Source organism: Dromiciops gliroides, chromosome 1 (genome assembly GCF_019393635.1).
Source record: "Dromiciops gliroides isolate mDroGli1 chromosome 1, mDroGli1.pri, whole genome shotgun sequence".
Classification (NCBI taxonomy): Eukaryota; Metazoa; Chordata; class Mammalia; order Microbiotheria; family Microbiotheriidae; genus Dromiciops; species Dromiciops gliroides.
The window spans coordinates 76272987-76392754 of NC_057861.1; the positions used below are offsets into that span (position 1 = coordinate 76272987).

At 42.4% G+C, this 119768-nt stretch overlaps 3 protein-coding genes, 1 non-coding gene and 1 pseudogene across 6 annotated transcripts; 2 read left to right on the forward strand and 3 right to left on the reverse strand.

The window, feature by feature from the left end:
* Window positions 1-23925: 23925 nt before the first annotated feature.
* Window positions 23926-24229, reverse strand: LOC122734814 (annotated as a pseudogene).
* A 3918-nt stretch (window positions 24230-28147) lies between these two features.
* SPATC1 (spermatogenesis and centriole associated 1) lies at window positions 28148-58565 on the forward strand. The gene is made up of 4 exons (XM_043991145.1): window positions 28148-28334; window positions 28588-29196; window positions 29588-29727; window positions 58236-58565. Exons 1-4 carry the CDS (start codon window positions 28148-28150, stop codon window positions 58563-58565), a joined length of 1266 nt encoding a protein of 421 aa, XP_043847080.1.
* A 5426-nt stretch (window positions 58566-63991) lies between these two features.
* Window positions 63992-67551, forward strand: LOC122736457 (sphingomyelin phosphodiesterase 5-like). Its single transcript, XM_043978694.1, has 8 exons — window positions 63992-64024; window positions 64203-65223; window positions 65320-65392; window positions 65994-66134; window positions 66231-66320; window positions 66563-66626; window positions 66712-66847; window positions 67013-67551. The coding sequence occupies exons 2-8, from the start codon at window positions 64369-64371 to the stop codon at window positions 67130-67132; spliced, it is 1479 nt and encodes a 492-aa protein (XP_043834629.1). The 5' UTR covers window positions 63992-64024; window positions 64203-64368; the 3' UTR covers window positions 67133-67551.
* OPLAH (5-oxoprolinase, ATP-hydrolysing) lies at window positions 67253-109838 on the reverse strand. 3 transcript variants are annotated; one of them, XM_043978691.1, is made up of 27 exons: window positions 109580-109838; window positions 108214-108479; window positions 107614-107805; window positions 106386-106485; window positions 105925-106048; window positions 105505-105700; window positions 104936-105101; window positions 104519-104657; window positions 102076-102143; window positions 101590-101855; window positions 100739-100851; window positions 93826-93996; window positions 93436-93573; window positions 93207-93345; window positions 91282-91394; window positions 90850-91001; window positions 70639-70799; window positions 70344-70445; window positions 69886-70060; window positions 69487-69671; window positions 69037-69183; window positions 68796-68930; window positions 68534-68683; window positions 68287-68444; window positions 68039-68199; window positions 67685-67782; window positions 67253-67399 (listed from the first exon to the last, which is right to left on the reverse strand). In XM_043978691.1, exons 2-27 carry the CDS (start codon window positions 108409-108411, stop codon window positions 67253-67255), a joined length of 3894 nt encoding a protein of 1297 aa, XP_043834626.1. In that variant the 5' UTR covers window positions 108412-108479; window positions 109580-109838. The 3 variants fall into 3 exon arrangements, with proteins under 3 accessions (XP_043834626.1, XP_043834625.1, XP_043834627.1); XM_043978690.1 differs by having other exon boundaries at window positions 108214-108482; XM_043978692.1 differs by lacking the exon at window positions 109580-109838 and adding an exon at window positions 109257-109316 and having other exon boundaries at window positions 108214-108482.
* Window positions 97864-97970, reverse strand: LOC122737465. Its single transcript, XR_006354299.1, has one exon. It is a non-coding gene; the product is annotated as a U6 spliceosomal RNA (small nuclear RNA).
* Window positions 109839-119768: the final 9930 nt, after the last annotated feature.

The following is a 119768-nucleotide window of genomic DNA, read 5'->3' on the forward strand; positions in this document are numbered from 1 at the left end:
TAATTTTAATTAAAATATTGTCATGGCCTAACACTGAGAAAATATCTTGGTAGTTACTAAAGTCTGTCTAAAACAAAGCTTCTTAAACTGTGGGTCACAATCCCCTATGGGACTGTATAACTGAATGTGGGGGTCGTGAAAAATTTGGCAACAATAAAAGATTATGTATACCTATTTTATATACCTATATACCTGGGGGTCGTGTAAAAAATTCTCAGGTGAAAAGGGATCGCGAGTGGAAAAAGTTTAAGAAGCCCTACTCTAAAACATGTTTTATAGTCATCTTTATAAAAAATGTATACATGCTTTGATAGGTTAACTCCCAGATATTTTACATGTTTTGTAGTTATTTCTCTTATAATTTCTTCCCCTTTTTTAGTACAGGAAATGCCAATTTTTTAATAGATCTAGTTTGTACACTACAAATTTGCTACAGCTTAATTATCATCTCAATTGGTTTTTTCACCAATTCTCTGAGATTTTCTAAGTATGCCACCATAGATCACCTGCAGACAGGACTACTTCTTTCTTCTCTTTGCCAATGTTTATAGCTTTGGTTTTGTTCTCTTGTCAACGGTATATTGCATCACTATAGTCTCCCACTTCTGCAGAGAAGGGAAGGTGGTGCATTTTTTTTTCAAAAATCTTTTTTGGGGACAAACTAATTCATTATAGTTATATAACATTCAGTTTCTATGTTTTTTTCTCATTTATATTGTAGTAGTCATTATGTATATTGTTTTCTTGGTTTTTTGTTTTGTTTTGTTTTGTGTTTTTATAGCACACTGCATGGGCTCCAGTGCCTAGCAAGAACTATATATCAAATAACAGAGACAGGCAATAGCGTTCTTTTACTCAATACATCCTGAAAAAGTTCATAGTGTCTCTGCATTGCAATGTTAGCATTTAAATATATGGTTTTTAAAATTCCAGTTGTATTTTGATTTGTATATATGTAAGCATAAAACCTTTTATTAATGAAGCCATACCTACATTTTGTTAGGATTTTCAATATGAATGAGTTCTGTATTTTGTCAAAAGTTATTTGGCAGGGGCAGCTAGGTGGTACAGTGGATAAAGCACCAGCCTTGGATTCAGGAGGACCTTAGTTCAAATCCAATCTCAGACATTTGACACTTACTAGCTGCATGACCCTGGGCAAGTCACTTAACCCTAATTGCCCCACCCCAAAAAAGATATATTTGGCATCTGTTGAGACAATCATCTGATTTTGTTATCCTTGTTAATTAATTGTGTTTATTGTTTTTCCAATGTTGAACCATTTTTGCATCCCTGATATGAATCAAACTTAGTCATAGTGCATTAGTTTTGGTTTTTTTCTGGATACAAATTTCTTTAAGATTTTATTTAAAACATTTGCATCAATATTCATCAGTGAGATTTGTTTACAGTTCTCTTTCTCTGCCTTGTGTCTTCCTTGTTTGGGTATCTGGACCCTATTGATCTCATAAAAGAAGTTTGATAGAGTATACTGTCTCTGGATTTGAAATTAACTTTTATAACAAGGGTAATTGCTTTATAATTCACTTCTAAACCCATCTTGCCTGGGAGTCCGTTTTTCTCCCTTTGGCAATTAACTTATGGCTTACACAATTTCTCTTTCCAAGATTCCTTTAAGATCTATATTTCTTTTGTAGCTTTTTTTTTAAGTGAGGCAATTGGGGTTAAGTGACTTGTCCAGGGTCACACAGCTAGTAAGTGTTAAGTGTCTGAGGTCGGATTTGAACTCAAGTACTCCTGAATCCAAGGTCGGTGCTCTATCCACTGCGCCACCTAGCTGCCCCCAAGATCTGTATTTCTTTTAAAATTTAATTATTTTTTCACTTTTTTCCATATTTGTGTATAATTTTTATCAATTTCCTTTGAATTCTAATTTTTTCTGCCATATAACCATGTATAACTGCTTCTGATAATTATTTTTACTTTCTGATGTAAATTCACATTGCTTATTTCTTCTTTGTAATTTTGTTCTTTTTTTCTTGATTTAGTTGGCTAATGGTTTATTGATTTTCTTAGTCTGCTTAAAATAATCTCTATTAGTTTGATTTATCAGTTCTATAGTCTATTTTTAGCTCTAATTTTCAAGAATTTTTATACTATTTTTAGAGTTTCTAAATTTGTTTTGTAGTCTTTTTATTTGCATCCTCAGTTTATTGATCTCTTTTTTCTACTACACTGATATGTATTTTGAGAGAGAAAATTTTTTTTCTCTGAGGACTGCTTTACCTACCTATTAAAAGTTTTGTTATGTTGTCTCATTCTTACCATCAACTTCAACATGATCGTTTATTGTTCCTGGGATTTGTTTTTTGACCCAATCATTGATGTTGTAACTTAGTCTTTATTTAGATCTCCATCTGTTGTTCATACTTCCTTTATAGAACAATAAATATTGGGAGAAGAAATGCCTTCTACCAATTCAGGTCTGCTTTGCAACCTATAGTCTTAAGAGATTTCCCCAGAGACTGAGAAGGGTACCTGACTTACCTAGGATCACATAGCCAATCTAGGCTTCAAGTCCAGTTCTGCATTAACTGTGATTTTCTCTCTCTCTCTCTCTCTCTCTCTCTCTCTCTCTCTCTCTCTCTCTCTCTCTCTCCCCCTCCCTCCCTCCCTCCCACTCTCTCCCACTCTCTCCTTCTCGTTTTCTCGATTCATTTTAAATTTTATTGCATGTAGTCCCTAAAAGAGCTGGTGACAAGCAGCATGGCATAGGTAATAAAGAGCCAGTCTTGAAGTCAGGAAGACCTCAGCCATGCCTCTGTGACATATACCGGCTATTTCCTCACCAAACACTTTGTATACCAATGAAATTCTAAGCCTCTAAAAGAGGTTTCTAATATTTGCCTTTCAGCATCCATGTATCATTCCTTTATGCTAATGGCTTTCAAATGGTGTTTACCAGGTGTGGGTTTCACCAGGTGCCATGGAATTTTATTCCATATATAGCCACATAAAACTTCTTAAATTATAATCTACGTGCTGTTATCTCCATCATAAATTTAGCTCCTCTACCAACTTTGCAATGAATGTTTTAACGATTGTATCCCCTCCCAAAATAAAATTCCCTCTTGGACTATGAGTTTGTAAACATTTATCTATTTCAGTGTCATCTCAACTCTAACCTGTGTTCCTATACCCCAAAACTTCCAAATTCCCTAGTTCCCACCCTTAGTTGCAGTTTATTGCCTACCTTGAAGTTGGGAAGGTTACAATAGCAAATCTTATTGCTTTAAAAAAATTCTTGGGGGCAACTAGATGGCACAGTGGATAGAGCACCGGCCCTGGATTCAGGAGTACCTGAGTTCAAATCCGGCCTCAGACACTTAACACTTACTAGCTGTGTGACCCTGGGCAAGTCACTTAACCCCAATTGCCCCACAAAAAAAAAAATTCTTATTAACATCTTTCTATGCCCTCCAGTCTTTTTTTACATCTCATAGTATTCCCCAGTGTCACAACCCCTCCCTATATAAGGCAATCAGTTAATAAACATTTCTTAAACACCCTCTATGGCCCAGGCAAAACAGTGTTAAGGTCTGGATGTACAAAGAAAGGCAAAAGACAAGCTCACAATCTAACAGGATATCTAACAAACAAGCCGTATAAAGAATAAACAGGAAATAACAGAGGGAAAGATCTAGAGTTAAGAGAGATTGTAAAAGGCTTTCCTCTGGAAGGTGGAAATTTAGCTGGGACTTGAAGGTAGTCAGGGAAGCCATGAGGTGAAGAAGAAGAGAGAGCGCATAACAGGAATGGAAGAAAATCAGAGAAAATGCCTGGAGCCCAGAGAGGAAGCATTTCATTTGTGGAACAGCAAGGAAGCCAGTGTCACTGGATTGAAGAGTATATAGGGAAGGGAGGAGGGAGAGGAGCAGGATAAGGTGTAAAACGACTGAAAAAGTAGAGGGAAGGGGAAGCTATGAAGGATTTTGAATGCCAGGTGGTTTTCTATGATCCTGAAAGTAACAGGGAATTAAACAAGGAAATTACATTATGCTGAATACATTGCAGGAGAAACCGGAGCTAAAACACTTCTATTAGGTTCAGTTCTGTTTTCCCTTTTGTTTATCTTTCTCTAGACTTATCCAAAACTCAGAGAGGATCACTGAAATTTATCTCCTATCATTATTGTGCTACTGTCTATGTCTTTTTTTTTCTTTTTCTTTCTTTATTTTGTGAGGCAATTGGGGTTAAGTGACTTGCCCAGGGTCACACAGCTAGTAAGTATCAAGTGTCTGAGACCAGATTTGAACTCTGGTCCTCCTGAATCCAGGGCTGGTGCTCTATCTGCTACGCCACGTAGTTGCCCCTGTCTATGTCTTCTTGTAGCTCAATTAACATTTCCTTTATGAATCTGGATGATTAGTATTTGGGGCATATATATTTAATAATGATATTGATTTGTTGTATATGGTTCCTTTCAGCATGATGTAGTTTCCTTGTTTACCCTTTTTTATTTTTTAAATGTTTTTGTTTTGAATGATAACATGGTTGTATCCTGCTTTCTTGGATTTACTTGATCCACGGTAAAAAAAAAAAAAAAAATTCTAGAACATCTTGTTTCTCCATGGAGTTACTAAATTTAACTACTACGTATCTTGGAATTTTCAATCTCGCATTATTTGGGTTGTGTTGTTTTTTTTTTTTTCTGGTGTCAATCTATGGATTCTTTTGATTGACACTTTGTATTGCTTCTTGCATTCTGATGTTCAGGTTTGACTTTTATGGAGAGCATGTTTTCTTTTAATATTATTGCTTTTTGCTTCTCTTCTTCCAGATTTTTCTTCACTTCTTTGCATTCCTAATCAGTTGTCCTCTCTTTTGTTTCTTTGGTGAAACACCACCATAGATAAAAATTTTCCATCCTGCCCTTTATTTCTGCTTTGGTGCTCATAACTTTCTGCTCTCACAATTGACATTTTTTTAAACCCCTTAGGAACAGCTTGCTGTTGTTCCACTCTCTCCTCCAAATTTACAAGGTAATTTGCCTAATCTGGTTTTGAATCATTTCCCTTTCTTTTGCAGTGTTTATTCATCAGTACCTGATCTGGTTTACTAGATCTAAAGGCCATACCTCCTGCTGTTAGTGTATTCTTTGTTGGTCTATCTGCTTATACTCAAGGTCTTTGAGTTTTCTTCCTCCTGAGATCTTTGGCAATTTCAACCTTTTTTCCTTATTTCTTTCCCCTATTGATCACTTCCTGACTTCTTCCCTTCTGCTGGTCATTTGGGGGGGGGGGCACATCTCTGTGTCTCAACCTCTTCCCACACTGGGCAATTCATGTTTCACCAGCTTAGGTCTATGACCCAAGCAACTTTTGGGGGGACAACTGGCTCCAACTGGATGCTAAGCCCTTTTCTTCAAGCTGAGTGGAAGGCTACATCACACCCCTCCCCCATGTATGGTGTCCTGTCCCATTCCCTCTGTTCCTCAGTTCTCTGTCCCAGCAGCACAGACTGCTGCCATGCTACTGCTATTGCAGACCCAGAAAATTTCTGCTATTTGAAGTCTGAATGTCTGTTTCACATGGGAAAGGTTGGGGGATGGGGAGAGTCAAGGTGTAGAGCTGAGTTCTTTTACAAGCCAGGTATCTACACTGCCGCATTCCCTTTGTTCCTCCTCTCTCCTGCAGCACAGAATGCTACCTTGGTGCTGAATATCGAAGCCTCTGCAAATTTCTCCAGTTTGGAGCTTAGATCTCCACAGGGTTAGAAAGGAGGAGGGGGAAGGCATGGAATAGCATACCGTTGCAAGTCCATGGGGGTTGGGGCAATTTGTGTAGCCTTCCTGGGAAGGATGCTAGGTAGTAAGGTAGAGGGAAGCTCCATGGGCACGAGTTAGGCATTAGTTCATGGAAGTCTTTTATACCGTATTTAGGTTCTTGATGTCCTAGGCCACTGATACATAATTTCTATTTTTAAGAGAAAATGTCTAGTCTTCCATTTTGTTAGTTACACAACTCAGAAGTCCTTGACTTCCTCTCAAGTTAATGGGTTCCATCTCCCCAGAGGTCTTCAAACAGTCTGGATGTCTAGATAACCACTATGTTATAGAGGGGGTTTTGTTTGGGGACATGTTGGACTGGGTGGCTACTGAGGTCCTATAAGAATTCATATGCTGGGGGCGGCTAGGTGGCACAGTGGATAAAGCACCAGCCCTGGATTCAGGAGTACCTGAGTTCAAATCTGGCTTCAGACACTTGACACTTACTAGCTGTGTGACCCTGGGCAAGTCACTTAACCCCCATTGCCCTGCAAAAAAAAAAAAAAAAAGAATTCATATGCCTTGCTTGCCTAGTGCCTTTGTTTGATATCCTCCCATTGAAATCCCCTGCATACCCAGCATCACAGGATAAGATTTAAACCTGGAAGGGACCTAAATTCTGAGGACTAGAGGGTGAGGTATATAATGTATCATTATGTATGTTGTCTAAAGATTGGCCTCATTATATTCCTAGGGTTTCATGACCAACTTGGCTGCAATATTTTTAATTTTATTGGCCATAGAAACTCCCCAAAACCATTGAGTATATTAGAAAAAAGTTATTAGCTACATTGGTGAAGGGAGCACCCCAACAACAAACTTTTGTACCCTTTAAGTATTCCATTATTCCACATCATGCATACAAATAAATAATTGTTACTTATACCTAACATAGATCTGTCCGTTGGATTACCCACAATGGTGAGGTCCTTTGTCTAAAGATGACATTCTGTTGATTACATAAAGCCCTGTAAAACTAGAAGGGCCTCCTCAGTGAGACCCATGAACAGTCAAAAGAGTTTTGTCCAACAATCTACATAGAAAAAAAGGCAGACAAAGAAAGACTATTAATCAGATGAATAATCTAAAGAGTTATACCATCAGAACATATTATATATTGCATAATATAAAATCACACATGTGATATACATTTATTACATATGTGTAAACCATCACTCATAACACATGCACAATAAATTACTTATTTCGCATGCATAGTGCCATCAAACACGTACACTATGTGATTTATCACGTGTATGTGATAAGACATTTATTATGTGTTTTATATGTTGTGTTATATATATGATAAGCATGTGTGTAGATGCTATATGTATGCACACCCATTGATCTTTAAATCTATGCATATTTTAAAATAATAATACTATACTTCAATGAATATATGATCTCACTCATGTGGTACTTACCTCTAGTGGTACAAAGCACAACTTGTTACCTTCTTCAATTTTCATTTTTTCCCTTCCATAAATCTTTCATTAATGATCTATCTAGAACACAGGCAGCTTTTTTCTTGGTCTTTTAAGATTCTGTGAATCCAACAAGACAATATTTATGAAGCACCTATACAATAGCCGATATATTGTAGGTACTTATGCTTCTGCCCCATCTCTTTTCAGTGGATAAGAGTGAAACATTTGGACTGTCTATGTATTCTCCTTTGCTTTCCCTACACAGCTGTTCAATTTTCTTTTCAGATCATGCAACTTTGAGGTGATATCTCTTACTGTTCTCTACTAAGGTCCAACTCTATGACAGGAAGAGAACTCTAGAAGTTCAAAGGTGGCTATGTCAGCAGAAAAAGACCTGGGTCCAAATACCAGCTCTCCCATTTATGGCTATGTGACTTTGGGCAAGTCATTTAACCTATCTGTGACTCAGTTATCTTATCTGTAAAATGAAGGTTTGGAATTAGATGGCCTCTGAGGTCTCTTCCTAATATTGATGATTCTATAGATATGATGACCATATTTTCTGAACCCCAAATGGAAACAGTCTGACTAAGAATATTTCTTTTGCAAAACCTTATTAAAATTATATTTTTTTCTTGATGAGAAGAAAACATCTCATTTCTTGAATATATTGGTCATTGTATCTATAACACTCACAAATGCATGTTGCAAATGAGAGACTGTGGCATTTGTTGGATTTCAAATCAATAATGCTTGTTTAGCAACAGCAATGAGCTCAGTAGTATTAGGTCCTCTGAGAGATACTAGAACAATCTAAAATCAGTTCCCTGACGTCAGGGAGCTTACACCCTCATAGGAAAAACAAAATGTACAAAACAAGATCACATATATTATCAAGTGCTAAAGAGAATGGTATAGGTGGTGAATACTGGGCTTTTGTCAGAAGAATCTTTCCCATTTGTGGTATATGAATGCGCAAAACCAGAACAAAACAAACAAAAAACTGCACCTTTTCTTGGGACTTTTTTATGCTTTTTATCCTATGGATGTTTAGACTGGATTTCTGGTAATATCACCTTATAGCAGAACCACATGGTAGGGGGAGACATGTGTTACCCAGGCAAACCTCAGGCTGGAGTCCTTATATCTCCCAACTCCTAGCTGCCTTTTGCCTTTTCATTTTTTTTCACCCCACAAACTAGAGTGTACTAGAGTACACTCTCCTACAAAAACACACAGTATTGATGAGAAGAATCGGAATAGCTAAAGAGTATACTAGGTGAGAGTAGAGGTTATAAGGAGTACACGTGGACAAGGCAACATTTTTCCTTGATGCTACAGTACGTAGACACCTTTTCTCTTCTTGTGGTACTCTCATTCTCTTCCTCTGGGCGCATAACATATGTATAAAAGTTATGTCCATGTGTTTGTTTATTTTCCTGAACTGCTTCCCGCCCCCACTGCCCCTCTATTTAAATCTTTGCCCCAAAGGAAGGTTCTATGAAGAAGGGAAACATAGATTTGGAAATGAGATATAACAAAAATAAAAGGCATCAGTAAACATTTTTTACAATAAGGTCAATGAAATGTCATGTTAGAGAAACGCATTTAAAATGAAAGAAGTAGGGGCAGAGCCAAGATGGTGGAGGAAAGGCTAGTAACCTCTTAGAGCTCCTGACACATTCACCCCCAAAACTCCAAACACAGCATAAGACAACTCTTGGAATACCAGAACCCACAAAAGGATGGGCTGAGATCATTTTCTAGCCAAAGATGCCTTAAAAGGTTGGCAGGAGGGGGGTTGCTGTGCTGGGTTGGGAGTGGAGCCCAACCCCGTGGTTGAGCCAACACAAATCCAGTCCCAGGCAGGCTTCGCCAGAGAAATTTACCCCCAAAGCCTCTGAATAGACTGCAGCACCTGCATCTTCAGGAACTAAGCTCACGATCTGGTCAGAGGATTGAGCAGTTGGATGAGGGGAGATTACAGGGGTCTCTGCTGGAGCTGAGGTGGAATTTGGTTGTTCTACCCGAGTTGAGAAGAAGGAAGCAATCTAGAGTGGTGGCAGCCCAGGTAGGGGAGGGAAACAGGCTCCCTGGAGCTATCTACCATAGCAAACAAAATTTTGTTGCCTAGTTGATTAGCAAATAGGCTTGGGGTTATTTACATACCAGATCACAGGCCAGGTGAGTGAAGAACCTGCCCCTCCTTAAATCATACCACCTTGGACTGCCTGAAGCTTGGGACAGTGCATCCTGGAAGTAGTGCCCCCACTTTAAGAAGGAGTTAAAGTAGGGGCAGCTAAGTGGTGCAGTGGATAGAGCACCAGCCCTGGAGTCAGGAGAACCTGAGTTCAAATCCGGCCTCAGACACTTGACACTTACTAGCTGTGTGACCCTGGGCAAGTCACTTAACCCTCATTGTCCTGCAAAAACAAAAACAAAAAAAGGAGTTAAAAGTCAAGAAATAGGCAGGCAAAATGAGCAGACAGAGAAAGATGCAGACCATAGAAATTTTCTATAGTGAGAAAGAAGATCGAGGTGCACCTTCAGAAGAGGATAGCAATGTCAGGGCTCCAACATCCAAAGCTTCCAAGAAAAATTTGAATTGGTCTCAGGACATAGAGGTGCTCAGAAAGGACTTTAGGGGGCAGCTAGGTGGTGCAGTGGATAAAACACCAGCCCTGGATTCAGGAGGACCTGAGTTCAAATTTGGCCTCAGACACTTGACACTTACTAGTTATGTGACCCTGGGCAGGTCACTTAACCCTCATTGCCCTGCAAAAAAAGGGGGGCAGGAAAGTCATGAGAAAAAAGTCAACAGCTTGAAAAGCCAAATGGAAATTCTCTCTGAAGAAAATAATTGCCAAAGAATTAGGATTGAACAAATGGAAGCTAGTGACTTTATGAGAAACCAAGACACAATAAAGCAAATCAAAATGAATAAAAAAGTAGAGGGCAATGTGAAATATCTCCTTGGAAAAACAGCTGACCTGGAAAATAGATCCAAGAGAGATAATCTGAAAATTATTGGACTACCTGAAAACCATGATCAAAAAAAGAGCTTAGACATCATCTTCCAAAAGATTGTCAGGGAAAATTGCCCTGATATTCTAGAAACAGAAGATAAAATTAAAATTGAAAGAATCCACTGATCACCTCCTGAAAGAGATCCCAAAATTAAAACTCCCAGGAATATTATAGCCAAATTCCAGAGCTCTTAAGTCAAGGAGAAAATATTGCAAGCAGCCAGAAAGAAACAATTCAAGTACTATGGAGCCACAGTCAGAATAGCACAAGATCTAGCAGCTTCTACATTAAAGGATCAGAGGACATGGAATATGATATTACAGAGGGCAAAGGAATTGGGATTACAACCAATAATCACCTACCCAGCAAAAATGATTTTAATCTTTCAGGAGGAAAAATGGGACTTCAATGAAAAAGAGGACTTTCAAGCATTTGTGATGAAAAGACCTGAACTGAATAGAAAATTTGACTTTCAAATACAAGACCCTAGAGAAGCATAAAAAGGTAAACAGGAAAAAGAAATCATGACAGATGTTAAAAAGTTGAACTGTCTACATTCCTACATGGGAACATGATATGTCTAACTCATCAGAACTTTCTCAGTATTAGGGCAGATGACAGGAATAAATATAGTCAGAGGGCACAGGTGGGAATTGATTATGAAGGAATGATATCTGTAAAGCATTTCTTTTTTGTTTATCATTTGTTTTGTGGGGTGGTCAGGGTTGGGTGGCATGCCTGGGGTTGCAGAGTTGGTGAGTGTCTTATGTCTGAGGCTGGATTTGGGCTTGGGTCTTCCTGGATCTAGGGTGGGTACTTTGTCTACTGTGTCACCTAGTTGCCCCATGATGACATCTTTAGGATAAAATTGAGGGGGGAGAAGATTGCACTTGGGGAGGGGCAAGGGGAGAGGTAGAATGGGGTGAAATCTCACATGAAAGAAGCAGGAAAGGGCTTCTGGAATAGGGGGAGAGATGGGGGAGGAGTGGGGAAGTGAATGAGCCTTACACTCATCAGAATTGGCTCAAAGACCTCACTCTCATAAGAGTTGGCTCAAGGAGGGAACGACATACACACCAAATGGGTGGAGTCATTTATCTAACCCTGCAGGAAAGTAGGAAGGGAAGGGGATAAGGAGGAAGGGGTAAAAGAAGGGAGGGCAGAGAGGGGGAGGAGACAGTCAGAAACAAAACACTTTTGAGGAGGAATAGGGTGAAAGAATATAGAAAACAGAGTAAATATCATGGGGAGGGAATAGGATGGAAAGAAACAGTTAACAATAGTAACTATGAAAAAAATTTTGAAGTAGAGGCAAGAATAATGTAAGATGATGATGATGATGATTCATTGATTGATGAAGATTGGATGAAGATGAGGATTGATCGATGAGGACTGATTGGTGATGGTGAGGATTGATTGAGGGTGATTAAGATTGAGAGTGATGATGAGGATTGATGGATGATGACAAAACATATGGTACTTGCTTTGCTGGGCTATTATGAAGAAAATTCTTTGTCAGGCATAAGGTACTATATAAATGTTATCTATTACTGTTGTAGCAAGAATGAACCTCATGGGTTTATTGTAAGGAAATCTCTCTTTAAAGTACTATATAAATGTAATTTACTATAAAAAAATGATGAGCAGGATGCTATCAGAAAAATCCAGAAAGACCTACGTGAACTGATGCAAAGTGAGATGTACTATATACAAAATAACAGCAATATTGTAAGATGGGGAAAAAATGAAAGAAGTGGACTTTTTGTGACAATTACATCAAGAGTGACTCAGATGAGGAAATGTGCGAAACCTGCTTGAGATCAACATGGGCCTGAGATTGCTCTGTGATTTTATTAGAACTCCAGCCTCACAAGGTATTAAATGTATTCAGGTATAGAAACCCCCAAATCTTCAACTTTATGTTTCTTTTGCCTTTGAATAGACTTTGGGTTTGCTCTTTTAGGCCATTCTTTCTGTGCCAGGAGGATGGGTAACCACCACTGGCTGCTTGCTCTTGCCACCGCCTGGTCAGCAAAGGTCACTTAAACTCCATAGCCCCGAAAAAAAAAACAATAGATAGATAGATAGATAACTGTATTTTAATATAAATAACTTTTTTGTAATCCAATCAATTTTACTTTATGCATTTAAAACATTATTCTGAGAAGGGGGACCATGGGCTTTTCCAGACTGCAAAAAGAGGTCCATGACCCCTTCAGCAATCTGACCAAAAAGACGTAAAAAATTCCCAATGTAGAAAGATCATGATTGAGAAACAAAGGTCCCAAACAAGTACAATTGTGGGCTAGGGCCAAATTGATATTTTCATAATTTTTTTCTAAACTTACTCCTAAATCATTACTGATTCAGGGCCAGAGCTGCACTTGGAATCCTGAACTCAGGGTGAGGAAACAAGGAGCAGTCTGGTGAACAGTAGCCACCCTACCATAGCCTTTGGGGACGCCCTCTAATACAAACTAGTAAACTTGTGGTTTTGAGGATAGCACCACCTGGTGACCAAATTATGTACTACAGTTCCTTTCTAATCAGTTAACTAATAATTTGCTTTTCTGTAGGTTCACAGAAAATAGAGCACAAGCCTAGGTGTGGATTGTTTTATTATTGTATCAGTTTAAGTATTGCTTGGGGTATCCACCAAGAGTACACCTAGCTTACCCCATTGTCACATATAGACAGGGTTTTTATTGTTGTCGATAACAACCTTGGATAACAACTCAATAAAGGAATTGCTGGATAAAAGAGCATGATTAATTTTTGTAACATTTCTTGCATAATTCCAAATTGTTTTCCACAATAGTTGAACCAATTCATAATTCTACTCCTAATGAATTAGTGTGCCTGTTTTCCCATAGTCCCAATGATAATGAATTTTCCATCTGTATCAGGGGCCTACAATATGTTTAATCTCTATGGGAACTAGAGGGGTGCTCAAAAATGGCTGTAAAAGAAACTGTCAATGAGGCATTGAAAGTGGGACTCTCTGAGCAGCTGCTTTGGGGGCAAAGATGAAGCTACATGAAAGGTATGGAGATAGGGCATGATTTGGGTGCAAGTTGGTCTTAATCCTTTGGTTTTTGGTGGTTTTGCCTTTAGTAAAGACTTCTGGCCCATCCTTTGGTTAGGAAGTCGGTATCCAAGAAAGATTGTTGGAGAACTACTTTTGGGAGGGAGGAGGAAAGGAATGGCATACAGCCACCAAAGGGCATGGCTTCTTGACACTACTGTGGCAGCTGAGATATCTGCTTTCACCAGAACCAGGGATAGGTCTCTTGCAACAGGAGAAGACTGTTGTTGTTTGTCTTTCATTCCCAAAGAAGACCTTGATATCAGGGTGATGTCATGACTTGTCCGGAATTGGATTTAAGTGAGGGAGGGCTATGCAAGTCACCAACTTCACTCCTCTAGAGCCATCTGGGTCCAATGGAAAGATATATATCAGGATGACTGGAGATGGCCCTGGTTGTTTAAGGCACTTGGAGGTTGTGACTTTCCCAAGGTCGCTCAGCTAGTAAGTGTGGAGATGAGATTTGAACTCAGGTTCTCCCAACTTCAGGGCCAGTGCTCTATCTACTGTACCACTAGCTGCCCCATAGGGCAAGACTAGAGCAGGATAGAAGCAGCAGTCTGTGAAAATCTTTTCAGAGGATGTGATGAAGAATAGGACTTTTCTCTCCCTGCCTCAAATTCTCTTGGGGAAGTCCTGAGCTAAGAGAGGCCCCAGAGGGTATGTCATCAAATGAGATAACATTGTGTGGCACTTTGCAAACTTTAAAGTGTACCTAAGTACTAATTGTTGTTGTTGTTGTTGTTACACCTTCTATTAATCCTTCCATGACCTGCAGATGCTAGGGGGATTTGAAACTTCTCTCTAGACAATCCACCTGGAAGTAATGAGGATGGTCAGCAGAAATGGCAGACAGCAATTACACCGAGCATTCCATGAAGTGGAATCAGTTATGTGGCCGAAGTATAGATGGCCTGCATAATATAAAAGAGAAAGGGTCAGTGGAAACTTCCCAGTGACATGGGGGAAATGGGGTAGGGGGTTCCGATAGGGTTAGGGGTTTGGGGTCCTTAGGAATTCCTCTTTAAAGAATTACACCCTCTTGCACACAAAAGCAATTAGAATAAGATAGTAGTTTATTTAGGGGCTGGGGAAGGGAAGGGAAACCAAGAGATAAATCCTTGGGCTTCTTCTCATGGGGAGAAAGGCATGGCACAGAGCGTGGCATGTTCTCCTCAAGCAGGAGACAGGCAGATACTTTTATAGAGGACTGATGGAGGTGACCATCCCTGAGTAAAAGGGAGGATCATCCCCCACTGGTGGTGGCTGGAGGAGTTGGGTGAGGGGTGGCTGTAGATCTCTCAAGCCGTCTCTCTACTAGGGATACAAAGGCAGTAGCCACACCTAATCTTATCTCCCCAGGGGTGAGGGAGACTGGAATGGAGGGTGGTGGTCCTGGAGCTAGGTCAGTCCGGATCTGGTGCCACTTATCTCTTTAGGTGTGTCTGTCCTTTGGATTAGTTTCTCAAGGAGAAGGTTCTTTGATATAGCCCAGGGAACTTCTGGGGTGGCCTGGGCCCATAACACCAGGGTGAGAGGTGGAAAAGGATGGTAATTTCTCCCATCATTTGGAATGGTATTTCAATTCCAAACTGTGTGGAGCTTGGGCATTAGTCAAAGATTTCCAGGCTTTATACCTTCTGGTGGACAGTAGATATATTTCAGTCCTTAAGAAGGTTCCCATGTGCAGCCCAGAAAGGAGGCTCATGCCAGTACCCTGGGGAGATGATGATGATGCCATTGGATTTGTGCTCAAGTATAGTGCCGCTTAGTGGACAAATTGTGAAGTACACCTCCTTTAATGGTTGATTTATTATATGAGGTTGTATTTTCTATAAGCTTATAGAAGACAAAAAAGAGGACACCGAGATTACTACCTGAGCACCAAAATGTGTCTCATTCTTCATCTGTATTGTAACAATTGGAATGAAACCACCTGCTGGAGACTTACTGTAGAAAAGCTGCGCCATGAGGCGAACGTCTCTGAGGGCAAGACCTTGGGTCTTTTCTTTGGTGTCAGGAAGTGACGTTTGCTAGTGGGAGGAAGAAGGAAGAGCCTGGCGCTCTGACTGGGGCTTTTTCCTGGGGACGCTGGTGGAGAAGGGAGCTAGAAATGTGCTCTCCCTTTAATAGATAGGAATCTAGGCCTTTTCTTCTCTCTTTACCAAATTCTTATTCTCCTTAATAAATGCTTAAAAGTCTAACTCTTGCTAAAGCTTATAATTTATTGGTGACCACTCATTAGATATTTTAGACAGTTTAGCTAGAATTTTAGCCCTTAACAGTATCCATCACCTCTCTGAGTTAAATTGTATGAGGAGGAAGGTATGTTTCACGGTCAATCCTCCGGAGTTAAGATTGGTTATTACTTTGTCAGTCAACAAGCATTTATAAAGCCTTTCTATGTTAGAGGCACTGCACTAAGCCCATTATTGATACTATCTTTTAATGTTGTTTTCACGTACATCACTGTAATTGTTGTGTACATTGTCTACCTTTTAAAAATCTCTGCATCACTTCATACTGCATCAGTCCAAAATTCCCAAACTTTTTCTGAATTCTTCATATTTGTAATTTCTTGTGGTATGATAATATTCCATTACAGTAATATATTACAATTTACTCAGCCATTTAACAATTGGTAGAGATTCTCTTTGTTTCTAGTTGTTTGCTACCACATGCTAATGTGAGAAACAAGGTTCCTCACTGACTCAATGTAAACAGGAAGGCAATTTATTGAACAATCTTGCAAGAAAGGATGTCTCTATGGGCAAGGCCCACCCTAGCTATAGACAGCCAGACTTTTATACCCTAAGCTCAAGTCTAAAGTCCCTCCCCCAATCTCCCATTGGTTGGTTATTACAGAAGGTACAATGATTCCAGAGAAGTCCACTCAATAATCCACTTCACATGATTCCCCCCTCCCATTACATGCATCTTCATACATCGCATGTTCAAAAATGGCAGCTGTCTCTGCCTTTGAGGCATTAGCAGATAATATTCATTAACTGATTAAGCCGGGTAGCTAGGTGTTACACCTGCCCTGGAGTCAAAAGGGTCTGAATTCAAATCTGACCTCAGATACTTGACACTAGCTGCGTGACCCTGGGCAAGTCACTTAACCCCAAATGCCTCACCAAAAAACAAAAAATAAATAAATGAATAGATAGATAGATGAAATAAACTGATTAAGCATACTCAGAAAGGAGTTGAGTTTACTAAAGTTCACTTGACAAAAACTGGATCCAAACAGTTTTTGTTTTCTTAACTTTAGGACAGAAGTTGCTTCACTGTTTCTGAAATAAGGGACACAATATTTTCATTTCTCACACTAACGAGATAATATCTAAAGGAACTCTTTGCTATTTCCTGCCTACCCCCTACACTTTTAAAACTCTTTGCCTTTGCTTGTGGTATTCCATTTGACCCCTTCAATCTCCTCAATTCACATGTATCCTTGGAAGCCTAAATCAAATGTCAACTCCTTAATGAAGCCCAGACCGGACAACTCATTATCCATGCTCTATACTTTCCCACTTAAAGGCATTCCTAACGAATGCCTTTATTCATAGCATTCTCTCGACTAATGTATGCATTTTTTTCAAAGTATTCTGTTAGGTACTGGAAACAGGGGCTTATGTTTTACTGGGGGAAACAGCACAGACACAGATAACAGATAAGGAAATGCAAAATAATTAGAGGAAGGGAATTAGAAAAGGCTTTCTGGAGGAGGTAGCACCTGAGATAAACCTTTAAGGAAGTCTGGGCTTCTCTGAGGTGAGTGTTGAGGGAATATATATTCCAGGTATAGGGGATGGAGGTCAGAAAGCTTGTTCAAAGACACAGATGAGGGAGACATAATCCTGGGTTCAAGGAACAAAAAACAGGCCAGTTTTGCTACAATTTAGAGCATATGATTATAGTAATGTAAAATGAACCTGGAAAACAAAAGGTCAAGATCACAAAGGAAACAATGAAAAAACTAGAAATAAAGGGGTTCTAGTGGTCAGTCAATAAACATTTAAGTCTCTACTTAATTAATGAAATAAAGCATTTATTAAGCATTGTGCCACATACTGTGTTATATTGAGTGTTACTTAACTTTATTTTGGTTTCTTTTGTAAAATGAAGATAACCACCAAGGTCCCTGTCTGCTCTCAATCTATACAACACCCTGACATCTCTAAAGTGTTTCTAGCCATCATTATCATCAATAAAGATATATCAAGAAAGAGAATTTGGAACACAATTTTTTTTAATTGATGTTAAAATTTGTTTTTACATGTAATTTGGGAAAATAAAACTTCTAAATAGAAAAAAAAAGGGGGGGCAGCTAGATGGCACAGTGGATAGAGCACCGGCCCTGGAGTCAGGAGTACCTGAGTTCAAATCCGGCCTCAGACACTTAACACTTACTATCTGTGTGACCCTGGGCAAGTCACTTAACCCCAATTGCCTCACTAAAAAAAAAAAAAAAAGATATATTGAGTGCCCTCCACGGGCAAGATCTAGGAATACAAAGAAATGTGAGACATGCTGTGTTTCTTTCACAACATGACTAAATCAAATTGCTTACTGTCTCGGATAGGGGAGGTTAGAGAGGGAATAAGAAAATTTGGAACTCAAAAATTTTAAGAGAATGTTAAAAATTGTCTTTACATGTAATCAGGGAAGGGCAGCTAGGTGGTGCAGTGGATAGAGCACCGGCTCCAGATTCAGGAGGACCTGAGTTCAAATTTGTCCTCAGACACTTCACACTTACTAGCTGTGTGACCCTAGGCAAGTCACTTAACCCCAATTGCCTCACACACACACACACACACACACACACACACACACACACACACACACAAATTTTAAATACATGTAATCGGGAAAAAATTTAATGTTATTTTTTTAAAAGGCATATGGGGGCAGCTAGGTGGTACAGTGGATAAACCACTGACCCTGGATTCAGGAGAAGCTGAGTTCAAATCCAGTCTCAGACACTTGACACTTACTAGCTGTGTGACCCTGGGCAAGTCACTTAACCTTCATTACCTCGCCAAAAAAAAATTAATAATAATAATTAATTAATTTAAAAGGCATATGAGACATGGGCTTCTATCTTATCATATTTTATTATCATTCCACCCCTCCCTCTGCCATGCAAACTCTAACCCTGTTCATTGTCTTCACCCTGACCTCCAATCCCCCCAACTCTCATTTCTCTCCCAGCCCTTCACCTCTGCCCAGACTACATTCTCCTCCCTTCCCCATCTTGAGTCCCTTGCTCTCACTCTATTGCCAGTCTTGCCCTGCTAAGCCATGGCTTTGTATTACTCCCATCATATTGCAGCCTTAACTCGTGTGCTACCGACTGGACCTAGAGAAAATCGAGAGTCTTGTCTTGGGTCACTACAAATATATGTTACACCATCTCAACTGGACCATCACTGTAACAGGGTAATCCTTGTATACCTCTTTAATTGATTCACTATCTTAGTGACCACAGAAGCTTTTCCAAATCTTTTCATCCCTTCTCAAAACTCCTCTAGCTTGGGACAGCCAGATGGCGCAGTGGATAGAGTACCAGCCCTGGAGTCAAGAGGAGCTGAGTTCAAATCTGGCCTTAGACACTTAACACTTACTAGCTGTGTGACCCTGGGCAAGTCACTTAACCCCAACTGCCTCACTAAAAAACAAAAACAAAAACAAAAAACCTCCTCTAGCTCTCTTTCCCCTCACCCTCTTGGCTGAGAACCTTGCCTCGAATTTCACTGAAAAAATGGAGACCCTTCATTGAGAGCTCTCTCTTCTATGCTCATCATCTCACCTCACTCAAATGCCTTCTGCCACTGTCTCTTCTTTCGCTAGTCTCAGAGGAAGAGGTGGCCCATCTCCTTGCAAATCCCAACCCCTCTACATGCACAAGAAAACTTTCTTTGCCAGCATATTGCCCCTTCTGTTAGTAGCACTCTCACTAATTTTCAGACTCTCCCTATCTGTTTGTTGACTATTTTCCTGCTGCCTATGACCCTCCCCATTCTCAAAAGACCCTGGTCTGACCATTCCCTGTAAATGTCAGACTGTATCTTCTCCCTTGTAGCTAAATTTGAGAAGGCCAACTACAATCTGCCTCTATTTCCTTTCCTCTCATTCTTTCTTCAGTCTAGCTTGTGACCTCATCATTCCAATGAAACTGCTCTTTCCAAGGTTACTAATATGATCTCTTAGTTGCCAAATCCAATGACCTTTTCACAATCTTCATTCTTCTTGACCTCTCTATAGCCTTTAACACTGCTAAGCACCCTATTCTTTTTTTTTAAGTAAGGCAATTGGGGTTAAGTGACTTTCCCAGGGTCACACAGCTAGTAAGTGTCAAGTGTCTGAGGCCAGATTTGAACTCAGGTCCTCCTGAATCCAGGGCCGGTGCTCTATCCACTGGGCCACCTAGCTGCCCCACCCTATTCTTCTTGACACTCTCTTCTCTGTAGGTTTTCAGGACACAACTCTCTTCTGGTTTTTTTCCTGTCTGACCACTCCTGAGTCTGCTTTGCTAGATCCTCATACAGGTAATGCCTGCAAACTATGGGTGCCTCCCTGGATTCTGTTTCTGCCCTCTTCTCATCTCCATATATTATCTCTTGTTAATCTCATCTCATCATCTCCCATGTATTCAATTATCACCTTATGCAGATGAGCCCTTTCTCTTGACCTCCAGTCCTGAATCACTATAGTAATTAACTCCTTTGACTCTCTCTCCAGAACCAGTGTCTGTTATATTAGTGAGAGTGAAGCCAGTATGAAGCTTCTCACACCTTCTTTTTTCCCTTCTTTCTCAACTGAGGCCATCTGTTAAACACTCTCCTACTCAATTTTATGCTTCAAAATCCTCTTGATATCTCCAGGGTCATTAGGGAGAGCCCAATTTCAATGAGAGCCAGTAGATAGAAAGGAGAGCAAGAGAAGGAGATCCAGAAGGAAATGAAGTTTGTTCACTATGGAAGGGGAATTCCAGAGGGCACTGTGGAAGGGGGGGATCAGGGTTGGAGTGGAAAATGGATGCAGTAAAAATAAGGAAGGTGGGGGAAGGAAAGGTGTGGAAACTGGAGATAATTTGTTCCTATGTGGAAAGTGACTGAGTACAAGATGGATAGGAGAGGAGGCAGCTAGGTGGCACAGTGGATAAAGCACCAGTCCTGGATTCAGGAGGACCTGAGTTCAAATCCACCCTCAGACACTTGAAACTAGCTGTGTGACCCTGGGCAAGTCACTTAACCCTCATTGCCCTGCAAACAAACAAACAAACAAACAAAAAACCTCAAGATGGATAGGAGAGAAATAGGTGTTGAGAGATTGTTAGCCACAGCAGTAAGAGTGGGTAGCAGATGAATAATAATATTCACAGTTTCAAAGTGGTGCTATACAGGGTGGGCCAAAAGTCAAAAGTCATGAAAAGGTTTCAATATTTAATAACTCCTTTATTTTTTGTTTTTGATTTATAATACCATAGCATCATAGACTGTACATATAGGAAATAAGTATGTATACACACACATAAAGAGAATAAATAAAGAAAAAATAATTTTCAAAAAGTTATTAAAACATCAGACACCTTCATGACTTTTGGATCATCCTATATAAATACTGATGATTTATGTTGGCTTATTTTATATCCTGCAACTTTGCTAAAATTGTTCATTATTTCAAGTAGTTTTTTAGTTGATTGTCTAGGATTCTCTAGTATACCATCATATCATCTTCAAAGAGTGATACTTTTGTTTCCTCGATGCCTATTCTAATTCCTTCAATTTCTTTTTCTTCTCATTGCTAAAGCTAACATTTCTAGTACAATAATTGCATAATGCTGGTAATAATAAGCATCCTTGCTTCACTCCTGATCTTACTGGGAACACTTCCAACTTATTCCCATTATAAATAACTCATGCTGATAGTTTTAGGTAGATATTACTTATCATTTTAAGGAAAGCTCCATTTATTCCTATGTTCTGTAGTGTTTTTAATAGGAATGGGTGTTGTATTTTGTCAAAAGTTTTTTTCATAATCTATTGAGATGATCATGATTTCTATTGGTTTTGTTATTTATGTGTCCAAACCTTCAGTCCTGATATAAATCCCACCTGTTCATAGTGTACGATGCCTGTGATGTGTTGTTATAATCTCCTTTCTAATGTTTTATTTAAAATTTCTGAATCAATATTCATTTGGGAAACTGGTCTACAGTTTTCTTTCTCTGTTGTAGCTCTTTCTGGTTTAAGCATTAGCATCATATTTGTGTCATAAAAAGAATTTGGTAGGAATCTTCTTTCACTTATTTTCCCAAATATTTTATATAGTATTGGAATGAATTGTTCTTTAAATGTTTGGTAGAGGGGCAGCTAGGCAATGCAGTGGATAGAGCACTGGCCCTGGATTCAGGAGGACCTGAGTTCAAATCCAGACCTCAGACACTTGACACTTACTAGCTGTGTGACCCTGGGCAAGTCACTTAATCCTCATTGCCCCACCAAAAAAAAAAAAAAAAAAGTATGGTAGAATTTACTTCTGAACCCATTTAGTTCTGGGGATTTTTTCTTAGGCAGTTCATTGATGGCTAATTTAATTGCTTTTTCTAAGATGGGGTTATTTAGGTATTCTGTTTCGTCTTCTGTTAATCTAAGCAATTTATATTTCTATAAATATTCATCACTTTTGCTCAGATTGTCAGGTTTAATGGTATATTATTGGGCAAAATATTTCCTAATGATTGTTTTAATTTCCTCTTCATTGGTAGTGAATTCTCCCTTATCACTTTTGATATTGGTACTTTGATTTTCTTTTTTAAAAACCAAATTATCCCATGATTGATCTATCTAATTGGTTTTTTTCTCATAAAACCAGCTCCTAGTTTTATTTATTAGTTCAATAATTTTCTTAATTTAAATTTTCTTAATTTTGCCTTTGGTTTTCGGGATTTCCAATTTGGTGTTCAGTTGGGGGGTTTTAATTTGTTTTTTTTTTAATTGCATGCCCAAGGGGCAGCTAGGTAGTACAGTGGATAAAGCACAGGAGGACATGAGTTCAAATCCAGCCTCAGACACTTGACACTAGCTGTGTGACCCTGAACAAGTCACTTAACCCTCATTGCCCCACAAAAAAACCAAAAACCCAAACCAAAAAAAAAAAATTGCATGCCCAATTCATTGATCTGTTCTTTCTATATTTTGTTGATGTAAGAATTTAGAGAAATAAAATTTCCCTTAAATACTGCTTTGACTCCTATAAATTTCAGTATGTTATCTCATTGTTGTCATTCTCTTTTTTTTTTTTTTTTTTTTTTTTTGCGGGGCAATGGGGGTTAAGTGACTTGCCCAGGGTCACACAGCTGGTAAGTGTCAAGTGTCTGAGGCCAGATTTGAACTCAGGTACTCCTGAATCCAGGGCTGGTGCTTTATCCACTGTGCCACCTAGCTGACCCTTGTCATTCTCTTTTATGAAATTGTTTCTATGATTTGTTCTTTGATCCACTTATTCTTTAGGATTAGATTATTTAGTTTCCAATTAATTTTTTTCAAAGTTTTCACAAGTGTTTAATTTCTGAATTCAGTCTTATGATCACATCATTTAGCAGATGTCCTAATGTTACATCGTTACAGTTGGACGTTCCAGTAAGTATTAACAGTACTATTCATATACGCAGAACATGTCTGCAATCTTTAAATTCAATAGGCCTTAAAAGCGAATCCTGGGGCAGCTAGATGGCACAGTGGATAAAGCACCTGTCCTGGAGTCAGGAGGACCTGAGTTCAAATATGAACTCAGATACTTAACACTTACTGGCTGTATGACCTTGAGCAAGTCACTTAACCCCAAATGCCTCACCAAAAAAAAAAAGTGAATCCTAAGGTTAGGCTGAGCTTCAAAGAGGTATGTTTGAAGAAGTTCAACAGAAGGTCCTACCTCTAGCTGAACTCATCTGTGCCTCTTCACAGTCCCATTGTGTGATGGGATGTTCATTACTCAAGACCATTATACAATAAAGTACTCTGAAGCCTTTCAGCAATCTGAAGGCAGAATTCAAGTCAAATCTTTGTCACCAGACTGTTTATGCATGGAAAATTAAGGAATTTAAGTTGGAAATGCTTGGGCTTGTTTTGATTCAGTAGACCTTGCCTTTGGACAGGTTGGAGCACTTTTTCCAAAGGATAATCCCCCCTCCCCAAACATATTACAGGTAAAAGCCATATGAAACAATTAAGCAGGCTTTCCCCACTGTTTAGTAAGAAGAAGCCAGATTCAATTAAAATTTTGCAAGACAGAGGTGGAGCCCATTGCCCTTAATTTTAAAAAAAGTTGCCTAATCAAATCTTTTTAAAAGAAAAGCATGATAGGTTGGTTGTGACAGAAAACAATCATTCTCATTTAGACACAAGTCTACCTAATCTACATAATTCCTTTATTAGGACTGCTGAACATTTTTAAACAGCCATTCATGATCAAAATTCTCAGGTTAATGAAACCAAATTAAATAGGGTTGTTATGGTACCTGTAAAAAAAGGAAAGAAATCTCATCAGCAGGGACTTCCATTTAGAATAAATAAGGCAGCAGACAAGGGTTATTCATTAATGGCCTGCTTAAGGTAGGCTATCAAGTCGCTCTCTGACTTCTTCATGCCGGCAAAGATCATCTTCGTCCTGAGGATGTACTTCTTGGGGTTTTCCAGGTATTCCATCAGCGTATCATCATTCCAGGTGATGCTTTTGTTCTTGTTGGCGTCAGAAGCCCAGAGCCTGGCTGGTCTTGCTGTGGAAGAGCCCGCTCAGGTTGGGGCCGGTCTTGTGGTTGCCCTCCTTCTCCACGGTGTGGCACTGGGCACACTTCTCCACGAAGATCTTCTTGCCCTTCTCAAAGTCCCCCATGGTCAAGTCATGCTTGCTCACTCTCCGCCTCCAGCCCAACTCACATTTCTTCTGCCCCAATTAATTTTTAATCTATCTTTCCATGACTCTTTATTGAATGTAATTGTTTGCCTTATGATCTGAAAATGATGCATTTAATATTTCTGCTTTCCTACATTTGATTTTGAGGGTTTGTGCCCTAATACATGGTCAATTTTTATGTAAAGTGCCATGTACTACTGAGAAAAAGATATATTCTTTTCTATCCCCATTCAATTTTCTCCAAAGGTCTGTCGTTTCTAACTTTTCTAAAATGCTATTCACCTCCTTAACTTCTTTATTGCTTATTTTATCGTTGGATTTTTCTTGTTCTAAGAGAGGAAAGTTGAGGTCCCTCACTAGCATAGTTTTACTATTTCCTCCTGTAACTCATTTAACTTCTTTAAGAATTTGGATGCTAAAAAATAAAAATTAAAAAAAAGAGAATTTGGATGCTGGGGGCGGCTAGGTGGCACAGTGGATAAAGCACCAGCCCTGGATTCAGGAGTACCTGAGTTCAAATCCGGCCTCAGACACTTGACACTTACTAGCTGTGTGACCCTGGGCAAGTCTCTTAACCCCCATTGCCCGAAAAAAAAAAATAATTTGGATGCTATACCACTTGGTGCATATACATTTGGTATTGATATTACTTCACTGTCTATGGTACCTTTTAGCAACATGTAGTTTCCTTCCTTATCTCTTTTAATGTCTGAGATTATGATTGATACCCCTGCTTTTTTTTTTTTACTTAAGCTGAAGCATAATGGATTCTGCTCCAGCCCCTTACCTTTACTCTGTGTCTTTCTGCTTTGAGTGTGTTTCTTATAAACAACATATTGTGGTATTCTAGGTTTTAATCCATTCTGCTATCTGCTTCCATTTTATGGGAGAGTTCATCCCATTCATATTCTCAGTTATGATTACTAACTATCCATTTCTCTCCATCCTATTTTTCCTCCTATTTGTCCTTCTCTCTCACACATATATCCTTTCCCCTCTCACCAGTGTTTTGCTTCTGACCATGTCTTAATATTTCTTGTTTATAAAGTCATTGGGTTGTTTGTTTGTTTTTAATCTATTTCCAGGGAGTTTGTTACTTGGTTAAGATTTTGTACTTCTTTTACTAAGCTACTTATTAGCCTTCCAGTTCTTTCCTCTAGAGAAAGGGTTGACAAACTATTGGCTTCAGAGTTTTAGAGCTCTCATTTCAGCCACTAACGAATCCCCTAATTTACAAATTAAATTTATAATTATGTAAAATATTATAATTAATCCCAGCCCAATAGAAATATGCAGTGCAAATATAAATAATGCAACTTCTTCATGGGATTCATTATTGGGACTTAGCTTAATATTCTTTTTTGCTTCATTTCATGTCTTCCAGGAATTCCAACTGATCCTAGGACAAGTCCAACAGGGCTTGTTAATATGAGGCTTTGTCCATTATTGCCATGTTATTTCTCTCTTCTGGACATCTCTGAATTGGTTTAAAAAATCTTTATCATTGATGTCTTCTATTTATTTATATATCCAACTTTACTTTTCTAATTTGGGCTTTTTGTCAAGGCCAAACTCTGACTTCACTTCATGATGGGCAGCTCCTGTTTGGTCTCAATTTGTATTGTCCAAGGTCTTGCTGCCAGCTTTCCCTTCTACTGATATCTGCTTTGTACAAAGTGCTACTAGGTACCAGGCTTACCTTTATCCTGCAGTTATAGAGTACTGAGCTTTCCGAGGCCTTTGGGGGCAAGGCAGCATATGTCAGCTTGCTGCAAAATTTCAGGCCCACTAAGCAAAAGTTCTTAACCTTTTACAGTCTGTTGAAGCCTATGGGCCCCTTTTCCAAGGGGTCCATCATGTTTTTTAAGTACATATAATAAAATACATAGAGCTACAAAGGAAATCAATTATATTTAAAATAATTATTGAAATATTTTTTAAAAGAAGTTAACTGATCCTTAGTTAAAAACTGTGGCCTTAGAGCATACAGACTGATTTCTATCCTCCCAGTAAGAGCTTTTGCATTTTGTTCCTATTTTGAGCCAATTGCTTTGCCTTGGGGTCACTTTGCTAAATCCTGCTAGACTTCATCCTCTCCCCTTCTTAGGTATGCTTGAGCACCCTGGGACTTTCTGGCTAGAGCATTGTGAAAGTCTGGGAGCTGGAAAAGCTCCAAGTGATGCATATTCCTTACCCCAGCTCCTCTGCTTAGACACCCCCACACACACCTACCACTGCTACCTCCTTAGTGCCTGAAGGCTTCTGGGTGTCCCCTTTTGCTAACCAAAGCTACATGAAGGTAGTCACTATAATTTTATCTGTATTTTTAATCATTATTTTGTCTGGAGTACTTTTATATTATTTTCTGGACTATATTATGGGAATTAGAGTGTTCTGATTCTTTTTACTTGGCCATTTTGACTAGAAGTCCAAAATTGTTCCCCAGTAGTTTCTTTTATTATATATTTGTTGTGAATTTTTCTTTTTCCTTTTTCATACTGAAAACTTGGTTTTCCTCTCATTTTTAATATCAGAATAGCTAGTGTTTTTCCATTGTTTTAGTAGTTCATAGTATTATTAACAATTTGATTACTTTTCCCTTTAATTTTGCTAATCTCACAATATTTCTGGATTTCTATTTTGATGCCTAGTTAGGGGTGGGGTGAAGTGGGTTATTTGTTGATTTTCTAGATTTTACGTATCCATTTAATTGATCTGTTCTCCATTTCTTTTTTTTTTTTAAGTGAGGCAATTGGGGTTAAGTGATTTGCCCAGGGTCACACGGCTAGTAAGTGTTAAGTGTCTGAGGCCGGATTTGAACTCAGGTACTCCTGACTCCAGGGCCGGTGCTCTATCCACTGAGCCACCTAGCTGCCCCTCTCTATTTCTTTTAATGATAAAATCTTTAGAGGAATAACTTTTCCTCTGAGGTTTGCTTTGCAGCATCTCTAAAGTTTTAGTTTTTATTGTTATTATTGTTCAGTCCTTTCAGTCATGTCTGGCTCTTCTTGACCCCTTTTGGGGTTTTCTTGGCAAAGATATTGGAGGAGTTTGCTATTTTCTTTTCCAGCTTATTTTACAGATGATGAAACTGAGGTAAAGAGGGTGAAGTGGCTTGACCAGGGTCCCACAGCTAGTAAGCGTCTGAGTCTCAAAACAAATAAACCATGTTCTTCAAAAGAGAGTATAGTTGAGCTAATCATGGGCTAAGGACAAAAGTTTGACTAATCTCTCCATAGGTGGTGGGTTAGGTAGGAGGCAACCTGTAAAATTTCATCAAAGATTCCTGCCCCTACCCAGGGATCTAAGTCCTCACTAGCGTCTTCTTGTTTCTCCCTAGGTGCCGCGGTATCAGCGCATGACACCGCACTGGACGAGTTGGGAATCCTATCCTCATTGGCTGAAATTCTGAATAACACACACACCAGCCTTTCGTCCGGCCCCCTGACGAGTCCTTTGCCATGTCCCCTAAATAACACAGTACCCGGCTCCGTGGCTATTTTTCCAAACAAGCCACTTTTAAACTACATAACCAGCAACCTGAATAATGCACTGGCTGGGTCCGTACCTGTACGTCCAAATGGCTTAATGGCGAATCCTTTGCCTTGCTCCACCGCTGCGCCTTCAAGCAACCCAACAGGCTCTGGAACTGTCCCTGTAGCGGCCTCTACTTCTGGCAACCCAGTAACAGGGCCTACGTCGGGTTCTGGTAACAGGTTGCAATCGGTCAGTCCTTCGACTGGCCCCATAAGCAGCTCTCTTACGGGCCCCAGTTCCTCAGCAGTCACCGAAGACAATCCTCTCACAGGCTCCATGACAGGCTCGATGGCTGTCCTTCCAGTCAGCACGCTGTCCGGCTCACAGCCCGGCTCACAGCCCGGCTCTATGAATGTTCCCATGGCGGTGCCTCCAATCACTTCCTGGTCGAGCACATTAACGGGTTCTAGCAGTGGCCCTTCCGGCAGTTTGTTGCCTGCCCCTGTGGTCAACAACATGCTACTCATTGATCCCGCTGCACGTCAAAGCTCCTCCAGCATTGCAGGCTCAGCCAACGTTCCTGCTCCCTCTGCCTCGGTCCCCAAAGGTAACAGGTGTGTGGGGGGAGTGCCAGGGAAGAGTGATGAGATTGTTGGGGGTGGGGAGGCAGGAGCTAGGAGACAAGAAGTCATGGGAATGGATTGTTTCAGCACTGAAGTAACATGCCCTGTTTTCTGATCCCACTCCTTATTCTGACCTTATTCCTTGCCCCAATTATTATCACTGTTCTGACACTTCCCTAAATCCTACCTTCCTTTAATATTCTGCCTAACTCTATCTGCCTTCTCTGTGCTTACCAGTCATAATTTCCACTGATGGTAACAAGATAACAATGGGCTGGGAACCATCATCAGATGCGGAGCCTTTCAACATGGCCTTTGTGGGCCAGCCAGTCCACACTTCCACCCCCGCTGGTACCGTAACTATTGGGACACCCATCGCAACCTTCTTTGGACCCCCAGAAGCCCTGGCACAGTCCAAAACCGCTATTCCCACCATTTCTTCAGTTTTGACTAGTGTCCCCATAGCTGGTACTATTCCTACATCTGCCCTTCCAGTTGCTGTTGCTACCTCTGGTCCCCAACCTAGAGTAGCTGCCACCCCTTCTCACCAAGATGCTCTCACACCTTCCCCCTCAACTCTGAATGCCCCTATTCGCCAGGACAGCCCCAGTACCTCCACGCGTGGTAATGTCCAGCCTTCCCCCACAAGTACTTCTCTCGCTACACACCCTCCCCTTTCTCTTCCGCAACCCCCACCTTCTCCACCACCACGTTCTTCCGCCTCCTCTTCTTCTGCCAATAATGTCCGAGGGTCCCGTTCCTCTGAAGCTCCAAACAAGAGCTTCCTGGAGATGGAGAGGAAGATGGCCCACCGAAAGATCAGTAAACTCAACGAAATTCCCAGAGGTCAGTGTTCCACACCCCCCCCTCCCCGCTCATTTTCAAGGTGCACATGATATAGGCTCTCAATAAATCTGACTCTGTCTCTGTCTCTTCCGTCTCTGTGTCTCTGTGTCTCTGTCTCTGTCTCTGTCTCTCTCATAGATACATATATTTTACCATAAACTATTCCTTTTCCCCCAGTCTCCCCTAGAGACCCCACCTTTTGTACTTCTTGCACTTCATTAAACTTCTAACCCCTCTTTCTCTCCCTGTTAATCACTGGCCCTCTACCATTATTCCCTTATCCCGCCCCACCCCCACCCTAACCCTGTTTTGTCTGCTTTCTTCTGCTAACATTCTCTCTCCTTCTCTGGCTGTCTTACTCTTCTGATGTGGTCCTCTTCCTTTTCCTCAGACCCAAAGCAGCTGACATGGGAGCGTCTGGTTGGGGAGATAGCCTTCCAACTTGACCGTAGAATACTCTCCAATATCTTTCCTGAGAGAGTACGCCTCTACGGCTTCACAGTCTCCAACATCCCTGAGAAAATTATTCAGGTCTGACCACAACCTCATTCTTTGCTCTCCGACCCCACTGCCACCCTAGCTTTCACCGGTTCCTACCTCCCAGATTTTAGCTCCCTAGTTTCTTTCCCTAACCTGTCAGGTGGTAAAAGCCCCTGAGGAATGAACATTGTTCATGATGTTTGACCATTTCCTACAGAATGACAGCCTCAGAACTGGAAACAATCTGTATCTATGTAGTACTCTACAGCATCCCAATAAGTAGTCCACTTGGAGCACCACAGTGACCAAGGACCCAGAATAGTCAAAGATGATCAGTTCCACTTTGGGAGGTCTAATTGATAGGAAGTTTTCCCTTACATCAAGTCTAAATATGCCTCTCTACAACATCTGTCCCTGTCCTAAGTTCTGCCCCCTGTATTGAGTAAGGTAAAGCTAATCTCTCTTCTACATGACAGTCCTCCAAATAATTTGAAGAGGACTCATCTGGGTCCTCCTTAACTTTGTTTCCCTCTAAGATAATCATTTTCACTCCCAATGATCCTCTTAAGACTTGGTCTCCTATCTTTTCACCATCTTCATCACCCTTTTCTGGATGAACTCTAATTCATCAACAATCTTTGCAAAATGTGGCCCGGTGACCAAGTCCTATATTCTAGATATGCTTTGACTAAAGCAGAGGGCAACTGTACTCTCACCTCCCTAGTTCTGAATACTCTGCCTCTACTAATCTGACCTAAGATTGCATTCACTTTTTTAGCTGCCATATTCAATTGTTGACTAATATTGACTTTGCAATTGACTAACACCTCCATAACTTTTGTTAAATAAACTTTCAAGGCATGTATCCTCTATCATCTTACATTTGTTCAGCTGACCTTTGAATTTACATTGATCTTTATAAAATTTCACTTACTTAGAGGCAGCCCATTCTTTTAAACTGTTATGTCTTTTTTATATGCTAACTATATCTTCTAAACTGTTAGCTTCCCCTTCCATCTTTGTGTCACCTACAAATTTTAAAAGCATGACATTTATAATTTTACTCAAGTTATAGATAAAATATATTAATGGAGCCAAAATAGAGATTATTTGGACAGGGCCAAAATAAAGATTATTTGGCACTCCACTGTAGACCTCTGTACAGGCAGATATAGATCCATTAATAACTCTTTGAGTCCAGTAATTCAGCCAGTTCCACATTCATGTAATTATATTAGAATTCAAGCTACATCCCTCCATCTTTTCCATAGGAATATGAGGCTTTGTCAGATGACTTTCTAAAATCCATATACCTTGTCTATAGAATCCCTCTGAACTGCCAGTTTAGTGAATCTGTCAAAAAAAAAAAAGATTAGTTTTGCATATCTTGTTCTTGAAAAAAGTCGTGCTGGTGTTTAGCAATCACTACTTCCACTTTCTAAATACTCATCAACTGTCTTTAATAAAACTCTTGTAGGGCAGCTAGGTGGCGCAGTGGATAAAGCACCAGCCCTGGAGTCAGGAGGACCAGAGTTCAAATCCGGCCTCAGACACTTGACATTTACTAGCTGTGTGACCCTGGGCAAGTCACATAACCCCAATTGCCTCACCAAAAAAAAATTTAATAATAAATAAATAAATAAAACTCTTGTAGCAGGTGAACCCATATAGACTCCTGAACAAAGTGTGATATTCACTGTCGGCTCTGACAAGGCATGATGTCACCTTTTTGTGGGTATTCATTGCCTGCGGAAGTCCATGGCTACTTCATACACTTTAACTCTAAAACACCCCTAATGTAGAAGGAATGACTACTTACAAAGATAAGGACTCAGTTCCCTGGGGAGGAAGATATAATGCCAGTGGAGAGAGAGTAATGGAGGAGCTCCTGGACCATGCCAAGGGCTACTGAAACCTAAGGAGCAACTAGGCATAGAGCTATGACAAAGGAGCAAACCTGGATCTTGCCCTTGAGTAATACTGTGATACAAATATAATGTATACGGCCCTGGAGTCAGGAGTACCTGAGTTCAAATCCGGCCTCAGACACTTAACACTTACTAGCTGTGTGACCCTGGGCAAGTCACTTAACCCCAACTGCCTCACTAAAAAAAAAAAAAGTAATGTGTAGCTCCAGGAGAAGGGAATTGACTCTCTAGTGACCCCAGCTTCATTCTCTTCACTGGGGACCTCTACCCAGTATAGTGCATTGTAAGTCTATAGGACTGTATAGTTCTTAAACTGTGGGTCATGACCCCATATGGGGTCATATAACTGAATGTGGGGATCGTGAAAAATTTGGCAACAGTAAAAGATTATGTATAACTATTTTATATACATATATAAATGGGGTCATGTAAAAATTCCTTGGGCAAAAAGGGATTGCTAGTGGAAAAAGTTTAAGAAGCCTTGATCTATCCTACCTGGATTTATGTCATCTTCAAATCTAAAAAGAAAGTCAGCTGTACATCCAAGTCATTGATAAAATTATTTTTATTTTAAATTTTTATTGATATTTCTTGATTTTAAACATCACCTTCATTTATGAATATATTCTACTCTCCACCCCCTACTTAGTAAGTCATTCCTTGTAACAAAAAAGAAGAAAAAAGAAGCTCAGTCAAACTACTCAGGACCAACTGAGTCTAATAGCATACGCAACATTACATACCCATAGTCTTCCGTCTTTGCAAAAAAAAAAAAAAGGTAGAAAGGAACATTTTTTTAGGACCAAACTTGGTTATGATCATTTTAAAACATTCGGTGTTTGTTGTCATTGCTAGTGTTATTCCAGACATTGTATATAGTGTTTTCCTGGTTTGGTTGGCTTCATTGTGCATCAATTCATACATTTTCCCATCTTCAAATGTATTGTTCCTTATAACAGTTATACACAGTGAAATCCAAATTGATTAGATTGTTAAATAACATGAAGCCAACTAGAGATACCTAGGGAACCCCACTGGAGACCTGCCAGGCTAATACTGAAGCATTAACAACCCCTCTTTTAAATCCAGCCCAGGGAGTGACATGGCCACAGGTTGTGGCGTTGGAAGACGGGGAGGAACAGGTGTCAGAACAGTTAGGAGGCTCTTCTTGTAGGCTAGGCAAAAGGTAATGCCAGACTACACTAGAGTGGTGACCATATAAATGTGGTAAAGAGGATAGATATAAGAAATGTTGTAGAGATAGATTTGGAAGGACTTGGAAACTGATAGGTACAGGAATCAGGAAGGAAGCAGAGGTGGCCACCAGGTTACAGACCTTGGTAACTGGAAGGGCCATATTGCCCTCCACAGAGATTGCAAAGTTTGTACCAGTTTATTGGGGGTAAGATGATAAAACCTTTGTTGATCCTCCAACTCCTAGTACCTTTCCTCCCAATCTGTATGGTACTTATTGTGTGTATATTCCATATAAACTTACTTATATACACGTTGCATCCTTTAATAAACTCCTTGAGAGCAAAGGTGGTTTTACTTTCTCCTTGTGTCCCCCAGTATCTGGTACACAGTAGGTGCTTAATAAATACTTGTTTGATTTATTGAATTCGGTTTTGAAGCTCTTGGATTTAAGGTACTGATCTAACATCCCAACAGAGTCATCCAGAAGATAGAGATGCAGAATTAAAGCTTAGGAGAGAAGTTAGGGCAGGACATAGGAGTAGGGCTAGATTTGGCAGAGGCATCAAGGAGTGTGATAGAAAGTCAATCAAGGGAGACAGAGCCAAGATAGCAGAGGAAAGACATTAAACTCTCAGAGCTTCTGACACAATTACTCCAAAAACAGCCATAAGAAAATCAGTCAGGAAAAAAATTAAAATTACAATTTTTTTTTTTAAAGTCAATCAGGGGGCAGCTAGATGGCGCAGTGGATAGAGCACCGGCCCTGGAGTCAGGAATACCTGAGTTCAAATCCGGCCTCAGACACTTAACACTTACTAGCTGTGTGACCCTGGGCAAGTCACTTAACCCCATTTGCCTCACTGAAAAAAAAAAAGTCAATCAGGGGGCAGCTAGGTGGCACAGTGAATAGAGCACCTGCCCTGGAGTCAGGAGGACCTGAGTTCAAATCCAGCCTCAGACACTTAACACTTACTAGCTGTGTGACCCTGGGCAAGTCACTTAACCCCACTTGCCACACCAAAAAAAAAAAAAAGTCAATCAGGGAAAGTAAAAGGATTGTCATGCAGTAATGATGGTCCAGTTCAGCTTGGATAATATAGTTAGTTCTGTTTTGTGGTATAGTCTTGTTGCTACATAATTTCAGGAGTAACAGTGGAGAAGGGGTGATCCAACACTGATTGTTGGCAGAGAAGAAACAGTGGAAGGAAAAGGGAGAAAAAGATTCAAGGATAGAGGACATGCTTAGTTAACTGGTTAACTATATGATTAAGATTGAAGGGGGGAAAGGGAGACCAAACATGGGTACTGGACTAGGAGAACAGAACAGTATGGAGGGACTAGAAGTCACCAAGAAAACAAATAAGTTTAGGAGTAGGACAAAGGGAGATAATTAGAGGCAGCTAAGTAGTGTAGTGGATAGAACATTAGACCTGGAGTCATTAAGAACCCGGTTTAAATCCTTTTTTTTTTTTTTTTTTGGCAGGGCAATGAGGGTTAAGTGAGTAACTTGCCCAGGGTCACATAGCTAGTAAGTGTCAAGTGTCTGAGTCCGGATTTGAACTCAGGTCCTCCTGAATCCAGGGCTGGTGCTTTATTGAACCTGGTTTAAATCTTACCTCAGACACTAGCTATGCAACCATAGGCAGGTCTCCTAATTATTTTCTACTTCAGCTTCCTCATCTGTAAAATGGGGATAAATAGCAGTGACCTCCTAAGGTGGTTGTGAGTGTTCAATGAGATATTTGTAAAGTACTTTGCAAATCTTAAAAGTAAGGATAGCGTGCTGGGCTAGGATTCAGGAAGATCTGAGTTCAAATCCAGACTCAGACGCTTACAAGCTGTGTGACCATGGGTGAATTATTTATTCTCTGCTTGCCTCAGTCTCCTCAACTGTAAAACAGGACAACAACTCTAACTACCTTGCAGAGTTGTGATGATCAAACAAAATGTTTGTAAAGCACATGGCACACATTAGGTGCAATATAAATGCTTATTCCCTCTCTCTCTCCTCGTCATACCACAAAGCTTTATTTTTCAATAATAATAATAATCAGCTTGGTGTATAGGGTTTTCAAGGAGGAGTAGCACCTCTGGTGTGAAGGCTTGCTGACCCCTTTTCTGCTCATCTACCTTTGGTATCTATCTGCCACCCAACCTGTGGCTCCAAGAAGTTATAGCATGCCCAGCAGGTCATACCCTCGTAAAACCATCCCAGCAGATGGGCTAAACCAGGTTGAGGGTAACCTATAGGCCTCAGATCCATCTGTGACTTAGGCAGATGTCTGCCTCAAGCATGTGAAGAACTTACCCTGATGGAATGGGCGAATGAGAACAATTTGTTCCAATGGCCACAAAGGCAGATGAAGACGGCACTGTGGAATGCTTAGACCTTGGTCAGACACTGAAGACACCAAGACGATCCACTGTATCCGGGACCATCACCAGTAATCTTGACTTATGTCTTGCCTCTGCGCTTTGATGACTCTGGAAGAGAGAGTGAGACTGATGACTTTGTATATCTCTGCCTCATTTAAATCCAATTCATGAGCAAGTCAAGACTCACCATGTTGATGTCATTGGTCCTCTTAGAAAATGAAAGGTGAACAAGTGCTAGCTATTATTATTAATATTGTTGTTAGAAAAAACTGGGGGGAGGTGGTGAGCTATAAAATATGACCACCCTTATACCAAGTGGCTAAGTCAAAGTGAAAATGTTTTTTATTTTTTTTTTTTTTAGTGAGGCAATTGGTGTTAAGTGACTTGCCGAGGGTCACACAGCTACTAAGTGTTAAGTGTCTGAGGCCGGATTTGAACTCAGGTACTCCTGACTCCAGGGCTGGTGCTCTATCCACTGTACCACCTAGCTGCCCCACCAAAGTAGAAATGTAAACTATAGGAGTAGAAGAAGCTGATTAACTTGGGCAAAGGCCAGGAGGTCCAAAGAGACATCTACCTAAACTCCCTTAGGACTTAGGAAGGTGTCAAGGTAGAGAAGAAGTCTGTGAGTTAGGTTCTGAATTCCTTGGGAAATGAAGAGTAAACTAGAGGCTGACAAGTAACATCAAGTTGGAATTGGACAGAGTGATAATGGCAGGTGGGGTGAACCTAGAAGAAAGAGAGGTTGCTAAAAGGTTGTGGCAGAGGGAGGGTCTAGGAGAGTCAGTAAGGGAACCAGGAATATGCTGACTCCTCCTCTTGGCCCCATATGACAGGCAATATGAAAAAAGGTGTGACCAGTACTGAAGAGGATGTTAAAAGATGAAGTCTCCAGAAGAATCCAAATTTCCTTGAGTGACAGCTTAGATAGAGGAATATGAAAAGAAGAGTTTCTTGATGAAAGGGGATGTGTTAAAAATTAGGTGGAAGCTCCAAAAAACATAATAGAAGAAAATGGAAAATGGAAGAAAATAAGGGTTTGGATAGAAAAGAGATGAGGAAAAGTTGAAAGGGAATAGGATGGCCATTTGGGTAGATGGTAGCAATAAATAGTCCTGGGAATTAAAAGAATGGGAAATGGGACTTTACTAGCCTTAGGGCAAAAGATATACCAGTTGACTAGTCTATTCAAATGATTGGGCTCAGGTACCAGAGATGAAGGGCAGCTAGATGGAGCAGTAGATAGAGTGTTGGGCATGAAGTCAGGAAGGCTCCTTTTCCTGGGTTCAAATATGACCTCAGACATTTACAAGCTATATGACCCCAGGCAAATCACTTAACCCTGTTTGCCTCATTTTCCTCATCTGTAAAATGGGGTGGAGAAGGAAATGGTAAATTACTCTAGTATCTTTGCCAAGAAAACCTTAATGGGGGTCACAAATAATCATACACAACTGAGTAACACAGGAGATGAACGGCATTCGTGGCCTGAAAGGTCTTGTGGTAAAGGAGACTATCAACTCTGGGTAATCCTCAGAAAGGACATCCAATAAATATGTTCCTATAGCTGTAGGAGGGTTTTTTGTTTCTTCAGAAATCATGGTGTTCAGGGGCAGCTAGGTGGCGCAGTGGATAAAGCACTAGCCCCGGATTCAGGAGGACCTGAGTTCAAATTTGGCCTCAGACACTTGACATTTACTAGCTGTGTGACCTTGGGCAAGTCACTTAACCCTCATTGCCCCGCAAAAAAAGAAAGAATGAATGAATGAAAAAATCATTGTGTTCTACAATTTGTAGTTCTACAGCATCACCAAGAGAATAGTGTGTTAAAGAGATGGACTTTTGTGGAAATTAGCTCTTTGAGATCATTGAAATTACTGTGAGGTTTCTTATCCAGTATGATTTTCTCCACTTACTCAAATCTGGAAGTAGAACCTGTCAGAGAGACAGAGAGACATACAGACATATATACATACACAGACAAATAGATAAGTCCATTCAGCTACTTGTTATAGCCTGAGCATTATCTGTCAATGTGACTCTTTAGATCAATCTCTTTGACATTGTCCTGGATTTCACTGAGTAGGCTTTGTAGTAAGCTGGGATTTAAAGTAATTAGCAATAATAACTTGCACTTATATAACTCTTTGTCATCTGTGAATAGTAATATTGTATAGCCTTACCATGAATAGGGAATCTTTTTTGTTTTGACTCTGTGCAGGACATCTTCTATGCCACTGGAGAATATTTTAGGTGAGCATGTCTCCTCACTTTATAGCTGATTTGGTGTCAATACTCAGTGATATGTAGGATAAAGATTTCTCTATAATTAAATCTGTTGTTGAATCTTGTTTAATTTGTATGTTTGCTTGCGAGAGCCTCCAAATTGTATTTTGTTCTATGGAATCAAATGTTTGTTGAGGTCTTTTTTTAAAAAAAAGAATTCCTAAGCATTAGACATGACAGAACCTAATTTTCTATGCCTATCAGTCAATTGTAAAGGAAAAAAATGTAATTGAAGAGAGGAAGGATGCATAGTATTTTAGGGGAACCCTGGTTTGGGAGAGACACATTTTTAATTCTTTAAGAAAAATGGCAAGATCAGACAACCCAAAATTCTACAAGAAATTAGCTCCAATTGTTGGAAATACTCTAGAATAAAATTCTCATGACACAAATACCAACAAATATGAAGGAGGAAGTAGAGAGCCTCCTGATATGAATTATAAAGAACTGATTAACCTGCTTAGATTTTTAAAAGAAATGAATTGAAAATGAAAGCAAGGCAGATACTGATTCATATAAAAGAGTGGCATAATCCTATAAGAATCATAATCCTATAAGAATAGTGTCAGGATCAATAATGCTCTGAATGAACTGAGGCTACCATTGAATGTTAGCCATAACCAAGAGGTAAATTTAGAGTCAGAGGACCTGAGTTTCAGACTTTCTTCTTTTTATTATCTATGTGGCCTTTGGTCAAATCACTCAAATTCATTGAACCTCAGTTTCCCCATCTCTAAAATGAGGAAATTAAACTATATGTCTTCTAAGGGCTCTTCCAACTCTAAATGTATGTTCCTATGTTTCTAGGTTATTAGGACCTGATGAACTACAAATTCCAGGGTCCTGAAAGAACTGACAGATGATAATAAATAAATAGATAGATAGATGATAAATAGATATAGATGACAGATAGATAGATAGATAGATAGATAGATAGATAGATAGATAGATAGATAGATAGATAGATAGATAGATAGATAGATAGATAGATAGATAGATGATAGTGTGGTAAAAATTATTGGAGTTTAGCTGACTCATTTGGGAGGAGCCACACCTGGCCCACCCTGAAGTTACATATGCTACTGAGGTCAGAAGGAGAAACCTCTCCATAGGCAGTTTTTGAAGGACCTCCCCTTTTGGGGGAAGGAAGATGGAATGCTCTCTGAGGGGAGGAGGAGTCACTTCCCGAATGCTGTTCTCTCTCTCTCTCCTCTGCTTTTCCGGTGGCGCAAGGAACTAGCAGGCTGGGAATTGTATAGACTTAGGTTAGAGTTAGGAGAATTTATTTGTATTTCTTTTTCCCTACTTCCTTATCTTTGATTTTTATTAATTTCACCTTTATTGTTAAATTAACTCCCAAGTAATAAAATCTGTTCCTTTTGTGGAAAAGAAGCTGTGAGGCTCCTTTCTTATTGGCCTGGGAGAAATATCTAAAAGGGCAGTTCGGAGGGGAGGGAGCTTTGAACCTAGAGGTCCCTCATTATTTCTGGGACCCCAATATTTCAGTGAGTCACCCAATTAACTTTCTATATATTAAATTTGTTCCCCACAGTTGATAAATGAATGTACAAATAAATAAATAAATAGCAGTAATAATAATAATAAATAGCTAATATTTATATGGTGCTTACCATGTGCCAGGCACTGTGCTAAGTGCTTTACAATTATTATATCATTTGAACCTCACAACAACCCTGAAAGATAGACCCATTTTATAGATGAGGAAACTAATGCAATTAGAGGTTAAGTGAATTGCCCAGGGTCACATAATAAGTATCTGACCTTGGATTTGAACTCAGGTCTTTCTGACTCCAAGCCCAGTGTGCCACCTAGCTGCCTCAAAGATAAGATCCCTGAGTCACTGTAATAATGGCTAAAAGGTGGTTTAAATGTCATGGTGAATGAGAGGTCAGCACAAGACTGGAAAATGCCAAATGTTTTCCCCATTTTCCTTTCTTCCCCGCCCCCATTTCTCATTTCCTTTAAAGCATATTTTTATTGATGTCTAATATCTTTACATCATAGTCGGTTCCTGACTCCCCAATACAGACTAAAGCTCCCTTTATGACAAAGAAAACAATTAAACAAAATATCCAATATGGAGACCATGTCTAACAATATATATACTCATACTATATATATCCTCATAGTCTACCACTTCTCTTCCATGAGAAAAGAGGGTATGTTTTCATTGCCTGTTATCTAGGAACTTCCTTGGTTTTTCCATTACTCAGAGTTCAACTTTCTTTTAGTGATTTTTTTTTTCATTTACAACATTGTCATATATATTGTTTTCTTGGTTGTTTACTTTCTCTGTATCAGTTCATATAAGTTTCCCCATATTTCTCTGATTTCTTCATTCATTTCTTACTTCACAATAACATTCCATTACAATCATTTTTATCCATTCCCCATTCAATGCATACCCACTTTGTTCCCCGTCCCTATTTTCAAAAAAAAAAGTGAAAAGTATAGATTCTTCAAACTACAGGCCAACAAACTTGACTTTAATTTCTGTCAACAAGTCTAGACCATTCTTTAAAAAATAGTCTGAGTTTTTAAAAAGTGAAGAATTATCACTAAGAGCCAGCATTCTTTCCAAGAAAAGGTCATATTAAACTCACCCAGTTTCCTAATCTGACAAGTCTAGTAGGTAGGTCATATTAATGTCATAGATATAGTATTCTTGGTTTTCAATGACAGTCTTTGTTGAGATCCTTGTGAACAAGATAGAGGGGGGCTGAATTATTATAGTATGAAACTAATTAAGATTAGTCCCATCAAATTTTAGTCCTGATAATGGAATAAAATCAGACACCAATAGGTCATTCAGCAACCAACAAAAGGTTTGTTTAACTATAGCATAGAAAGGATATTCAACAAGGATAAAGTACTCATCTTGGATAGAAATTGTCCTACCTTGTTTCCATATAGAAGCATATTTGGTCAATAGGGCAGAAAGTGGTGACTTGAGCAACTTTGGATCTCCATCCAGGAAGTATGAAGGGCCTTGATTCTATATGGACACAACTTTTTTATGCCCTTAAGTGAAGAGGAAACTATATCAGCATGGCCTAAGGTCACCAGAAAGCAACTCCCTGGGCCAATAACATCTGAGGGAAATTTCCTTGGCTTTTATTACAAGAACCAATTCAAGATTAGTGCATTGTTAGAGGAGTTGTGAATCAGTACAATCATTTTAGAAAGCAATTTAGAATTATGCAAATAAAGTGACTAAAATGTTCATATTCTTTGACCAGGAGATTCCATTAGTAGGCTTATACCCCAGGGAGGCCATCGATATGAAGAAGTAATTTTATATATAAAAAATTTGTTGCAAACTATCTCTCCATATAACTGGAAAATAATAAAATACTTTTATAGAAAATAATCATAATAATAATTTTTAAAAGGTTAATCAATTCTCTCTCTAGAAGTGGATAGCAATTTTCATCATGAGTCCTTCCAAATTGTCTTGGATCATTGTATTGATCAGAGTAGCTAAGTCTTTCACAGTTGGTCATCATTTCAATTTTGCAGTTATTACATACAATTATCTCCTGGTTCTGCTCATTTCATTTTGCATCAGTTCATATAGGTCTTCCCAGGACTTTTCTGAAGTTGTCCTGCTCATCATTTCTTATAGTACAATAGTGTTCCATAATCACAAAACACAACTTGGTAAGCCATTCTTCTAACTGATGAGCATCCCCTCAATATCCAATTGTTTGAAGTCACAAAAAGATCTGCTATATACATTTTTGTACCTATAAGTTCTTTTCCTTTTTCAAACAATATCTTTGGGACACAGACCTACTAATGGTATTGCTAGGTTAAAGGGTATACATAGTTTGATAGCCCTTTGAACATAGCTCCACAGTTTTTCCATTATAGCTGGACCTGTCCATAACTCCACCAACAATTCATTAATGTACCTTTTTTCCCTTATTCCCTCTAGCATCTGTTATTCCTGATAGATATGTAGTGTGGTACCTGAGTTGTTTTAATTTGCCTTTCTCTAAGCAATAGTGATAGCTTTGCTTTTTTCTTTTGAAAACTGCCTGTTCATGTCCCTTGATCATTTGCCAATTGGGGGATGACTCATATTCTTATAAAATTGACTCAGTTCTCTATATATTTGAGAAATGAGACCTTTATCAGAGATACTTGCTGTAAAAAATTTTTTTCTAGCTTTCTGCTTTCCTTCTTATCTTGGTTGCATTGGTTTTGTTTGTACAAACTTTTTAATATATTGAAAATTATCCACTTTACATCTCATGATACCCTATCTCTTGTTTCATGCTAAATTCCTCCTTTATCTAAAGATCTGACAGATAAACTATTCCATACTCCCCTAATTTGCTTTTGGTATCACCCTTTATGTCTAAATCATGTACTCCTTTTGACCTTAGCTTGGTATATGGTGTGAATGTTGGTCTATACCTAGTTTCTGTCACGCACAGTTGCTTTTTTGTAGTTAAGCCAATAATTTTATTTTTCCATTCTTTTAGAATCTCTTTTAAATATCTTGAAAAATGAATCCCCTGATGACTTTAAAATTGTCTTAACTGTCTGTACATAATGTATTTGGTCAATGTCACTTGTTCCCCCCCACACTTTATCTTCATAAGTGCCAATTGCTATATCCTCACAAAATACTGGAATAGTAGATATTCAATGACCTAAAGGTGCCCTTTAGGCACCTTTTTAAAAGTATAGAAACTGGAGACAAGCTCAGCTGTAAGCCATGATTCAGATAAAACAGACTTAGTCAAATATGATCTTGTTATTTTCATCCCTGCTTTCTCTACCCTGGTACTAGCTTTGTGGGATTACTAGCAACCAAACTACAAACCCTAACCATGAGAAACACCCTTAAACACAGTCTTACACACTATGATTAGGGTACAGGGAAAAGAAGCTCAAAGTCCAGTGCTGTGGTATACCATTGCTCCTTCTTATACTCATTCACCAACTGCTCTCACACTTAAACACTCAGGTTATCACAATGACTAACTCCTATGAGCACTTTACACATCCAGGCTGAATCAACATCTACTCCTTTTCTATGTCTGATAGTAATTATATCTTGATGTCCCTAAGGACTGCCTACCCTCATAGAAATTGCAATCAGTCACTCACCTCCTGGGCCATCTCTTCACATAAGAGTCGTGGAGGAAATCTTACTATGTGAAAGGCAGCGTATGAAATCTGTTGCCCCTCTTAGTCCTCTGGGGTCCATCTTTTAATAGTAGAGTTCATGTGGTAAATTGATTACCACCACTCCCCTCTACTAAGGGACTTGGTGGAAGAACCACAGGATATCACAGTTGGAAAGGACCCCAGAGACTGTCTAGTCCAACCCATTCCTGAAGTAGGGTTCCTTCTGCCTTTTAGGGCAGCCAATTCTACTATGAGAGAGCATTAGTTGTAAGAGAAGTTTTTCCTTATATCAAGCCCAAATATTCCTTTTTGCAACTTCTACTCATAGTTCATAAAGAAATCCATCCTTCCCTTACTAACTTGTGAACCTGGGCAAGTTACTTAATCCTCATTGCCTAACCAAAAAAAAAGAAAAAGAAAAAGAAATCCATCCTTCTGAGGCCAAGCAGAGCAAGGATCATTTTGTGTCTTTGTCTAGTTTAGGGGGCAGCTAGGTGGCACAGTAGAGTCATAAGAACCTAAGTTCAAATCCAGCTTCATATGTTTACTAGGTATGTGACCCTGGGCAAGTCACTTAACCCTCTTTGCCTCAGTTTCCTCATCTGTAAAATGAGCTGAAGAAGAAAATGGCAAACCACTCCAGTATGTCTGCCAAGAAAACCCCAAATGGGGTCACAAAGATTCAAACACAACTGAAACAATTCAACAACAACTAGTTCAGGAATTACTGCTAACAACAAAAATCCATGTGCCGGCAACCTTGTGATGGGATGGTGCTCTGACAACAGACCAGGGGTCACTTTGCCCTTATCTATAGCATTTCCAGTTTGGTAGACTTTGCTAGAATGTTTACTTCAAGAATCAAGTGGCACTTCCACAGCAGTCTGAGTCATCACAGTAAGATTTTTATGACTTCACATCTGAGTCAAACATGCCAATGTAAGCTTTATATGACATTGAGGTATCTCCATGTATGACAACAATTTTTTTTTACTAGCCATCACAAAATGGATGGAACATTTCTTGACTAAAAAGAAGTACACTAAATTCATAACAAAGTCTGTTTTTAGTTTGGCTTCTACATAATATAATTTAGGATCATAAAGTTAGATCTGGAAGGGTCCTTAGAGGTCATTTTGTCCAGGAACTTTATTCTGTAATTGAGGCAGTGGAGGCCAAAGAAATTGAGTAACTTGTCCAAGGTCACACAGTAAGTGTTAGAACCAACATTCCAACCCAAACCCTTTGACTCTAGATTCTGAGCTCTTCGCAGGACTCTGCGCCTATAATCTCTGTATGAAATCACAGAATCTGATCTAGGTATCGACTGTGCTGTAGGGTTTTTTGTTTGTTTGTTTGTTTGTTTTTTGTGGGGCAATGGGGGTTAAGTGACTTGCCCAGGGTCACACAGCTAGTATGTGTCAAGTGTCTGAGGCCGGATTTGAACTCAGGTACTCCTGAATCCAGGGCCAGTGCTTTATCCACTGCGCCACCTAGCTGCCCCCCTGTGCTGTAGGTTTTTAATGGCACTGATGGTCTATGGTCAACAACACATGTCTTATAATAATACTATTTGGTTTGGGCATTTACAACTATTGGAGAGTACCAGGGGCTTACATTTGGAGGAAATTCATTTCAGCTCTAGCTCCATATTCACCAAATTTTCCATTTTCTTGAAATAGAGGTGTTCAGGTTGAGGTGTTCTGGTGTTTCTAGCTCACATTTAAGTTTATTTTGCCAATTTTTCTCGAAAAATTGAAACTGGCGGGCAGCTAGGTAGTGCAGTGGATAAAGCACAGGCCCTGGATTCAGGAGGACTTGAGTTCAAATCCAGCCTCAGACACTTGATACTTACTAGCTGTGTGACCCTGGGCAAGTCACTTAACCCCCACTGCCCTGAAAAAAAACCAAACATAGGAGCAAACAAAAAATTGAAACAGGATTTGAAAAGGGACCTCAGAGGCCATCATTCACTCCTTTTTCAGATAAGGAAACTAAAATTAGGCAAGGTTAAGTTATTTTCCTCAGGTCACATAAGTAATAGTGTCAAAGATAAGATTTGGATCCAGCTCCTCTAACTCCAGGGCAGTTATATGGCACAGAGGAGAAAGTACCAGGTCTGGAGTCATGAAGACCTGAGTTCAAATCTGGCCTCAAACACATACAGCTATGTGATCCTAAGCAAGTCCCTTAACCCTGTTTATTTCAGTTTCCTCATTTGTAAAATGAACTGGAGAAGGAAATGGCAAACCACTCCATTATCTCTGCCAAGAAAGTCCCAAAAGGGGTCATGAAGAGTTTAACATGACTGAAAGTACCGAACAACAATGACAACCTTTAATTCCCAAGTCTCAGTCCTTTTTCCAGTGTAATACTGCTTCAATATTGGATAACCTTTGGATGAAGATCAATAGAAAAACAAAAGCACTATTGTGATGAAAATATAGCACAGATCCTCTGGTCAAAAGGAAGAGAACACAGACCTCAAATTGAAGGAATAATATAATGGATATAGTGGATTTTGCTTATCCAGACATTTGCATCTGGTAGAGATTTCTTTCTGCCAACAACAAAGTAGCTGGTAAATTCTCGGCTTGCCTTATTCATAATGTCATTTTTCTAAAGGTGAAGGAAATAATGAAAGGTGTTACAATTCTATACCTGATTCTCATCAACAAGGGAATGCAGGTTACTGAAGCAGAAATTGTGAAAAATCTTAGGAGGAAATGATAACTCCATCTTAAGGCTTGTGATAGAAAAGAATTTTTTTAAAAGAATCTGGTTCAAGTTGCATAATAAATTTTAGGAGAGCTGTTTCGAATATGTCAGAGAAAAGATAGATGGGACACCAAGGCATAAAACTCTATAGGTGAGGTTAATCTAAGGGGGAACTCTAAAGTTAATTCTCAAGAATGAATTGTTGGAGACCCAAGAGTCAAATAATCATGAGGGTGATATCTTCATGTCTTGACTTGCAAGTCAATTGGACTTGTCCAAGGGCGCAGCTAGTTAGGTGGTACAATAGATACAGCACTGGCCCTGAAGTTGGGAGGACCTGAGTTCAAATTCAGCCTCAGACACTTGACACTTACTAGCTGTATGACCCTGGGCAAGTCATTTAACCCTCGTTGCCCCACAAAAAAAAAAAAAAAAAAAAAGGAATCCTGTGATCTTAGGGGCAGCTAGGTGGCGCAATGGATAGAGCACCTGCCCTGGAATCAGGAGGACCTGAGTTCAAATCCTACCTCAGACATTTGACACTAGCTGTGTGACCCTGGGCAAATCACTTAACCTCAATTGCCTTAAACATCCCAGGCCATCTTCAGTCATCCTGATATATATCTTGCCACTAGACCCAGATGGCTCTGGAGGAGAGAGTGAGGTTGGTGACCTTGCACAGCCCTCCCTCACTTAAATCCAATTCAATGCAAGTCAAAACACCACCTGATGTCGTGGTCCTCTTCTAGAACAAAGGACAAACAACAATTGGATTTAAGTGAGGCGGCCTCACTCTCTCCTCTAGAGGCATTAAAGTCTAACAGCAAGACAAAAGTGAAGATGCCTGGAAATGGACCAGGATGCAGTGGGTGACCTTGCCCTTTTTAAACTAAGGTCTTACCCAGGTCTCTGAGGCAATGCCCATTCAGTGATTAAGGACTATGTAAGAATTGAGACCAAAAAAAAAAATGGTCCACCATCACAAAAGAATCAATCTGGCCAGAACAGAAAATAATTGCTATTTACACTCACTCTGAGCCATCAAAACCCAAAAAATGAGCAAGAGAAGTTTGGGCTGGCCATTCAGTGAAAGGCAGAGTAATTTGGGTTTAAAGGCATAGTCAAATAGTTCCATTTAAATCACAATGGGCTTTTTCAAAGTCTTTTTTCTAGAGCTATACTTTAAGAAATCATAAATATGAGAGAGAAGCTTGAAACCTAGATATTCCTTGCTCCAAGTCCCACAGTCTATCAGCTCTGCCATACTGCTATTCTGAATTCAAGTAGCACCATTTTCCAGTGGATATTTTACCTTTTGTTCAAGAAAAATGTGGTAGAAATTAGTCCCAAGAAGACTTGAAGCTCTTGATTTGTTTGGGGGCTATCACAGAATGAATAATGGCTAATATTTATATATGACTTTAAGGTTTGTAAAGTTATTTCATTTTATCCTCACAAAAACCCTACAAGGTCATTGCTATTATTTTCTTCATTTTCTGAGAAAAACAGAGTCAAAGAAATGAAGTGACTTGACCAAAGCCACAAAGCAGAAGCATCAGGGCCAGGATTTGAATCCCAGTTTCCCAAATCCAAATCCAGTACTTTTTCCACTAACTTAAACCAAAGAGAGCCATCATAGGACATTTCCATCATTTCTGTATTTTCTCCTTTGATGTATAGGACACCTGAGTCTTCATTTGTATAGCATGATCTGTTTTAAACTTTCTGTTGGCTTGTGAAACACACTCACAATTCACCAGTCATAAGTGCAGCCAATTTTAATTTGACGAAAATTTATTAAATTCTTACTATAAGATCTTTGGAGGTACAAGACAAAATAGTCCCTGTCCTTAAGGACCTTACACTCTACTGCCCAGAGCCTTCGATGTGAATCAACATGTCTGTAGCTGGAGGACTTAGGAGAATATCAGCTCGATTTGATAAGTCTCTTCTTTACCATCCCTAATTTATCACCAATTGATGATATAACAAGGTACAGATTTTTGTTCAAAGAGTGAGCACTTCCCATGGAGTTGGACAGATGCCCAAAACACCTCTTGCTGAAAGAAGCCCTTTGATTGGCCACTGGCAACTAGAACTGCATCAAAGATGATTTGCAATTTAGAGGGGAGACTGACTCTTATCAAAGGAACCTTTCCCCTTTCCCCTCCTCCTTCTTACCTTGGAGGTAAGGTAGTTTCTCCCCTCTTGGTTCTTTCCTGCAAAATGGGGGAAACAGGGCAAAGTCTTTGCAGCCTCGGGTGCTCACCATTCCTGGCACTTGGTCATCACTCTGCAGCCTCTACATAATATAAATAGAGCCTAGAAGTTTCTATGGCTCTGCTGACCCAACTTGCAGCTTGCCCAGTAGCCTACTTATCTGGCTCCTTCATATCTGTATTCTTGCTCGTCTCCATGACTAGAGTCCCACTGCTCCTTTGCTATGTGAATTGGCTTCTACTTCCATCACCTAGATATCTGTTACCTCCCTATCAAAATCACCCTGTTTTATAGGCTTTCCTCAGACAAGGTGTCTCCTGTCCATATGTTAAAATTATATAAGATTCCTTGATAAATAGAATGATAAGAATAACATCATTTAATAATTCCCTGATTATCAGCATCAAGTGGATCATAAAACAGGGAGACATGCCATCAGAGGTGTTTGTTAGTATCCTGGGGGATGCCCTTTTTAGGGTCCAAATGGAAGATGAGTGGTAAAAATCCCCCAGATGCTCCTATTTGAAGATAACATACCAATTGCATCAAACCCCAAAATATTGGTGAGATCAGCATCCAACAGAGAGATCTAGTAATCTGTACAGAAAAAACAAGTGAATAATTAAAGTATACTATGCTGTCTTGATTGTGCTATTCATAAATAAACCCATTGATTTGGTCCATTCACACTTATATTTCAAAGGACTTGACTGTATTTGGGAAATTGTATAGTGCTTTAAAATGATTCCAAGTTATTCCTTGTCACAAAAATCCATCTTTTTGAAACCAGAATCCTACCCACAATGTTGTGTGGCTAAGAATCATGGAATGCCATGATTCTCCATAGAATCAAAATTGTAGGTAACTCAAAGGGTAGTAGACAAGACTCACTGAGGGTGGAAGTAGAGTTCAGTATATAGAAATTATGATTTTTATACAGTAAATGTCATGAAGAACCACAGGGAAATATAAAAAGATTTTTTTAAAAGGTGGGCTAGTCTTGTAAATTGGTATACAAATGTATGAACAACCCCCATGCTGCACCAGAACCCACACAGTTGTTTAAGGATCTAGAAAGCCAGTAGTGCACTGGATAGATCTCTAGTGGATTTATGGGAGAATGTGAAATGAGCAAGAGAAAGAACATGAATAATCAAGAGAAAGAATAACTGCATTGCATTCTGTACCAATGGATGGAATACCTACCTCAGTAAAGATAACAGATCCTTTCACAAATTCTAAATGTGTTAAAAAATGAATTCCTGTCCAATTCATCTTATCTTAATTGATTTTCTGTACATTGTTTCTCTAACGTTACAGAAGGGTTTTGGGTTGCTGGTGTATTCCTTTATGGAAAAAAGTGGATCTGTCAGTCAGAATATGTAGTCATCTGTTGAATATTAAATATAGTTTTTGTACCCATCCTCCTACAAGATAATAAACAGGTCAGAGACATCAATAATATCTCCTACAATTTGTTCACCCAGATCAGAAAAGTCTATTTCTGCCTCTCTTACCAGAAGTAGGTACCTCACAGAAACCAGATCAGAGAATGGATAGGAAAAATATAATATCAATTTAATATTTTGTCCCAAGAAGAAATATAACACATCATCATGTGGAGACTCCCCTCCTAAGAGTGAAGCTTCTGAAGGTATATATGGTTTTAGTCCACTGATTACAGGGTGTTATCAGTTTCGATAGTATGATACAGAAGCAAAAAACATTATAACAATTTCAGTTATAACAAGTATGGAGGAAACATAGAAGCATGATGATAAAATTACAGGATTCCAAAAAAGGGTTTGGTAAGGATGAGGACGCCCAGATGTTATCATAAGATAGGGACTTACTATCCTGAGGGAAAAGAAGTCACTAGGTTGGGTCTTTTATCTGCTAGCTATCTGGGTTCAGTTTGGAGTTCAGTTGAAGGACATTTTGCTCCTATTAACTCAGGGTTTCATAAAAAATACTTTTGGATAATAAGGTACCTCCATCAAATCCAGGTGATTCATATATTCATGTTAACATTCCCTTAATGTCTTAAATAGCAAGTTCCAATAATCAATACTAAAAGTGAACTTACTAGGGGCAGCTAGGTGGTGCAGTGGATAAAGCACCGGCCCTGGAGTCAGGAGGACCTGAGTTCAAATCCGGCCCCAGACACTTGACACTTACTAGCTGTGTGACCCTGGGCAAGTCACTTAACCCCCATTGCCCTGCCAAACAAAAAAGTGAACTTACTTCTCAAGGATCACATACCCTATGTAGCAAGCATTAACTATGCTTATGCCCATGTTAAATTGATGCTTTTCATCCCTGAGTTAACACTACACAAATGAATCTGCCTTGAGAGGCTTAATAACAGGCAATGGTTGAAATGAGTATAAACACATCCTATGGCAATGCAGATCTTACAGGTCTGTGTCTTAGGATGTATGTAAGGGCAATGTGGTTTAGTAGAAAGAATGCTGGGGTGGGAATCAGATGATTTACATTTGAATCTTGGCTCTGGGTAACTCTAATCAAGTCACTTAAGCTTCAGTTTCCTTAAAAAAGGGGGCAGCTAGGTGGCGCAGTGGATAAAGCACTGACCCTGGATTCAGCAGTACCTGAGTTCAAATCCAGCCTCAGACACTTGACACTTACTAGTTGTGTAACCCTTTGCCCCGCAAAAAAAAAGGGGGGGATAATAGTGCTTGAAATATCTATCTCCAAGATCTATAAGAAAGGTGTTTTGTAATCTTTAAAATGGTATATGAATGAGTTTTGGTAATCTTGTTAGGCTGATAATTTCTTTTAACCACTACTGGGCTAAGGTCAAGTCAATTCTATACCCCACCAAAGCCAAGATCCCAGGGCTGGAAGACTACCTTGGTACCTCAATCTACCTGTTCACCTAGTTGGAATGCTCATTTCCCCAAATCTGTATAAAGCACATCTATAGTTTTCTATAAGTCTGCCTGTTCTCCTAGAAGTCCCCTTAGTTCTATTTGCATAACAAAATTGATTTCCAGGATTTTTATTTGTTCTAAGGTACTACTACTTGCCCAACTGAAAGACCACCTAAATTGTCACTACACCTAATGCAAGTTCCCACATGAAAATGCCTACTGTGCCCTGCTTACATCCAGGAATCTAGTATCATCTCTATTCATTTTGGGGTTTCTCCAAAAACTTTTTATGTCATTAAAAAATTATTATTCTGCACAGCTAGATGGCGCAGTGGATAAAGCACCGCCCCTGGATTCAGGAGTACCTGAGTTCAAATCCAGCCTCAGACACTTAACACTTACTAGCTGTGTGACCCTGGGCAAGTCACTTAACCCCAATTGCCTCACCAAAAAAAAAAAAAAAAAGAAAAGAAAGTTATTATTCTAGGGGGCAGCTAGAATAGCTTGACAGCTAGTAAGTGCTGGGTCAAAGCATATGCACAGTTTTATAGACTTTTGGACATGGTTCCAAACTGTTCTCCAGAATAGCTGGATCAGTTCACAATTCCACCAATACATTGGTGTTCCAATTTTCCCACATCTTCTCCAACATTTATCATTTTCCTTTTTTTGGTCAAAATAGCCAATCCAATAGGTATGAGGTGGCACTTCAGAGTAGTTTTAATTTTCATTTCTCTAATCAGTGGTAAATGAAAATATTTTTTCATATGGCTGTAGATAGCTTTAATTTCTTCATCTGAAAACTGCCTGTTTATACCCTTTGACCATTTCTCAATTGAGGAATGACTTGTATTCTGATAAATTTTATTCATTTCTCTATATATTTTAGAAATGAGGGCTTTATCAGAAAGACCGGCTGTAAAATTGTTTCCTAGCTTTCTGCTTTCTTTCTAATCTTGGTTGCATTGGTTTTGTTTATGAAAAATCTTTTTAATTTAATATAATCAAAATGATCCACTCTGCATTTCATAATGTTCTCTATCTCATCTTTGGTCATAAATTCTTTCTATCTCCATAGATCTGACAAGTAAACTATTTCTTCCTTTTCTAATTTGCCTACGGTATCACCCTTTATGTCTAGATCATGTGCCCATTTTGACTTTAGTTTGGTATACAGTGTAAGATGTTGGTCTATGCCTAGTTTCTGCCATACTATCTTCCAGTTTTCCCAGCAGTTTTTGTCAAACTGTGAGTTCTTATCCTGAAGACTAAAGTCTTTGGGTTTATCAAACAGGAGATTGCTATATTCATTTACTACTGTGTTTTGTATGCCTGACCTGTTCCACCAATCTACCTCTCTATTTCTTAGCCACTACCAAATAGTTTTGATGGTTGCCATTTTATAATAAAGTTTTAGATCTGGCAGTTAGGCCACCTTCCTTTGCATTTTTTTCATTAATTCTCCTGATATTCTTGACCTTTTTTTCTTCTAGATGAATTTTGTCATTATTTTTTTCTAGCTCTATGAAATAATTTTTTTGTAGTTTGATTGGTATGGCACTGAATATGTAAATTAATTTAAGCAAAATTGTCATTTTTATTATATTAGCTTGGCCTACCCATGAGCAATTGATATTTTTCATTTGTTTAGATCTTATTTTATTTGTGTGAAAAGTGTTTTGTAATTGTGTGCAAATAGTTCCTGGGTTTGCCTTGGCAGGTAGACTCCCAAATATTTTATATTGCCTACAGTTCTTTTAAATGGAATTTCTCTTTCTATCTGTTGCTGCCGGGCTTTGTTGGTCATATAATGAAATGCTGATGATTTGTGGGGGTTATTTTATATCCTAAAACTCCTAAAGTTGTTCATTGTTTCAAGTAGTTTTTTAGTTGATTCTCTACGTATACCATCATGTCATCTGCAAAGGGTGATAGTTTTGATTCTTCCTGGCCTATTCTAATTCTTTCAGTTTCTTTTTTTTTTCTCTAATTGCTAAAACTAGCATTTCTAGTACAACATTGAGTAATAGTGGTGATAATGGACATCCTTGTTTCATGCCTGATCTATTGGGAATGCTTCTAACTTATCCCCATTACATATAATGCTTGCTAATTATTGAACACAGATACTGCTTATCAGCTTAAGGAAAGGTACATTTATTCCTATGCCCTTTCGTGTTTTTAATAGGAATGGGTGCTGTATTTTGTCAAAAGCTTTCTCTGCATCCATTGAGATATTCAGGGGCAGCTAGGTGGCGCAGTGGATAATGCACCGGCCCTGGAGTCAGGAGTACCTGAGTTCAGATCCGGCCTCAGACACTTGACACTTAGTAGCTGTGTGACCCTGGGCAAGTCACTTAACCCCCATTGCCCCGCAAAAAAAAAAAAAAAGAGAGAGAGAGAGAGAGATTCATATGATTTCTCTTGGCTTTGTTATTGATGTGGTCAATTATGTTGATAGTTTTCCTAATATTGAATCAGCCCTGCAATTCTGTTATAAATCCCACCTGGTCATAGTGTATTATCCTGGTGATAATTGCTGTAATCTCTGTTAATATTCTATTGAGAATTTTTGCATCAATATTCATTAGGGAAATTGGTCTATAATTTTTTCTCTGCTTTTGTTCTTCCTGTTTTAGGTATTAGCATCATATTTGTCTTGTAAAAAGAATTTGATAGGATTTCTTCTTTACCTATTTTTCCAAATAGTTTGTATAGTATTGGAATTAATTGTTCTTTAAATGTTGATAGGGGCAGCTAGGTGGCGCTGTGGATAGAGCACAGGCCCTGGAGTCAGGAGGACCTGAGTTCGAATGCAGCCTCAGACACTTGATACTCTCAACAGTAGTAGTGGAATTAGGAAGAAGGCAAAGTTTAAGGGAGAAGGGGACTTCTGTTTTGGACATTTTGAGTTTGAGATATCTGTGTGATATCCAGTCTGAGATGTCTAATAGACAGTTGGTCATATGAGATGAGGTCAAGAAAGAGGTTAGGGCTAGATAAATAATTTGAGAATCATCCACATAGAGATGATAACGAAAGCCATGGGAACTAATGAGATCATGAAGTGAAGTCATATAGAAGAAGAGGGCCTACAACAGAACCCCAGGGGGCATGGTTACTTGGAAGCACCTTGAGAAAGATCCAGACAAGGAGAATGAGAAGGATCAGTCATAGAGGTAGGAAGAGAGCCAGGAGAGAGAAGTGTCATGAAAATCCAAAAGAAGAGAGCAAGTATCCGAAAGAAAATAGATAACATCAAAGGCTGTGGAGAGGTCAAATAGAATGAAGATTAAGAAAAGGCCACTAAATCTGGCAATTAAGAAATCACTAGTAATTCTGGTGAGAGAAGTTTCAGTGTAAATGCAGAGTAGTTCAAAGTAGTTTCAGGAGCCAAACTGAAAAGGGTTTAGAAGAAAGGGGAAAAGATGAGGCACTCGGTATAGACAGTCAAGGAAATTAGCCACAAAGAAAGGAAAGCTATAGGATAATAGCCAGTAGGCTCTTTATAACTGCTTGCTGATCTGATTGATTGATCCATTTGGGTTTTCCCATGTGTATAAATAACACTCTTGTATCCTGGCTCTCACTTGAGAAGCTCTAAAAAGATCTGGAATTTAATGAAATTACCACACTGACCTTTACAAACAGGACCATCTAAGACTGTGATGTTCAAGCCTGGGAATTCTATTGTCCTTGATGGTCAAAAGAGATTGTTAAAAAAAAAAAAAAAAAGAAAACCTTTGGAGATCTTTTCCATTTTGCATGCTTGTTAACATTCTTTAAATGTCCCTGAAATGACCCTGCTTAGATGGCTTTCTTGTCAAGCTTTCTTTAAATTTGCTTTTCCTTTTACTGCTTTTCTCCTTTATGAGGCAATACAGCTCATAATATTCATGTAAGGTTGTACAAATGAGTTTATATTCCTTTTTTGGAGGGGGGGGCAATTGGGGTTAAGTGACCTGCCCAGAGTCACACAGCTAGTAAGTGTCAAGTGTCTAAGGCCGGATTTGAACTCAGGTCCTCCTGAATCCAGGGCCAGTGCTCTATCCACTGCACCACCTAGCTGCCCCATGAGTTTATATTCTTAACCACCATTGTTTTGACCACCATATATCCATGGTTGTCAAGGAAATAAAATAGTTGCTGAGTGAGGCCATTTCTAGGCTGTTTTGGTACCTTTTTTTTTTTTTTTTTTTGCAGTGCAGTGGGGGTTAAGTGACTTGCCCAGGGTCACACAGCTAGTAAAGGTCAAGTGTCTGAGGCCGAATTTGAACTCAGGTCCTCATGAATCCAAGGGACGATGCTTTATCCGCTGTGGCACCTAGCTGCCCCTTGGTCCCATTTTATGGCAATTTATTTGCATTGGTTAAATTCTTGCAAAAAATTATTATAATTTGTTTCAAGGCTCTTTTCTCCATTCATTTTCCCTTTTTTGGCATCAGAAACCTGTTTAAATAGTCCATGTTGGAATTGTTTTACTCATATGTCGTATCTTTTTCATTCTTTTAATTTTGTATTCATTTTAATCTTGGACCTTACAAATCAGTGGTCTGATGAAGAGACAGCTTATTAAGTAATAATGACCCTCATAGCAATAATGAGTCATTTCCAATCATTGAAATGTAATCATTTTTTATGTTAATTGTAATCTCTTTTCTCCAATATGGTATTCCTGGTCTGTTAGATGAGTCTTTGTTGCCATCTATGCCAATCTTTTGGCCTATTTCATTACTTAACACTGAACCCAGGGGCAGCTAGTGGTGCAGTGGATAAAGCACCAGCCCTGGATTCAGGAGGACCTGAGTTCAAATTTGGCCTCAGACACTTGACACTTACTAGCTGTGTGACCCTGGACAAGTCACTTAACTCCCATTGCCCCACAAAACAAAACACTGAACCCTGCTGGTTGATTTTGGTTTGGAGTTTTTGTTTCGTTTTGTTTTGAATTGTAGGGGGAGGGGGTGAGAGAGGGGTTGGCTATCTTCCCCTCTGTTCACCTTTCTTTGAATTCACCTATTTTCAAGTCTTTGCTACCTTAATTTAGAGGATTATGCATAGAATTTCTTTATTTCCCCATTATAATATACCTAACAACTGGTCATTTGGCCTCTATTTGATGACCTCTAATGAGACAGAACCTACTACCTCCTGAAATCACTCATCCCACTTTTGAATACCTATCAGTGTTGGGAAATGTTTTCCTTATATTAATCTTAAATTTGCTAGTGTCCATCCATTGCTGTTCATTCAGCCCTCTGGGGAGAAAAGAAAAAATGTACTTCATTCATATGATGGCCCTTCAAATACAGTTGAAATCAGTCATGCCACTCTTTAGTCTTATTCTCTTCTACTACAGTTTGTGTCTTTGCTCAAAAAGGAAAACGGTCTGAATTTTTGGCTTCAATTCCACTTCTGCCTGTGACAGCTACTCATTGTGTGACGAGGGGCAGGTCATTCAACCTCTAGTCCATAAATTAGATACCTATGGTTCTATACCTGCAAGGTTGTTATAAGGTCTGAGAGAAAATGTGTGGAGGCAGCTAGGTGGCACAGTAGATAGAGCACTGGCCCTGGAGTCAGGAGTACCTGAGTTCAAATCTATCCTCAGATGCTTGACACTTACTAGCTGTGTGACCCTGGGCAAGTCACTTAACCCCAATTGCCTCACAAAAAAAAGAAAGAAAGAAAGAGAGAGAGAGAGAGAGAGAGAGAGAGAGAGAGTGAGAGAAAGAAAGAAAGAAAGAAAGAAAGAAAGAAAGAAAGAAAGAAAGAAAGAAAGAAAGAAAGAAAGAAAGAAAGAAAGAAAGAAGGAAAACATATGAAGTTGGTTTTCCAAAAATCTGAGTCAATTCATCTGAGCCCAGTGCCTGGGACTCATTAAAGGTGGCTAGGTGCTTTCTCACCATCTCCTCCCTTACTGTGGGTTTCAATGTCCCCCCTGTTAACCATTTTCGTTCTATCCTTCCCAATCCAAAAGTCATTCTCTTTTTAGTAGGGAAAAGAGAAAATTGAGTTGAATCATTCTGCCTTTTCTCCCTTAACGATTATTGTAGTCCCTTTAATCCAGAACCATGATCCTTAATTATTTCTTTCCTTTTTTTGGGGGGGGGGGTGAGGCAATGAGGGTTAAGTGACTTGTCCAAGGTCACACAGCTAGTAAGTGTCAAGTGTCTGAGGCTGGATTTGAACTCAGGTCCTCCTGAATCCAGCCTCCTTTCATCATTGAATCTCTTGCCCCTAACCTAGCTAAAAAATACATACATTTTAAAATCCTGCTTATTGTCTTAAGCTTTCATCATCAGCCTCCACTTATTCTTTATGTACACACTCCTGACATTCTTCTCATGCCACTACCCTGCTTCGTTCTTTAGTTCCTTAGATCTCCTTACTTCCATCTCCAATACAAATCTTTTAAAAGCCTAAAGAGTTGGTTCAGGGGCAGCTAGATGGCACAGTGGATAGAGCACTGGCCCTGGAGTCAGGAGTACCTGAGTTCAAATCCGACCTCAGACACTTAACACTTACTAGCTGTGTGAGCCTGGGCAAGTCACTTAACCCCAATTGCCTCACTAAAAAAAAAAAAAAGAGTTGGTTCAGTTCCTTGTGCATCCACACTAGAATGCTTAAATCACTTCTCTTCCTCATCACAATCCTTTGTGTTATCAGAATGTCATTCTTAAGGGCACTGTAACTCTTTGGGGCTGACTTCTCTCCTTTAGAATTTTAGGCTACAGGATCCTACCTATCCTTTCTCTATATTCTTGGAAATCCACAATCCCCAAATCTAAGGTGTGCATCAGCCTAGGTCTGGCTTTATCCTCTATATAAATAACACTCTATGGAGTGGTCATACCCTCCCAAGGCTCCCATCATTTCTACTTCAGCAACTCCTAAACCCTTACAATCAGGTTCAGAATTGCAATTTGCCTCATCACTTCCTCCACTTTCATAGTCTTCTTTGCTGCATCTTCCTCTAGGTCAGGTCTTCTTAAACTTCTTCTACTTAAGACCCCTTTACACCAAGAAATTTTTACACAACCTCTGGTATATAGGGATATAAAATAGATATACATAACTTTTTACTGTTGCCAAATTTTTCAGGATGCCCACATTTAGTTATGTGACCCCCTGACTCCCAGTTTAAGAATCTAGACTTTAGATCACGCCACTAACCAGACAGAAGTGCCTTCCCCACCTGACTGCCTTAAGGAAGCAGGGTCCTAGGCCCTCTTCTCCCATTATACTGTCTCCATGTTTTCCAGATAAGCAGCTTGATTGGAGGGGCAGGAGAGAGGAAAAAAGAAAAAGAAAGTCTGCCACTTCACCTATGCGGGGAGACCTAGGGGGTTAAAGTCAGTGGGCTTTTATTGATCTTTCTAAAACTTTCCTATTGGAGCCTTATCTGTGCTTCCTTCAAATCGAATTCTCTGCTCTTCAAGTTGAAGGAACACACTCGCTCTAACACTTCCTTCTGCCATAGTAGAGGCTAATCTCTTAGGCCTCCCTGTTCCCGCAGTCCCCTCCTGACAGGCCTAATGAATTGAGACAAAAAAAATGTGTCTTCAACATTTATTTGCTCCTTATTCCCTTCCCCTCACCCCATCACCCTGAAACCTCTTCTCCCCACCACCAGACTAACCTGAGCCCCTTCCCTCAAATTTCCCTAACTCACCATTCCTTTCTCTTCTCCCCAACCTCCCTTCTCCCCTCCCCTCTCAGGTGCTCCAGATACCCCCCCTCTCAAGCTTCCCTTTACCCCTTCCTCTCCCCCCAGGCCTCCCTGAATACTTCAAACCACAAGTTGGATGAAGAACTATGCCAGACACTCACTCAACGTTATGTGAGTGTCATGAATCGGTTGCAGAGCCTGGGCTACAATGGGCGGGTCCACCCAGGGCTGACAGAGCAATTGGTCAATGCCTATGGTATCCTGAGGGAACGGCCTGAGCTGGCAGCCTCTGAAGGTGGTTCTTACACCATGGACTTCCTCCAGCGGGTGATCGCGGAAACAGTGCCCCCCAGCATACTCACTGATGCCTTGCTTCTTCTCTCCTGCCTCCACCAACTCTCCCAAGATGATGGCAAACCTATGTTCATCTGGTGACTGGGATCTCCTAAACCCCAACCACGGCACCAGTCACACTCCCATGCTGGTGAACTGCCTATTAAGCCCTGGGCATGGCCACCTTACCATGGGCAAGATTCCCCATTCCCCACACATCAAGCAAAGCTATTAAAGCTATTAATTGCTGGGAAAGGAATCAGTTCTACTGGGTTTTTGATATCCCTCCCCTTCCTCTCTGTGCTTGACAATGGGATTGGCTTCAGTGTTTGAAAGGTATTTTTCCCAAAGCACAGGTTTGTTTTGCCTTTTACACCATTTTAGGCCTCACTAAAACCCAAGAAGCCCCAGGCTTGGGGGATATTGGCAGGATAGAGAAGAGAGGAAATTTTTGTCTGCCTTTGGGTGTGACCAAGGGTATTTACTTCTTCAGCAATCCATATATTCCCTTCTCCCCTCCACCTTTCTCCTGCTTATAGTCCCTGTCATCTTCCACAGCTCTTTCTGAGAATAAATAATTGTTCCCTACTTTACTCCCATGACCTACATTTACTTTACTCCCATGACCCACATTTCTATATGATAGAAGGAGATATTCAGTCTGAGGGGAGTGGGACTTTAGAGCCAAAAATTACATTAGTGTCCCTTCTCAGCTTCTTCCAAATTAGACCAGAACCTAAGAAGGTTTGAAAAAAAGAATGAGAGCCCAAATTGGCTTCCTCAAAGATTCTGCCCCTTCAGGGAATTCATCAAGGCATTGTCACCAGGTGGGCCCAGAATGCTCTAGGCTCATTTAAAACACTAAACCCACAAAACCACAGGATTGACTTTCCTTCCCACTCCTGACTAAAGGAAATGGTGAATGGTTGGTTCAATTTAGAGGCATTAATTTCTCTTGGGGCTTTGCTTCTCCCTGGGAAAATAGAAAAATGAAAGCGCAATTGAGTCACTTTTCAGAGGTCTCAGATAAGATGTGAAAGGGACTTTAAGACCTGTCTCATCCTGTCCCTTCAGTTTTTAATAGAAGAGAGCCCTGAGACTCAGAGATATTTTATGATTTGCCCAAGGTCACACAGCTAGTAAATAGCAGGGCAGGGCTCTGAATTCGGGTTCTCCAGATTCTAAACTGAGCACTCTTTCCACTATCTCTGGGGTTGCCTACACTTTTCCAGGAAGAGATTAAATCATTTATAATGAGGGCTTCTTGGAAGAAGGGACATTGAAGCTGAGGCCTAAGGAATAGGGAGAATTTAAATATGCAAAGATGAGAAGCAGGTCATTCAGAACAGAAGGAAAGTGCATTTTCTGTGCAAAAACATAGAAATTGGCAAGAGCTGAGGTTGTAGAGAGGACCACCCTATGATGCAACTCTACATATGATGTATAGAGGAAATATGGCTGGAAAGTCAGATGCACCAGATTGTAGGGCTGTCAAATAAGAAGTGTGGATTCCACTCGGTAGGCAATAGGAAATCATTACTGGGTTTTGAGCAGTAAATGTAGTGGCTGAATTGGAAAAGAAGAGACTAGTTAAGTTATGTGAGGAAAGGAAAACAAATATCATTGTGTCCTTTCAGGGTCTGTTGGAAATTCTTAAGTGATAGAGAATTTTTACATATTGGATTCTCTAGGATCTAGAGTCTAAACAATGTTGCTTTCACATTTTCACTTTCTCTTTTTTCCTCTCTCGCTCTTACTCTAGCTCTCTCTATCTCCTTCACTCTTCTTTGGGGAAAGTCACATAGAATGTTAGTAACAAGTCTTGGAAAAAGAAGTAGGTGTTGGGGGTTGCTAGATGGCACAGTGGATAAAGCACTGGCCCTGGATTCAGGAGGACCAAATCTGGCCTCAGACACTTGACACTTAACTAGCTGTGTGACCCTGGGCAAGTCACTTAACCCTCATTGCCCCCCCCCCCTCAAAAAAGAAGTAGGTGTGGAAAGAACAGATTTGAGAGCCTAGCTCCTTAAGCTTCCAGCTTTGAACTACACTGTGATTTGGGGGGAAGTCAACTTTTTCTAAGTCTTAGTTTTCCTATTTGTGAAATAAGATAATCCTTGTAACACCAATTTCACCAAGTTGAAAAACAGACTGTTATAAAATGTGAGGTATTTCTGATGGAAGAGGCTAAAAGGGTTAACAGGTAACCTATCAACTGTGGCTAAAAGGGGTTAACAGATAAACTGAGGCTTGAGTCCTTATCAATAGTACCTAAAAAGGTTAACAGAGAAACTAAGGTTTGTGTTCTTACAGTAACCAAGAGGGTTTGTCCCTATCAACCAACACTATCAACAGAGATAGTAACTAGGGACCATTAACCATTAATAGCCATTAATAGTCCTAGATGACAGGACACCTAGAAACTAGATCTAAAGTTTTTTTGTTTTTTGTTTTGGTTTGGTTTTGGGGTTTTTCTGCAAGGCAATGAGAGTTAAGTGGCTTGTTCGGGGTCACACAGCTAGTAAGTGTCAAATGTCTGTGGCCAGATTTGAACTCAGGTCCTCCTGAGTCCTGGGCTGATGCTTTATCCACTGTACCACCTAGCTACCCCATTTTTTATTTTATTTTTTGTTTGTTTTTCGTTTTTGTTTTTTGTTTTTGGCAGGGCAGTGAGGGTTTAGTGACTTGCCCAAGGTCACACAGCTTGTGTCAAGTGTCTGAGTTCAAATTTGAACTCAAGTCCTCCTGAATCCAGGGTCAGTGCTTTATCCACTACACCATCTAGCTGCCCCAAACTAGATCTAAAGTAAAGAGATACCCTCTGGGTCTTACAAGTTCAAGCTTGTCTTTAGGAACACGAGTAGAAAGGGCCAAATGTGCCTTTCGGTTCACCTTATGACATGTAAATCCCCAAAACACACCTCCCAGGAAAAAAATTACCTGCTTTGGAGGTTGTCTTAGGACCCCAGAAAGTCTAAATTAGGATAAGACCTCCCATGAACCTCCCACAAGAAAGGGATTAAGAAAATGAGATAACCTACTTTTTCTTTCTATAAATATAACTACTCTTCCCCCTATTTGAGACACCTTCCCGGTGGTCTCCCTGTGGTCACTCACAGTATTTCAATAAAACCTAGGAAACTGAGTCACTGGGTCTTGTTATTCTTTGCGATGCCTCACAATCAATTTGATTAATTTAATCCACTTCTACATCATTTCTATTGCTTAGTAATCGAAGAACTAGAATTTAAAGATTTGATTTCCTAACCTGGAGGGGGCACCTGAGACTTGTGGATTGACAGGGTCCTGTATTGCACTTTGAACTCATTAGAAACAGACAATATTGATTGCTCCATTGTCCTTCTAAAGTCTTGAGGGCAGGGGATGGAGGAAGGGGAAGACTGACTCACCTCCGCCACTGGATTTTAGATTCCACCTTGACAAAGGATATTCTGGATTTGATTTAGAATGGAATTAAGCAGTGGAACCATGTAGCCCCTACTCAAGGCTCAAAGAATCACAGTGGCCTGAACTTCTTATTTCAAGACAGATCAGTTAGTTGGTGGAAATGTGGTAGAAATAATTTTTAAACACTTTTAGTAGCCCTTTACTTTTATTTTTTAGTTGATTCTCACCCCACCCCCTCAATAAAGATCCTTACTGAAACCAAGGTGGCTCTGTGAGGGAGAGGTGGGCTGCAGGGAACTGTAGGCATCACTGCTGACAGCACTGTGATACTGCATCCCCCTGACCACTATGAGTGAGCTCCTTCAGCAGACCCCCTGGTCAGAAGGCAGACCTGGGCACTTAGTGGATAAAGCAAATAGAGCAGGTCCTTTTCTGTAGACTTATGCTGGGATCTTTCATAGTAATACACTGCAATAGACTGACCAGGTGGTAAGTCTATAAGTGGACCATATCTGGATTCTGGAGGTAGAAATAAAGAGAGGGGGACAAAAGGAAGAAATATTCTAGAGTCCAAATAAACAAGACTTGGAAACAGTGAATGTGTGAAGTGAGGGAAAAGGAGGAGTCTGATAACAACACTCAGGTTTCAACCAGGTTAATAATAGGAATGACTAATAGGAAGTCAGAAGAAGTTTGGTTTTGTACATGTTGAGTTTGAGGTGGGCCAGCATACAGAAAATCTACAGGTAAATGTTCAATAGGCATTTGGAAATTTGGGTCTAAAGATCAGGACTGAGAATTTGGGAGTTCTTTGCATAAGTGCCTCATTGCAGAGTTCATAATTAAAGCTAGATGAGTGAATGAGATTTCTGTGAGAAGGGAGTAAGTAAACAAGGTGATCCCTTCAGCTAGATAAGATCCCTCCACATGGCTATCATCTTTGTCTGAACCTTCACAGCCCTTTGCTTACTCATCTTTAATAACCCTTCTCACAGTGTGCCATCCTTCATACCTGTTTGTTGTGTTTCTTACCCTGTTCTCATAAACTCCCTCATAAAAGTCCCTAAGGTCAGGGACTGTCATTCATTTATATGTCCCCTTCTACTCCCAACCTAGGATTGTTCACAACGGTAAACCTCAATAAATGTGGGTGAAAAGAATGCTAATTCCTTGTCTTGGTTTGGCCATTTATAACTTTGAGGTGGGGTTGCATTGTGATAGTCCAGGCCTTTGCAAACCTAAGAGGTTTCTGTTCCCATTTTTTCCTAGGCAGGACTGGGAGTAGGCAGTATGAGATTACAATTGCTAAATTAGGTAGATAAATTGATGACACCCTCAAACCTGCCTCAAGGCTCCCGGATTTTCTGAGACTGAAAAAATGGGCCAATAAATTTGCTCTCTGGCAACCTCTAATGCAAGTACCTTCAAAATCAGAGTATTTCAGCCCCAGGACCAAAACACAAAGATCTTTCCGAGGCACAAGCTGGCAGAGGTTCCCAACTCGTTCCTCATTCTCTCCTCAATCCAGTTTGGCAGCACCCATTCCTCCTTTCTCCTGTTTTCTTTTACCTGCTGCTGTCCAGGAGGCAGCGCTAGAGACCAGCCCCGGTCTTAGCCACCGGTTAGATGGAGTAAGATGGCCTAATAGTCAGAGGCCGCTTGGCACAGTGAACGGCCAGGCTGCCTTGGAGCGGGGAAGACTTGCTGCTGTGACCCATACTCTGTGACCCTGGTCAAGTGTCCTTTCCTCGGTGCTCCAGGCACGTCCCTAAGATCCTTAGGTTTTGATAGCGGGAACGTCCTGTGCAGACGGCAGCCCAGATCCCGTCCGCAAACACAAAGAGGAATTACCTACACTACTCTACGTTAAAGGGCTGTTTTTCCGCTAGGGCAGGTCCCGTAGCAAAGCCCAAGTACACCACGATGCTCGTGGGTGTCAGCACAGTGTGTGTCCGGGGCTCCATCGCCACGCAAGCCTTCCCACGCACGGGCAGCAGTGGGCCGGGCGACCGCCTAGGGCCCCCGCGCTTCCTACCTCTTCTGGCCCGGGGCGGGACCTGACCGGCCGGAGCGCGGGCGGGCGGAGGCGGGCTCTCGTCTTCACTTTCTCTTTCCATTTTCCGGCTTCCGCTGCCTCGGTCCTCCAAATTCAGGTAAGGAGAGGGATTTGTCCCCGGGTCCTCCTTCCCGACCCTCGTGCCTCTTCCGCCTTGGTCCTCCAGTCCCCTTCCTGGAGCCCCCTCCTCACTCCTCTCATGAGCTCCACTCCTCCCTCCCTGTCTCTGCTCTCCGGGGCCCCTGATCACCCTCTCCCACTCCTCTGCCTTGCAGTCTCCTTTGGACAGATGATCGGCCTCCTCCCAGATCCCCCAGGTGGGGGCAAAGATGAAGCCCAGGGGCAGAGCCAAGCCTGGTCCTGAGGAAGGCAGGGCAGTTCCCTCTCTGCCTGTGAGACGAGAGCCTCCCAAGCAGGGACCCTCCCCCCTCTCCTTCCCCAATGCAGGCCCTGAACCCTGGTGCCCCCCCAGCCAGCTGGCCCCCTGGGCTGGCAGGGCTGCGGGCATCCCCATTCCCTCACCCTGCCCTGCACTTTCTGCACAGCCTGGCCAGGGTTCTGCTCTTCCCTGCCTACTGGGCGCTGGACAGGCTTCTGGTCTGCTGTGTGCCCACTCCCCGCACTCCATTCCCAAGGGGGCTGGGTCATTTCCTGGGCACGCTGCTAGGAGCTTTAGCTGCCCTGTTGCTGATGCTAGCAGCTCTACCCCTGCTCCTCCTGGGCCTGCTGCTCTGGTTACCTCTGCAGTGCTGTCGACGCCCTTTCTGCTACCAGCCACCTCCTGGGAACTGGACACCCCCCTCACCCTGGTGTCCCACATCAGATCCCAACCGAAGCTTTGGTTTTCTCAGTGCCAACCTCTGCTTGCTGCCTGATGGTCTTGCCCGATTCAGCAACCTGCAGCACAGCCAGAAACGGGCAGAGCGGGTGGTCACTGCCCTACTGGGGGGAACCAAAGGGCCAAGCTATGGGGCTATGGGTTCCAGTCCACCCCAAGCTGATTCCCTGGTAGGGGAGTTGGTATCAGCCCTGCCAGGTAGCCTGGACTTTGTGTGCCTTCAGGAAACATTTGATGTACGGGCAGCAAGCAAGTTGGCCCGGCACCTGGCACCTACCCTAGGCGCTGTGATATATGATGTGGGGACCACTGGCTTCCATCCAGGGCCTCAGCTCAAGCTACTGGGTAGTGGGCTCTTGCTGGTCTCCCGATACCCCGTGCTGAGTGTCCGCTTCTTGCCCTTCCCTAATGGCCGGAGGGAGGATGCACTTGCCTCCAAGGGATTACTCTCAGTTCAGGTATGCAGTATTCCAAGGGGCCACTTGTGGGTCAAGGGCAGGGGCCAAAGATTGACCTGGGCCCTGGGAGAGATGGCAATGCCCATGGTATTTCAGGTGCAGCTGGGCATGCTGGACAGTCGGAGGATTATGGGCTACCTGCACTGTACCCATCTGCACGCCCCTGAGGGTGAGCCAGAACCCAAGGCTAGAATGTTTTTTAGGTTCTCAACTTCCTCTTGCAGCTGCTAGACAAATTAGCACCAACACACATCAGATGACACAGGGGCTGGCTCTGGTGAGGTGACTGCTGTATGAGTAGCTCTGGTCTTCAAAATTTCCTCAACTACTGTCTAGCCTTTCCCTCAACCCATAGTCCTGCCCCCTCCCCACGCCCACCCCCCAACTCTGGCTAGAAGGTGATTTGCCCTTATTATTCTCTCTCCCTTTCTACCTCTTATGGCTGAGATCCAAGGTCATCCCTGACTGAGGCTGAGGCCATCTCTACTTGCCCCTGTCCTGAGATTTTCATTCCCTCCAAGCCCAGCCCTCCTCACTAATTGATTCACATCCTCCTCCGTTGTGCTGTGTGGCCTGTCTGCACCCACTCAGTATTCTTCCCCTACACATTTTCCCCCATGGTTCCTCTGTCCTTCCTAACCCCACCTCCCAGTTTCCAGGCATACCTTATTTCTCTACCAAGTCTCCACAGGGTTACGATGGGAGCTGGTGGGGGGAGAGGAAGGGGAAAAGGGCAGCAGGTACCCTGGCCCATTCCCTGCCTTCTCCAGAGGATTGGGCCATTCGCTGTGAGCAACTTTCACTCCTGCTGAGCTGGGCCGAGCAATTCGAAGCACAGAGTAAGAAGGATGATGATGCTGTCGCCTTCAGTGTGCTTATGGGTGACCTCAATTTTGACAACTCTTCCCCAGGTAAGGGACAAAGGCCAAGGGAAGTGGGGGGGGGGGAGGGGAATTAGCCCTCTACCAACCAAGCTGCCATTTCTTTCTCTCCCTTCTCTCCTAAAGATGATGCCCAGGAACAAGAGCATGACCTGTTCAACCACTTCACAGATCCTTGTAGGTTGGGGCCAGGCCAGGAGCAGCCCTGGGCCATAGGTAGGAGGAGCCAGAGTCTGATCTTAGACCCTGAGTAGGGAGCTGAGTCATGAGACATCCTCTTCTTCCACCCCTGGGCAGGGAACTGGAGTCCCCACACCACCCTTTCTCAACTGGATAAGCCCAAGACATCCATCTCCTCTGCCCCAGAGCACCAGGCTTAGCCTTCCTTCCCTTGGACCTGAGGGAACCAAAGGAAAGCAAAGTGTGCTCTGGACCTCATATTCTTCCCTGGTCCCCAGGAACCCTGCTGAGTGCCCCAACGCTGCACTTCCCAGTGGCCTGCTCTTCTGAGAAGCTGAAAAGGCAAGTGTCCCTGGGATGGGGTTTGCATGCTACAACCCCACCTCTTCCCTAATAATTCTAGTCCTTCCTTTCTTTGTTCCTCCAGCGCTCTGGAGCAGGAGGATGGGAGAAGTGTGTACCTTGCAGGTCCTCCCACTGGGACCCTTTCCTCTGGGTCCTGGCAGGGCAGAAGAATAGACTACATCTTATACCGGAGGGAGCCTGATACCCTTCTCATCCCAGTAAGTGCCCTATGGAGTGCAGGGGTAAGCAAACTGAGGGATGGGAGTGAGAACACCAGCTTTTCCACTGTGGCCATGGAGAATGGTGGAGTTGGATTCAGATTCTAGGGAGGAAGAGAAGGGGAGTCTTCCCTCATGTAGAATTCCCTCCTTCCTCCCCCACAGGCCCTAGAACGAGTGACTTTTAGCACATGCCTGGCTGGCCTCACGGACCATCTGGCTGTAGGCCTGCGACTCCGGGTGACCACGGAGCCCAGGACTAACCCTGAAAGACCAACAGACTGAACAGTGAAAGCAGCAAACTGTGACCATGGCTCCTCCCCGGCCCCACCTCTCTGGTACAGGGGCAACTTCAGGGATCTTTATTGTTGCCCCGTCAGGGTGCTCCCCACCCCATCCCATCTTTCACACACCCTCCTGTGCCTGTCGGTACTCGTAAACGCTGCCTCGTTCAGGAAAGCAGGTGGAATGGGGTGGGGATCCAGGGGCAGGGGCTGGCTCCTCAGGGTCCCCATACCCACCTCCGCCCGGTGTCTTCAGGCAGAAGACATCCTGAAGTGATACAGAAAAAAAAAAAAAAGACTGAGCCTAGGGGAGAGAGGATGAACCTCCCTTCCCACCTTTTCCTCCAGTTTTATTCTGGAGGCTCCTTTTTATACTCCCCTTTCCCTAATGGAGCCAAATTAAATAACAAACACCAGCAATCCAGAGGTCTAAAGCTCCCTTTGTGCCTGGAGGTGAAAGTGAAGTTGCCCCAGTTCCCTGAGCCCCACTGGACAGTCCCCTCAACTTTACTCCCTCCCTTCCTCTCCAGTCCTCGGTTCTTGAGCCCCTTACCCCAGGGAACACAGTCACTGATGTTTTCCCCCCAAGACTGATGGTCCGGCCATCTTTTCGGATTAACAGATTGAGTCCAGGGGCTCCAGGTTCTCCCCCTGAAAAAAAACACAAGAGGGAGTTGGGGGAAAGGGAACATCCCAAAGCAGGACCAGCTCTCGAAAGGATTAACATGATCTTTTGTCCCAGCTGGGCTTTGTGTCACTCTGCAAAGGGTGACCTTGGCTCCTTCCTGGCTCCTCCCCCATAGGACGGGTCACCTTGGTCATCCCACCAGTGTCACCCATTGTAAAGAATGACCGCAAATAGAATGAACCTATGGAGCCTGTTCTGGGAGGGAGGGAGGAGTCTCACCATGGAGCCCATAGGGCTGGAAGGCCCGTCGCTCAGTTAGGACAGACAGCAGGGCTTCTTCTCGGAAAAGAAGCTCTCTCACCACACCATCCCCACCTCGGAAGCGGCCCCTGCCCCCTGAGCCCTCCCGGAGCTCAAACCGATGAAGAATCACAGGGTACCTGGGGGAACAAAGGGGGCACAGTCTGGTTCTTCCATCTCACCAGCCTCCTTGGGGCAGTCACCCCTGAAATCACACACACACTCACCGACTCTCCAGGATCTCAGGGTCAGTGATGCGGGTGTTGGTCATGTGACTGTGGACCCCACCGCGCCCATGCCAGCCTGGCCCTGCTCCTGCACCCCCTGCCACTGTCTCATAGTAGCCCATGTGGGCATTCCCTAGAGTCACGTTGTTCATACAGCCCTGAGGAAGGGGGAAAGAAATTTGGTGTGATGAGACAGAAACACCCAATCCACCCCATTCCATTCCTCATCCCTGAGCCTTCCCCAGACCTGAGAAGCAGCACAGGCTCCAAAGGCGGCCAGTATGACATCCACTACCCGCTGGGAGGTCAACACATTGCCTCCAACCACAGCTGCATCTGGAGATGGATCTAGGATAGAGCCTGGTGGGATCACCACCTCAACTGGAGCCAGACAGCCCTGGGGGTTGGGGAAAGGTAGCAGAACAGCACAGTGAGTGGGGAGTGGCCCCCCCAACACACCCCTGGGTCACACGCGCACAAAGAGGATGTTACACATTCAGCTGACCCACCTGATTCAGGGGGATATCCTGGCCCACCAGACAGCGCAAGCAGTAGATGAGAGCTGACAATGTGATAGCCCGGGGAGCATTCAGGTTGCCAAACACCTCTGGGCCTGTGCCACTAAAGTCAAAGATGGCGCTGCCCTGGGACCAGAGGACTATGTGTCATATAATACCCTTAGCAGAAACCCCAACATCTTGGCTGAGCCCAAGCACCTGTCCCTGACCTCTCCCTCAACATTGGCCCTACCTGTACTGGGTTGATCTTCACTAGAAGGTTAATGGGGGATCCATCATCCATGTGATCCTTCGCAGCCACTTCCAGCGGCAGCCCTTGGGCCTGTCGGGCTCCCCCAAAGGCCCGGAGCATCTCCCGAACAGCCAGTTCTGCATTAGCCTAGGGAAGCAAGACATCACTCAGGAACCACCCTGTGCTTCCCCACTAATCCCTCCCAGCTGTTACCCAGAAAAGACTCAGCCAGCTCCTGGCCCATTCTGTGATCTGGCTTCTGCTCAGATTCTTTTTTCCTCCTCCCCTCCCCCAGCTTTATAGATCTTAGCATCAGCACCCCCCACTCTCTCTCCCAAATCCCGAGCCCAGACACTCTGCAGTTCTCAGGGAAGGTTTGTTGAATGAATGTAAGTGAACAGCATTGGGGTAGGACCCCCTCACAATCCATACCTCAAGTCCTGCTCTCACCTGAATGTGGGCCATGTAGGCCTGTACCACGTCTAGTCCATACTGGCCAATCAGCTCCCCTACCAGTTGAATCCCCTTCTGATTGGCTGCTACCTGGGCCCGGAGATCAGACAGGTTGTCATGGAGATTTCGGGTACCACTGCAGCCAGGAATCTTTCCTGGACCCCTTAGGACTTCTGTCACAGCTGGGAGGAATTTGGGGGTTAGGACAAAGAAAAGGAAAAGCATAGGGATCACCAGCTGATCTCTCTTTCATCCCTTCTTTCCCAGTCCCCACCTTCTCTAGACTATTCCCCTAAGCTCCTTTCCCAAGAAAACACTTCTGACTAGTGCTTTCCAAGTGACCCTTGGGCCCCCCACCTTCCTGGAGGACACCACTTCACCATCCCTTCTTCTCACCCTCCTCCTGGAAGACACCCCTGTGAACCAGCTTGAAGGACAAAAAGATGGCTCCTTCTTGTTGCAGTGCTGTAGAGTGGGGTGGCATGGAGCCCGGTGTGATGCCCCCTATGTCGGCATGATGCCCTCGGCTCGCCACATAGAACACAGGGCGGGGCTGACCAGGCCAGAACACCTAAGGCACAAGTGATGTATCAGTGAAGTGGGGAGGGGGCACAATCTTACAATCAAACTTAGAACTGGAAGAAGACTTCAGAGGTCATCAAATCCAACCTCTCATTTTACAGATGAAGACTCTGAGGTCTAGAGGGTAAGTGACTTGCCCAAGGTGACTGGACAACCCAGGTTCTCCAAACTTAGTAGTCTTCACTCCACCATGCTACCCCAGGGGCAGGTGTCCACCCCATCCCATGGTGATGACCCTGATGTGTCTCTCCCCTCATCCGACCCCTCCTCACCGGAGTGATGACTGTGAGGTCTGGCAGGTGGCTGCCCCCTGCTCTCGGATGGTTGCTCAGAATTACATCTCCAGCTTGTAGGTCTTCACCCAAATGACTAATCTGTAACCAGGTACAGGGAGAGGGGTTAGCAAGGGATAGAGCCGATGGGATTTAATAGTAAAGGAGGAAGGCCAGAGAAAGGATAGCTGAGACCAGTAGGCTATATAGTGCCTGTCTCTTGTCACAAGGATGGGAGACTGGGAATAAAGGCTAGGAGCCAAAGGAGGAGGGAAAGAATGGGGTCTGCTCAGACCTGAAACTGCACAGTTTCTTGCATGGCACCAAGATGCACAGGGATGTGGGGCGCATTGGAGACCAGGCCCCCATCAGGCCCAAAGAGAGCGCAGGAAAAGTCCAACCGTTCTTTGATGTTTGTGGAGATGGCCGTACGCTGCAGGATGCGCCCCATCTGCTCTGAGAGGGGAAACAGGGTTACTTTCACCATCTGAGCCCCCACTACCTTTCCTCATTCCAACCCCATCACAAAAGAAACTTTCAAGAGCATCAGAGTAGAGTAGGAAATCCCTGGATAGTATGTTAGACAAAGTTATCCAGCCTTTACTTACATATATTACAAGTTGCTACTTCCCAAACTAGCTCTTTCCATTGTGATAGTTCTGATAGTCAAGTTTTTCTATCATTTCCTCCTTCTGAGCAAACATCTACTTCCCTGTAACTTTGTCCCCTCTTCCCCATCCCCTCCATCCCCTGCTCCTAACTCTGCCTCCTAAGGCCAAGAACAAGCCTAATCACTCTTGGGCATCTGACAACAGTTTTAATGTTCTAAAAAAATATATATACCCAAAGGAATGTCCTTACTTATGAGTGGAAATTATATGCTTCCAATTCTATGGGCTCAATAGCTACATAACATTTTGCCTGTGTGGGCCAGTGAATAGGGACAAATTCAGAGGTGGGTGCACATACATACTTCTCTGGTGCGTAGCTTCCTCCAGTCACAACCCTAGGTGAGATAAGGGTTGCAACACAGGCCACAACTGGCTGGGTTTTATGGCCCTGGCAAAGATCAAGTCAGAGGAGCCAAAGGGCCAGAACTGGTGAGCAGCATCTCCAATGGAAGCCAGGTAAAAGCCAAGAACCAAACCAAAGGCTTGGAAGATACAGCAAGAGATGGAGTCCAAGGTTTGGCAGTAGTAGCTTGAAGTGTCAAGTTTGATAAAGAGTCTTCTCAATTTGCTGTCACCAGAGGGATTCATCTGGGCTCTGGAGTCTGGGTAATGACATATTGCCAGCTAAAAGTCTCCATCAATTCTTGCTAAAAATATTTTTCTTTTTCTTTCTTTTCTTTTCTTTTTTTTTTTGCTGGACAATGGGGGTTAAGTGACTTGCCCAGGGTCACACAGCTAGTAAGTGTCAAGTGTCTGAGATCAGATTTGAACTCAGGTCCTCTTGAATCCAGGGTAGGTGCTTTATCCACTGCGCCACCTAGCTGCCCCCTTCTCCATCAATTCTTGGAGGATGAATGTAGCAAGTTGGCATCAGCCAGATCCTCTTTTCTGGACCGCATCCTTTCGATTCCACCAAGTCCTAGAGACCACCCCCATCCTAGCCATCTACCATCACTAAGACAGTAGGAGGGGGGCAATTGAATCCAGCAGCTCCTGATGTCTCAGCCTGGTGTACGGAGCACAGCAAGGGCCAGTGAAACGATGAAACGATGGGGGTAAACACATAAGGAGGCAGGAAATTATAGGCACCTGCTCCAATGGATCTGTGATTTCATGGATGGAGGTCCTACCTCCGACAATGACACTGCCCCCATTCTGTGAAACTCATATCCCTATGCTCCTGAAGATATGTCACTGAGGGGTCACCCATTCCTTTTGACACTGTACCGATATCTAGGAAGAACACGGTCCGTCTATTGGTTATCCCTGCCTCTCCCTAGATTAATAGGTCTTCTTTTTTCCCCCATCATACATTTCTCTGACATTTATTTGCCACTTCTTTAAAATTCTTAGATTGTAATGTGCTGAAGCCAACTCATGCCCACCTGGTGTTTCTTTTTTGGGGTGATCTTCGACTTAAATTCTTCAAACACTTTAGTACTCTACCATTTATCACCAAAAGAACATTGGTGTTTAAAAGGTGGGCATTTATTTCAGGGAGAAACTTGAGGTATTAGAAAAACTGACCAATTTCCCAAGAGCAATCCGGCCCAACTTATTGTCCCTTTGTAATGTCTGTCCAACATCTATAGTTTGAGCAATAGGCATTCTTCATCCACTTGAAATTTCCTGTGTAGATCATTAGGCCAAACCTATTTGAGTGATTATGGATCTCATTGAAGATGTTCCTTAGTGTTCCAGGGGCTTGATGCAATTCATCGACATGCTTTCAGGTATGTTTTGTTGTTAATAATATCCTAGATATCCCCCCACATCTTTGACATCTTCCCCTTTTTCAAACACCTTGAAAATTGGCCCCTCGGTGCCTTGCTATGCATATGAGGTCTAGTGCCACTGTTTTTCTTATCTTTGTTTTCTTCCTAGCCATTTCTGCTTCCTCATGCAGCAGTTCTGGGACGGTATCCAAATGTTCCGATGCCCTTGACGGTGGAAGGTTTTTGTCAGAGAGATCTTGACAGTGCACTTTTCATCTGTTTGTTGATATCCTTCCAATTTTGTCTTTAAATGCCCTTGACATGATTTGGCTTACTTAAGTCCCTCACCAATATCTCTTGCCCTGCCCTTGCTTGACGTTTTTTGGGGAGGATATCACTCATAAAATTACACCATCCTGCTCTGTAAGATTTTTATAAACAAGTTCATCTTCATAGTCAGTGTTAGTCTTGGCCTCTCTCTCTCTCTCTCTCTCTCTCCCCTTCCCCACTCCCCCTTACTCCTCCCCCACCCCCACTTAAGAAAAAGAACAAGTAGTAGCTGGCTGAGAAAATATCCAGGCTCTTCCTTTTGGTCTGTTCTTTATGGCAATTCATTTATGCCAATTAAAATTCTTTAGGAAACAGTTGTCATCTGTGATGGTATCCATTTCTCTACCCCTTTTCCACTTTTCAGCATCACTGGCTTCATCATGTCAAGATGGGGTTTATTTTGTTTCCCACCAAATTGTTTATTTGTTTGTTTGTTTCTCATTTGGACTTTTCTGTTGTGAGAATTCAAATGAAATATTTGTAAAGAGCTTAGCACAGTACTTGGCACATAGTAGGTGTTTAATAAATGTTTGTTCCCTTCCCGTATATTAATGTTGACCTTTGGATTTGCTCTTTGTTCTAAGTTGGTGGTCTGCCTATACAGAGACAGCTATGTAGCTGATTCAGGAATGACTTGTGCATCACTGACAAGGCATTTACTGTCCGTTAAAATATTATTGATTTAATTTTTTTTATTATTTGATGCTTATTACATATAATGCCTTCCATTTCTTTTCTCAAAGTATTCATAAATATAGAAGAGCAGCTCCTTCAGCCTCTGAATTGTAATTTCCAACCCTTTTTCTTTCTTCCTTCCTTCCTTCCTTCCTTTCTTTCTTTCTTTCTTTCTTTCTTTCTTTCTTTCTTTCTTTCTTTCTTTCTTTCTTTCTTTCTCTTTCTTTCTTTCTTTTTTTGCTCTCCCCTCCTCTCAACCACCTTTGGACTGAAGTCACCAAGTATCCAAGGATATGGTAAGTTCATTTAGGGAATATCATGAAGCCCTTTGTAGTTTTTCTCTACCTCTTCATCCTCTGCAAGAGCTATTAACACAGAAGCTACACTTTTTTCTCAGTGGTCTTTCTGCAAGTATTTATCCTAAGTGCTGAAATACAAGATGATCAAATGTCGCATAAAACATTTCTTGTAGCTTTTGGACAAACAACAAAACCAACTCTTATTTGATGCTCCAAGGAGGACCTTTACAATTACAGGGCATATGAGCAAGAGATATTTATATCTGTGCCCTTTCATTTGAGTGGAGATTGTTTCATTCTTTGTTCTTATATCCCTCACCACCCAGCACAGCTCCAGCATACAGTAGGTGCTTAATAAATACTTGTTGATAATTGATTGATTGCCTTGATGATGCCAAAAATAGTCACTGCACTACTAGTATGTATGATTCTAGAGATGTATCCTGGTAGGAAGCTTTCTACCCAATGCCACATACCTCCTTACAATTCCATTGCAATATGCCAAATGGAACAAAGAACATCAATGTCAGGGTTATGCTAAGCCAGTCACCCAAACCTTAACATGACAGGAAAATATGGTATGTTTAATTATCTCATAGACGAGGTATTCCCTATGTTTCTTGACACAAGCTCATAAAAGATAACTAATCTGAGTTGCTAGACCCAGCCCTAAGGAACCAGCCACTGACAGGTGTTAGCTACCATCAGTCTTGCCTAGAACACGGGGTTGCTCCCACTGAACCAACTGCATGTCCAAAGAGTTGGCAGAAGCCCCTGAGTTCACCAGAGCCTAGACCAAGCATTTCCAGACTTCTGATAGTTCAGGTCAAGGACCTGAACCTGCAGAGTGGACCTGGGGAAAGGAAAAGGGTTTGGTTCCAGTGAAGACATCCTCAATAAAGAATCCTTATGCTTCCCTACTTTTCTGGGTGACTGGTCAGCAACTTGAAAAAGTATCACCCTAGAAGACCAAAATATAACCATACCCCTCTTCAATGGACTGGGCCATTCAGCCTCTGTCCATTTGGGCTGGGCTGCCAAAGAGGCAGCCTTTCTGCACCAAGGGGGTTAAAGAATGAGGTAGATGGAGCCCATGAGGGTACATTGTCAACCTCGCCATATATTTAGCTGCTTCCTGATGTGAGTGCACTGTCTGAAGTGACACTGTAGGGCCTCCTCCAGCTTTATCCTCATCAGTTCCTCATGGACTGGCTGAGTAGTCCACCAGGGCCAGTCAGATCCTGCCACTTCACAAAGTGTGAACTTGCCTTCTCCTGCGTTCTCACTGCCCTGTGGATTCTGTCTTTGACTCAAATTCCCAGTTTCAACAAGGTGATATCACGTGGTGATGGACTTCAGACATGAGTCTGTTCATGGCCTTCCAAAGAGGAGACAGGAGAACAAAGGACTGCAGAGGTGGGTGGAAGAGTCGGGAATCTAGAGCCACAATACCTTCCAGGGTACCATCTGCAGCCAAGACTTGGTGCAGACGCAGGCAGTCAGAGACAGTGAAATACACTAAGAAACAGAAGAGAGCCAACATGCACACACACACACACACAGAGCTCCCCAAGGAGAGTGCGGGCCATGGGGAGACATGGAAGAATCAAAGGAGCTATCACAAGATGGGGATGTGAGGAGGAAGGAGGGTCAGTGCAGTAGGGAGCCATGATAGGGAATAGCAAACCATCCCTTTGCTGGCACTGTGAACCACATGGACTCTGCTAAATCCTAAAGGAAAATGGCCTCTATTGGTTATAGGAATTCCTAGCCACCCCTAGTTCTTTCCCCAAGCCGCAGGGCGGGGGTAGAGATTTGCCCAGAATAGTAATATAACACAAAATTTCATATTATATATATATATATATACATACACACATACATATACGCACACACATGTGAAACATATTTATATATATGTGTATGTATGTACATACACATATATGCATATATATGCATATACACTATAATTATGTCATTTAATTATTATCTTATATATTAAAACACAGAAAGACTGCATAGGTTCTTGGGCTGGTGGAGGCACATGGGAGTAGGGGTGGGGGTACACTTTACTGTCTTAGTAACCCCTGCATTCTTTTTCCTTAGGTATGAACTATATCGAAACCTGGAAGACTACAGGTCTCTTTGTAAGGAGAAAGTCACCTGGAAAGGAAAGGTATGTTTCTTTGGTCTCTCCAATACAAAAATTATTTCCTCTTGGTGGAGGGTAGGGCCCACTTAGGATAGTGATATATATCAGTCAATCAATAAACATTTATTAAGCGTCTACAATATGCCAGTACTGTGCTAAGTACTGAATATACAAAGAAAGGCAAAAGACAGTCCCTAACCTCAAGGAGGTCACATCTAATGGAAAACCCTAAATCTGGAAGACCTGTTAAGGACTGTTTATATGGCTATCCAAAAAGAAAAACAGCCTCCCTTGGGAAGTACTGGCTTCCCCCCTTATTAGATGTCTTAAAACAGAGGATGGATGACCATTTGAAACATATATCATATAGGGGATTCCTTTGCATCTATGCATTGGACGAGATAGTTACTAAGATCCTTTCCAATCCTGAAATTATATGATCCTGTAATCCCAATATTCATAGAAGAAACCCTCGCTGGGGGCATTGGCCAGAAAATATGACCTTTAAAAAAATCATCAGGGGCAGCTAGATGGTGCAGTGGATAGAGCACCGGCCCTGGATTCAGGAGTACCTGAGTTCAAATCCGACCTCAGACACTTAACACTTACTAGCTGTGTGACCTTGGGCAAGTCACTTAACCCCAATTGCCTCACCAAAAATAAAAAATAAAAATAAATTTAAAAAATCATCAAGATTGAGTCCAGTGTGTATGAGCTCAGAGTTTCAGTGATAGGCTGATATGAGTTGTAGCAGATGGAACATAAAGCTAAAGACAAATGACCTCTTTTGTGAACAAAGTTGGGCAGGTGTGATATATTAAATGGGCCTGAAGAGGTCACTATCCAACCCTGAAAATATAGTCCAAGGTGCTATGAAGCCAGGAAGTAGGAGTGGGAAGTGGTAACAGGGAAGCCAAATTTTAAATGGAAAAGTAGACTAGAGTTTGTGGTTCTGTAGGTGTTGTACCCACTTCTTGGAGAGACAGCCATAAGGAAAAGCCAAGTTAAAGTGCTACAGAAAAAATTTTATAAAATAAAGTACTACAGAAAGAGGGGCCACCTCTTCCAACAGCTATGGGCTTAGAAGAGAAAAAAGGACCTAAGATAATACTATATTTAGGGGTCTGGCTGAGAGTGATGCCCCTTTCCCTTCCAAGATAATTCCTTTACATGTGACATGGGGCTTAGGATAAGTCAGAAGAAGTTTCTCCTGTGAGAAACAAAACCAAAGATGACCAGATAACAGGACAGACATATCAAAGAATCAAGGGACTATCAGGACAGACACACCTAAGAAGTAAGGGGAGATAAAATTCTATAGCAGGAAAGTCAATTACTCATGGCTACTACCTGACAAGAGCTAGGAGATAGAGATAACCCCAAAGGTCAGAACCATCATTTCAAAAAGAAAATCCCCCTTGATTCGCAGGAATATGACAAGTATCCAGGCTTTCCCCACCCCAAAAAGGAACTTTCCATTTTCAGGTGGGCTCTATAAAAGCTTTTGCCTTCCTTCTTTTCTGGGAGGAGGATGTTTCTATGTCCCCTTCTCCCCAGGAGTAAAGTCTGATTTCCCACTTGGTCACTTTCTCTAGTGCCAAATAAAAGACCACTTTAATTCTAATTGGACTACATGTGAGAGTGTAATTCTTTATTGAGGAATACCTAAGGGCCCCTACCTTTTCCCCCGTGGCACGTTATCCTTAAGTCTTCTCTAACCTATGACTTTCACCCAACCTTTATGTCTCTTTACCACCATGATCACCCTCCTCTGGATACACCCCAACTTTCCAATGTCTTTTCTAAACTGTAACATCAACAACTGCACATAGAGATCTGAATAGAAAAATATAAATTAAAATGTTTAATCTGGAAAGGTGGGGGTGGGGTGTGCTGGAAAGGTACAGGAGGTATATGTGTATTTATACACACACACACACACACACACATATATATGTTGTGCATTTATGAGTTATTTAGGCATTATTTATATAGTAATTATATTTAAACAAATTTGTCATGTAAATTATTTATATAAATTAAATTTTTTTTTAAAACATAGTCTGTAATCCAAGCTGAGCAGGTCCCTCAGCTCTAATAAAAAGGCTCCAGGGACATCTCTGGGATTTAAAAGCAAGGGAATTGTGCAAAAGAGGCTATAACTCCCTAGAGAAGGCTAATTCTTGATTGTCTCTTTTTGCATTCTGAAATTTGGTTAATGCTAACAAGCCAACTGAGATAGTTTCAGTTGTCATATCGGGAATCTTTTGAACCTGGGACCAAGACACCATATTTTTTAAAAATTTAATATTCTGTTGTTTTCCAATTACATATAAAAACAATTTTAACATTTTTTTTTCAAATTTTGAGTTCCAAATTCTCTCCCTCCCTCCTCTCCCCACTCCTTTGAGAAGGCATGTAATTTGACATGTTACACATGCAAGACCCCATATCTTACCTATTCTTCCTCTACCACATTTCTTCTCTCCATTCTCCCTTCCTCCACTTAATGCAGCTGCTGCTCTAGTTTAAACTCTATCACCTCTCACTAAACTTTAGTGATAGCCTTCTGATTGGCCTCTCTCTGTCTCTAGTCTCTTTCCTTTCTAATCCATCTTCCACACACCTGATAAACTGACGTTCCTAAGATATAGGTGTGACCATTTAGATCCTCTGCTCAAGAAGCTTCAATGGATCCCTATTGCCTCTGAGATTTAAAAACAACAACAACAACAACAACAACAAAAACAACTTCTCTGCTTCACAATCTGGTCTTATCCCATCTTTCCAGAAGTATTTCACATGCCTCCCTTACCCTGATGTTCTCTACCCTCAAGCCAAACTGGTCTAATTTCTATTCCCTGGAAGTGGCTCTTTCTCTTGCATCTATATCTTTGTTTGTTTGTTTGTTTGTTTTTGTTTTTGTCTTTTTGCGGGGCCATGAGGGTTAAGTGACTTGCGCAGGGTCACACAGCTAGTAAGTGTCTGAGACCGGATTTGAACTCAGGTCCTCTGGAATCCAGGGGCCAGTGCTTTATCCACTGTGCCCCCTAGCTGTCCCCCATCCATATCTTTAATCAAGGCATGCACCACTCCTGGAAAATCCAGTTGTTGGAGCCCCTAGCTCCCTTCAAGGCCTAGATTAAAGCTACCTTCTACATGAGGCCTTGACCCCCTCCCCCTATCCTTAATGCTCTCCAACCCCAAGCAACTTTGTATTCTTTTTACTTTGTGTCTAACTGGTATTTACTTGGATACGTGTTGTTTCCCTCTTAGTCAGATAGAAGCTTCTCAAGGGCAGGGACTGCTTCCTCTTTGTATCGCCCCCCCACCCCTCCTCACCTTACACGTGGTAGGCACTAAAAAATGCTTAGTAAATGTAAAAATGAGAGAACAAGTCGGATTGAAATTTAACAAATGGATTTGGTACTAAGGGCAATGTCCAGAAACTTCATAGGAAAAGAGGACCATGGTCCTGATGCAGGGCCTTTCAGAAACACAGCTCTGCAGAAGGACCGAGGAGCAGTTGCTGACCAGCCCAACCTTAGCCTGAAGGGTTATAAAACCCGCTTGGCTTTCAGAGATCTCAAACCTGTCCACCAGAATTATGTTGTCTGTTCTTTTAGTCCTAAGATGTCTTAACTGGTAGGGGAGGGTGGGCAGGAAGGGGAAGAGGAAATAGCCAAGTCATGTCGATTGTACCTTTGCAATATCTCCTATATATAGCCCCTTTTCTCTTGACTCTGCCACTACCCTGATGCAGGCACTCGTCACCTCACACCTGGTCTATCTGGATCACCTGCTGGTGGGTCTCCCTGCTTCAAGTCTCTCCCCACTCCAGTCCATCTTCTATGCATCTATCTAAAGGATCATTCTACAGTGCAGGTCTCACCACGTCATTCCCCTATACAACAAACCCCAATGTCGCCTCCCTGAGGCTGCCATGATCAAACATAAAACCCTCTACCTGGCATTCAGAGGCCTTTATAACCTGCCCCCTTCCTATTTTTCTAGTCTCCTTCCATATACTTTACAATCCAGTGACTCTCGTGTCCTTGCTGTGTTCCTTGAACAAAAACACTTAATCTCTTGGCTCTGGGCATTTTCCCTGGCTGTCCTCCATGCCTGGAATGTTCTCCTTCCTCATTTCTCCTTCCTGACTTCCTTGTCTTCCTTTAAGTCAGCTAAAATTCCATCTTTAAGAAGCCTTCCCTGGTCCTTCTTCTTTTTTTTTTTTTTTTTTTTGGTGAGGCAATTTGGGGTTAAGTGACTTGCCCAGGGTCACTCAGCTAGTAAGTGTTAAGTGTCTGAGGCCAGATTTGAACTCAGGTCCTCCTGAATCCAGGGCCAGTGCTTTATCCACTACACCACCTAGCTGCCCCTCCTTGTCCTTCTTAATCTCAGTGCCTTCCCTCTGTGATTATCTCCAACTTCTCCTGTACATAGTTTGTATATAGTAGTGTATACATTGTCTCCTTCACTAGACTGAGTCCCTGAGAACAGGAATATTTTTGCCCCTTTTTGTATCCACAGAACTTAACATGGTACTTGGAACATAGATGGCAATTAATAAATGCTTCTTGACTTGACCTGAATTCAAAACACAGAATCAATGAATCTGGAAGTTGGAAGAGACCCCAGGGTCATCTAGGCCTACCTATATCTGAATACGTAACCCTGTTTCACCCTTTCACATATACCTGACATGTGCTTAAAGACTTAGTGAAGGGGCAGCTAGTTGGCACAGTGGATAAAGCACTGGCCCTGGATTCAGGAGGTCCTGAGTTCAAATCCAGTCTCAGACACTTCTCACTTACTAGCCATGTGACCTTGGGCAAGTCAAAAAACAAAAACAAAAAACCAAAGAAACAAAAAGACTTAGTGAAGAGGGACTCACCACCTACCTGCTAAGGTAGGTCATTTCATTTGGAGATAAGTTAATGGTAAAAAAGACATTTTTCTGTAAACCAAATCTTCATGTGTATCCCCTACAGCTAGAACTCTAGTCCTTCCCTCTGGGCCCAAGCAGAACAAATCTAATCCATTCTCTTCATGACAAACTGTCACTTTTTTTTTCAGGGCAATGAGGATTAAGTGATTTGCCCAGGGTCACATGGCTAGTAAGTATCAAGTGTTTGAGGCCAGATTTGAACTCAGGTCCTCCTGAATCTAGGGCCAGTGCTTTATCCACTGTGCCACCTAGCTGCCCCCACTGTCACTTACTTGAATATAGCTTTCATGACCTCCCCTAAGTCTTCTCTTCTCCAGGTGAAACATCCCAAGTTCCTTCAAACAATCCTCATATAACATCCCAATGCCCTTCACCATTCCCGTTGCCTTCCTCTGCATATTATCTAGATTATCCATTTCCTTTCTAAAATGGTATACCAAGACCACAACATAATACTCCAGATGTGTTATGACCTTGGAAAAGTTAGAGCAGGACTAGCCTCTCCTTTCTATACACTATGACTATTAATACTGTCTAAGATCACATTAGATCTTGTGGTCTACATGTTGTACTGTTAACTTATTCATATTGAGTCTGTAGTCCACTAAAACCTGCAGATCTTTTCTAAATGAAATACTATTTACCCATAGCTCCCCCATCTTGTATTTATGAAGTTGATTTTTAAACCTAAGTATAAGATTTTTTCATTTAACCATATTAAATTTCATCTCACTAGCTTCAACCCCAAATTCTAACCTGTTGAAACCTTTTCAGATACTGTGTCAGCCAAGGTGTTAGTTATTTCCCTTAGTTTTCTATCTTCTGCAAATTTACAAGAATACCATTTATGCATATGTCCATCTCATTAAGAAAAATTATTTTTAATTAATTAATAAATAGCACAGGGCTAAGTACAGATGCCTGAGAACTTCTACTTGAGACTTCTTTCCAAGCTGACATCCATCTATTAATAGCTATACTTTGTGTCCAGCCCTTTAACCAGATCCAAATCTACCTAACCGTAATATGGGGAGTCCAAATCTCCCCAACTTTTGCACATAAAAAGCATGAAAGATTTTGTTAACTCCTTTGCCAAAATCTAGGTGAACTATCCATGCAGTGTTCCCTGATCTACCCAAATAGTATCACAGTCAAAAAAAGGAAAATGAGGTTCATCTGGCATGATCTGTTCTTGAAGAAGTCATGCTAGTTCACTGTGATCGCTGCTTCCTTCTTTAGATGTCCACTAACCATCCTTTTAATAATGCATCCTGGGGGCGGCTAGGTGTAGCAGTGGATAAAGCACCGGCCCTGGATTCAGGAGTACCTGAGTTCAAATCCGGCCTCAGACACTTGACACTTACTAGCTGTGTGACCCTGGGCAAGTCACTTAACCCCCATTGCCCCGAAAAAAACCAACCAACCAAACAAACAAACAAACAAAATAATACATCCTAAAATTTTCCTAGTAACCTAAGGAAAGCTCACTGGCCTGGTGTTTACAGATTCCAAATTCTTCCCTTTTTGAAAATTAGGATTAACATTAGCCCATCTCCAATCCTGTGGTACCTCTCCCATTTTCCAATATAACTGATTCAAATATAACTGATAGTGAATGGCTCAGTAATCACATCTGCCAGTTCTTTCAGTACCTTAGGATGTAGTTCATCTGGGCCTGGTGACTTGAACTCTTGAGTATCAACTCCCTATTAGCCATTTGTGTTCTGTCCTTTCCAGTCCAAAGATCATTCTCCTTAGCAGAGAAAACAGAAGTAATATAAGAATTGAACAGCTTGGCCTTCTCGCCATCATCATTCATGATCATTGTCCCATCCAACCCATACAATGGTCTTAAACCTTTCATTCTCCTCTTTTCCCCCCGGGGTAGTTCAAAACAAAACAAAACTTAGTCCAAGCTTAGGACAATCTGAGCTTTAAACTCTCCTGACATTACTCTTATAAGACCATGCCATAGTATTGTATTCATGATCTGTTTCCTATCTTTTCTTTATATTTTTTAAAATCTAAATTGTGGTCGCCTTAAATTAGAAGCTTTAGCACCAGTCCTTGGGCATTAAACATTTATTAAAGCATACAGATATTCCCATGGAGAGCTTTTTATAGGTCTGGAACAGAGGTGGTCCTTACACACTGCTTCAAGCTGATTGGTTGGCGTCATCCAAATCCATTGGTTTTGAATGTGTTCTCAAGTTGAGTTCACAGTCTAGCTTCTGAGAACAATATCTTCTTAAGGGATAGCCAGGTGTGATTACAATCCAATTAACTTGAAGTAGGCTTAATCAGCAGTCAATCGCTCTCACTTGATTCAATCAGTATAGATTAATCTCCAGGTGGGTCTTTGAGTATCTGCTAAATCCCATTATTTCATCCCTATATGGTCACATCAGTCTCTCTCTCTCTCTCTCTCTCTCTCTCTCTCTCTCTCTCTCTCTCTCTCTTTCTCTTTCTCTCTTTCTCTTTTTCTTTCTTTCTTTCTTTCTTTCTTTCTTTCTTTCTTTCTTTCTTTCTTTCTTTCTTTCTTTCTTTCTTTCTTTCTTTCTTTCTTTCTTTCTTCTTTTTTTGAGCCAATTGGGGTTTAAATGACTTGCCCAGGGTCACAAAACTACTGTCTGAGGCCAGATTTAAACTCAGGTCCTCCTAAACTCCAGGGCCAGTGCTCTATCCACTGAACCATCTAGCTGCCTTCCCTTCACCTCACCCTACCCCCATCAGTCTCTTTAGAGTTCTTTTCCTTTTCATCAAAATTATCTCTTTTTGTGTCTTTTCATTCTTTAAGCTTTCCATTCATCCCAGGATAACTTCCCCATCTAGAATTTTAGACCATAGGATCCTATGTATCCTTTCTCTTGCCCTTTGAAATCTGCTCTCCAAAAATCTAGGGTATGTGTATGATTATGCCCCAACTTCCTCTCCTATATCACAAATTCTGAGCTAGAGTGCTCTCTTCCCCAAAAGGTTCCCCACCTTAAGAAGTGAAACTGGGGCAGCTAGGTGGCACAATGGATAGAACATGGGCCCTGGATTCAGGAGGACCTGAGTTCAAATCCAGCCTCAGACACTTAACACTAGCTGTGTGACTCTGGGCAAGTCACTTAACCCCAATTGCCTCACCAAAAAAAAAAAAAAGAAGAAGTGAAACTGTCAGGAAGGTAAGTCAAAAATTTAATGAGATGTCCTTGTTTTAATAGAATGAGACAGCATAACTGAAGTCCTCCATCCCTACCCTACCCTATTCCCGTATCAATTTTGTGTCAATAACTCATCACTCATTTCCTCCACTGGACACATAACCTATAATATATCCCCCTCCTATGCTATTACTTCTGTTTCTCACTTCTTTTATTCTCACTGAAATAATCTCCTTGGGTTCATGGATTTCCATAAAGATGTATACTTTCTAAATATACCATGCTCTTCTACTACCCCTCCCACCAAAACAGGGTGTACCCCTGCATTGCTATATTTCAATGACTATGTTTCCACTTCAATTTTTATTTCCCTTTGTTCTAAAACTCTCAGTATACTTTGTTCATTAGCCATATTCCATGGATTGGCATATGAGATACCTGAAGTGCTGTTCCCAGATGTCTGCCATATTGTTTCCTCATGAGGATGACTTGAAACCTCCTCTATTAGGGTTCCTTCTATGTAACCTTGTTATCTCTAGGATTCAGCTTTATAAATCATTAGAGAATTTTTCCTCCCTTCCCATAGAAGCAGCTAGGTGGTACAGTAAATAAAGCACCAAAGCTGGAGTCAGGAAGATCCAAGTTCAAATCTGGTCTCAGAAACCTACTAGCTGGGTGACCTTGAGCAAGTCATTTAATTTCTATCTGCCTCAATTTCTTCAACTGTAAAATAGAGATAATAATAGCACATGGTTTTGGTATCATAAGCCATGGTCCAAAATACTAAATCCTGTTCTCTGATCAAACCCCAATAGTCAACTGTCCTTTTCCTATATTCTTTCTTTCCCAATCCATCATTTTCACCTGGAAGAAAAATGGAAACATCACCTTCCCTGCACCCCCACTAAGTCCTTCAGTTTTCTAGCCAGGACTTTAGTCATTTTCCTTCTCTGATACTCAGTTTCCTCATCTTTAAAAATAAGGCTAATAGGGGCAGCTAGGTGGTGCAGTGGATAGAGCACTGGCCCCAGATTCAGAAGGACCCGAATTCAGATCCGGCCTCAGACCCTTGACACTTACTAGCTGTGTGACCCTGGGCAAGTCACTTAACCCCAATTGCCAAAAATAAAATAAAATAAAAATAAGGCTAATACTTATGTGTTAGCACAGTGCTTGGGGCATGTTAAGCACTTAAGAAATACCTTACCTACCTACCTACCTGCCTACCTATCTTGTGGCATGCACCTCAAAAAACTGCTTTAGGGTTTTGCTATATGGCATCATGGAGAGAGCACTGGGTCTGGAGTCAGGAAGACCTGAGTTCAAATCCTGCCTCAGATACTTAATGGTTTTATGATCCTGGAAAGGTTACTTAACTGTTTTACCAAAGTTTCCTCATCTATAAAATGAAGATAATAATAGCACCTAACTCCCAAGGTTGTTGTGAGCAATATCTACAATGAATATTTTATGTAAATTTGTAGATATTATATAAATTTGTTGTTCAATGTTATATTGAATATTTGTGAGATATATTTGTAAAGCATTTTGCAAACTTTAAAGTGCTATACAAATGCTAGTTGTTATTGTTGCTGTTATTAAGGGGAAGTGCTTTGTTAACCATAAAATGCTCTATAAATGGGAGTATCTGTCAAGAGAACTCTATTCCAAAATTTCATGCCTGTATCATTTGTTCCCATAAGCATAGGGGTTGGCCAGTGGATTTCACGATAGTCTTAGCTGGTTCATGTTCATGAAAGCACTTCCTGATCAGCCATGTTATACCTGTCCATAGCCACCTCTGGGCTCTCATCGGTCAACCCCACAGGTGAGCTGTATGAGCAAACAAAAATCTCTTCAGGAAATGCTAACAGCACCTGACTCATATGTTGAACCTGTCAGTACTGTTGCTGAGGATCAGCCAAGATTCATCTTTGGGTGCAGAGTTTTACCCCTTGCTGTAACGCATTTTCTCTTTTCTCCTCTGTATCCACTCTTCTACTCACCTAAGGCCTCAATGCGGGCTTTAGCATCCCTCCACCCTCCAAGAATTCTTTTCTCTTGGATTTCTTCCAAAATATTCTAGGAACTTTTCATTCTTTCTAGCAAGCCAAAGGAGAGTATTGCACCATGTGCCATTTCGCCTTCTTTTCATCAGCCGTGAATTGGCCCAACCATTCAAAAAACAATTTGAAATTATAGAAGAAAAGGTATTTATCTCATGGCCCAGAGCCAAAGCTCTAGGTTTCTAAAGATCAGTTCCAATCATTGGGAACTTTTCCCAAATTACTATTCTCTTTGGCTTATGCACCAACTGAGAGTTTTCCTTAAGAATATTGGAATGTAATTCATGTCTAGGTCTCTACTAAAAAGTTTTCATATTCCATGCAAGCCTGCAAGCTAACCATAATCACATAGAGTACAGTTTTTATTCTGCTAGACACAAAACCCAAACACAAAGAGCTTATACTCAAGCCCATACAAAGTCAAGATAATTCTCTTTCCCTCTCTAGTGAGTACCATAGTTCCCCCATAAAAAAAGAGCACATTAGAGAATCAATCCTTTTTGCTCTGGTGAATCCAATCCCCTCCAGGGAATTATAAAGTCTTCTAGACTTGAAGTCAGGAAGGAAGGAAGGAAGGAAGGAGAAAGGGAAAGAGGGAGGGAGGATTTATTAAGCACTTACTATGTGTTAGGCACTGAGCTAAGCACTTTACAAATATTATCTCATTTGATCCTCATAGTAACCCTGGGAAATTGGTTCTATTATTACTATCCCCATTTTGTAAATGAGGAAACTGAGGCAGATATAGGGTAAGTGACTCACTGAGGGTCACACAGGTCATGGGTGCCTGAGGCCAGATTTCGACTCAGGTCTCCCTGACTCCAGGCCCAGTGCTCTATCCACTGCACCACCTAGCTAGGATCACACTAGATAGTTGACCCCTCTGGTTAGTCCACATAACACAAAGTACCGATACAGGGTATATACAATCTAGTTTTGCTCCTCCACACTGTGGACCTCTCTCTGACTCCTCCTCAGCCCTGACTCCTGCTTGGATCCAAAGCTCCGCCCTGTCCTCTTAGTCCAAAAATTCCTCCTCTGTGTTAGGAAATCTCAGTTCAAGAACCTGGCATCATTAAGGAAATACTACTCTTCTCTCCTGGGTTGACCCCAGAATTCCTCCTTCTGTCCTAGATGTCTCCTGTTGTGGCTCCACTATTCCAGGGGATACATTCCAATTGCTGCTGGAACCACCTGTTTTCCTGGAGAGGCCTCTGTAGCCTGGCACATGATAAGTGCTTACTAAGTGCTCCTTGACTTGACTTATAGTCCCTTTTCCAGCATGAGCTTCTTCACTCTTATTCTTTCTGCTCTGCATCTGTTCTCCTTTTTCTAAGCCAAAGCCAACTATGATAGCTTGAGTGTATGACTAGCCATGACTCAAATCAATAATCCAGAAGTGTGGTCTATATGCCAAAGAGTACCCCAAGGCAAGGGTACTCATTCACACACATTAGGGATGGCAGGACAAAGTCTGAAACGCACTGTCAATGGGGGTGTATAGATTTTCTATGGCAGGGTTTTTTTTTTAAATGGCAGAACAAAGATCTCATCCTTTAACCTTGCTAACCTTGACCAGGCTCTTCCTGACAGCTGCCTTCTACAGTTACAAAATTGTCTACATCTTTTGAGCCAGCAATCCTACTCTTGGGTTTCTTATTCTTTTTTTTGTTTGTTTTTTGTTTGTTTGTTTTGGTGAGGCAATTGGGGTTAAGTGACTTTCCCAGGGTCACACAGCTAGTTAAGTTTCCAGTGTCTGAGGTCGGATTTGAACTCAGGTCCTCCTGAATCCAGGGCCGGTGCTCTATCCACTGCGCCACCTAGCTGCCCCCCTGGGTTTCTTATTCTAAGGAATCTATTAACAAGAAAAGACCTATCTGCCCTCTCCCCTTCAAATTGTTCACAGCGCACTGCTAGTAATTGCAATCAAAACCAAAACATACCAGATGCCCAACAACTTAGGAAATGGCTGAACGATGGAATGTGGCTGTTAATGGAACATTACTGCATCATAAGAAAAGGTAAATATAAGAGACAAAAAGAAATAAAGGAAGATGTGGATGCAGAGAGGCAGATAGATGTGGATGCATAGAACAAAACTGAAGGAACAATATAAATGATTACTACCACTATCTAAATGAAGACAGCATTAAAAAGCCACAAATTCAGCTCAAGAAAATGGAGAACCCCAATACTGACTTATAGAACACACACCTGAGCATGTCTTTTCTTCTAACAAACAGAAAACTACCCAAGGGCAAAGCCGCACATTCTTTTCTTTTTTTTTTTTTTTCCAATTCCAAATTCTCTCCTTCCCTCCAGCCCCTCCCTCCCTCAGTGAGAAAGCAAGCAATGCAATACACATTATGTATGTGAAGTCAGGCAAAACATATTTCCATTTTAGCCGTGTTGCAAAAAAAAGAAAAAAAAAAGGCAAGAAAAATAAATTGAAAAATTTTTTTTCTTCAATCTGCACTCAGAGTTCATTGCTTCTCTCTCTGAAAGTAGATAGCATTTTTCATCATGAGTCCCTTGGAACTGTCATAGCTCACTGTATTGATCAGTTACTAAGTCTTCCACAGTTAATTATCATTACAATATTGCTAACCAATTCTTTGACACCACAAAAAGAGCTGCTACATAAATATTTTTGGACACATGGGAAAGCTGCACATTCTGCATTATTAGTCATGATCACCCTTTCATGTTGTTTTAGGTAATCTGTGGCCCAGAACCTCAGCTCCGAGTTTAAACAGACTAGATTCATCTTTAGGGAGCTTCCCACAAACCACTCTTTGGCTCATGTTCCTACTTAGAATTGGAACTTGGAATTCCCAAAATTAACTCACAAGCACGTAAGCTGACTATATATCAGATGCTAGACTTCTTTTGTTTCCCCCCACAAAATAAATGAAAGACAAAATAAAACGAAAAAGGATTCAAAGGAACCTATAAAGAGTTAAAATATCCCACCTTCCCTTTCTAATGAATTCCCTTTCCTCTCCTCTCCTGCCTCCATCCTCTGAACCTATACAATATGCTGGATTTAAAGCATTGCTATGTAACTAACTGAGACTGCTTTGGAAGGAAATGCACTTAAGACCAATGAATGACCCCTTATTCCTTTGGTGAGCTCAAACTTTTCTTAGGGATGCATATACTTCTTCAGACTCATAATGCTCTCCTAATGTAAGGTTTAGGCTTCTCTCAAAAAGGATTTTTGCATTTCGGATTGCTAAAAAAGTCAAACTCTCATCTTCTGGTGAACTTCTCTAATGTTCCCTTGTAACCCATATAGTCTTCTCCCCCACTAATGGTGCTAACCTAAAATTTGGAAGCACCCCTGAAGAACATTTTGCATTTGGGGTTATTAGAGAGCCAACTCCCCTTCCAAGTGAACCCGCGCAGTCCATATGACTCACAGTAGGAATGGAAGACAACGTTCAGGTTTGGTTTTCACATTATGGCTCAGTCCCTCATCCTTTTTTCTCCAGAAGCATGATAGCCAGGCATTGTTCAGGAAATCACCCCTCCTCTCTCTAAAGTGGAAGCTGGGTGCCCAATGATACTCCCAACTTCTGTCATCTCTCAACCCATGTGGTTCCCCTTCTAGGAACTCTTTCTCTATCCTGCCACCACTTGTCCACAGTAGTCACCTCTGGGGCAATTAAGTTCTACCCCTACCCTGTCTGTAACTGAGGGGCTCCCTAGGAGGCTGTGAGGATGTACAGGCTTCATCCTTACCTTTACCCCCACCCTCCAGAGACCCGAGTTAACTCTCTGTCCCAATGTCAGCTTCTTCTATCTCTAAAAGCCAGATGTGACCTTCAAGAGGCCACAGACCAAGGGTGGGACTCATATCTGCCCGACAACCTCTCATCCTTAATAAAATGTCAATGGGCCAAGCCAAAAGGTACTCCTCACAAATCATCAATCCTCTCAGTGAGGATATCCAGTACAGGGAGGTATCTTCAGGCTACACCTGATTGCACCCTCTATATTGAACTGCTTTGGGGGGTTGTACATTGTGGGAGATAAAGTATCTATGGTTACGTTAAAACAAACTTTATCAATAATTTTTTAGCTACTCCTGGGAAGGGTTGTTTTAATTCTAATTTAACCTTATCTTTCACCATACCATTCATATTTCTGTGGAATATTAGTAATTCACAAAGGGTTACTTGATGCTTTAATGCATACACACAATAGCCAAGAAAAACTCCCAACAGAGATCACTCATCACTCCATAGTCATGCTCACAAAAATGCCCCATCACTTTTCCCATGTCCACGGAGAAATGAAAAATACTGGAAAAATGAAATTAGCATGGAAACCCAAGAGTACCTGGAGAGGAAGAGGTTCGGGTCACAGGAAATGATAGGAATGAGGTCAGAGGTCAGAGGGATGGGGAGATGGCAACAATAAAGAACCAGCAGGAGACAATGAAGGAGAGAGAGACAGGGGAGAATGGGGGTTTGGAAGAGACACAGTCACTCACCAGCAATGCTCATGAAACGGTGGGAGAAGATGGACAGTTGGATGGGGTCAAGATGGGAGCTGACAGAAGTAGAGGACTGTGCTCCCACAGTGATTCGGATATCACCTGCTTTGGTCACTTCAGCATGACACCCTGGTTCCACCAAGATGGTACTGAGAAAAAGAAAGTTACTCTTAGGATCCCTGAAGAATTCTGACCTAACCCCTCAGGAAGAACCCTTCTCCAGAAAATATATCAATTGGAGGCTTAATGTCCCCCAACCTGCTTCTGATTAAAACTAACGCGGACCGTGTTGTTACCTGTTACACAAACATTCTCCCCTCCAACCATATTTCTATGATCCTCTAGATGCCCAATTTCTCTTCCTCTAAACCCTTCATGATCCCTCCCTTCACCCTACCCCTATAACTTCAACCACAACATCCCCCTGACCTGTTGCTATCAATGATGAGGCAAGGTCCTGGGAGCCTGTGTCCCTGGCCCAGCTCTCCCAGTTGGTACACGGGAGTATCCTGGTACCCTCCCTCGAAGTAGCACTGGGTTACCTAGGAGAAGGCACAGGGTGAGGGACAGGGAGAGCAGAGTTCAAGTTCCTCCCAGAGCTGAGAGGAAAAGGGTTCTCTGGATTGAAACCCTGTGATGTCCAAGATAACCTTGGTATAGGAGAAAAGGCAGAATTGTAGAATCCCAGGGTTAGACATGACCTCAGAGGTCATCCAGGAATGACCTATACCTGAACAGCTACATCACTGAAAAGTAGTCACTTGGTCTCTGCTTAAAGATCACCAGAAAAGAGAAATCCCCCCTCCCCCGCCAAAGGCGGGCCATTCCTCTTGTGAAGCTCTAATGATTAGGAAGTCCTTCCTTATAGGAAGCTGCAGCCTGCACCTCAGTATCACATTCTTCAATAACAGCAAAAGTGAGGTACCAAGTGGTATATTCAATATCTGTCTGATAGTAGAATCTCCCACCTTCATTTCCCTGGGAAGTTCTGAGGCCCATGACCTCTGGTCAATTTTCAGTGTCTATGTGCGTAAAGTGGTTTAGGGCAATAGTGTCAACTAGAAGTGGGGACCACTAAACTGCATATAAGGATCCCTGTGGGCCCTTAGTTTTAAAATGCATTACCTATGTTTTACTGTATTTTTATTCACTTTGTCAAATATTTCCCAAATATTCCCAAATATTTTAATGTGGTTTGGGCCATAATCCGGGCCTGCATTTTGGGCTGTGTGTAGCCCATGGGACACATGTTTTGACATTTCTGGTGTAGAGAATCTCACCATGGGCATGTGGGGAACAAGACAGCATGATGTCTCATTATATTCAGGGGATAGGTCTTTAGAAAGTCTGTGTGTCATCCAATTAGGTGGGGTAATCTATTTAATCTGGGCGGTAAATGAGCCTAACACTCATCAGAATTAGCTCCAAGACCTCAGTCTCATCAGAGTTGGCTCAAGGAGGGAATAACATACACACTCAATTGGGTGGAGTAATCTCTCTAACCCTGCAGGAAAATAGGAGGGGAAGGGGATAAAGAGAGAGGGGGAAAAAGAAGGGAGGGCAAATTGGGGAAGGGGACAGACTCAAGCAAATCCCTTTTGAAGAGGGGTAGGATGAAAGAAGATAATAGATTAAATATCATGGGAAAGGGAATAGGATGGAGGGAAACAGTTAACAATAGTAATTGTGAAAAAGAGAAAAGGGGGAAAATTGTAAAAAAAATATTTATAGCAATTCTTTGTGGTGGCTAAGAGTTGGGAATCAAGGGAATGTCCATCAATTGAGGAATGACTGAAGAAGTTGTGGTATATGATTGTAGTGGAATGGTATTGTGCTATAGGAAATGACAAACAGGATGATCCCAGAAAAACCTGGAAAGACTCATATGAACTGATGTATAGTGAAATGAACAGAACTGGGAGGACATTGTGCATAATGACATCAGTATTATTCAAAGAATTGTGAATGACTTAACTATTCTCAGCAATACAATGATCCAAGACAATCCCAAGGGACTAATGATGAAGCATACTATCCACTCCCATAGAAGGAACTAATAAAAAGAGCACTTGTGGATTGTATTTATATAACCCATATCAGATTGGTTGCTGTCTTGTGGAGGGGGGAGAAAAAGCAGGGAGGGAGAAAATTTTGGAACTCTAAATCTTATGGAAAGAAAGAAAGAAAGAAAGAAAGAAAGAAAGAAAGAAAGAAAGAAAGAAAGAAAGAAAGAAAGAAAGAAAGAAAGTCTATGTGTACTACCTCACAGAGTTTCTATGAGGAAAAATATTTTGTCTTTTTTAAAGTGCTACAGTATTGTGGACCACTGGGTTTGAAGGTTGTAGAAGTCTTACTCTGTCAACACGAGGAGGTCCGTTCTGGGCCTGGGGAGGGTACTCCGGTCTAAGGCCGCTGCGGCCCATCCCTCGTACTCGTACATCATCTACTAGGACTGGCCGATCCGGGATGATGAAGCCAAACTCCTGTAGATACCTACATTCCACCCAGAGGGAAGTTTGTCAAGGAAGAAAAGTCACTGAGGAAGAGAGACCACTTCCCTGACCTTTTCCAGGAGCCCAGTACCTCTCTGTGAAGGCTGCCCCAAAGTCCCCTTCACGAGGAGAATGAGAAGTGGGAGGGTGTCGACGGGCAGAAACCATGATAGCACAGTCAGTCCCTTGGTAGCGAAGGTGCAGAAACCTCTCAGTATAGATCTGGGATCTGGGATGATGGAAAAGGAATGAGTGAGAGATGCTCAACAGATAAGGACACAACGGTGGGGCCCAAAGAGAATTTCTTTGCTGAACAAGGATCTGTGACCACCCTCATCCCAGTCCCTTAGGCCTGACCCTGCTTTCAGACTTCCCTCTTAAGGCCGTGCCTATGTTCCCAACCCACTGTGAACAGAAGCCACCTTCCATCAGCCCTCACTATCTGGAACAGCCTTGAGCCACACACCCCATGCCCCAGTACCTGGGGAAGCCCTGGGCCTGCAGGGCCTCCACACACTGCTCATCCAGGCGGCTGAGACGTTGGTCAATCTCAGGGAAGGTTTCAGGTGTGTATGTCAGGGAACAAGGCTCCTGGGCCTCATGCACCACATCTGCCAGTGCCAGCCCCAGTGCCGAGAGCAGCCCGCTGTGCCTGAGGAAGGGGGAAGGTGTGTTTAGGGGAGTCACATCATGTTGACTCAAGCTATATCTACCTAGGACACCTGTACTAAGAGTACAAACTTGGGGTAGCTAGGTGGTGCAGTGGATAGAGCACCTACCCTGGAATCAGGAGTACCTGAGTTCAAATCCGACCTCAGACACTTGACACTTACTAGCTGTGTGACCCTGGGCAAGTCACTTAACCCCAATTGCCTCACTAAAAACAAACAAAAAAAGAGTACAAGCTTGATAAATCTTGGAGCCTTCACCTCAATGTTTACGTAAAAAAAGCATGCACTTCATCCTGTTCAAAATGGCACTTGACACTTACTAGCTGTGTGACCCTAGGCAAGTCATTTAACCCCCTTTGCCCTGCAAAAACAAAAAACAAAACAAAACCAAAAAAAGGTATGGAAAATTCTTGGTAGGGGGAAGCCAAAGAAAATGGCCTGATGTGGAGGTGAAAGAATGCTGCCACTACAGTTTCACCAATCCCTTCAGCCTTACTTAGCACCCCTGTCCCCATTTTCTGCCTAGGGACCTTCCTGGGTGAGGCCAGACTCTGCTACCCCAGTCAGTTAAGGTAGATGAGAAATCTACCGTTCTTTTTTTATTTCCAGGCAGATAAGATGAAGCTGGCAAGAATCAAACCAAGGTTATGGGGAGGTGGCATAGGGCATGGTAAGTAGAAGAGGTCCTGTACTGAAGCTCCAGCCAGGCCTGGAATCTGGACTGGCCCCAAAGCTATTAGAGTGTGATTATTTTGGCTTACAAACCAAAGCAATTCAGAAAACTAGACTCTGCAGCTGTGCCTTGAGATAACAAGGCACAGTAGAAAAAGCACTGGACCTGGGGCCAGAAGACCTGGCTCTGACATTTACTAGCTCTAATACAATTCAGAGGGGGCAAACTCTGAACCTCTGTTTCCTATGAATATAGGCTATGATGACTCTTTCATTTATTTATTCATGTGTGTATGTATGTATGCATGTATACATGCATGTGTGTATGTATTACATATCTATCTATATTAGTTTCTTTGTTTTTGGTTTTGTTTTGTTTTGTTTTGCAGGGCAGTGGGGGTTAAGTGACTTGCCCAGGGTCACACAGCTAGTAAGTGTCAAGTGTCTGAGGCTGGATTTGAACTCAGGTACTCCTGAATCCAGGGCCAGTGCTTTTATCCACTGTGCCACCTAGCTGCCCCCCTATATTAGTTTCTTTCTTTTTTTTTTTTTTTTTAGCGAGGCAATTGGGGTTAAGTGACTTGCCCAGGGTCACATAGCTAGTAAGTGTTATGTGTCTGAGGCCGGATTTGAACTCAGGTACTCCTGACTCCAGGTCCGGTGCTCTATCCACTGCGCCACCTAGCTGCCCCCCTATATTAGTTTCTTAATGTGGAAGGTGTATCTAACTATTCCCTAAGGCTAAGTAAGAAATTCCCTATATAAGATCTTCCTGAGTGCCAACCAGTAAGGGCCTTGTTCTGGTATTAATAATGTGTCTCCTTAACAAAGGATGAAATTGGGGGCAGCTAGGTGGGGCAGTAGATAAAGCACCAGCTCTGGTCAGGAGGACCTGAGTTCAAATCCGACCTCAAACACTTGACACTTACTAACTGTGTGACCCTGGGCAAGTCATTTAACCCTCATTGCTCCAACCCCCCAAAAAACAAACAAACAACAAAGGATGAAATCTCCTTGAAAAGATTAACTCCCTGACAAGGTATGAATCCCCTTGCAAATTACCAGGGGCACCACTAGGTTAACCCCACTTTTCTGATTGTCATGCCTACTTATTGCCTATTTGCTACCTCACTGCTGGTGTACCAGTTAAGCTATATATGTGTCATCCAATTTAGCTCAGAAGACAAAGAGAGGAGAGCTGTTGGTAAGAAACTTAGGAGAGAGAGAGAAGTCTACAGAAAGATTTCTCTTCCTCATGGAATCTAGGGAAGATGGCATCTTTGTGCACCCCCTCCTAGGAATTTCTCTACTCTAGAAATGGCAGAATGGTCAAGTTACTGAATCAAGCAGAAAGGTTGATGGATGAAGGAGAAGCAGGAACCAAGGAGCAATGAGGAACAGTTACTACTGAGGAAAAACAAATCCAGAATTGTTTTTCACTAGTATTTTGAGTCTGTGTGGGCTGGGCAAGTCCAGGGAGAGAGAGGAGTTGACTATATGCTCCAAGTTCTTTTACCTTTTTTTTTTTTGGGGGGGGGGGTTAGGAAATGAGGATTAAGTGACTTGCCCAGGGTCACACAGCTAGTAAGTGTCAAATGTCTGAGGCCGGATTTGAACTCAGGTCCTCCTGAATCCAGGGCTGGTGCTTTATCTGCTTCACCACCTAGCTGCCCCCTTCTTTTTGTCTTTCATTGGGGCCCTAGCCAGAGTAATATAAATTTGACATGCTTTATAAGACCTTGGAAAGGTGGGGTTCACTAGAAGGAATAGTTGTTTTACTCTCTAACAGATATCCTTTCTCTGTGTTCTACCATCCCTTCTTTTAAAGGCTATGTCCAAAGTGGTAATTCAAGCATTTACCTTCAATAGCAATGAAGATCAACTGGGCAATAATAACCTGGAACTTCGCTGTCAAAGTCAACCAGTGATACCTAAGCCAGGGTAACTTATACCTTGTAAAAGAGTTGACTTTGTCAAGAGAATTTCTACCTTGTTAAAGACCTTGTCTAAGTGAGGTTGACCTGTTATTTCTCCTTTATCTGTTCATAACCTTATCTCACTTCTTCCTCTGCCTTGTAACACCAAACCCTATTCTTCATCCTCACCACTATTTCCTATGCCCCCCACCCTTCAGTTCTTTCTCAAGCTGTTATCTCACATTTTCTCCTCCTCTCTCCATCTTGACCTCTTAGTGAATCCATTCAACCCTACACTGTCCTCTTCTCCAGTCTCCCACCTCTTTATCCTATCAAAGATCTTTCCTGGCTAAACCTCAGCCTTGGATTTCTCCCACCATCTGCTATCTTCACTCCTACTCACATGCTACTGAACAAAGATGAAGGAAAACATGAAACTATGCTAACTGGGTTCACTACAAATTTGTTACATAGTCTCAACTGGGCCCTCACTGCAGCAAGACAATCCTTTTATACTTCCCTATTCCTCTCACCACAGCAGCTCTATCAAACCTTTTCATCCTTTTCAAATCTCCCATGGTTCCTCCTCTTACCACCCTTCTCAACTGATAACTTTTCCTCACATTTCACTGAAAAAATTGAGGCTATTTGCTGAGTTTCCTCTTCTTCTGTTTTTCTCATTTCATATCTACCAAATTCGATCTGCCACTATCTCCACCTTCACACTCATCTCATATGAAGTGGCCCTTGTACATACATAATTCTATTCCATCTTCTCCAGAAAATTGTGCCCTGTCTTTCCCACTCTCCCACTTATCTTCAATTTATCCCTGCCTACTGGCTGCTTCCCTACCACCTCCAAATATGCCCATGTCTCTCCCATCCTCAAAAAACCCTTCATTTGATCCATATATTACCACTATCATCCTATCTCTCTACTCACTTTCATGGCTAAACTCCTTGAGAAGACTATCTACAATAGATGCCACCACTACTTTGGCTCTCTTAACTCTTTGCAGTTTGGCTTCAGACCACATCATTCAACTGAATCTCCTCTTTCCAAAGTTACCCATGCTCCCTTTTTTTTTTTTTTTGGTGGGGCAATGAGGGTTAAGTGACTTGCCCAGGGTCACACAGCTAGTAAGTGTCAAGTGTCTGAGGCCAAATTTGAACTCGGGTCCTCCTGAATCCAGGGCTGGTGCTTTATCCACTGCACCACCCAGCTGCCCCTCCCATGCTCTCTCTCTCTCTTTTTTTTTTTTAAATATGGAACGCTTCACGAATTTGCGTGTCATCCTTGCGCAGGGGCCATGCTAATCTTCTCTGTATCGTTCCAATTTTAGTATATGTGCTGCCGAAGCGAGTACCCATGCTCTCTTAATTGCCAAATCTAGTGGCCTTTTCTCAGCCCTCATCCTTTTTATCTCTTTGACATTAACAATTAGCCTCTTTTCTAGGATACTCTCTTCTCTCTATGTTTCCTTGACACTACTCTGGACTGGTGCTCAGTCTTCCTGTCTAACTGCTCTTTCCAAGTCTCCTTTGCCAGATTTTCATAACTGCAAACCAGAGCTATGTCCCAAGGTTCCACTCTGGGTCTTCTTTTCTTCTCCCTCTATACTATTGTGAGAAATGAATATTTCTCTCCTATATTTAATAACTAATTATTTTATTAGGACCAAGGTTTTCCCCTTTTTTTTTACTTCCTCATCCAGAAATCAACCAGTGTGGGAAATCTCTCTGAAGAAATTGATCCAGACCTAGATCTAATCATACAGTAAAAGAAATTTTAAGTATGGGCTAAATGGGTGAATTCCTGCTCATTGTGTTTGTTCAGCAGGCCTGAGGAAAGGTTGATTTTCCCTATTATCAAGACAGGTGATATGGAAAGTGATGTCTCTTTGATCAAGATTTGAGTGACCTAAGTCACATACCCCAAGATAGCCTACCTCCCATTTAATTAAACAATCAGAGCTGATTGCCCTCCCTCAGGAACACTTTCTCTTCAAAAGGCATATAAACTATGTGACCCCACCACCATTAGGGGTCTTTGGTCTAAGAGAGATGGCCAAATGACCATCTTTTTCTTAATAGCCTGCTGGTCTTATTAATAAAATGATTAAATTACCCAGAAACTATGTCTCTGCAACTTTTTAATCACACTATTTCTCTTGGTGAGTTCATCAGATCCCTGGCCCTGGATTCAGGAGGACCTGAGATTCAGATAGTTATCAGATCTCCATATCCAGTCTTAAACTTTCTCCTGACCTTCAGTCAGGAGAAATGCCTGTTGGTCATTTCAAACAGGATATGGTATCGATATTTTCGACTCGACATGTGTATAACCAAACTGATCATCTCTCCCCCTGCACCCACCCCTCTGTCTAGCTTTCCTATTAATGCTGAAGGTACCACAATCTTCCTAGTCACCCAGGCTCAAAACCTGGGTGTTTCCTGGAATCCTCACTCTTCCTCACTTTTACAGCTAATCTTTGACCAAGTTCTGTTGATTCTGTCCTTGCAATATCTCTCGTATGTACCTCCTTCTCCCCTTTGACACTGCCGCCACCCTGGTGTAGTTCCTTATCATCCCAGCCATCTGGATGGATGCCATCCTTCCTCTTCCTATTCCAGCCCATCTTCCACTCAGCTATCAGACTGCCCTTCCTAAAGTACAAGTCTGATTGCATCACCCTTCCATCAATTCTCTTTGTTCCCTATTACCTCTAGAATAAAATAGAAATCCTCTTTGGATTTTTAATCCTTTTTGATTTTTTAAGCCCTTCACAACCAAGGACCCCTTATACCCTTTATTGCCACCCTTTACTCTGCAATGCAATGACAATGGCCTCTTTGCTGTTCCTTGAACAAAACACTACATCTCCTGAATCTGGGCATTTTCACTGGCTGTGGCCCATGCTTAGGACCCTCTTATCTCCTCATCTACACCTCCTAGCTTCATCCAAGTCTCAGCTACAGCCCTACCTTTGACAAGAAGACTTTCTCAGTCTTCCTTCTTAGTACTTTCACTCTGAGATTATCTCCATTTTATCCTATTTATCTATTGTTTGTATGTGTTTACAAGCTGTCTCTCCCATTAGACTGTGAGCTCCTTGAGAAGAGGGAAGGATTTTGCCTTTCTTTGTGGCCCCAGTGCTTAGCACAATGCCTGGAACATAATAGGCACTTAATAAATAGTTATTAACTGACTGATTCCTCCTCCCCAGCTACCTATGGGTGGGTGTAGGAGTTAAGAATAAAAAGGAAAGCTTTGGGGGCAACTAGGTGGCACAGTGGATAAAGTACCAGCCCTGGATTCCAGAGGACCTGAGTTCAAATCCGGCCTCAGACATTTGACACTAGCTGTGTGACCCTGGGCAAGTCACTTAACCCTCATTGCCCCACCCTACCCCCAAAAAAAGAACTATTTTTTTTTAAAGGAAAGCTTCCTATGTACTTATAAAAAAGAGCTAAAGGGGCAGCTAGGTGGCTCAGTGGATAGAGCACTGGCCCTGGATTCAGGAGGACCTGAGTTCAAATCCGGCCTCAGACACTTGACACTTACTAGCTGTGTGACCCTGAGCAAGTCACTTAACCCCAATTGCCTCACCAAAAAACAAAAAAAGACGAAAAAAAGAGCTAAAGATTTGATTGAGCACAAGAAAATGCCAGATGGTGAACTATAAAAGGAACATGGCTAAAGAGGGAGGGGAGAAATGCAGCTTATAGAACTTGGCAGAGAACAACAGGCACCACATTCTGTGTGATACTTCTGGATCTTTGTATGTCAGGCCTTCCCCCATTCCATCCCTCCATCCCCCCATGTCAATAGTAAAAATTTTCAGATGATCTGGGGGCTCAAGTTTTAGTTTACTGAAGGAGGTAATCCTTGGCAGGCAGAAGCAGGATCAATGAAGAAGATGAGGTGGGGGACAAGGGAACTTGCCCCTTGGATATTACTGGTAAGATGGAGACTTTTTCTGAAGCCAGCAGGGAAGAGGTACAGCTATTGTACCTCCCCAGTAAACTGGCTACAACTCAGAGAACAGCTGTCATGCCCAGGTACATGTTGGAAAACAAGCAGGCTCAGAGGTACATAACCCCGCCCCCCAACCCTACACACCCCAACAGGTACCTGTGTATATGAACAGTGTCCATGCCTAAGGAACGAGCGATGGCACAGGCATGCTGCCCCCCTGCACCCCCGAAGCATGCCAGTACATGGACTGATGGGTCATGGCCTCGAGCCTGTGGAGCAGAGGGAAGAGCAGTTAGCAGTGGACCATCCTGTTCTCCCTGACAACTTCCGGGTCCTCCATTCTCTGGGTACCTGGCCTTCACCCTCTCCCTAACTTCTGCACCATAATCTCTCTCCACTAGTCCAAGGACAAGGATATCCTATTCCCACTCTCCTGGGCTTGGTTCTGAGGTTCTCCTGAGAGCCAGGAAAATGACTGTCACCACAGTTTAAAGCTAGGATGGGGTTAAAAAAAACTGGACAAAGGAAGCAAATATACAAAAATTTGGACAGGACAGTCAGTTAGTATCCATGGAGGGTTATTAGTTGCTATGATGGCAAGTCAGTGACCAAGAAGTGTGGCTGGTCAGTGGCCAAGGAAGAAATGGGCAGTGGCCTTGTGGTTGCTCAGCGGCCAAGGAAGAAATGGGTCAATCAGAATCAAATGATGGTCAATTAGAAGCTGAAAATCATGGCAAGACTCCTGACACAGAGTTGACAGACTCTGAGTTTAAAATGAGATCTATTTTTTGGACATGGCCAATATGAGAATTTGTTTTGCTTGACTGTCCATATTTGTGACAAGAGTTTTGTTCTTTTATTTCCCCAAAAGGAAGAGGTGGGAGGGAGAAAAAAAAATTTTTTTGTTCAAAATAAAATTTAATTTTGAAAAAGGAAGCTAGCAGTCTAGTATGTGTTTGTCAGTCAGTGATCACAGTGGTGAGTCAGTGGCTGGAGAACGTTCATACCTGGGTAAGAGCACGGATCGGACGGCACATGGCCTCATTGGCCACTCGCACGAAACCCATGGCCACCTCCTCAGGTGTCAGTGGATCAGTCCCATCGGGTCCTTGGACCAGAAAGTTATTGACCTGAACTGTCACAGCATCCAGGGCCTTCTTAGAGGCCTCCTTGGAGAGAGGCTGGTCCTCACCCGGACCAAAAATGCAGGGAAAGGAAGAAGGAAGCAAGCGACCCAGGACCAAGTTGGCATCTGTCACTGTTAAGGGTCCCCCTGGAAGGAGAGGGTAGATGAGAAAATAGTGGGATTCATTGGTGACACTTCATAAGGCATAAAAGGCACTCCACACAAGGAAGAAGGATGGAGATTTGGGAGAGTGATAAAGGGTATTTATTTATAGGGAGGAGAATACCATACCTAGGAACTCTGCAGGAGGGAGGGCAAGGAACATGGGCTCCACCCAGCTAGGGTCAGGGTCATGAGCTTTACTGACCTTTTCTATAGCAGGCAGGGCCAGGATGTGCACCAGCTGACTCAGGACCCACCACAAATAGGCCAGACCTGAAGAAGGAATACAGAGGGGAGGAGTGGAGGACCAGGACACAGAAGACAATGATATCAAGGGTTCCCTTTGAAGGTTACTTCATCTAATTATACCACCCTTCCCAGGTCCCCATTGCTGTCATCTACCAATCTCTAGGACATTCTCCACCCACCCCGACCCCATCCCAATGACCTTATCACCTGCCTCATAACCTTCCTCTCTTCCCCAGGCCTTGCCATCATCCTCAACAGCTTCAATATTCACAGTGAAGACTCTTCTTCAAGCACCCTGGCTTCCCCATTCGTCAAACTCAGTTCCCAGACCCTCCATCTCCACCCTCTCTTAGCCACCCGAAGGGGTGGTCACACCTCAGACCTTATTATCACACCCCAATTGTAAGCAGCTAGATGGTGCAGTGGGTAGGGTGCTGGACTTGGAATCAGGAAAACACAGGTTCAAATGCTGCCTTAGCTGCTTCTGACCTTGAACAAGTCACTTCAGCTCTTTGTGCCTCAGTTACCCTGTCTGTAAAATGGGCATAACAGGAGCCCCTCCCTCACAGGGTCATTATAAGAATCTCATGGAATAACATGTGTAAAGTGCTTTGTAGACTTTAAAGCTCTGTATAAATGCTAGCTGACTAAATTACTCTACATCTAAGATTCAGGACGCTGAAATTCCTTCTCTGCTAACAATCCCCTTTCCTCTCTTTTGATTCTACTTCCATCTCTTCCCAATCTTGGTTCTCAGTCAATTCTCTACCCTCCTTCCTCTTTTCTCCACTCTTTGAAACACCAGCTCTAAAGTCACGCTCCCCTCAGTAACTATTCCAAACCTCCTTTTTGGGGGGGGGGGGATGAGGGTTAAGTAACTTGCCCAGGGTCACACAGCTAGTGAGTGTCAAGGTTCTGAGGCCGGATTTGAACTCAGGTCCTCCTGAATCCAGGGCTGGTGCTTTATCCACTGTGCCACCTAGCTGCCCACCATGGGGAAGATTTTTTATATCCCCAACACACAGCACACCTGGAAAACACCTAAAAGTACTTTTTGATTGCTTGATTTATAAAGTACCCTAAGAAAATCCGAAGGAGGAAATGCTTTCAATTAGAGGGGAACCAAAGGAGGATTCATGGAGGAGGAGGTGGCACCTGAGTTGAGTCAACTGCCTGCTGAACATCTCCACTGGCTTTCCCACCAGCACCTCAAACTCAGCATATCCCAAATGGGGCTCCCTTCCAAATGGGGTTTCTGATTTTTCTGGTGGTTCAAAAGCTCATTGTCATAAATGATGCTTCTCTCTCTCCTTTATCCCTCATTTGTACCTCTCTTATTAAATGCCTGCTTTGGACCAGGTGCTACGCTAGACATTGAGGATATGAAGATAAAAATTCAACAGTGCCTGCCCTCAAAGAGCTTCCCTTCTACTAGGGGACATCCAAACAGTTACTATTTCTGCTTCCACAATAATTGTCACATCGATCTCCTCCTCTCTCCATTTATAAGACCACCCCCCCTTAATTCAGGCCCTCATCACTTTACCCCTGTGCTACTGTATTGTCCGGCTCACTGGTCTCTTTTTCCAATCTGTCCTCAAATGATTACCAAAAATGCCCAAGCCTGATCCTTCAATCTTCCAACCTCCTATGGGCATTCAAGGCCCTCTGCAATCTAGCTTCAACATGCTTTTCTCTTATTACTTCTCTTCATTCAACATTCCCAGCCAAATTGGACCACTAGTTAGCAGCAATCTGATAGCATCTTCCTGTCCTCTCGCTTCCATTCAGGCTTATCTTTATGCCAGAAACATTTCCTCCTCCTCTTTCTTTTTCTTTCTTTTGTTTTTAGTAAGGCAATTGGGGTTAAGTGACTTGCCCAGGGTCACACAGCTAGTAAGTGTTAAGTGTCTAAGGCTGGATTTGAACTTAGGTACTCCTGACTCCAGGGCTGGTGCTCTATCCACTGTGCCACCTAGCTGCCCCTCCTCCTCCTCTTTCTTTGAGGTCATATGAGATGCCACCTCTACCATGAAGACTTTACCATGATTCTAACTGAAAATGATCTCTCCTTCCTCAAATTTGATCCTGGAGATTTGTCAGGGCCTTTCCTTTGCCTTTATTATATAGTCTAATTTCCTGGTAACTTAATTCCATACCTCTCATATCCCTATTAGAGGGTAATCTTGAGGCCAGAGATGGAATCATTTTTCACCTTGGGACAATGTCATTCCCAGAGCAGGCATGTCATAAATATGAGCTTAATTGAAAAGAATTCTAGTAATGGCAAAGATGACAAGAGCAAGATGTCAGGGTGTGGGCCTAACTTGAAAACAACACTGGAAGCTCCTGGGTCTGAGAGGAGGAAGGGCAGGGAGGGGGGAGAAAGAGATCCCAACCTGAAGAAGAGTCTGGAGCCGCCTCCAGCAGCCACAGTGTTGACGTCCAGCTGCGGGGCCTGAATGGTGATGCCAGCTGTGCTGGCCTCAAACACATGTTCATAGTCACCTGCAAACCGACTGACATCTGTGGAGGTGCCTAAGAGTGGGACGGGTGGGAGACAATGTGTTGGATAGAGATATGTTGGGGCAGGAGGTAGGCAAGATCCACACCATATCCCAGAATAGCTCCTCCACTCCCAACATCTTTGACCACTCTGCAGTCCCTTAGACCCCCACAATTTGGAGTGCCTTAAACCACAGTACATTTTTTCTTAGCATCAAGATGAGAAGATGTGCCCTGGAGCCAGCCCAGTTCCAAGCTCATCCCCCCCAGGCCCCCAGCATCAGGTGAAACCCAGCACCCATCCTCCATACCGCCCATGTCAAAGCCAATGACGGGATGTCTTCCCTCTGCACAGTAGGTAGTGACTGCATAGCCAACAACACCACCTGCAGGGCCTGAGAGAACGGCCCTGGAACCACTGAAGGAGGTCATGGGCACCAGACCCCCATCTGAGCGCATGAAGAGCACCTGTACATCCTGGACAAGAGGGGACACAGGCAACAAAAGCTAAGTCCCAGGGCCACCTGATATGGGGGACAGAGTCAGGGGAGGTCAGGATACATGTGATGAATAAGTCAGAGGGTGAATATATCAAGGGACACAGAGACCACAGGAGACACACAAGCAAAGGAAGCAGGGAGCCCAGAGTAAGCAGATATGGGAAGTGAAAGACAGGATAGGAGTGAGAAACAGTAAACCAGCACAGGGTGAGGTGATGCAAAAGGCACAAAGTGAAAAGGCCAGGAGAGCACAGAACTAGGTGATTCAGACCAAAAGGACATAGCTGAGGAGGCACTGAGTGGAGGGGAACAAGGTAAGAAGCACAGCATGTCACAGGGGGAGTGGATACAGTATACAGGGAGTAAGAAGGTCTCCTCACCTTCAGGTGCCCCTGGAAACCCTTGCAGAAGCTGTGCAGGTAGCGATGGATGATGGGAGTCAGGTAGGCATCAGCACAGGCCGTGTGCCCTCGGGGAACAATCCTCACCATTGGCATCACCTCCGAGGATAGGGACACGTGAGTGAAGCCCAGTTCTCGTGCCAATGCACCCACCTGCTGCTCATGTTGTGCCCACCTGCCCAGGGGTTAGAAATGGTAGATTTTGGAGCATATGGTTGGCAAGGACCTGGAGCACTTTCAGCCTCCCCAGGTTCCCTCTCCCCTGGTACTCCATCTCCAGGTCACCAGCTTCTCATACCAGAGCCTACCCTTGGCTCTTCCTTTCCCTCCTAATTGCCAGATTCCCACCTTCCCCTCCTAAAAATCTACCCCGGTATCAGTGTCCCAAAATGCCCTCACATGTAGGAATGCATGAACACAACTGCCAGGCTTCGGATGCCCCGGGCCAGTAGGCCCTCCAGCTTTCCCCGTAAGCTTCCTAGGTCCACGGGTCGTTGTACCTCTAGAAGGTCCCCTGTTGAGCCTAGGTGGGGAGAAATGACCAAGTGACTGTCACAACAACCTTCCTCCCCATTGTCTCAACCCAAACGGCCCCTTTGCAGATCAACTCCACGGGCTCCACTGCAGCTCCCCAGACCTGATTCTGACCCCAGAGTCCACTTCTCAGCTTTCATTTATCCCCACGGGAGGGAGGGGGGCCCAAGGCTAAGAGGCAGAAGTTTAGAGCAGGGAGTAGTAGACCAGGTTTGCTAGATTGGCAGGGAAAGGAGGGAAAAAGTAGGGTTTGTGAATCAGAAGGGAACCAAACCCAGAGGTCCCAAAAGTATGGGTTGAAGATCAAAGTAGAGAAGGACACACACCTTTGATGGGGGTCCTAGCGCCTGGCTCCCTTACATACAGCACCACCCGCTCATCCACCTCCACCACCTCCTCATACAGGACTTGAGGCATTGGCACTGCCTAGGGGGGAATGGGGTGTGGGGGGAGAGAAAACAAGAGCACACTCAGAGGGAACAACCTCCCAGCTCTGCCCTCAGGGCAGAGGGGTTATTCCTCATGAGCACTTTACTGAAGTCAGACGGAAGGTTTCTCTTTGTACCAGTGATGAAGGTGGGAGACACTTACAAACCAATCATAGGTCTTCCAATAGAAGGAAAGAGACCAGGGAAACCAAGGGAAAGGTGGGAACTACAGAGTTCAGTGCAGAAAGGCAGAAATGGGGAGCCTGAGTAAAATGAAGAGACTATAGGGCCTGAGTACAGACTGATCTCCAGCCAGCCTTTCGAAGTTCCAGGGGGCCAGGGAATAATTGGTCTTTCCTGGTCAACTGCTGCGTAACTTTCTCCTGACCGTGGGTCTGCACTTGTCCAATCTCTCACCTGGCCTGGGGCCCAAGTTTTCATTCCAGTCTAACTCTCCCCTCCCTCCAACACTCTCCACACACCCCCCCCCCCCAGAACCAGTCAGGCCAGTTCTTATCTTCTTAGTGGAGAATAGACCTTGGGGTTATAAAGGAAGTGGGGGGGGGGGGGCAAGGGAAGTAGATTACAACTCTGGAGGCTGTCCAAAATACCCACTATACAAAGTTTATCATAAGGGGCTTTCCCCATACACACAGAACAAGGGAGTGCTAGCAGGCTTTATTATCCCATTAAAACAGGGATACTTAACCTTGGTTGTGTCACAGACCCTTTGGGGAATCTAGTGAAACCTATGTGCCCCTTCTTGGAATTATGTTTTTAAACGCATAAAATAAAATAAAGAGTATTACAAAGGAATCCCATTGACATTATCGTACAGTTATTAAAAAATGTCTTAAGCAAGTTCACAGTTAAGAACCTCTGCTTTAAAATACTTCTATTTATACAGAGCTTTGGTAGGGGCAGTCACAAGTGAGAGGCTCCTCCCATGAGAAAACTGTCCCATAAAGAATGGGGAGTGGAGATGAGGTGGGTCTATGAGGATAACCAGTCTCGGTCAATAAATATTGACTACTTCATTCCAGGCACTATCATAAGCACTGGGCAAAGGGGAGAACTCTCTCCTGAGTTGCCCTTCAGAAGGGTGGGTTAGTCAGCAAGCTCTCACCAGGTTAAAGAGGTCCTTTCGGGCCTGGTTCCCAATGTGAAGCAGGTCTTTGAAGCCCTTGGTGACTAACAGGGCCACACGCTCTCCTTGGCGCTCCAATAGTGCATTGGTGGCCACAGTTGTGCCCATACGGATCCAGGCAATGTGGCTGGTGTCCAGGGGCTGGTCCCTGGGAAGTGGCACACCACACTCCTACGAACACAAAGCATCAGTGTCCGTCCCTCTTATCTCCTGCCCCCACAAACCATCTCCCCTCTTTTCCTGTAAATTCATAGGGATTGATGCTCCTCTGGATCCTGTGGGCGCAGGGGATCAGGGTCCTCCCAACTCTGGTCCCAGAATCAGTGCCCCTCAACCAATGTCTAAAGGCTGGATATCCCGTCACCCCCCCACACACTTCAAGTTGCCCCTTTTCTTCCCCTCCACAACCCAGGAATCTTCTGCAACAGAATCTTAAAATAAAATTTAGAAGTGTTCCCAGAAGACCCTTGCTAGAGATGGCCAAGATAAGGGCAAAGAGCTGCTGCCCTCATCACCCATTTCATCAGTAATAGTAATAACAGCAATTAACATTTCTACAATTTCCAGAGGCAGACTCACCTGCTCCAGAACTCTGCGAATGCCCTCAGTCGGGGCATCTTGGTAGTTGGCTGGGTCCTCAGACAGTAGCTTGAGCACCCGCACCCGGCCCCCAGGGCACTGTGCAAACACATCCGTAAAGGTGCCACCCCGGTCAATGGCAAACTGAAACTTCCCCTCCATGTTGCCCTTGAAGGCAGTATTACTGGGATTGGCCATTAAGTCGGAGGTGGTGAAGCTGGGGTTGTAGGCCAGAATCAGCTGGGCTCCTGTTTCTTCTACCACTTCTTCTGGAAGAAGGAGGCAAGGAATCAAGGCGTGTTAGAATGGGGGGGGGGGCAGTCAGGGAAGGGAATTGGGACATGGAGAGGTGAGGAAACAAGGCAGGATATCAGGGGACTTGGAGGGGAATCAAGAACCTTGAAAGGGTCAGAGCAGCTAATCAATGAGTGAGGGGATGGAAAGCGGTCAAGGCAGGATGGAAGCACACTAGAAAATGGGAACTGATGGGGGCGGGGGGTGTCAGAGGGAGCTGAGCGATAATAGAAGGGAAAAGGAGAGAGTATAGAGCCGGGTCCGCCGGAGGAGTATGGAACTGGAGAAAAGCGCACCAAGGAAGGTTGTGTTAAGAGCGGGGAAAAGTAGGTAGGGTGAGAAAAGAGAGACGGAGAGATGAGACGGAGAGATGAGACGGAGAGATGAGACGGAGAGATTCCTCTGAGGAATCAGGAAAAGGAGGGTCGCGCTGATTATGGGATTTGGCATTCAAGTTCCACTGGGGGTCCTCTCCATGCTGATAGGAGACGGGGGCTCCACTGTACAGGCTTAGGATAGGCTCAGTCAGACAGGCAGTGGGGAGCTGGGGGAAGGGGCGGGGATCTTGACAGGGAGGAAAGAATTGGAGGGGGGAGCAGAGGCTCTGACAGTGGGGAAGGGAGTGCAGAACGATTCTGATAATGAAGGGGTGAAAAAAAGAAGGTTCTGATAAGGAAGGGGTGAGGGATCTCTGATTTGAGATGAAAGGGATAAAGATGAAGGAGGGAGGGAGATAGGGGCTCTCTAACCAGATGTAAAGAAGGATGGGCACTCTAAGACGCGAGATCAAGAGGGTGAGGATAGAGGAATTAGACAGAAGTGAGCGGTACCGGAGGCTCTCCTAGGAACTAGTTGGGACACGAAATCTGAAGGGGAAGGGAGGGGAGTTGTGGATGGGGCGGGGCGGGGGGGGGGGGATACTGTAGGGAGAGACGGGGCGGGCCTGGGGGGCCGAAGGGGGAGGAAACGAGGTCTAAAGCCTTGGGGAAGGAATAGGAAAGAAATGCACACGTGGGATGGGGTGGAGCGGAGTGGAATAAGACGGGCAGGATCCGACAGGGTAAGGACGCACCTAGCCAGGTTCCCTCCTGCTCAGTCAAGGCTCGGAATCAGGCTTAGGCTTGGGCTCGAGCTCTGGTTCGCGCCGACCTGGGGCTGGAAGCCGCTTCAATCTCTAGTGCTCTGCCCCTCCCCGCCACGCCCCCTCCTCTCCCCTCCTCTACTCTCCCCTCCCTTCCTCTTCGCTCCGCCTGCAGCCCAACGCGATCTGGATTTAGGGTCTAGCGGTGGAGGGGTTGGTCCCATCCCACCAAGTCAAATCGAGTAGTTCTATCCAGTCCTGCCCCGAATCCCACCCCTCCCGCACTACCTCACCCTCTCTTACCCCTTGTCCCTATTGGCTCTCCCCTCCTCCGCTCCTCCCCTCAGTTTTACCCCTTCTCTGGCCCCCTCTGTCCTTGGCTATCCATTCCACTCCTTGACTTCCCCCTCCTCTCCCCCTTCTCCCGACTCACTTTAGCTTCTGCCTCTCTTGGCTCCCTTCTCTCCTTGCCATTATTGGCTTCCCTCTCCCCCCACCCTTCCCCACCTACCTCCTGGATTCCCTCCACCCCCCACCCCTGCCCTCCTTGGCTGCAGTCTCGGGACTCTCTAACTAGCTAATCCCTTCTCCCAGTTACGTAACCTCCTGGTCTGGCCTGCCTTGCCCCTCACACAATCTCCGGGGGGAGGGGTGAGTAGTTCTTAGTTAAAGGACTGGAAGGTGTTCCAGAGGAAGCATCAGAACAGAAGCTCAGCTGGTTAGAAAACCCTGGTATCCTGACTCCTATCTCTCTCTAGTGACGGCCTGTACTTTGCTGGAGTAGGGGGCAGAGGGGAAAGGAGATTAAAAGATGACAGAAGAGGGCGGATCAGGTGGCCTGGGGGTTATGAAGAGGATGGAGAAAACCTTAATCTGCCTCTCTTCATACACAACTGTATGAAGCCCTGACCTCCACCAGCACCACCAGCACCACCCACAAGGCTAGAAACGAGCCAGGAGGATTAGAATACGAAGTAAGAACTTCCAACCAGTAAGAGATAAGATACACTGAAACAGGTGAGGGACAACCAAGACTGGCACTTATCCCAGAGATCTCACAAGCGGAAGAGTAAGAATAATTGGAGGAGGGAATAAGCAGCAAGATAAACAGGATGATCTCTAGTGCCTGAAAAGCAACTCTTCAGACATTGGGGGTGAAGGGTGGGGTATGTATACAGGATCCCTTGGAAGCCGTTATATCTTTTCCAAACCAACAACCCTCTTCCCCCCTCCAAAAATGTCCATGGGGAAATCCCCCCTTTAAAGGCATAGTCTTTCTTCTCCACTCCCCTTCTTTGCCCCTCCACCAGAGCAAGCAAGGTTGGGAAATGCTACCGTATGGTTGGCATGTGATGTCTCTGCTCTTAAAATAGTCCAAGCTCATATTAGAAAGTTGGGTTCTCTCCGCCTTCAGGAGAGACACTGACACTGGCTATCGAGGTCTACAGACCCTAAGGAAGGAATCTCAGGGTGTCTTCACAACCAAGGTCCCCAAAACATCATCCCTGCTCCCACCCCCACCAAGGGCCGGCCCCCAGCATAATTTCAATAGAGTTCATTTAAGGATGTGAGCACCCTTGCTCAACACTCTTTGGGCTCCTTCCTCATGATGATAGGAGCAGCCAAAGAAAGGCAGTCCTCCCTCACCCTGGAGCATGTCTGAAAATTTGAACTAAGGGGACAAGCTATTGAAAAGAGAAATAGAGTGAATCTTTTTGTAAAGGGAAATGTCCTCTTATCTGATTTAAAGTTCAGCTTTTTATTTGGGGTTTTCTTAAAACATCATCTGTCTCTACTCTGAGCTTAGTGTCTCCTATCCCAAGACCATGAGCCAAAGTAGAAAGGTAGGAGTACAGAGAGATTCATGAAAGGGCAGAATTATCTGGATAGGAGACCCTGAAAAGTTTACATAGGTCAGACTGGAGAAACAAGTATGTCATTAAATCTTAGAGTTGGAAGAGCCATCATAGGTCATCTAATCCAAACCCTATCTAATGTATGAATCCTTTTTGTTCTTGACTTTTAATCTTTTGTTGTTGTTTTTTATTAATCTGTGCCTCCTACTACCTTCTGCTTCCATTGAGCAAATAAAATGAGTAAATCTGAAAAATAACGCCCTCCATACTTAGAGCTGTCTAGTCCAGCAAAACAAACTCCAATATTGGCCATTCCAGAAATGTATTTCTTTTAGTACTTTTAGGTTCATCACATCTCTGTGACTGGTGACTGACATATTTCATGTTTATTTTTTTGGACTCATTTTTTCTGAGTATTTAAGGTTTTCCAAAGTTGTTCTCTCTCTCTCTCTCTCTCTCTCTCTCTCTCTCTCTCTCTCTCTCTCTTTGCAGGGCAATGAGGGTTAAATGACTTGCCCAATGTCACACAGCTAGTAAGTGTAAAGTCGAATTCGAACTCAGGTCCTCCTGAATCCAGGGCTGGTGCTTTATTCACTGCACCACCTAGCTGCCCCCCCCCTTCAAGTTGTTCTCTCTAATATTGCCATTTGATAAATGGTTCTCCTACTCATTTTATTCTGCATTAGTTCATACAAGTCTGCCGGTTTCTTCTGAAACTTTCATCATTTCTAATGGCACAATAAAATTACATTACATTAATATACCAAAATTTGTTTAGCCACTCCCCAAGAGGAGGAGTTTGCCTCCCCCATCTTAGTTTCCAATGTTTGGCCACCTGTTTTCCCACAACCCCTTTAACATGTGTAATTTTCCTCTTTTGTCATCGCAGATAGAACCTCAGAGTTGCTTTAATTTGCATTTCACCAATTATTAGTGATATAGAGTATATGGTTATTGATAGCTTGAATTTCTTCTTTGAAAAGTGTCTGTATCCTTTGACGATTTATCTATTGGAGAATGGCTTTTAGTCTGATAAATTTTAAGCAGTTTCTTATATATCTTGCATCAGAGACCTTTATCAAAGAAACTTTTCAAATATTTTCCCCCATTATGTTTCTGTTCTAATTTTTACCATGTTAGATTTGTCTGTGCAAACCTTTTAAATTTATGTAATCAAAATTGGCCATTTTATCTTATGTAATGTTCTCTATTACTTGTTTATTCATTAATTCTTTCCCTATCCATAGATCCAATAGGTAATTTCTTCCTTGCTCCTCTAATCTGTTTATGATGTGACCTTTTATATCTAGATCATGTATTCTTTGGAGTTTATCTTGATGTATAGTGTGAGATCTTTGTCTAAACCTAATTTCTGCCAGACTCGCTGTCAAATTTTCTCAGCAATTTTTTTTGTTTTTGTTTTTTTGTTTTGTTTTGTGAGGCAATGGGGGTTAAGTGACTTGCCCAGAGTCACACAGCTAGTAAATGTCAAGTGTCTGAGGCTGGATTTGAATTCAGGTACTCCTGAATCCAGAGCCGGTGCTTTATCCACTTCGTCACTGCAATTTTTTTTAAATAGTGAGTCCTTCCACCAGTAACTGGGTTCTTTGGATTTGTTGAAGACTGCTACTGTATTTATTTGATTCTGTGTGTTGTAGACTTCATCTTAACACAGGGCCTTCAGTGCTTAGCACAATGACTGGCACATAGCACTTAATAAATGTTTATTGATTGATTGATTAATCTGTTCCAGAGATTTCTCCCTTTTTGACCAGTACCAAATCATTTTAATGATAACTGCTTTGTAGTACAGTTTGAGTCCTGAGAGATCTAGTACTAAGAGATCCTCTTCCATCCCACTTTTTATTGCCCTTAAGATTCTTGACCTTTTGTTCCTCCAGATGAATTTGATTATTGGATTTTTCTTCAGATAGTCTTTTTCTTGGCGTACTTTGTTTTCTTGATTATAACACAAAGTTCCCAAGAGTAAGGACTTGCCACTATATAACCTCTGAGGACACACCATCTTCCCCTTCATTTTAACTTCCAGTTTTTGTATTAAGTTTAATCCTTGCTCCAACAACTCAGAGGTACAGTGACAGCCGATTTTCTTCATCTTTAAAATGGTAATAACAATAGCACATAGCCTTGTTGTGAGGATTAAATGAGATAATATTTACAAAGTGCTTTGCAAACCCTGAAGTGCCTTATAAACGCTAATTATTATTGTATGTCATGAGATATAGGTATATAAAGTTTCTGATCAACAAGCTTCTGGCCCCTTTTGTCTCTTTCTTTTGAGCCATGTTTTCCAAAATCTATTTTGATTTCCTCCTCATCTTCTGCAACAGATGTTGACACATAAGCTACACTTGTCTTCAGAATCATCTTTTTTTTTTCCTTTCTTTTTTGCAAATGTTTATCTCGAGCACTGCAAGATGAAATGAACGAATGTTCCATGAAATGATGTTTCCTGGTGCCTTTGGATCCACAGTAAAACCAATTCTTTTCTTTGCCTCTCCCACAACAACAACAACTATAACAGCAACAACTAGCTAGTACTTTAAGGTTTGCAAAGTTCTTTACATGTTCTCATTTGATCCTCACAACCACCCTGTGAGCCAGGTGCTATTATTCCCATTATATATTGTTATATAGATGAGAAAACTAAGGCAGAGAACTTGTGTCCAGGATCATCTTTCTAGTAAGTGTCTGAGGCAAAATTCAAACTCAGGTCTTCCTAATTCCAAGTCCAACACACCATCCATTGGGTCACCTAGCTGCCTTCCTGAGAACTTGTGAACTGTTGTAGGGAAGGTCAAGTATAATGGGAATCTGATATTTGTGCAGATCCAGAAGCTTCATTAGCTGGTGCTAGATTCAGTTCCTCTAATGCAGAACTTCTTAAACTTTTTCCACTTGAGACCCCTTTTCACCCGAGAAATGTTTACACTACCCCATGCATAAAAGTATATAAAATAGGTATATATAACCTTTTACTATTACCAAGTTTTTCACAACCCCCACATTCAATTATTTGATCCCCTATGGGGTTCTCGACCCAAAGCTTAAGAAGCTAGGCTCTAGTGCTATGCCCACTCATTGATAACTGGACAGGCTATCTCACATTTATTTAAGAGACCAACAGTAAAGTTCATGTTAGAGACAGCCCCCAAAACTCTGTTTCTCAGTCTCCTCAGCCCATTTTCTCCTCCGTGGAGGAAACAGAAAGAAGAAAACCAAGTAGAACTAAGGGATTTTTTTTTTCATTTTTCTTCATGGGATGTCATGGCTAAGGAATTTGCCACCTAGTTGTGATGAGCCCCCTCCATCCCTAGCTAGGCTGGTCCTTATAAAGCAATCCCAGGCTGAATACTGTTTTGAAGCCTTTCCTGCATGGTAAAAGCTGTCAGAGCTTGCTTCTCTGCTAGCCTACCCTTTAAGAACCCAGGGTGAGGGGCAGCTAGGTGGCACAGTGGATAAAGCACTGACCCTGGATTCAGGAAGACCTGAGTTAGAATCCAACCTCAGACACTTGACACTAGGTGTGTGATGTTAGGCAAGTCACTTAACCCCTGTCGCCTCACAAAAAAAAAAAAGAAAGAAAGAAAGAACCCGGGGTCACTGAAAAAGGACTTTGGAGAGAGTTCCACCCACATTCCTGCTTAATCTCCTTCATTTTAAACTTTTCCACCTGGTCTGGAAAAGACCAAGAAATAGAATCAGAGAACATTCCCATTCCAGTGACTGAAAAAGACAAGTCCCTCAGTCACAGTCTTTTCCTTAAGTTTATTCCACCAGTTCCTACCATCTCTTTCAAAGAATGGAGAGATCACAGAGACAGTGACAGGGAAGGATCACTAAATTTTTCAAAGGCCATGATTCTCCCTACTACCTCTAACCTTTCCTACAAATTCTTTCCAATTTCTTTTTTTTTTTCTTTCCAATTTCTTCTGGGGAATTGATCTGTTCCTTGTTCATGTGTAACCCTTGTTTGCAACAGCCTCTTCCTGTGCAGTGAATACCTGGTTCCCCTGTACTTTCCTTATCTTGGGTATGAAATACACAAGTATAGCTTCTACAATAAAATGGTCTTGGGATTGCAGTAAAGGGTACCTTTTGGAGCTGTACTGGTTGCTCTGGTCTCATCCCTCTGGGAATTTTTAGAAGAGTAAGATAATATTTTGTGACTGAAATCTGAATTGACCCAGCAATTAGAAAGCAGTTTGGAACTATGCTTCTAAAAAGTTACTAAGCTTCATACCCTTTGACCCAACAATGCCCCAGTGAGATCAAAAAAAGGGGGTAAAGGGGCGGCTAGGTGGCGCAGTGGATAAAGCACCGGCCCTGGATTCAGGGGTACCTGAGTTCAGATCCGGCCTCAGACACTTAACACTTACTAGCTGTGTGACCCTGGGCAAGTCACTTAACCCCAATTGCCTCACTTAAAAAAAAAAAAAGGGGGTAAAGACATACAAAAAATATTTGTAGCAGCTCTTTTTGTGGTGGCAAAAAAATGGAAATTAAGACATGTAATTGCTTAGGCAATGGCTAAACAAGTTATGATATAGGAATTCATGGAATATCCATTATGTCATAAGAAATTAAAGATACAGAATGAGACCCTTATTTTTGAACATGGCCAACATGGAAATAAATTTGTTTTGCTTGAATATGCAAATTTATTTAAATGGCTCTGTTTTTTCTTTTTTCCCTTTTTGTCTGGTGGAGGGAAGAGAAAATAAATGTTTGTTCATTAAAAAATATATATTACTTACTAGCTGTGTGACCTTGGGCAAGTCACTTAACCCCCATTGCCCCCACACAAAACAAAACAAAACAAAACAAAAAACTATATTTAAGTTTTAAAAAAAATACTTTGTGGCTGATTCTCATGCTAATGAGTGTAGCTGTGATGAATCAAGAGACAGGTTGACTGGCCTGGTGATTGGAGCCAATGTTTGTGTACAAGATAGGGTCAGTAAGAGTATGGCTGCCATCTTGTCAGCTTGAGCTCAAGAATGCTTGATATTACTCATATATGAGGAACAGGCTCCAAGTACATCTGTCTTTAACTCTTCCCTGCCCTCCCCTCATTTAGGTAAAACAAGAACTGGCTCAATGGCCAGACCCAAAGGACAATTATGAATGGTCTGGTTTCAGTGTGGGAGGAGGTATCTAGTGGAGTACCCCAGGAATCTGAGCTGTGGAACATTTTTTAAAAATCAATAGCATAGGGGGCAGCTAGGTGGCACAGTGGATAAAACACTGGCCCTAGATTCAGGAGGAGCTGAGTTCAAATGTGGCCTCAGACACTTAACTAGCTGTGTGACCCTGGGCAAGTCACTTAACCCTCATTGCCCCACAAAAAAAAAAAAAATCAATAGCATAGGGCAGCTAGGTGGCTCAGTGGATAGAGCACCGGCCCTGGATTCAGGAGTACCTGAGTTCAAATCCAGCCTCAGACACCTGACACTTATTAGCTGTGTGAGCCTGGGCAAGTCACTTAACCCTCATTGCCCTAAAAAAAAATCAATAGCATGGATAAAGGCATAGATGACATGCTTAGATTTTGCAGATGGCACAAAACTGGAAGAGAAAGCTAATGTTGATGATGAAATCAGGATCCCACACATGTCTACACACTAGAATGTTGGGCCAAAACTAATCAAATGAAACCAAATGAAATAAAATGTAGTCTTGTACTTGGGATAAATTATCAACTACACAAATATACTATCTGGCAGGTTTGACTAGATAGCAGTTCATTTGAAAAAGATCTGAGGGTGCAGCTAGGTAGTGCAGCTAGGTAGCATCGGCCCTGGATTCAGGAGGACCTGAGTTCAAATCCAGCCTCAGACACTTGACACTTACTAGCTGTGTGACCCTGGGCAGGTCACTTAACCCTCATTGGCCCACAAAGAAAGAAAGAGAAAGAAAGAAAGAAAGAAAGAAAGAAAGAAAGAAAGAAAGAAAGAAAGAAAGAAAGAAAGAAAGAAAGAAAGAAAGAAAGAAAGAAAGAAAGAAGGAAAGGAAGAAAGAAAGAAAAATAAAGAAAAAGAGTTGATAGTTTTAGTAGTCTGCAAGCTTGATAGGAGTCACAGTGTGCTATAGCCGTCCAAAAAAAGTTAATGTGCTCTTGTCTTGGACTGAAATGAGGGAAATACAGTGTCCAAGACCAGGGGGCCCACAGTACTCTGTCCTGTTCAGACAACATCTGGAGTACTGGGTTCGGGTCTGAACACTGCATTTTAAGATGGACATCAATAAGCTAAGGATCATCCAGATGTGGGCAACTAGGATGATAAAGTGCCTCAATATCACGCAATGGGGAATCAGTTGAAGGAACTGGGATGTTCAGACTGAAGAAGAGAAGACAGAAGGATATAGTAGCCATTCTCAAGCTTTTGGGAGGGCTGTCACTTGGAAGGGAGATCAGATTTGTTCTGCCTGACCCCAGAGGACAGAGCCAGGAGCAGTAAGGCATATTTAAGCTTAATACCGGGAAATGCTTCCTAATAAGTAAAAAAAGTACGTAAAAAAAAAAAAAGTAGAGCTAGCCAAAAGTGAAATAGGCTAAGTAGGTATCCTCTCAGTAAAAGTCCCTGGGCAAAGGACTCTAGACCACTTATTAAGTATGACATATGGTGTTCTACTCAAGGGCCTTGGAGGTACCTTCAGTCTCTGATATTCAGTGATTGTCTTGTGTCTCCTACCAGACTGGGAAGTCTTTGAAGGTAGGGCCGGTGTTCTTATCTCTGTCTCCCTCAGCAAAGAGTACATAGGAAGTCATTAATACATACCTGATGAATGGTTGGATGGATGGCCTTTCTGCTCTACTAGCTGTCTTGATGAATCTATGATCTTATCCATAACTGTCACTCCCTCATATTGTAGTAAAGGGGGTATGCATAGGAATCCTGGGAACTTTTTGTTGAATACTGTCACCTTTCCTGTGACTACATCATTTAACTACCTGCCATAGCAGCATACTAGTCCCCTGAAATGCACCCTTTCCCTCTCAAAGCCCACCCACCTCTCTCTGAGTCCTTGGATTGGGTGATCCTACATTTGGAAATCTGTGGAGCGGAGTTGGCCGGTATCATAAGAATCTCACTGTTCAATGATGTGGCATTCACCCCTGGGCTCTTGAGCACTGACTTCAGTTCTTGGTTCTCTTGGATCAGTTTTACCAGTCTCTTTAGCTCCTCATTCTCTTGCACCAGCCGCTCAATCTCACTCCTAAGCTCCGAATAGTTGTTGAGGAGTGACATACCCTGGGCCACTAGGGTGGATTCAATCCACCAAAAGCCAGAACACCTTGGGTGCCTGGGATGAAAAGGCCTCTTCTCAAGGGAATATGCAGGAATGGCTCTGTGGGACTCTAGGGTATTGTGAGGTCAGAGGCTTCTCTCTCCCACTCCTCCACCCTGCGCTCCAACCGGCTTCAAGTGCACAGAGAATCAGAGGCTCTTGGACGGCAGTATAATCATCACCAATGTTGAGAATCCCCCAGGTTCTGATGGGATCACTTTAGAACCCCAAGGCAACTGCCAAGTCACCTCCCTTGTCCTTCTTTCTTTCTACCTCTGAGCTGCTAGCCCGGACCTCTGTCACCATTCTTCCATCCTGAAATTCCTATGAAAGAACATGCTAGCTTCCACCGTGTCCTGTCCTTTCTTGCCTCTCTCATGACGGCATGGGGAGAGGGGGTTGGGGAAGAGGGAGGTCCTAAGGGTTTTGTTGTTTATAACTATGGGAGAGCATGGAATCCATGATTTCATCAGTGTGGGTATTTTCTCCACAGTGCACAAGACAATTCCATCATATGTGCAATTCTCACCCACAAAGAAGCCAGTACAGTGCAGTGGGACAGTGCTGAATTTGAAGTCTGATGGCATGAGATTAAATCTAGGTTCTTCTGCTTATTCACTGGGTCCCCTCAAACAAGCCATCTAACCACTCTGAGCCTGTTCCTCATTTGGGGGTTGGGAATGGAGTTGGGACTAAACCTTTAAGGGCCATTCTAGCACTAGACCTCTGATTTTTCCATAAATCCTCCATTAAGGTCTACTGAATGATAGAGGACCTCCTCTGGTGTCTGGTTATTGGTGGTGGTGGTGGTCCTTCATTCTCAAAGAGGACAGTGATATCTGGGTGATGTCATGACTTGCAGTGAATTGAAGTGAGGGAGGGTGACCTCTCCTCTAGAGCCACCTGGGTCCAGTAGCAAGATACATATCAGGATGACATGAGGTGGCCCCAGATATTTTTAAGGCAATTGGGGTTAAGTGACACTTGTTAGCTTTTTTGACCCTGGGTAT

Excerpts from the sequence above, each read along its gene's own strand:
- SPATC1 (XM_043991145.1), top strand. The coding sequence starts at position 28,148 with ATGGCGGTGCCTCCAATCACTTCCTGGTCGAGCACATTAACGGGTTCT. Across the intron at positions 29,197-29,587 it reads ACTCAACGAAATTCCCAGAG|ACCCAAAGCAGCTGACATGG; the intron begins GTCAGTGTTCCA and ends CCTTTTCCTCAG. Across the intron at positions 29,728-58,235 it reads TCCCTGAGAAAATTATTCAG|GCCTCCCTGAATACTTCAAA; the intron begins GTCTGACCACAA and ends CTCTCCCCCCAG.
- OPLAH (XM_043978691.1), bottom strand. The coding sequence starts at position 108,411 with ATGGCCAATCCCAGTAATACTGCCTTCAAGGGCAACATGGAGGGGAAG. Across the intron at positions 93,997-100,738 it reads GACACTGTTCATATACACAG|GCACAGCGGGCTGCTCTCGG; the intron begins GTACCTGTTGGG and ends CCCCTTCCTCAG. Across the intron at positions 70,446-70,638 it reads AAGAAACTGTGCAGTTTCAG|ATTAGTCATTTGGGTGAAGA; the intron begins GTCTGAGCAGAC and ends ACCTGGTTACAG.
- LOC122736457 (XM_043978694.1), top strand. The coding sequence starts at position 64,369 with ATGCAGGCCCTGAACCCTGGTGCCCCCCCAGCCAGCTGGCCCCCTGGG. Across the intron at positions 66,135-66,230 it reads TTTTGACAACTCTTCCCCAG|ATGATGCCCAGGAACAAGAG; the intron begins GTAAGGGACAAA and ends TCTCTCCTAAAG. Across the intron at positions 66,848-67,012 it reads CTGATACCCTTCTCATCCCA|GCCCTAGAACGAGTGACTTT; the intron begins GTAAGTGCCCTA and ends CCTCCCCCACAG.